General features: G+C 38.8%; 1 protein-coding gene across 3 annotated transcripts; it reads right to left on the bottom strand.

Moving 5' to 3' along the window:
• Positions 1-63,094: 63,094 nt before the first annotated feature.
• On the bottom strand, positions 63,095-129,982 carry IGF1 (insulin like growth factor 1). 3 transcript variants are annotated; one of them, XM_063075915.1, is made up of 4 exons: positions 129,790-129,982; positions 125,165-125,321; positions 78,912-79,093; positions 63,095-63,290 (listed from the first exon to the last, which is right to left on the bottom strand). In XM_063075915.1, exons 1-4 carry the CDS (start codon positions 129,850-129,852, stop codon positions 63,231-63,233), a joined length of 462 nt encoding a protein of 153 aa, XP_062931985.1. In that variant the 5' UTR covers positions 129,853-129,982; the 3' UTR covers positions 63,095-63,230. The 3 variants fall into 3 exon arrangements, with proteins under 3 accessions (XP_062931985.1, XP_062931987.1, XP_062931986.1); XM_063075917.1 differs by lacking the exon at positions 129,790-129,982 and adding an exon at positions 127,965-128,000; XM_063075916.1 differs by lacking the exon at positions 63,095-63,290 and adding an exon at positions 77,322-77,396.
• Between the last annotated feature and the right edge of the window lie 14,197 nt (positions 129,983-144,179).

Here is a 144,179-nt window from a genome sequence, read left to right as displayed (position 1 = left end):
CATGCAATAAAGACATGAATTTTGGGTGGCCAGGGATGAAATTTTATAGATTGAATATGTCGCCCCAAATTCCATATGTTGAAACCCTAACTCTCAATGTGTTGGTGTTTGGAGAGGGGTCTTTGTAAGGTAATTAGGTTTAGATGAGGTTATGAGAATGGAGGTCCTCATGATTATTGTACTTATGAGAAGAGGAAGAGAGAGAGATTGCTTTCTCTTTCCACTATATGAGAACACAGAGAAAAATCAATCATCTGAAATCCAGGAAGATAGTTCTTACTAGAACCTGACCATGCCAGCACCCTGATCTCAGACTTCCAGCATCCAGAACTGTGAGAAAATGAATTTCTGTTGTTTAAGACACCCAGTCTATAGTATTTTGTTATGGCAGCATGAGCAGACTAAGACAGTCAATTAAGTTTATAGTGTTGTTTAGGTCTTCTATATCATCACCTGATTTTGTGTCTGCCTATCCTATCAATTAGTGAGAAAGGAGTGTTGAAATCTCCAACTAAAATTGTGTATTTGTTTATTTCTCCTTTCAGTTCTATAGATTTTGCTCTTTGTATTTTAGGTGCACATACATGTAGCATTGTTATGTCCTCTTGATGAATTTATGCTTTTATCATTATGTGATATCTTTATTGCTGTTAATATACCTTATTCTGAAGTCTACTTTATCTAGTATTTAAGTAGGCAGTTCAGCTTTCATTGACTAGTAGTATAATTTTTCTATCCTTTTGTTACCTATCTATATCTCTATATTTAAAGTGGATTTATTGTAAACAACATATAATTGGGTTTTATTTTTTATTCAACCTGATAATATTAGCCTTTAGTTGAAGTGTTATTTCCAATTACATTTAATGGAAGTATTAATATGGTTGGGTTTACATATGCCATCTTGCTAAATGTTTTCTACATATCTTGTTGGTTATTTGTTCCTTCTTTCCTCTTTTAGTGCCTACTTTTGAATTAAATATTATTATTTTATTTATTTAAAAATTGGATTATTAATGGTTGCTTATTAAACATCTTTAACTTATCAGTTTGCTTTTAAACAATACCACTTCATGTATATCATAAAAAAATTACAACATATACTTCCATTTTCTCTCTTTCAACCTTTGTGGTAGTTGTTATATTTTTTACATCTGCATATATTATCAACCCCATAATATATATTCTTACTATTATAGCTTTAGACAGTTATATTTTAAAGAAATTCAAAATAAGAAAAATATCCTTTATATTTAATTATATTTTTACCATTTTTATGCTTTTCATTCTTTAATATAGGTTCAGTTTTCTATCTGGTATTATATTTCTGTGCCTGAAGAACATCTTTCAATATTTCTTATAGTGCAGGTCTGCTGGCAGTGAATTCTTTCAGCTTTTGTCTGTCTGAGAAAGTCTTTATTTTACCTTTATTTTGAAGATATTTTTGTTGGGAGTATCATTCTCAGTTGACTGCTTCATTTCTTTCATTACTTTGAAGATGTTACATTATCTCCTGGATTGCATAGTTTCTAAAACAAAGTTTGCTATGATTCTTTCTTTTTATGTGCTGATTTTTTTTTCTTTTTAGTTTTGTCTTTCATTAATTTCAGACAATTCTTGACCATTACCTCTTTAAATATTTCTTCTTATTCTTATTCTGGGAATACAATTTCACATATGTTAGACTGTGTGGTTTTGTCTCAAAACTTTTGGATGATCTGTTCTTTTTTTATCATGTATTTCATTTTCCATAATCACTAACTATATTCCGATCTATTAATTTTTTCCTGATTATGTCCAGTCTGCAGACAAACCTGTGAAAAATTGTTTTTTAATTTCTAGAATTTCCACTTGTATTGGTTTCCTATTGCTGCTGTAACAAATTATTTTAAAGATACTGGCTTAAAACTACACAATTTTATTATATTACAGTTCTGTAGTATTATATTATACAGTTCTGAAATGTATTACGTTACATTTCAAAATTCTGAAATGGGTCTCACTTGGCTAAAATCCAGGTATGAGCAAGGCTGCATTCCTTTTGAAGATTCTAGAGAAGAATCCATTTCCTTCCTTTTCCAGTTTCTGGAGGTCACCTTCGTTTCTTAACTCATGCCCCCTTCCTCCATCTTCAAAACCAGCAGCATATCATCTTCAAATTTCCCTCTGACTCTTTTGCCACCCTGTTTCACTTAAGAGGACCCTTGTGATTACATTGAGCCCACCAGTATAATACTGGATAATATTTCCATCTCATGGTCCTTAACTTAGCCACATATGTAAAGTTTCTTTTGCCATGTAAGGTAATATATTCATAGGTTCAAGGGATTAGGACACAGACATCTTTGGGGGGAGGTCCCATTATTCTGCTGGCCACACCACCTGATTCTCCTTTATGATTTCCATCTTTCGTGGGTTTAATTTTGGTTTCTCAAAAGATATATCCATGTCCAAGTACCTGGAACCTGTGAATGTTATCCTATTTGGAAAAAGGGTGTTTGCAGATGTAATTAAATTTTGGTTCTTGAGATGATGTCATCTTAGATTACCAAATCTGATGACAAATGTATTTATAATAGAAATAAGAAGATAAGACACAGACACACAGATGGGAAGGAAATGTGAAGACAGAGGCAGAGACTGGAGTGTTATATAAGAGAAGGTGACTCCCCCAGGAGCTGGAAGAGGAAAAAAGGATTCTCCCCTTGAGCTGCTAGAGGGAGTGCGGCCCTGATGGCACCTTGATTTCAGTCTTCAGGCCTCTAGAACCATGAAAAGATAACTTTTTTTTTCTTGTTTTAAGCCACCCAGTTTGTGGTAACTTGTTATGGCACCCCTGGGATGTGAAAATATCTCTCTGTTGAAAATCCTCATCTCTTAACACATGTATTACACTTTTTATATTAGACCCTTAAATATATTAATTATAGTTTTTAAGAAGTCCTTGTCCGTTAATCTCAACATCTGGGCCAAATCTTGTCTGTTTAATCTCTTGACAATGGGTTGTTTCATTCTTGCTTTTCGGTGTGTTGTGTTTTTGTTTATATAGCAGATAGTGTGTACAAAAGAACATTAGAGATTGAACTAAATAATGTTTATGTCCAGAACTAGGAGTGCCTCTTCCTCTGTTAGGTCATGAGCCTTTGGGTAGTTGAGGATATCTAATGAGTAGATGAGCTGGAGTTGGGTTTGTTGCTGTTGTTATGTTGTTAACTTCAGTGAACCCTGTGCTTCAAATTCCTCCTGTGGTAGACTGGTGCTACCTTGTTCTCAGTGTGAGGTCTGAAGTGCTAGAGGGATTTTCTAAATGTTCCTTCTCCACCCTCAGCTTTCAGCAACCACTACATACCTTTGCCACAGAGGGGATTTCTCTCTACGTTCTTGTCCTTCCCCCAGCCTTAGACTTCTGTTGCAGTTATTATGTGCAAGGCTTATGCTGGAGTTGGGGGTTTTCAATTATCCTGCTCCAGCCTTAGTCTCAAGCAGACCCTGTGCTCTTGAGCCTCTTACGTCAGGCTTTTTGAGCACTCCCACCTCTCTCCTATGACAAATCTTTTCCCCCTTCTCAGTCCAGGGTCTAGAGTATAGGTAGGTTTCCTGTGGTTCCTTTTCTCTGGCACAGGTGAGCTCTGCCTTTTAATGAGTTTCCTGTTTCTCACCAAGCAGTAGCAGGGTATATTTCCTTATATCAGTATAGGATTCTGGGCATAAGCAAGTTTTCTACCCCTCTCCCAGAAGCATCCAACCTTTGCCTGGAAACAGGGACATGGCAGGGTTTCCTGACCCTCCCTCAGTGGCAGATCCATTTTACTTTATGTAAAAGAATGATCAACTACCTCAACAGTAGACAGATTTTGCTTCCTATCTGAGAAAATTCTCAGCTGTGGGCAGTGGAAGCTGCTCACCATCTTGTACTCATGCAGAGCCCAATGTGAGATGAAATCTTCCAGGCACTCCTCTTCTACTTTCAAAGCTTAGCAGGTCCAGACCAAGAGGGCTTTCTTTAGTTTCCTACTTACCCCCAATAATTCTTGTGAGTGAAATCGCCAAGAATCCTACGAGTGGGTGCAGACATTCTTGTGCCTGTGGCTCCTAGAGATTCTATACTGTCATACTAGCCCATATTTGTCCTTTAAGAATGTGTTAAATTTAAGTTTTCTTCTAACCTGCTGCTGTGGTTGCCTTTTTTTCCTCCTATCCTTCCTCGAAGGTGAAACATTTAGGTGTCCTATGTTGCCTGTGAGGAGCCTTTCACCCTTTGGAATTTAGTTCACCTGATCTCCTTGCAACCTCAAGAACTGAGGTTGTGAACTCAAGAATTATTACTTTGTAGATTATCTGCCTTTTCTAAAGGCAGTGTAGATTATTTAAGAGTGTAGATCATCATCTTTTTCTGTTTGGGTAATATTGACATTCTTTTTTGCCCCTTCTACATACTAGCAGAACTATATTCACTGATTTAACAAATATTCAAATCAACAAATGTTGGTCCTAAAGGACCAACCGATGTCTCAAACTTTACATATCCATAATGGAAATTTTGGTTTTCCCCATGCTTCCTGTTCTACCCTAAGCCTTTCTCTGTGAATTGTGCCACTATTCACCTAGTTGTTTGAGTCAGTTATCCTGATTTTCTCTCCCCCACCCCACACATACAGTTCAGCAGTAGCCACCATAATTATTGGTTTCATTTCCAAAATAAATATAAAATCCATCCACTTATTTGTATTATTGCTGTCACTAGTGTCACCCAGGCTGTCATCTGTTTTCTCGACTTCTATGTCAATCAGCAAACTGGTCTCAGCTTTTACTTCTGTCCTCCTAGACTACCCAGCAGCCAAGGGCAAAACATAAATCTAATCACATTCTAAAAACGTAAGTAAAATCTGAGGACATTAAATCCCTGCTCATAATCATACAATGTCTTCCTACTGACTTTAGAATAAAATCTCAAGTCCTCACTATGACCTGTAAGGCCCTGAATGATCTGGCCCTGTCTACTTCCACAATTTTACTCGAGGCCACTTTCTTCCTCACTTACTCTATCTGGCCACAGTCACATCTTCCTGTTTCTTGAATACACCAAGTTTTCTTCCCATAAGATCTTTGCCCTTGCTGTTCACCCTTTGCCTGGAAAGTCTCTCCTAGAACTTTGCAATGTCATCGTTGCCTTATTCTTCAGTTCTCATCTTGAATGTTGCCTCCTCAAATATGCCTTCCATGCACCCTCTGTCTAAGATATCTTCACCTCCACCTCTTCAAGTCCTATTATTTTCTTTCTTGGCATCCTGTTTGTTTACTTCATAGAACTCATTCAGTAAATATTTATTTGATTTTTGTGTCTCTCCCCTACTAGAATGCAGACTTCATAATGGTTCATTTATTACTGTATCTTCAGTGCCCAGAACAATGACTAGAATGTAGTTGGTATCTTAATAAAATGTGTTGAACAAATGAAGTTATTTAGCTCATTATATCAGGCCCTAGGCTAGGTGATGGAGATATGGTAGCAAACAAGCAAACGTGGTTCTTAATTTTCTATAGCTCAATACTTAATGAGGGAGACAGATATTAACACTCAATTACAGCATTAACAATTTAAATATAATTGTGATTTGAGCTCTGGAGGGAACACATATGGGGGTACTTAACTTTATTTATCCCCAAGGAATTGATGTCTAAGATAAGCTCTCTAAGGCTTAGTGGGAAGAAACCAGTAAAAGGGAGTGGGAAAGAGCTGCCTCGGGAAAAGAAACAGCATGTGTAAAGGACCCAAGGCTGGAAGGAGTGCTAATTAATTAATTAATTAATTAATTATTCATTCATTCATTCATTCATCTATCCATTTATTTATTTATTTATTTATTTTGAGACATCACAGTAGTCCTGGAAAGGTTTTGTGCTGAACTCACTGTGACTCCCTGCTCTTCTTTTGGTTTTAGGGGTTCAGAGTTAGGCTGTTGCCTCACTCGGTGGGTCTTATAAATTCTCACAGACTTGTTGCCTTATGCAGTAGACACAAAGAGAGTATTTGCCCTAATTGGAAAGATAAATGTTTCTGCAGAATTTCAGGGAAACTCAGGAAAGAGGTAGAATAAATTTTCTTTCTGCCTTAATTTCTCTTTATTATGACATATATCAAGGGCAAAGGAGTCCCTTCACTGATTTATGCATGAGGACCAGAATTTTAAATGTGTGACATTTAAGTGGTGAAAAGCAGAGTTCAGTCTGAGTGTCAGAAGAGCACTGGTGAACAGGGAGTCTCCGCTGTGTTTGACTCCACGATCGTCCAATTATGAGACCCCGTGAAAGCTATTAACCCTCTCTGGGCTTCTGTTGTCTCATTCGTTCAATAAGACATTTGAATCTACTAAAACAGGCCAGAAATTAAAGAGATTGCTTAAAATCACACAATGAAGGTGTTAAAGGTGTTAGAAAGCCGTGTTTGGAAATTTATCTCAATGTCAAGTGATTTTATTAAAATAAGTATATACTCTGGAATTCATGTCTAAATTATTTGGCTTGGTAATTTTGTTAGAGAATAGAGAAAAATACTTTTTACCATAGTTTACAAAACATCATAAACAAAAGTCTGAACTTATAAAACAGATATATCATGAGGTACCTGGTTTACAAAATCATTATAACAACATACTATAAGTAACTATCTCATTAGTGCCTTTAAAATAACCTATAAAGATTTTATCTATCCAATACCTTACAGAAACACCTGTTGAGTAAAGAGAGGCACTCCCAACTTTTACATGTTTGAAGAATCAGAGCAACTGCAAGTATATCCCAGAATTCTGAAAATTTGAAAGTATAAAATCTTATTCCAAAAAGAATTTTAGAGTTTAAATAATCTGTTTTTTTCAACTTTGCTTATTTTTCTAATGGCATACGTGCATTATTGTTTCATTACTTTCAAAATTGACTTGTGGTTTTTTTAGTTAATTTTGAGCTATTTTCGTGAACAGACTGTTGAATGAAAGCTCTCTGTTTACTGACAGCAGTGTATTTTTCCGAATTTCTTTTAACCTTTATTGAAAAAATGTCCCTTGGTTATAGAGTGTAATGTGGTTTGCTTGAGATAGGGGTAAAGTTAGCAGGATATCTGTCTTTGCTTCTTTTCCTGGACACTGCATCTCATTTGCAAGTAGTCTGCTTCAAGTAGTTAAATCTATTCCTGGGACCCTCTACTTTTTTGTTTTCTTTTTCCCTTTCTTCCCTTCTTTCTTCCTTTCTTTCTGTTCTTTTTAGCCAAGTAATTTGATGTGAGGAGATCTTGAAGGTGATGGCATTCTCTGGCAGTAGTTCCTTTGCTGTCATGGGACGTGATCAGTTGGGCAAAGGTGCACAGCCTTTGTACAGCATTTGGAAACATTCTTTCATTTAAGAACAAATATTTATTAAGCACCCCCTTTGCCAAGTATTGGGAGATTCACTAGCAGTTCAAAGATAAAAAAGCATACTCTTTTAATATGTGTCCATTTTAGGTGTCAGACATGCACTTTTAATACAAGTGCTGATGATTTTAATGGGAAATAGGGCATTTAACCATCAAAACATTGTGTGCGGTCTGGCCGGTTAGCTCACTCAGTAACACCAAGGTCAAGGGTTGAGATCCCCATACTAGTCAGCCACCAACAAAACAAAACAAAACAAAAAATATTGTGTGGCCTAAAAGAACTTTAAAAATAGATGGATTTCTGAGACTCTATGAATACACTTGTAAGACTTCTAGAGGGATTTAGAGAAGAAAAATGCGAATGGTATTTGGCTATATTACTTATGGTCTTTGTGAGCCCTGACAGGTCTCTAAACTTTCTGAAGCTCAATTCATTTTTATATTTTAAAAGAGAATATTTTGAAGAGGTCTAAATGAAATAATACAAATGAAATTCCAGTACCTATGAGGTGGGGTAAGGTAGAGAACTTTTTAATGAAAATGAAGATTAGCTTTAAGTACAGATACTTCAGGGTCATTTTTTCCCTCAATAGGTGTGGTGGGAAAGAGGGTGTTTTATAATAAGGATGCAAAGGGAAGAAAAAAATTGAAGATCTAGTTCACTGGGGAAATACTCCAAAGCTAGACTGGTGACAGGCAATGAGCCTCAGCTAGAGCATCCCGTACGCACCCCAAGAGGATAATGACAGTGTGTCAAAGTGTGTGCTCCTGAGGACAGTTTTGTGATCAGGCTTTTTTGTAATCTCAAAGAATCCAGAAAAGTTAATTACAGTAGTTTTGATTTTGACAGAAACATCCTTTTTAAAATATATAATTGCTTTATTTATTATTTCTCATTAATAAACGCATAGTGCATTCCTGGACTAATCCTAACATGTTGGAAGCTAGTTCTTTGTGAGGCATTTTCATAACAATCATCAATATTTTGCAGCGTTGGACAAGTTTCAAATGCTTTCACATGCATGATCTCATTTTTTATCACCACCATTTTACAGATGAGGAAACTGAAGCTTGGAAACGACTCATCTGAGGTCACACAGCTAGGATGTGACAAAATTGAGACTTGAATCCTGGTCCTTCCCATCATACTACATATAAAATTATGGCTTATGCATCAGATTAGGAGATTAGAATTTTCAATGAAAATAAGAGTAAATATCATTCTATCTTTTATCAGTCTTAAGCATGATTGGACAATTTTATAAAAGCTCTTATACCATCATCTAATTCAGCTCTGCTGATCAACTGCTATTCTACTTGGTTTTTATATTCTATTCAATATGATGTCACTGAAACTTTACATAACATAATGAGCTGGTAAGTATAAACAACTCACAGTGCATGAGTGCACACACTCTCCTACACATTTATTTAAGTATAAGAACTGTATGTAACAATTAATTTAAGCAACAAATATTTACTTATTATGTTATTAGTAAGTTATTTTTGAATATTTCAATATAAATAGTGTGCTGCAGATTAACTTTAACCCATACTATAGGGGCAATTAGTAATAGTTTGTACATATGTCCACAAATGTTTAACAAGCAGATCTGGGGAAGAGTGGAATCTTGATGTGTAGCATTTGCTGATTCTGTTTTGTAAATACTTCCACCGTGTCTGGTTTCAAACTACCATGTGAGGTCACCTAATGCAGAGTTGGGCAGAGATGTGCATAACTGACTCACGACGCAGAACGAGCCAGCTGTAGCTCACCACCATGACCGCTGTAGTACTCTATTCAGGGATCCGGGCTTCAGAGCACTTCAAATGTTGTTATTTAAATCTGCACCAGAAGATTCACTGATCAATGTAAGTGATGTTAGTTATAATTTTAGAGGGTAAATAAATGGTGTGATGATATGTGTCTGGATGAAAAAAGAGTCCACAAGCATCCCTGTCCTTGAAGGAACAAAATTGAAGGACCTGGCAAGCACAGAAGTCTGACATTTTCAGAGTACCCTCTAGGTCTAGAACTTTGGTTCTACACTTCTCTATTTAATCAAGACTCTCACCTGATCCAATTAGAAGCTTTGCTGATTTTTCTATTAGACTATTATTGAAAGGCTTGTTGGAGTGCCTAAAAGATAGAGAGCAGGGACTTCCTCCCCTCCCATGGGAATAGTTTGCATGACTATTTTGGAGTTTGCTTGCTAATAAACATTTCTATGTGGCAGGATGTGGTCTGATATTCACTCTTTCTACACTTACCACCTAATGGTGACATAGGGGAAGCAGACATAGCTTCCACTCATCTTTTATAATATTACCAACTGTTGAGGTTATATTGTGTAGGGCCAACTTGGTTTATACCAATTTGCAGTATCACTAACTTCCTACTACATTTGAGGCACTACAACATGATAAATTCCTGGTCTACAGAGAGCTTTTAGGTTGATTTAAAAATGCAGTGTTACCATTTCTATTTATAAATTGTGAAAACAAATTGGATGTCAAGATCACTCTCTTATCAGAGAGCAAAGGCTTAAAGAGAAACGAACAAAAGTGTCCAGGCCCTTTTAATCTGTGGTGATTGTGTGGCATCCTGGTACAATGGCTGTAAAATAAGGTACCCAAATTCTTTGAAACTTTTTCTTTCTAGAGGTAGGGGGTGGTCTATGTCTCTTCCCTTTAAATCTGGGTTTCTGACTACTAGACCAATAGAACGTGGCAGAAGTGTTGCTATACAGTTTCTTAAGATCTGGGTCTGGAAACTGGCACTTGATCTGGTAAGATCCGGAACCATATCCTAAGAAACTGGCTACTTCCACTTCCTATTTCTTGGGATGCTTGTTCTTAGAACCCAGTCTCCAATCTGTGAGGAAGCCTAAGCCACCACATGGAGAAACCCCATATGCACAGGAACCAATAGGCAGCATCAATTTACAAGCCATGGGTGTAAGCCATTTTGAAAGTGGATGATCCAACCCCAGTCAGGCCATGTGGAACAGAGGAGAGCTGTCCCCACTGAAACCTGACCAAATTGCAGATTCTTATGCCAAATAAAATATTGTTGTTTAGGTTTTGGGGTGGCTTATTATGCAGCAATAGAAACCTGGAACACCTGGTAATCCCTCTTTCGGTGAGAAGAGGCTACTAGATGCTTCTCAGTACCTATTTTTCTGTTACTTTGTGAATTGTTTCTTTGGAGGCAGTATATAGATTTCTCCTGTGTTTGCTCCCTCTGGGAGGTTATTTTGCTCCCTGAGTCTGGCTCCTACTGGCAGGAATCTATAGCAGACAAACCCAAGCCAAAGCAGGGATTGGATGTGAGCATCTGTGACCAATGGAAGTTTGTACAGCCTGACAGAAAGGAAGTTTCTGCAGGGGTGCTTTTAGCAAGTGATATGTAAATATGTTGGATTGCATAATTCCTTTTTATTTCTGGTTAGGAATGATCAGGCCATCTCACTGCTAATTCTTGAGGTGTGAACTTCTCTTCCAGCTCTGTGAATCTAAGGGTAGAGTCTGTCTGTCTGTCTGTCTGTCTGTCTGTCTGTCTGTCTATCTATCTATCTATCTATCTAATTTATTTATTTATTTATTCATTCATTCGAATATTCATGAGATACAAAGCTGATTGTCCCCCCTCCTGCCCATGATGTGAGGGCCAGATTCATACTGGGGACATATCCATTACCAGAAATTACTTTTGTACCCTTTGTCCCCTCCCAATTATCCCCCAATCTCCCTCCCTCTCCCTCTCTCCCCTCCACTCCAATTTGTAGCCCTAGGAGTGATCCTCTGTTGGATCACGGCACTACTGTGGTCTTTCTTTCCTGCCTTCCTTTCTTTCTTAGCTCCCACATATGAATGAGCACATGCGATATTTATCCCTCTGTGCTTTGCTTGTTTCACTCAACATAAGTTTTTCCAGGTTCATCCATGTTGTTGCAAATGGGAGTATTTCATTCTTTTTTATGGCAATAAGGGTAGAGTCTTGAGATGAGAATCTAGAAATATAAGTTGTTGCTCTGTCACCAACTAAATGAGCCCAATCAAGCCATTTGATGTTCATGGGAGTACAATAGGATTAAAACAATTAGAAGCCCTAAGCATTGGACATATTATGGTATCTTGACCCCAGAAATAACTCTAATTAAATACAGCATAATTCTGATTTTCACCAAGATGACTACTTGATGCTTTTTTTGAGCCAAATGTCAGATTTGTTAACTTTCTGTTCAGTTAGTGTTCCTAGTTAGTTTACCTGTTGAGTAACTATTGTCTAACCCTCAATTGCCTCATCCATGAAATAAATAGATGGTTGATTAGTCCATTTATGCTGTTTATAACAAAATACTTGGAACTGGGTAATTTATAAAGAAAATGAAATTTATTGCTTACAGTTTCTGAGTCTGGGAAGTCAAAAGTCTATCTGGTGGTAGCAACAGTGACTCAGGGCTCTCACATTGCAAGATGGTGGAAGCAGAGAGCAAGAAAGAGAAAGACAGACTCTCTTCTTCTTTTAAAGCCCTCAGAACCATGCCCTTGACCACCATTATTAATCCATTCACTACTGCACAGTCCTACAATCCAATCACCTTTTTAAGGCTCCACCTTTCAATTACCATAATAGGATTTCCCACCCTCTTAGCAGTCACAGTGGGGGCTAAGTTTCTAATACATAAAACTTAGGGGACACAATTCAAGCTTCGTTTAGTTTTGGGGGGACATAATTCAATCCACTACAGATGGGTTGATCTGTTTAATTTCTTTCAGATCTAAACTTTTGTTGCTTTTCTTTGTTTGCTATGTTCTTTTTTTCCTCTTTGCTGTGGCTTTATTGAGGTATAACTGACAAACAATACACTAAATGAATTTGAAATTTACAATTTGAGAAGAATTTTTCCATACTTATACACCCATGACCATTGCCATCATCAAGGTAGTGAACATATTCATTGTCCCTACCAATTTCCTTGTGATTTTTGATAAGCCTTCTCTTTATTCTTCCACACACTCCAGCCACCAGGCAAATATTGAACTGATTTCTATTACTGTAGATTATTTTGTATTTTCCAGAATTCTGTATAAATGGAATCATGTATTCTTTTTTTGTCTGTCTTCTTTTACTCAGCATAATTATTTTGAGATATAGGCATGTTGTTGCATGTATAATAGGTTATTTTTTTAAGTTGCTGAGCAGTATTCCATTGTATACATATATCACAATCTGTTTATCCCTTCACCTGTTGATGGACATTTGGGTTGTTTCCAGTTTTGGGCTATTATGGATGAAGTTGCTGTGAACATTTATGAATGAATACTTGTATAGACATATGATTTCATTTTTCTTGAATAAGTACCTAGGAGTGGAATGGCTGGATCATATGGTAATTATTTATTTAAAATTTCAAGAAACTGCCAAACTATTTCAAAAGTGGTTATGTTACTCTCCTACTGGTAATCTGTGAGAGTTCCAGTTCCTCCATATCCTTGCCAACATTTTGTATGGTCAGTTTTTAAATTTAGCCATTCTAATAAGCATGCAGTGGAATCTCACTGTGTTTTGAATTTGCATTTCTCTGATGACTAATTGTGTTAAAAATCTTTTCAAAGTGCTTATCTTTTCATGAAATCTTTTCATTTGCCATCTGTATATCTTCCTTGGTGAAGTGTCTATACAAATCTTTTGTCTTTTTTGTTGTTGTTATTGAGTTTTGAGAGTTTTAAAAATATCTGGATAAAAGTTTTTATTAGATATGTAATTTGCAAATCTTTTATCTCAGTCTGTGACTTATGTTTTTATTCTAGTAATGTTTGATATGCTCTTAAAGAGGAAGAAAGTTTTAACACATGTGAAATATTTTACAAACTCTTTTAAGCTCAAAGAGGAGCACAGATGAATTTGGGAAGAAAAATGTATTAACAAATCATTCAATGGTTTGGCATTGAATGCCCTTTTTTGGTAAGGTTTTCTTTAGCTGGCATTTACTAAATGACTTTTATGTATAAAGTATTATAGTATAAATAAGCATTGTGGTAAGTAATGTTTAAATTTGAATTCTGAGCTTCAAGCAAACTTTTTAAAACAGCCTCCAATTTGGAGACTCATAGTTTCTCACAGTAGTATGCCTCGCCTACAAAGAGTCTAAGCTAAAACACCCATGCATTATTTATAAACACACACGCACACACACACACACACACACACACACATCTCCATACTTATATCATCATCTATATTGTTCTATTCCTATATCTGTATATTTTCTATATATGTACATACCTGCAAAAAAAAAAAATCCAACTTACGTTCACATTTAACTAATGTCTTTGGTCAAACATAGCCATTGGGAAGACTGTTGTGAACTCAGAAGTAAGCCAAATGATAATATGAAAATGTCACAAAGTCTGTGCACTTTACTCCACAATAGAAACATGGATCTGCCCTCAGGCACTTATCCAGACAATTATTTATAAAGAAAGATAAATTATAAGCAGTGAGGCCACACTGACAGCATGTGGAATAACAGTTTACAATGATGGGAGGGAAGAGAGAAAATACAGACCCCAAAACTACAATGCATAGAAGTCTGGATTTATTTTGTATTACTATAGAAAGCCTTATAAGCATAAATTCTCCAGAGGACATTGAGTCATCAAGAAGTTTACAATAACATCTCAGAAATGGCTGGAATAAATGATAAGTTCTTAAAGGGAGTAAGGTTTTGAGAAAAATATAATTAACTCCTTGATAATATAAAAGAATTTATATTATGAGGCTATAAAAAGCATAAAACTTGCAAAAGAAGGGAACCAGAATGCTGAATGGAGTTAAGGTAGAGAGTTTATCTTGAAAATGTTTCTACTTTATATATTCTAAATATAGAATGAAAGGATGCCGTTAATAGTTGGTGAGAGAGAGAGAATAGGTATTGAATGGATTTCTGTGTTATGACAGTAATTACAAAGGGAAATTTCAAAGCATCCAATTATTAAACGTCCTAATATTAAAATTTTTTATCTAACATTTGAAAAACTTGGTCTAGAAATTTAAGAACAGGTAGGACTTCCTTCATCGCCTATGATATTTCCTCTGTTAGTGCTTATGAATATGGACTTTAGAAACAGCCCAATCTGGATTTGAGTTCCCCCATTATCAATGGGTGGGCTTCCATAAACCTCAAGTTTCTCACCTGCACAATGGAGCTAAAATCCCCACCTTATGGGGTAGCGGTGAGTGTTACATGAGATACAGGTACAGGCTTGTACAGTACCTAGCCTGAGGTTTTAAACACTCAATAAATATTAAACATCACAATCATTATTATTTCTTATAGGTGGAAATCTGAAGGAGAACCATTGGAAAATTCAAGCAAGAACATCAGCTGTCAGTATCCCATGATTTGGGATTGAGGATTGAAATCAGGTTTTATTTTCATCTGTTTTTGTTTCTTTAATTTTAATAAAAATGTTGAGGAAGACTGTAAAAATAGATGACTGCTTTTGGAGGGTGTTTCTTGGTGCTTTGTGTGCTCCATCTGGATTACAGCAATAATTCTACCCACTTGACAGATGATAAGGTCACGAGGCCAAGTGTTCTTTACAATGATACCCAGGTCAAAGGCAGAGTAAAAGTATACCTCAGTCACATAACTCATTCTCTTTCAAGAATCTCCCCTAATCCCTGGTGCCATTTGGGAAATGTTTCAAAGACATTCCAACTGCAGAATCATGCCAGTGCACTGGTTATCAATTATTTTGTTGATCTTCTAGCAAATCCTCAACTGATTTTTCTGCCCTCCTGAGATGAAAATCACAAAGCTGACCTTAACCACTTTGGCATCCCCCTTCCAGTCCCAAGGCACACAAAAGAGCAGTGCAGGGTTGGTGATTTATTGTTTTCCCATGCAGGTCACACTCAAGCCCAGACAGATAGAGAAGATCTGTCTTTAATGAGAGAAATGTACCATTACTTGGTCATAAATTCAACTTAATGGTAATTTTGGTAGGGCAGTTTTCCCAGGGTTTATAGAAACACAAATCAAAAATCCCAAATTCCAGGCATATCCTCATAGAAACTCTTTTGGCGACTCCATTCCATTTGCTTTTTTAAGGAAATCAATTTTCCTAGTTATGGTCCCTAGTTGTTTAGGGTAGATTGCACAAAGTCTAGAATCACAGTGGCAGCAGAGATGGGAGTGGATGGCATGCTGCTAAAGCTATTTTTGCCAAGCATTAGGCTTTGACTTCAGTCAAAGAGGCACAAACGAATTGACACAGATTTGGTATACAGCCCAGCAAAAATAGTGGTGAGAATATTCAGATGACTCTGTCCAAGCAAAGGTTTTTTTTGAAATCTTCACATCCTTGGCTAATTCTAAACTGATGAATACTGCTCATTACCACTCTCAGATCACAGAGAAAATTCTTAATCCTCACAGAGTTGACTTAGTTTGAGTTGAGAGACTTGTGCATAGAGTATATTCAGGCACAATGCTACCTGATGCCCATCCATGCTCTTAGAAGTAGACTTGAATATACCATCTTGTACACATAGTATATCCTGTACTCCTATCATAGTAACTAGCAGACATTATTGTGCTTAATTATTTACATGTGTGCTGTCTTCTACTACACTGTGCTCTCAGGTATGGGGTGATGTCATAAATGAATTTATATCTCTAGCTTTTAGCCTTAGTATCTGACGTGTGGCAGATGTACAGTTGACATTTGTTGAATAAACAGAGGTATGAGTGAATGAAGCTCATGCATTTCCAGTAAGGTCTGACAGGTAAGGCAGTGCTCTGGAGGACACTGGAGAGAAAGCAGAACTGAAGATAACTGCCTCTCATAGTTAGGGTAACTTGAGCCAGTTAAAAATATTACTTTAACCATTTTAACAAATATGTACAGAATGCCAATACAGTTAAACCACAGTGGCAGGTACTGAAGAATGTTCAAGGTGACTAGGCATCAAAGAGCTTAAAATCTATTATTCTTTTATTTCTAAGACCCAATATACGATGTTACCTTAAATTATTTTTTTTCAGTAGCATAGCCCTCCTCAGAGAAAAGACATGAAAGTCTACCTCTCCTTCTCTGATTTGTTTCTTTTTCTTTTTCTTTCTTTCTTTCTTTTTTTATGTATTTTTTAAATTGTGGTATCTGATTTGGTTTTGTAGATGGGTCTATCTATACTCTTCCCCTCAAGTGTAGAGGGGAGTTTAGCTGGCAGTTTATTTTCTATTCCTGCTCACACATCTAGCATATGGGAAGACTAGGATTAGAACTGAAAGGGAGGCTTGTAACACACACAGGATGGCAGTTTGGTATCCTTATAATTCTTTATCAGGAGTGATGGAGAGACTCAAATGCAGTGGTTCTCCACCTTGAGTGTGCATCAGAATCACCTGTAGGACTTAAGACACAGATTGTTAGTCCCCATCCCCAGAGTTCCTGGGTTAGTAAGTTTAGGTTAGGATTCCATAAGTTGTATTTCTAAGAAGTCCCCAAGCATTGCACATGCTACCAGTCCAGGGCTGGCTGATCTAAGGTAAGCCCTGATATTTACCTTCCACCAAATCTAATTCTCCCATTCTCTTGTGTAATGCCACAGAATGATTCCATTTGTATGGTTTTGTTAGGGTAATCTCAGGCTGGAGTAAAAGAATCAGTCTGAATTATTTTATAGCCATTTCTCAGTGATTGGAGGCAAATTTTTTTATTTCAGATATATTCCTTTTGCTGTTTAGGCCATACACTTATAGGATGCCTCTCCTGCTATTACTTGGGGATAAAAATAATAGTATCAATAAGAGCAGCACATAAACCTATTGTTAACGTAGGGACGAATACATGTAAACTAGTTATTCATGCTATTGGCTTTGTGTGGATAACTGTGTAAAATGACGAATTTAACATTTGCATTTGGATTCATTCTTCTTTTTCTCATCTGCTCTGATTAGGAAAATGATTGTAGCATTGTCTTCTAGATAGCTCCTGTAGTTCAGCAAAGCTGTCTGACTTTCTGATTAGACAGTTTTTATAAAGAGAAAAAAAATTTTTTTTCTAAGAATGGTTTAAAATTATCTTTCCCTCTCATTATAAAAGTGTTACTAAACAGTCTGAGCTTCATTCAGGATTCTTCTCCATTCTTTGTCATCGTCCATCCTTTGCTAACCCTACTCAGCTTCAGACAGCCAGGGATTTAAAAATATGTTGGAAGATTTTAATGGTGTCTGCAGTGTAGAATTATGTTCTTCTATGTAACATTTGGATACCAAGCAGAAAGATAGCACAGTCTGTCTAGCTCTTTTGTAATTAGTTTCATGATATTATTTTAATTGTGGCACAGCTTAATCACTGGCTGTGCACGGATTATGCCATATTGTTAAAATAATTATGGGGATTTGATTAAGATAATGCTTTGAACTCATATAATGCTTCTTTTCCAGTGGGCTCCACACTCACAAAAGGAGCGAGAGCAAAGAACAGTCAATTGATGACAGCATTTGTCATTTTCTGTACCTTGTCAGGAATGACCCATATATTGTTTTTTTCCCCCAAGTCATCTTCTTCCGGCCCAAGGAAGAATTTTATTCAGTACTTGAAGATTCTGAAGATGGTGTGAAATGACACACACCCTGTTTAGATCCCTTTGCCTGCTAATACTGAATGCATGCTTCACAATTAGTATCCTAGGCAGGCCTATGTGAACATATTATTTGTAAAGCCAATAGTTTGTTTATGTAACTGATGGTTGCTGTCTCCATTAACAGTTCTTTACCTTCAAAAGAGAGTAATCTGATTATAAACCTTTGTTAGAACTACTGTGATGGTTAATTTTATGTTTCAATTTGACTGGCCTAAGGGATGCCCAGATAACTGGTAAAACATTACTTCTGGGTGTGTCTGTGAGAATTTTTCTGGAAGAGATTAGCATTTGAATCAGTAGACTGAGTAAAGAAGATCGCCCTCACTAGTACAGGTGGGCATTATCCAATCCATTGAGGACCAAATGGAACAAAAAGGCAGAGGAGAGGGCGAATTTGCTTTTTCTTTTTGAGTTGGCGCATCCATCTTTTCCTGCCCTCAGACATTGGAGCTCCTGGTTCTTGAGCTTTCAGACTCCGAGACTTACACCAGCACTCCCACTCTTACCCCTGCCCCCAGGTTCTCAGTCCTATGGCCTCCAACTGTGGGTTATGCCACCAGATCCCCTGATTCTCGGGCCTTTATATGTGGGACTTTTCAGCCTCTGTAATTGCATGAGCCAATTCCCATTATCTCCTCTTACGTGTCTGTATATAAATCTATATCTGTACCTATAAATATATATCCTATTGGTTCTGTTTCTCTGGAGAACCTCGACTAATAATTACCATACAATTTGTATGGTTTATTCAATACTCATTCATTCAACATGGCCTATTATTATTCAGTATGCCTATTATTATGTTCCAAGTTCTGCTCTAAACTCTAGCAGTAAATAAGCTAAGCAAAATTCCTATGCTCATGGCACTGATATTCTAGATATTGGGGAGACCTACGATAAACAAATAACAAAATAATTATTTTAGATATGATCAGTACTATTAATAAAAGAGAGTAGAATTGGGAAATAAAGAGTGACCAGGGTGGAGAAATTTTAGATAGATCAGGAAAGGCCTTTTTAAGAAGATGACATTTGAACAAAGTTCTGACAATGAAAAGGAATCAAGATTTGGGGGAAGAGAATTCTAGACAGAAGGAAGAGAAAGTCTGAGGGGATGAGTCTAGGATGAGCTTAGTAGGTCTGGGAAGAGTGAGAGGGGCAGAAAGGCTGGAGCAGAGTGAGTAAGGGGTAGAGTTATTGGAGTTGGGGAGGTGGCAGAGGCCAGGTCAGAGGACTGTGCGTCATGGTAATAAGTTTGAATTTTAAAGTAGTGGGAAGCCCTAGAGGGTTTATACTGCCTGATTGACATTTTTGAAAGACCACTCTGGTTGAGGAGACCAGACTTATAAGACAAGAATGGAAGCAGGGAGGCCAGTTAGGAGGAGGCTCTTGTAGTGGCTCAGATGCTCTTGACTTGGATTAGGGTGTGAGTAGTAGAGAAGTGGGAGCAGAAGAGGATTAGAGCTAGAATCCACAGGATTTGCTAATAGATAGGGTCTGGAGGTTAGAGAAATGAATGGAATCAAAGCTGGCTCCTAGATTTCTGGCTTAAACAACTAGGTGATGGAGGAACCATTAATGAAGATGAGGAAAACTAGGGGATACAAAATGTAGTGCTCTGGCTCTGTCAGAATCCTGCCGACTTAGCCAATGGTGGTACTCTGGCTTGGACTAATGTTGGAGTCCTGTTGACATAGCCAATTGTAGAGCTACTTATCTTGTTCATGATGCCAATTGTAAAGCTACACGACCATGCCAGTTGTCGGGCTCTTTCACCTGCTGGTAATCCTGCCCCAACTGGGCCAATTGTGGAGCTAGGTATGGGTCTGGAGCTCACAGACCTCTCAAGTCCATTCACAGACTGGGTCACAAACCCTTCACACACCAGGCTGGATCACCAGACCCCTCATATGCCAGGCTGGGTCACCAGACCCTTTACACGGAGGTCTATGAGCTAGGTAACCATCAAACAGGTCCTTGGAAGCTGTAGGTTGGAAAGCATGGCTGTATGCGCAGCGGCCACCTGAGGCAGTAAACTCCAGCCAAGGTGGCCAAGCAGTGCAGGTGCACTAACTCCACCCACACACAACCTGCCCACAAAGAATGCTGCACCACCCCCAACCTGCCCCAAGATGAAGGGGCCTGATTAAATTATCCTATTTTCCCAGCTCAAGACTTGCCTAGATATGTTGCATTTGGAATAGGTATTACGTATCCAAGTGGAAGTCTAGTACACGACTAAAAGTATACATATAAATGTAGAGTTCAGGGGATAGGTCAGAGTTGGAGATAAGTATGTGGGGTCCCTACTGTATACATGTAGTGTTTATTGCCTAACCTAGATCTTGGGTGAGTGAGGAGATGAGGTGATGCAGAGGAGGTATACATCATTGTCTGGCCCTACTGGACAGTGTCCTGCCCCACTTTTAAAATGTTGTGCTTAATAAATAGTAGAAGGTAACACAGAGTATAATTTGAATACAATTTTTTGTTCATTTGTTTGATTAATAGCAAGCAACCCCAAATTTAGATATTCAAATAAGCCTTACCTCTCAAAGTGGCCAGTTGGGAGTGCTAGCCAATGAACCCAGTAATTTCTCAGAACTTTCTTGGAATGATTGAGATCCCCTTTTAGAGTTGCTTATGCCACACAAGAAAGTTAGCCTAACTTTTTAATAAATTTATACCTCGTTTTTGATTAAAAAATAGGGCTAGCTTAAAAATTCACCTGTTATTGAACTTGTAACAAAATTAAAAACAAATAAACAAACCAAAAGCCAAATATATCACCAGAGGGAGTTGACTTGGCACCACTGATAATTTTAAATTGACTTTTTCATTTGCTTTGGCAGTTTTTAGAATAGTGTCTGAATATATTTTGAGCAATAAAGGGGCAATTGGAATAAATACACAATCTCCCACGTGATAACTGTGAAGGAAATGCTGTTTATTTGGTTTTAAAGCTTTAGTTTTATTCATTTATTCATTCATTCATTCATAAAAAAATATTTATTTTCTGCCACGTGCCAGGTGGTTTTCTAGGCAGTGAAAAAGCAATTACAAATAGTGAAAAGAACATGACAATGCTAATTTTCAAGACTTCATCTTTGGTCTAAAAGATAAGTATCTCTTTAGCTTAAATCTCATTTTCTGAAATTGGCTCAATTAATCAATTTATTGAAACAAACAAAAACATTTAAATGAAGGAATAAAATTTAGCTTTACCTTTGCCTTTCCCTTCTGTTTTTTCTCTTTATATTGTATTCCCAGAAACCTAACTCCCAACTTCTGATTTTAGGTCTAAAGTAATCTGTTCTTTGCTGTAAAATCTTCCTCAGACATGAAATCCTCTTTTATTTTTCTTTCTCCCCCATTTTGCTACTAGGAGGTGTTGACAAATTTCTGGGATAGAATTCTAATATATTAGTTAATTCATAGTAAGTTATACATGATTAGATGCTGATTTACTATGGCCTGAATTTTTATTTAACAATAGAACAAGACTTAGATCAAAGAAATACATCTTTAATGATGGAAATGAAAGTATTTTCAAGTAAGAAAATGTCATTTCTTGGCTGAGAGCCTTCTTCATGTCTCTGAAATCACAGCCTATACAACTTATTTAAATTGCCAATCATAATCTCTAGGAACAAAAACCTTTCAGTTTCCTCCTGATGCTACTATTTCTTTTTCTTTTTAAGAGGTATTCTGCAGTGCTCCGGTGCCATATAACATTAGCAAACAATCCTCATAGTTGTGCTAGAACAATGGGCTACATTTTGTCTTGGGCTTTGTTTATCTGGATGGGGCTACATACTGTACTGGGGCTCTCCCACCACCTTAGCTCCTTCAGCCTCGTGTAACATATTATTACAATCAGCTTCACTTGTTCCCAGTTCTTTCAGCATCTGTAGTGGCAGCTGGCGCTTCTCCTACCTCATCAGGAAGTGCATTCAAGGTTATCCGGCTAGAAAGTTCCTCCAACGAGCATTTCTTCACATTGCAAAATGAGGAAGCAAGATTTCAGTTGGAGGTATTCATATCTGGAGTCAAGTAAGGTAGGATAAAGTCAGGGGGATCTTCCATCATCAAAGTGTCTGCATCATGGGTGAGACCAGTAAAAAATATCCATTCTTTTTTTCTGTTGGACTGGCATTCCTTTGATCTTAGTTTTAATCAGAAAAGGAATGAGCAGAATTACGTGATTGGCACTGTCCTTGTTTGTTTTCTAAATTCTCGAAGGGAATTGCTCTCATACCATGGGTTTCCCCTAAGATCTACAGTTCTGATTACCGTTGTTCGCTTTTGTGTGGAGTTTCCTGCATTTTGCCTTTGGACACCCATATCTATCTTTCCAGCAGTTAATAGGAAAATTCCATTGTATCAATTGTGGTTTTGCTTTTTCTTTCGGAGAAAACAACCTCTATTGCCCTCCACCTGCCTTTGCCTCCAGTATTCTGTACAAATGTGTAATTGTATGACAAACAGTGTGGTCAGCGCACATCAAAAGTATTTGAAAACTGTTTAGTTAATGAGAAAGAGCAATGCTTTAAGAGGTTCCACTTGTGTGAAAATAACTGTGGCCCAGAGAACTAATTTCTCTTCAACATTTTCTTCCTGGGGAAGATCTCTGGGAGGACATTTCCCAAGGTCATTTATTTTCGTCTCTATAATTTTATAGTATGTCGTGTGTCTATTAGTCAGTATTAGAGCCAGAAGTGTTGCTAAACTTCAGTAGTCTTTGGCAGTTGTTGAGATAGATGTGTCTCTAGTAGAAAGATTAATTGGAGTCTGTAATGTTTAAAGAAGCTAACAATTATTGAGTACTTGTTTTGCGCCGGGCAGTATGCTAGGAATTTCTGCATATATTATCTCATGTCGCAAATCTCCATTTTTCCACTTACCTTGCTTTCATTAATTTGATCTGAAATGTTGCCTATGTAGTTTTGTACTTGAAATAAAGTGTATTTAGTGGTCTAAAAGAGCCACAGTGGTCATAAATAATTTGAAATTAAACTTTTTCACGAAGTACACAAATAAGCTTAAAGCACATGAACACATCCAAAGTACAGAGTTAGGGCTAGGCAGCACAACCAAAATCAAGTGAACTCACAGGGAAATTTCATAAGTTTGGTACTGAGGTTGTCATTAGAACTATTTATCAATATTTCCAGACTCTCTTTCTGCAGTATTCCCTGGCTATATAACATATAAGCACATGATCTTCATAGTTAAACTGCATTTTGCCCCAATCTTGAAGTTAGATGTGGCCATGTAACTTGCTTTGGCTAACGGAGTGTTAACAGAATTGATGATTGTCACTTTCAGGTAGAAACCTTTAGGCCCAGTAGATGAGCCACCATCTTCCATTCCTCCAGCCATGGTAATCAACAATATTCCAGAGGGTGGAGATTCTGCCAGCCACAGTCTTGAGCGAGGATAATGTGAAGCCAAACTCATCACCAACCCAATATAGCATGGGTGAGAAATAAATCTTTGTTATAAGTCACTGAGATTCAGAGATTGTTTATTAATGTAGCATAACCTAGATTATTCTAGTACAGGTACCATACAGAAAGTAGAAACCCAAAAAGTCCTTCCTGAATGCATCTGCTTTCATTATGTGAGTGGTTTAATCAGAACTTTGAATTGATCAGACTTGTGATGATTAGATGGCTTGGTGATTAAGAGGTCTGTGCAGTCAGGCTGCCTCCATTTGTATACCAGTCCTGCTGCTTTCTACCTGTAGAGATTTGAATGAATTACTTAATCTGTCTTAATCTCCATATCTGAAAAATGGGTGTAATAGTAGTACCTACCTCACAGAGTTGTTGTGAGGCGAAATTAAACTCTCCACAAAAAGCACTTAGCATGGAGGATATCACTTTGTTAGCTCTCTATAAGAAACGTTAGCTGTCATTCTGTTATCCAGTACCAGTACTGATTTTTATGGATCCTATCTTTCTGCAGTTTGTTTGGATAACTGATTTTTAAAGTATAGAGTTTTCCAGCTCTATAAGTCTATGCTTTCATGAAATACCTTACTTTCCGGTACCTATCTTTCCCCAGAGTGGCTTTAAATTATAGTTTGAGTTTTGTGGTGCATTTGGGAACTGATGCTAGCAGAGTTTGCCTGACTTAACAAGAAATCCATCTACAAAAAAATCAATTTACTCTGCCTCAACTTTCTTCTGCTTGTCCTACCACATCATTCCTTGAAATTGTTCCAGAATTCTATTTGATTTTGTAGTTTCTTGCTTCTTTCTCATTCTGAAATACATTTTCCTTTTTGACTTTTGACACTGAACCACATAAATTTTCTTTTTAATGGACTTGCCCATGTATATAGTAAATAAGACCAGGAATATGTCAGGAAAATTTCCCCCAAGACATTAGAGAGGTTTTTGATGGTGTTTCAAGATCTGGAGACACTGAAGAGAGGAATGGAGAAAAACTTGTTCTTAGATACATATTGACTTTAACATTACCCCAAAACATTTCCTGTGCACATATTGTAGAAATATTTCTGATCTGCTATATTTACCAGTGTTAGCTCTATGAAAGAATGTACTATCCCCGAAAAAGTGGTTGTGATTGGCTAGAAATGTTTCATTAAAATATAAAAGTGTAGTCTTAAGTATTTTATTAGTGTGGTAGGGATCAATAGCTGTTGCTTTAAGATGCAGATGTGCATTGTGAAGCTGTGAACAAGATTGTGTGCGGAAAATGGCATTGTCTAGGTTAGAGAAAGAGGCCAGGACCTACAACTGTGTCAGATGTGAGCAGGTAATGCCAAGGTTATATGTAGAAAAGATGGCGATGTTTCCTGGGATAATAGCCTGAGAGATCAGGAACAGGAAAGAGTAGAAGGCAGGAAAAGCAAGCCTAGTAGGGTGGGGAAATGGCAGGGAGGGGAGACAAACTGAGGCAGGAAGAGCGAGGAGATCAGAGAGGATACAGAATAAAGGCAGGGCTACATACAAAGCCCTCAGGACCAAAAGTCAGAGAGAATCCCAGTTTGTTTACTCCAGGGACAGGAAAAAGGACATCCTCTAAAAGGACCTAGGTTATGGGCTGGAGGGAGAAGATAGATAACAGGAAAGAACCTAGCTTCTCTAGAGACCTAAAGAGCAAAGCCTGCCCCAACTTCGCCCCTTCCTTTATCCCTGCCCTCACCCTTCTCTTAAGACAATAGCTGAACTTGAAGCCTGAAGGTGGAAATGGAACAAAACTGTCTGAAAGGAGAGAGAAGCTCAGAGTCCCCAAGCCAGGATACTGCCAGGGAATGGTTGGCAGGAAGGCCTGCATACTAATGGTGCCTGCAGTGATAGGCCATGCCGGGAAGGGATTGTCTCATGTTTGCAATTATTATTTTATAGAATAAGTGAGTGTGTGCAGGGAGAAGCACTGAATTTTAGCTGAGCTTACCAGCAGCATGGTGTTCCACCTTAGCTCTGGAAAAGCTGAGACCCTGAAATTCCCTCAGAGGTGGTAAAGTGCCTTACCCATAGCTGGTGCCCAACTGATACTGTGTGCAGGAGAACACTCAAGAGAGAGTTGAGTCAGATGTGAGTTGGGGTGGGGAGAAGGGGCAGGAGAGGTATATGGTGTTGGAAATGCAAATAGGAGCGGGGGGCAATTTCCTCTTTTCCTCCTCCAACCCTAAGATGAGGTGAGTCATAGGGAATTCTGATTGGTAAATTGATTACCCTAAGTAGGTTGCTTTCACATAATGGTGTTGTGTAATTTGCTGTAACATTTCCATTGTTGAGGCTAAATTATGGAGTCATTGATAATCCAGAACAAATATAGGAAGAGTTTAGGAAACAATCAAGGCTCCAGAATTTTCTATCAGTTCAGTGTCATGAATTCCTACCTGTTTTCCCCTTTCAAACTTTATGAATCCCAATTGAATCAAATCTGATTTAGTCTTAAGGGACCTTGAGTCCCCCAGTTTGGGTCACTAGACCCCAAGAATTCCTTGAATTGCCCCTTTCCTTTCTCCTTCTGAGGGCAGCTACTCAAATGTTTTTTAGAAGGATGGTCTTAGGCACAGGTACCTCAAACTTGAGTTTCCACTTGTCTTAGTTCATTTTGTGCTGCTATAACAGGATATCACAGACTGGGTAATTTGTAATAAACAGAAACTTGTTCGACTCATGGTTCTAGAGGCTGGCAAGTCCAAGATTGAGGGGCTGCATCTGGTGAGGGGCTTCTTGCTGTGTCGTAACATGGTGGAAGACATCACATGGGCAAGGGTTAGAGTGAGAGTGAGGGTGAGAGAAAGAGGGAGGCTAAACTCATCCTTTTATAAGTATCCCACTTCCATAATAACAGACCCACATTTACAATAATGACATTAATCCATTCATGAAGGTAGAGCCCTCATTACCTAATCACCTTTTAAAGATTCCACATCTCAGCACTGTTGCATTGGGATTAAGTTTCCAACACATGAACTTTGGGGGACACATTCATACCATAGCACTACTCATTAGTTTTATGTCCTTAGGAAACTGCCTTAATTATCTGAGCTTCAGTCTCCTCATCTGTAAAGTGGGGTACCACTCCTTACCTCATAGAGGAGTTGTAGGAACTGATGACACAGTACATTTGAGAAGTACCAAGGCTGCATCTGGCATACAGAAGTTCTCCAATAAATGTTTCTCTTCTCTCAGAATTCTGGGTGCCTACTATATCTTATTTGCTTAAGTAATACCAGGAGTAGTGTCCCAGAAGAAAGCAAGCTTGTTTTGTATGAGGGTATAAAAGATTTTACTTCAAAGAGACAAGTTTTCTCCCAGACAGCCAAACTGACATGCTCAGTGGACTGTCCATTGTTTCTTTCATCTCTCAGCTTCATACCTTTTTGGAACTCTGGCTGCCTGAAGTGTTAAGCCACTAACTCCTCCTGTAGAGTGGCCCATGCCATAGTGTAATTCTCACTAAATGGCTTTAGTTTCTGGTTCTGGTAGTGCCATTTTCTTCCTGTGTCCCTCCAGCCCTAGAGGTGGTGGCAGCTTTCTGCTCTTGCTAATATCTGAGTTGCCTCACCATTCCTTGTTTGACTTTTTAGGGCTTTGATAGCCTATATAACCAATTCCCTGTATTAAACTGTTTCTGTTTAAAATGCCTCAGGTGATATCTGTTTTTCTGGCTAGTCTCTCACTGTTATGTGTCCCTCAGTCATTACTATTTTACCTTCAACTTGGACCTAAGTCTCCTGGGTAAGATTTGAAGTCTGACAGGGCACACACTGGGAAACCAGGTATTGGTTCCTTCAGCTCTTACATTTCTTAAAACATGTTCTCAATTTCTTTTACCTATCTCTTGGGTTTTTGACACATGAGGGAGACAGGGTACTTGTCATTTCTCACTGACCTACTTTATATAAACACCAGTCAAGAAGATTCTTGAGACTGTCTTCCCACACATTAGTTAAACTAACTTTTTCTGGAGTAGAAAAACTGTTCTTAGTTCATCATTCATTCTCTTTCTCTTTTTGGTTTATGTTTGCTATGGTTTGAATGTTCTCCCCCACCCCAAAAACTCATGTTGAAACTTAATCCCCAATGTGGCAGTATTGAAATGTGGGGCCTTTAAGAGGTGATTGGTTTGAGGTCTCTGTCCTCATGAATAGATTAATTCATCCATGGGTTAATCGATTAATGTGTTATCATGGGAGTGGGACTGGTGGCTTTATAAAAAGAGGAAGAGAGAGCTGAACTAGCATCCTCACTCCTCTCACCATGTGATGTCCTGTGCTGTCTTGGGACTCTGCAGACAGTCCCCACCAGCAGGAAGGTCCTCAGCAGATGCGCCCCCTTAACCTTGAACTTCCTAGCTTCCAGAATGGTAAAATATTTGGTTTCTTTACAAACTACCCAATTTCAGGTATTCTGTTATAAGCAACAGAAAATGGACTAAGACAGAAAATTTGTACCAAGAAGTGGGGCTGTTGCTAATAATGAATACCTGAACATATGGAAGCAGCTTTGGAGCTGGTTAATGAGCAGAGGTTGGAAGAGTCTGGAGAAAAAGGCCAGAAAAGGCCAGATTCTGGTGAGGGATTAGAAGACAAGAAGACTAGGGGGAAGTTTGGAACCTTCAGAGATTGGTTAAGTGGTTAGGACTGGAATACTGATAGAAATATGAATAGTAAATGCCATTCTGATGAGGTTTCAGGTGGAACTGAAGAATAAGGTATTGGAAACTAGAGTAAAGGCTATCCTTGTTACAAACTGACAAAAAACTTTAATGGATTATGTTTATGCCCATTAACTTTATGGAATTCAAAATTTAAGAGCAATGAATTAGAATATTTGGCAGAAGAAATATCTAAGCTGCAGAGCATTCAGGCTGCTACACGGCTACTTTTAACTACTTACGTTAAGGTATGAGAGGGAAAAATGATTTGCAGATGGCATTTATAATCAAAAGGGAAGCAAAGTGGAAAGATTTGGAAAATTCTCAGTCTGGCCATGTGGTAGAGAATGAAAGAGCATTTTCAGCAGAGAAAACCAAGGCTGTGACAAAGCGACCATTTGCTAAAGAGATTAATATGTCTAGAAGGGAGCCAGAGGCTTTTCATCAGAACAACAGGAAAAAGACCCTGAAGGCATTTCAGAGATCTTCAAAACTGCCCCTCCCATCACTGGTCCAGAGGCCTAGGAGGTCAGAATGGTTTTAGAAGACAGGCCTGGGCACTCTCCACTGGCTTGATGCCTGGGCCAACCTTGGGATGCCGCTCCCTGCATCCTGGCGGCTCTGGTGGTTCCAGCTGTTGCTCAAGTGGCTTCAGATGCAGCTTGACCTGCCACTCTGAAAAATACAAGCCATAAACTTTGGCAGCATCTACATGGTGATAACTCTGCAGGTGCACAGAATACAAGAGCTATCGAGGTATGGTAGCTTCCACCTAAATTTCAAAGGATTTATCAAATAGCGTGGAGGTACAGGCAGAGAGTTGTCACAGGGGCAGAGCCACTGCACAGAGCCTCCACTACAGCAACGCTGAGTGGAAACATGAGATTTGAAGGTGCTGTAGAGAGCCCACACCAGGGCAATGCCTAGTGGAGCTGTGGGAGAGGGACCACCACCTAGACTCTAGAACTGTAGAGCTACCAGCATATGTTGCCAGCCTGGTATAGCTGGGTAGACTGAGCCCAGAAAAGCCATATGGGAAGGGCTGCCTGAGGCCTTCAGGACCCAACCCTTGCATCAGTTTGCAGAGGATGCCAGACATGGAGTCTAAGGAGATTAATTATTCTCCAGCTTTAAGATTTAATGTTTGCCCGCTGGGATTCAGACTTGCTTCAGGCTGGTTAATCCTTTCTTCTTTTCTATTTCTCCCTTTTTGGAATAGAAATGTATGCCCTATACCTGTGTCACCATTGCATCTTGGAAGTATATAACTCATTTTGATTTCATAGTCTCACAGCTGGACTTTGGACTTTAGACTTTTGGTGCTGAGAAGAGTTAAGACTTTGGGGCTATGGGGATGAAATGAATGTATTTGTGAGAAGGACATGTGTTTTGGGGGTATGGGGCACGGGCGAAATGCTATGGTTTGAATGTTTGTCCCCCCAGAATTTCATGTTGAAACTTAATCTCCAATGTGGCAATATTGAGAGATGGAGCCTTTAAAAGGTGACTGGCTCTGAGGTCTCTGCCCTCATGAATAGATTAATCCATCCATGGGTTAAAAGATTAATGTATTAATGTATTAATGGGTTATAATGGGAATGGGGTTGGTGCTTTTTTTTTTTTTTTAAGATGACCGGTAAGGGGATCTTAACCCTTGACTTGGTGTTGTCAGCACCACACTCTCCCAAGTGAGCTAACTGGCCATCCCCATATAGGGATCTGAACCCATGGCCTTGGTGTTATCAGCACCACACTGTCCCAAATGAGCCATGGGCTGGCCCTAGGGTTGGTGCTTATAAGAAGAGGAAGAGAGACCTGAGCTAACATGCTCAGTCCCCTCATCATGTGATGTCCTGTGCCAACTTGGGATTCTGCAGAGTGTCTCCACCAGTAAGAAGTTCCTCACTGGATGCATCCCCTAGACCTTGAACTTCCCAGCCTCCAGAACTGTAAGAAATAAGTTTTTGTTTCTTTATAAATTATCCAGTTTCAGGTGTTCTCTTATAAGCAACAGAAAACAGACTAAGACAATGTTATAAACTCTACATTATCTCCCTAGACTTTGCTGTTGAAGTTTAAATAAAACAAATAAACACAAACACACAAAAAAACTATGAATGGATACAGAACGTCAAGGACTACACAGATCCATTGAAGTGATGAGTGGTAGCAATAGCAGAGACATTAGATTTCAAGGGACAGCGATGGCTGCAGGACTATCAACGATGCCCAGTGATGGGAGTATGGGTCTTCTAGTGTTACTGGTGTTGGCAGTGGTGTCTTCACCATCTGAGGTTCTGTAGCATGATTGTGACCATGATCCCTGCTATGGTTTGAGTGTGTACTCTGAAAGTTTATGTGTTGGAACATTAATCTCTCAATGTGCAGTGTTAGGAGATAGGGGGCCTAATGGGAGGTGTTTGGGTCATGGGGGCTCTGCCCTGATGAAGGAATTAATGTCCTTCTTGAGAGACTGGGGTATTTCTCATGGGAACTAATCCATTACCATAGTGCCAATTTGAAGTAAACATCTTGAAAGGTTGCAGAGCAATCTCAGAGGTAAGGCATATGTTTACCTGTGTTTGATATATGGCACAGGCCCTTGAAGTATCCATGGGTCCAAGGACCAATGTGAGGAAATGGAAGTTCCATTTCTAACAAGTACATTTAATAGACAACCCATGACTTTGAGTAGTACTTGTGTAGGAGTTTCGGCACTTTGAGAAGAAATGCTTCTGCCAGAGGAAACAACAGAGATTGCCACCCTGCTATTTCAGGCTCCTTTTACCACTTGGCGGGGAAAATATAATCCATAGTTTTGGCTGGGGTGACTTATTTTGTTATCAAAGGTTTCTGATACATACTCTGATACAAAGTTAAGCCAGAGAAGAATATGAATAAAATCCAGAGGAACCCTCCTAGGATTTCCCTGTCCAGTGGTAAATTCCTGTCCAGTGGTAAGTTAAGAGAAAACTTTAGCATGTCTCTATAAGCAGGAACCACTGAAAGCTCAGATCCCTCAGGAATAAAGTTTTTGGTCACTTCACAGTAAGAACACTAGCCATCTGAAGAGAAAGTAAAAGGAACATAGGATGAGTAGTGGAGGGTGAAAGTAATGAATATTCACTATGGTTTCCTTACCAGGGAATTCATGGTTTGAGTGCAGACATGAAAAGAGTAGGAAATTTACTTTTAACTAGTTAGGTTATTGAGCACATAGGATCATAAAGGAAATCCTCCGAAGGTTTTCTTTTGCAACCAGAATAAAATCCAAACTTTATTCTGGCTTACAAAAGACTACATGAGTTGACGACTGCCTACCACTCTCACTTTATTTCATTCCACTCACCCAATTGCCTGCTATGTTTAAGCCTACAGGTGAAGCTTGTTTCAGCCTCAAGGATTTGTATTAGCTGTTTTCCCCATCTGAAATCCTTCCCTCTATGTATTGACATGGCTTAATCCTTCACTTCATTTGGATTTCTGCTCAGAGGTCCCTTATTAGTGAAACCTTCCCTGCCCATCCTATATAAACAGTACTACTACCCCATTTTCTTTCTCCCCCTTAACCATGCCTTAGTTTCCATCATCGAACTGGTAACTCTATTACATATTAGATATTATTGCATAATATAATGTTTGTTATCTGTCCCTTTCCAATGGACTATAATCTCCACAAGGAGAGAAACTTTTTGTTTATTGTTGAATCCTCAGAGACTAGAACAGTGGAGGTGCTCAAATATTTGTTGAATAAATAAACAGATTAATTAATTAATGACAGAGACAAGATCTGTTAGCAGATCATAGAAAGCTTTGGAAACCAGATTATCATGTTTGGACCCTTCAAATTTCAAACTGCTTAATAAGGCATAAAATAGAAGATGTTTTAGAGAGCCTTTGAAATTGCTCAGGGACCTTTGCTATCTTCCAAGTTTCTTAATTATTCAGAACTGTGCCAATGGCTTGTTCTGCTCTGAGAATGCTTTTATGTTGATCCCTATTCTTCAGTAAGTGCCCCCAAATCTCCCTTCTTATTCTCCCATTTCCCTTTCCAGCTAATAACTGACCTCTCTCTCTCTGTCTCTATTTTTCTTCTCCAAATGGTATATTTTGATTATCTAGAAGCTGCTTCGTAAAGAAGGTGGAAAAGGGCCTTAAAACTTTGTTAATGCCCAGCATCCTAATGAATGTGCCACTTGCTTCTGTGTGTCAGTTTTTGAAGGCTATTCTAAAGCTTTTGTTTGGTACTATTATTATTAATGTACACACTTCTGCTCACATGACTGGTTATAGCAAAATAGATATAGTATTGAGTTACCCCATTGCTTTCCAGCAGGGCATTCAAGGTGGCCTTCTTTTTCTGCTTGTTCTGTCCAAATCATACTGCTGCTTCAAAGTTGGTCCAGAAACTCCTACTATTTTTTCAGGCCCTACTGGTTTTCCCTTTGAGCTCATTTCACATGTATATTTTATACCTCAAATTTAAGCCCTTAATTATATACTGTTAGACACGCTATTATAGTAGGGTTTCAAATTCTTTTCTCCCACCACATGGTTATAAATTCACACATTCTCATCTTCAACATATCTCTCCATCAGTGATCATCAATATTAGAGAGTTTGACATGCCCCTCTGCATTCTATTTGAAAACGTCTGCCTATTTTATTTGTCCGAATTATCTTACTCAACTAGCTTGTCATTTCTGGGATCCTTGATTGTATTTCATGTTTCTACAGTATATCCCTAAATAGTGGCTTAATGCCAGGCACACAGTAGGTGCTCTTTTCAACAAAAAGCAATTGATTTATAGATTTTTGATTGAATCCTAATTGAGTTTTTTACTGAAATATAGGTGAGTCATCATGTGTATATATTTAAACATCTTTACCTCCACTTCAAACTTTCAGTAAAGTTATAGTATTTATAATCTGTTCTTGGACTGATCCCATGACTGTGCAACATGGGTGAGGGCCCTGCAGCTCAATAGACAATCCAGTGTTGATTCCGAAAGCACTAACTCCATTCTGAGGATGACAAAGACCAGGCAAACCTGCTGTCCAACCTCCAGGGAAGAGGGAGTATAGCTGGAAACTGAGTTCAACCACATGGGCAATCAATCAGTCAATGAATCAATCAATCAATCAATCTGCCTATTCAATGAAGCTCCAGTAAAAATTCTGAACACTGAGCTGAGTTTCTCAAGTTGGTAATTCTCTGTATTCTCACAAATGGATATTGGAAGGGTCACGTGTCCTGAGGACAATAGAAGCTTTGTATTTGGAGTCCTCCTAAACTCTGTTGTATGTGTCTTTACCTTTGGCTGATTCTAATCCTTTCCCTGTAATAATTCTTGACTGTGAGTGTAATACTTTCAATGAGTTCTGTGAATCTTTCTAATGAATTGTTACACTTGATAGTGGTGTTGGGACTTCCCTAAATTTGCATTTAGTTTCAGAAGTGAGGTTAGTCTGGGAGACTGTGCCCTGAGATGTTGCAGTTTGACTAATATCAGGTAAAGACACTCACATTCTCCTCCTTTTCTGGAGTTCAAAACATGACTGGAATTACAACTTTACACAGAAACAGGGCTGACTTTACTTGTGTTCCGATTTATTTTCCCACCCACTCTGTCAGTGCTGGCTTCATTCCTACAGCATTTATCAGCATCTGGTCCCTCTTTCCACAGTCACTCACCTTGTACTCAGCTCTTCCCCAGCTCCAGGCTTTGTGGAGGTAGGATAGATAGTGAGAGCTGCACCTCAGGCAGTGCAGCCCTCTATTAGGCTTCTCCAAAAGCCATACCTGGCCTCCTGGGACCCAGAGCTGACCCTTGGCCACTGTCCCCCAAACTGAAAGTTTCTCTCATTCCCTCATTCTCTCGTTTCATCAGACTTGAGACTTACTACCATTAGGGAAGATCATTCGGTGCTTGAGGATGCTGGGTTTCCTTTGCATTAAAATTTTTTACTACCCACTCCCAGCATTTCCTGAGTTTGGCCTAGCTTGGTGCTTCACAAACCTGACTGATCATAAGAATCACCTGGGGCTCTTGTTAAACATTCGGATTCTCAGCATGTCTTAGGAGATTTTGATGGTAGGTCTGGGTTTTGGCTCAGGAGTCTGTTTTATTTTAATTTAAGTAATAAGTGCCCCAGTTATTCTTATGCTAATCCACCACATTCATGTGCCTGGAGTTTTGCTTCATACCTGTTTCTAACTTTCAGCTACCATCCTGTGTTTTCCTTGTGCCTGCTGGTGATAGAAAACCAACCTGAATCTGTTTTGTATACCCTCTGTGTTGAAGCAGTCTTGGCCTTGCCCTGGTTCTGGGGCTGGCAATTCTCCTACCCTGCTTCATTACGGACAGCACTCCTCTCTGGCACTAGGATCTTTCCTGAGCCCTGTCCCAGTGTCTGTAGTCGTGCCACACATGGATGGATATCTGATATGATAACCAACTGCACAATCAACTTTATTTAACTCAATAAACATTTACTGACTTGAGTTATGTCCCAGGCACTGTGCTAGGTGCTGGCAAGATGAAAAGAGGAAAACACTCACAGTTTAAAGTGTATGACAGACACATAAAGAAACAGCCATAATATCTAGTGATAAATGCTTTAGCAGAAGCATGTACAAAGTACTATGGAAACTCAGATGGGGGAGTGATTAATTCTTCCTGGAAAGGGTCAGGAAAAGTCACTGAGAAGGGTTTACATTTGGAAGGTGATCAAAAGTTCTCTTCGGAGGTCAGAGGGAGGGGAGGGCATTCCAGGCAGAGAGCAAAGCCAAAACAAAGCCGAGGAGAGTAAGAGTGCTCAATGTACTCAGGCGACTTGGACTGAGTAGCCTTGTTTGATGGTTGTGTGGTTAAGAACAGGAAAAGACATAAAGTGGCTACACTGCTCTGGTGCTTTGACCTTAGTGTTGCTTCCTTTTCACATCTTCTGACCTTGTCTACTGATGTCCTCATATGAGTGTGTGGGAGATGAGCTCATTGCTTCTTTTACAAAGCAATGCAATGGTGTCTTTATTTGTGGCATTATGGAGTCTGGAAACCCAATGTAGTATCTCACTCCGTGCCTAGCACATAGCAGGCCCTCAAGGGTAACTTCTTGAATTGCTGGGATAAAATCTTCAGATCTGCACAAGATTAATATCTGTGCAACCCCGAACAAGTCGTTTTCTTTGTCCAATCTCACTCCTCTCTCCTATAAAATAACAATCAAGAGCCATACAACTTTTCATGTTCCTTCCCACTCAGAGATTATATGTATTTTAGCATCTCTTTTTCAAAAAATCCCAGAAATTTGGTCCTAGGAGAGACTTTGAAGGTCAATTAGCCCAACCCACAGTTTGTTCAAGGCAGAGACAGATTATTCAAAGTAGTAGACATTTGGCAACTTCATGGTTTGTGTAATAATGAAAGTCAACCAAAAATAATAATTCAGGTTAAAAACCATTTGAAGGCCAGAATTATTTTTTGTGCAATATACATCATGATAATAAGGAATAGTTAAATCTCTATTTTGCTTTGGTTTTCTTCTTTGTTTTCCAGTATATATAACTTATATGAAGTAAAATGCACAAATCTTAAGTGTACAACTTGATGAATTTTTACATATATATACACCCATGTAACTATCTTACACATCAAGATGGACCTTGAGAGCTTGTTTGGAGGTTCTAGCAGGGGAGCGCAGCTACTCGTATACCCTTGACCGAAGAACGGTCCTCTCCTCTAGCGGGGAAGGTCGTCCTCTTCGACGGAGCGCGCAGCTTCGGGAGGGACGCACATGGAGCGGTGAGGGAGGAAGGGGACACCCGCCTAGCCAGCCAGATCAGCAGAATCAACCCTGGCGATCAATGGGGTGACAGATGTCGCAGCCAGATCGCCCTCACATCCTTACACATCAAGATGTAGGACATTTTGATAACTAGAGAAAGTTCCCTCATGCCTTCTTTCAGTCACTACCCTCTCCCAAGGGATAGAGATCTAATTTCTATCACCATAGGTTTGTTTTGCCTAGTTTTGAACTTTATGTGAATGGAATCACACAGTATGTAACCTATTGTGGCTGACTTTTTCATTCAACTTTATGTCTGAGATTCATCCATGTTGTTGCAAACATCAGTAGGTTTTTTTTTTTTCATTGCTATATGAGAATTGTATTACCATAACTTAAGAATTCATCAGTGCAGAATATTAGCCACAGCCCAGGAAAAAAAGTCAGAAGAGTTGGGTTCTAATCTTAATTTTACCACTAAATAGCTACTTGAACTCTTGGGGCCCATTTTCTCCATCTGTGAATAAAGAGGAGGTTGGGTTAGAGAATCACTTGCAATTTTTCTAACTCTAAAGGTCAACAAATGGTATATTAATTGCAAACCCATCAAGCAGCTGATAGTCAAAAAATCATATCTTTCACTAAGAATGTATAAGTGACTCCTACAAATCAATAAGCAAAAAAGATTGACAGCCCAACTGAAAACATAAAACATGCACGTGTGTGTGTGTGTGTGTGTGTGTGTGTGTGTGTGTGTGTATTCATTGCTGTTGTTATGATGGAGAAAAAATTGTTGAATGGGAAATCTTGAGGTCATTTTCATGAGTGTGTAACTAATATTTTGAAATACTCAGAAATGTTTGGCCATCTATATACTGCAGATGCTGAGTTTTGAAAAAGCATCCTTTTGTATTGTTTTCTTTAAGGGAGGCACCATATTCAATTTTAATGAATGCATGAAATACACGTAAAAGGGCTTCATAAACCGTAAAGCTCTTTTCAAAAGAAAAGCGTTATTATTATTCCAGATACAATGTGAATGCAGCTGGCTTCAACCACTATTCACCCCAATTGCAGGTGTAATAATCAACAAGGGTATTTCCTTTGTTCCTTTGCCATGGCTATGGGAGAGCATCTGAAACCAATACACAAATAACAGCTGTGATTTTAATTGAGACTTTTGAGTGGATAAGCAAGGTGTACACTAAATGCATAGCAACAGATAGGTTTTCGTTTGGGCAGCCACATTATTATTTCCTCAGACTTTGAAAAGGGAAAGTTTTAACAGACCTCTTGGAAGTGACCCTTGTTTTCTCCCCCACCTGTTCACAGTTACTGTCACAGAATGCGTCATCTCTCCCACGCGCACATTGGGAAAACAACTTTGCCATCCAGAGTAAAGGGAGCTTTTTTTTTTTTTTTTTTGCTGTGTCAGGGATACAAGAGTCTGCGTATGGTTCATTATCCATTTCCCATTTAGGCTCCCTCCCTAGCACTGGAGTTTCCTGCCCAGAGATCCTGCCTGGGATCCTTATCATTTCAGCAGAAATAAGCATGAGAAGCCACTGCAAACCAGATTTTTGCCTGAATGCTTGTGGTCTATGCCTTGCCCTTTTTTCGAGATTTTGCAACTCCGGTCTTGCCTTAGCATGGTGAAAAATTGTCCCATCAATGTAATCAACCCAGATTGGTCAACCAGAGGGAATTTGCTTGTTCACTCATATTTGCTGTCTGTATCTTCTTGGACAAGGATATCCCCAAGGCTCTGCCCCTTGACTGGGGTGACTAACTATTCTCTTTCCAGTATTGTGTGTAAATGTGTTTTAGACTTTGTTCGCCCATTAATGTTTCCCTTATGATAGATTTATCACATTTAGTAAAACACACACACACACACACACACAACTAAATCCAAATACTATATAGCTGTGGAGTGGAAAGAGTTTCAGAGCCCAGCAAATTTGGATTTAAACCTGAATTTATCACTACAACTGGGTGATAAGCCTCAGCTGTCTTATCCAAAAATGGGAATTAAAAATACCTCTCTTGCTCTCTGGATTCTTGTAAGGTCAAGAGAGGTAAAACATACACACTTCCCAGAGAGGGTCTGGCCCACAGTAATTGCCTCATAAACAGTGGGCGAGATGATTATTCCATAGATTGTGCAGCTGGGACAGATCACCAAGTTCAGGGAAGTAGCTAGCCTAAGTTTTGCAGCAAGTTAACAGCAGACCTAGGAAAAGAACTAAGGCCCAGAGCTCTTTTCTACGCTGGAGCAAAGGGGGCCATATCCAAGAATTGTTCCTGTAGGTTTGGGGAGGAGGCAACAAAACAAAACAAAATGAAACCAAACACTTCAAGATGAGTTATTATGCTTTGGTGACTTTTTAAACTGAGTGGCCTATAGTTGACTGGTGTGGAAATGAGGTTTTTGTTTTTGTTTTTGCAATATTAATCTCTGCTTATGCTTGCAGTAGTCCTTCCCTGTTCAGCCAGAGTCATCTATATTACTTTGAGGAGTGTTAGGATTGTCAGATTAGGATAGAAAAAAGAAAAAAGCCAATAAAATAGGTTCTTGCAGCCCACAGTAGAAGCTTAAATTCGAATGCTAAAGCTTCGATTTGCAAGAGCCAGATTTTGTTGAGAGCAGAAAAAGCCCTTGAGAATCCAACCAGAAGGTGCTTAAGGAAGCAGGCTGTAGAGTCTATGACATAAATTGGGTTACAAAGAGAGTAGGGGGAGAACTGGGTTATCCCATCCCCTCTCTGGGCTAGTGGGTGGCGGTCACCTAATTGGAAGAGGGAGAGGAGAAGTGGTGGGCTGAGGGATAGGGGAGGAGGCCAGGTCTGAGGAGACCACCTGGAGGGGAGCTGGTGGCATAGAGGAAAAGTGTACCTTGTGGACCATGCCTTGCCATTTAGGGGAGGGCCATGTTAGCTGTTTCTCACCATCTTCTCTGTTAAGAACCTTTCTCAAACATCTGCCTGCTTGTTAACCCATGGATTTTCAGCAGAAGGGATACTCCCCAATGTCCCCAGTTTTGTTCAGCTCCATATGAGTTAGCTATTTGGATATCTCTCCTTTCAGTGGCCACAGACACTACTAATAAATGCTGTAAAACACAGGTACAGTTCCCAGAAGATGGTTGGAGATGTGGAAGGTGAGCCTTCCTCTTGCACTTGTACTGTACTGGGTACAGCAATCATCCTCATTACTTAGGTTTAATTTGAGGAGTGAATACAGCACAGCGATTACAAGTGTGGTCTCTGGACCCAGGCTGACTGCCTCACATCTTGGTTCTCTCCCTTTATTACCTGGGAAACTTTGAGGAAGTTTTTGAGACTCTCAGAGCCTTGACTTCCTACTTTGCCAAATGGCATAATCATAATTTCTGCCACATAGGTTTGCAGGGATTAAATGAATTAGTACACATAAAGGACTTAGTTAGAACTATGCCTGGTACATCGCAGAATTCAGTAATTGCCAGTTGTAGTTGTTCTTACTGCCTGTGCTCAGCCATACCAGGGCAGAATCATACTTGTGTGTGTGTTTGTGTGTGTGTGAGTGTGGGGGCACATAGCTGATAAATTCTGACAGTTTTTTTTTTACAATAATCAAGAGGGAAGTTACATTTTCACCATCTTGACTTCCTGGGATTGTTCATTTGATTTTCTGTTTAGTCGTTTGTATATACTTTTAAGAAATATTTATAGAGGCCCTTCTATGTGACTGCCAGGCACTGTGCTATGTGCTGAGGATAACATGGCATATAAAATAGGTGTATTTTGCCCTGTGTAGTTTTCAACCCCAACTAGTCTATTCCAATAACTCCTTTCCCTTTATCTGATTTGGGGGCCCGGGCCAATCTCCCAAGCATAGTTCCTAGTGCTGGCAATCTGGGGTGCTGAAGCTAGCCGTAAAATGCATGGTATATGGGTTTAATAATGTCAGGGGAAATTTTCAGTTAATCCCTTGGACTGTGGGTACACCCAGGATGCAAAGGCCAGACCAAAACGGCACGAAGAGAAACAGAGAACTGGTAATTATCTGGTGAATTTGGGTCATGTGGAAAGCCAAACCAAATTACTTTAGCCAAGGAAAAAATGATTTTTTTTCTTTTCAAATGAATTAGATTTGGTAAGATTTTGCTGGGGTCTTCTCTTCCCCTCTTTGCTTTATTTGACCAGGTATTTCCTAGAAACCAGTACATTGTGGGTAAGATACAAAGACAAGGAACTTGAGGGAAATGAAGACTGCTCATCCCTGGGGAGTTGGGGAACACTGGTTTTATTTCCAGCATGTAGCATTTATGAAAAGTTGAAACAAAGTTCTCAGTCATACTGAGTTGACAGTGCTATCATAAATCCAATCAACTCTTAGCTGCTATAATTTTGAACTAAATCTGACAACTTCTCTTCATTTGTGAAACAAAAGTTTTGAGTTAGATGTTTTCTTATGTCTTTTTTAGTTCTAAATTATATATCACAAATTTGTATTTCTGAAGCCAAAGTAAATGAGGGGAACATGCTTTAATTTTTATGTTTCAAGTCATTTATTATACTTTTAATAGAGGATTTCAATGTATTCCCCATCCAGGAAATGGTAATGGAAATTGCCTACTTCAACGTGAAATCTATAAAATCTCATTAAATAGTGTAATGAGAATTTGTCACTTTGTCACCTAGTTGACCTTTTACAACCCTGAGACTCAAAGTGAAGTGACACCTTCCTCTATTCAAATGAAGTGCCTGCATATTTTACTATGTTCTCACCAAGAAATCCCTTCAGCCAAAATTTCAGCTAATCCAAGTCAATTTTTAAGCAAAGTGCATAACCAGAAATTGGCACAAACATTTGTGTATCATCCTTTCCATATTTAAAAGCTGTCTGAGAGTCATTTGATTAAGCATAAAAATAATTCTGCGAATGTCATTAGAAAGGCTGCTGAACATTCCATGTCTGGTCCCTTGAATTTGTATTCTGGGGATGCATTATTAAGTCACTGCTAAGTCTTTTCTCTTGTAAGAAACTGATCATGCTGTCTAGAGTCTGAAAAAATTATTTTCATATTGAGTTTAGAAGGTTTCATTTTTCTATTTCTACTCAACAGAAAGGAAACAGCTGGTAACTTAGGGAAGGCCGGTACAGTTCATTTGGCTACTGTAGTCTCACTGGCTTCTTTGGTTAAAAGAGCATCTTTATTCCAACCAGGGCCCTTTCCCTGCCAAATCTCCTCATTAAACTGAGTTGTGATTAGAAAAGAATAAATGACATTTTATTTCATACGTGGCTCCTTCCAAGCTTCCATACTCCTCTTTAAGTTTTCCTCTTACACAAGTTTTCCTTGGCCTTGGGCATTTCTTCTCCCTGGCATCTCTTCAACACAGGATGTGCAAAGCTCTTGACAAGCCCTGTAGAGTCCTACTGAATGAAGCATCTCCTCACCCATTCCTGTGAGCTCCACTATAACATGCATTTATTTATTCATCACACAGACATTAATTCTTATACACAAAATGGCCTAGTGTACTTTAGACTCAAGCAGTCATCTCTGAGGACAATTTATTGGTTCAGAAATGGATATCCTCTTTCACTTCCTTAGATTTGTTTTCTGTTAGGTGGGGGTGCTTCTTTCCAAAGTCAGGGAAGGCCAAATTACATGCTGAATGTAGTAGAGTGGGTTCTGAGTGCAGACAGATACTGACTGAAAAAATATCACTTGGGAACTTGTTACAAATGGAGATTTTAGATTTTAGATTTCCAGAAGTTGTGAGACAGTTTGGGTACCTCAGAACTCAGAGGTTTCTTATGTGCCGCTAGATTTGGTCTCACGGATGTACAGGGCTAGGGGGATAGCAGTGGACATGGAGCAAGAAGACACATTGAAGAAAGACTTGGGAGGCAGAATTGGCAGGACTTAATGGCCACAGTCAGCTACAGGAGTAAGTGGAAGAGAGGAGGCCAGGTAGCCTATGTATACATATTCTTTCCTAGTTCACTTGTAAGAACAAAAAGAATACAGCACATTTCAGGGATGGGGGAATTCCCAGGACAGTTTTAATAGAGCAACACCAAAAAATATTCCTCAGTTCTTTGGTTTCAGAAAATAAATGCCAGATAGAGTGCACTTTCTGCTGAAGTGTTAAGATGTTTACTGAAGGTTGAAAGAAAGTAAAACTTAATACTGCATTTGGCAAAGACCTTGGTCTTTCTCCCTGGCACATTCAACCTAGGGCCATAGCAACAAATGGTCACACTGGTATCACTATATATTTGTAATCCTCAACTTCAAATGCACATTCTCTGTTGATATATTTTTGTACTAAGTTTATCCTTCCCACCACAATGAACATTTTATAACTTTTACTCCCACCTCAAACTTCCATACCCCCTGTTCCCCTATTGTTCTGACTTTTAATGATGGCCTTAAATCCTACTTCATGGAGAATATAGACATCATACATGCATACCCTTATTTTTCTGCTAGGAAGCCTATAAACTTACTTGCAGCTGGACTTCTTTTTTTCTTCTTCTCTCCTGTAATCATCGAGGAAGTAGCCTTTCTCTTATCAAAGACCCCCCCCTTTTTTTTCTGCAAGGGTCTGGATCTTATGCCTTCTCATCTCTTCAAGGCCTTCATTCTTCAAGCTTCCCCTTTTCTCTGTTTCATCTTTAACATCTACCTTTTCACTAGATCATTTCTGTTAGCATACACACCTACACATTTTTCATAGCCTCACTTCTCATTCATTCTTCACTTCAGCCTCAATGTGGTGTTCACTTTCTCTAATCCACCAAAACTACTCAAGAAAACCACCAATCTTTTATGTTGCAAAAGTGCCTTACTGAACATTTTATCACATTTCAATGCAGTAGAACACTGACTGTCCCCTTGTAATACGTTGTTGTCCTGACTCAGCACCACAGTCTTCTAGTTCTTCTCTTACCTTTATGACCGCAACTTCTCAGAACCTCCTTCCTTTACTCAAACTCTAAGTAATGGAGTTCCTCCAGGTGAGTCCTGGACCCTTCCTTCACTTATCTCTATAAACTCTTCTTAGGTGTTCTCATCCATTTCATAGCTCTAAATTATCTATCTTTTCTCTCTTGTTCTCTCTCCCTCTCTGTCTCTTTCTTATCTATGTATCATCTATTGCATTAGTCCATTCCTGTTGCTTATAACAAAATACTTGAAACTGGGCGATTTATAAAGAAAAGAAATTTATTTCTTACAGTTTCTGAGGCCGGGAAGTCCAAAGTTCATCTGGTGGTGGTGACAGTGACCCAGAGGTTTCACATCACAAGATGGTGGAAGCAGAGAGAGCAAGAGAGAGAAAAACAGACTCTCCTCTTCTTTAAAAGCCCTCAGAACCATACCCTTGACCACCATTATTAATCTGTTCACTATGGCATAGTCTTACAATCCAATCACCTCTTTAATGCTCTACCTTTCAATTACCATAATAGAATTTCCCACCCTCTTAGCAGTCACAGTGGGGGCTAAGTTTCTAATACATAAAACTTGGGGGATACAATTCAAGCTTCAATGAGTTTTGGCGGGACATAATTCAATCCATTATATCTATCTATCATCTGTAATCATCATTTCCTTAGGATATGTAGATATGATATGTTACTGTAGATATCATCCGCACCTTGCATTTTTCACTTAACAACATGCATTGGAAATCTAACCATATGGTTCATAGAGATTTACCATATTCTTTTAAATTGCTTCATCGTGTTTATTACCATGAATACATTCACAGCTATTTAACCATTCCCCTACTGTGAACACTGATGTTGTTTACAGGTTTTTGGTGTAAAAAACAATGCTCCAATGCACATCTGTGTGCTTTCCTCCTTGCACAATTGATGAGGGCTTTGTAGGGTAGATGTAGAATTGATGGATCATAGGATATGGGCATTTTAAAATTTTATGCTTCCCATTTCCCATCTAATGAACCAGAGTATACACCCATAAGCAGGATGTGAGAATTTTTGTTTTCACACATGCTTGTCAATACTTTATATTACTAACTTTAAAATTTTTCCAATATTGTGGGTGAAAAATGGTGTTTCATTGTGGCTTAATTTTTTGTTTTCCCCATTATAAATGGGAGTGAGTACTTTCAGCCATTTGTATGTTCACTTCCACAAATTGTCTGTTCATATCTTTGCCCATTTTTCTACTGGGTTATTTGTACTTTTATATTAATTTATAGGAATTATGTTTGGCTTCTGGGTACTTTTTTACATTTATATATATTAAAACTATCTAACCTTTCTAAGCTCAGTTTACTCAGCAGATTATCATTGTAACCTAATAGAGTTATTTTGAGGATTAGTTGATATAAAATATTTAAGCCCTACATATAGTACCTGGAGCATATAAATCACTCAAGAAGTGGTTGCTGTTATTGTTGTTTATATTTTTATTACCCTGATGATAATCCCTGGCCCATCACAAAATCCTACCAAATTTTCCTCAGGCATCAACTCAAATGTTCTTTCACTTATCTATGCATTCTGTGAATCTTTGTTGAGGGACTGTCATGTATCAGGGACTGTTGTAGGGGCTGGGGATGCATCAGTGCACAAAGTCCTTGGTTTTAGGCAGCTGACATGCTGGTGAGGTCAACTGACAATAAGCAAGCAAATACATAAGCATATATGTAATACAGAACTAGTGGGGAGTGCTATGGAGCAAGGTAAGGGGATTGAAAGGTCAGGATGGTGTGTGTTATTTTAGGTTAGGTGGCCAGGGATGGCCTCTTTTCCTTTTCAGCAGAAACCTGTATGAAGTGAGAAAGATCCATGGGAATAACTGGTGCAAGGCCTTCCAGCCAAAAAACAGTAAGTGCAGAGGTAATGAGGTGGGAACATGCTTTTGCATTTGAGGGACAGTCGGAGGCCAGAGAGATTAGAGCAGAGTGAGTTGATTTAAGAGTGGAGGGTCTGAGAGTAGCCAAAGGCCAGGCCACATTGTTCTGGATGGCCATGGCCAGGACTGTGGATAATATTCTGAGTGTGATGAGAAACCACAGAAGGGAGGATTGTGAGCAGGGAGTGCCTTGACCTGACTTACAGTCAAATAGAAGGCTCTGGTTGCTGTGTTAACAATAGAATAATAAAAATAAAAATTTTTTATTTTACCTTTACTTATTTTATCTCTAGTGTTCTTTCTCTCTTTGTGTAGATCCACGTTTGTGATCTATATCATTTTCCTTCTCTCTACAGAATTTGTTTTAACATTTCTTGCAAGGCAGATCTACTGGCAACAAAATTCCCTCAATTTGTTTGAGAAAGTCTTTATTTCTCCTTCAGTTTTAAAGGACAATTTTGCAGAGTACAGAATTCCAGGCTGGTGGTTTTTTTTCTCTCAACAACACTTTAAATATTTTTTTCTGCTCTCTTCATGCTTGCATGGTTTCTGAGGGGCAGTCAGATGTAATTCTCATCTTTGTTTCTCTGTGGGTGGGTTGCTCCCCCTGCTCTAGCTTCCTTCAGGATTTTTTCTTTGTTTTTGATTTTCTGTAAAATGGTATGCCTAGGTGTAGTTTTTTAGTTTTTGGTTTTTGTATTTATCCCAATTGGTGTTCTCTCTGAGCTTTATGGATCTGTGTCTTGATGTCTGACATTAATTTTGGGGAAATTCTCAATTATTATTATTTCAAATATTTCTTCAGTTTCTTCCTCTCTTCTCCTTCTTGTATTCCTATTATGCATATGTTGCATCTTTTGTAGCTGTCTCACAGTCCTTGGATATTCTGTCCTGTTTTTTCCTTCCAGTTCTCGTTTTATTTGCTTTTCAGTTTTTGAAGTTTCTGTTGATATATCCTTAAGCTCAGAGATTCTTTTCTCAGCTGTGTCCAGTCTACTAATAAGCCCATCAAAGGCGTTCTTCATTTGTGTTACAGTGTTTTTTTTGATCTCTAGCATTTCTTCTTGGTTCTTTTTTAGGATTTCTACCCTCTGTTTACATTGCCCATCTGTTTTTGCATGCTGTCTACTTTATACATTAGAGCCTCTGCCATATTAATCAAAGTTGTTTTAAATTCCTGGTCTGATGGTTTCAACATCCCTGCCATGTCTGGTTTTGATGCTTGTTCTGTCTCTTCAGATTGTGTTTTTTGCCTTTTGGTATGCCTTGTAATTTTTGGTAGCTGGACATGATGTACTGAGTAAAAGCAACTGTTGTAAGTGGCCCTTTGGTAATGTGGTGGTAAGATGTGGAGGAAGGGGAAGCCATCTATATAGTCCGATGATTAGGCCTCAGCCTTTTGGTGAGCCAGTGCTTCTGGACTGTGGACTTCACAAGTGTTTTTCAGTTTTTTCTCCCTCCTTAAGTGGGACAGAATGGTTACAGGGAGCTGAAGTTGGGTATTTCCCTTCCCACAGGTCAGTTAGGTTCTGATAATACCCCACCAGTTTAGGTTCTGGTTAACTAGTTTCTCCTGAGGGCAGGAATTGTTGAAAAGAACAGAATGTTATGGGCTATTTAAAAATGTTTCCTTTTCCCTCCCTGTGCTAGGAGAATGAGGGGATTTTTCTCTAATGTTTACTGTGGGAAACTGGTTGAGCTCCTGGTGGTAAATCTCACAATATTGTGGGAGACCTCTATGACTTGAACACCTGGAGTTTTTACCTCTGACTTCTCAGCCCTGAGTCTCCAGAAATTTATCAATTACCATTTAGATTTTCCTACCCCCAAACCAGTTCCCACAGTGGTTTCTGCTTATGAGTCTCTGCCCTGGTTAAGCTCTGGCTCCCTGTATTCACCTATCTATCTCTCCAGTCTTGGGAGCAACAGTTTGCCTTGTGTCCTTGTGTTCCTCTCTTATGGATCTAAGAGGAGTTGATTTTTCAGTGTGTTCTGCTTTTTACTTGTTAGACTAGAGTTTCGACTTCCAAGCTCCTTATACACAGAACTGGAAACTTGTGTTAAGAACAGACTGTAGAAGATGAAAGGACAGTGTATTAGTTTCCTATAGCTGCCATTACAAATAACCACAAACTGGGTGCCTTAAAACAACAGACATTTATTCTCAGAGTTCTGGAAGCCGGAAGTACATCAAGATGTCAGCAGGGCCATGGTCTCTCCAAGGGATATAGGAAAGAATCTTTCCTTGCCTCTTCCAGCTCTGGTGGCTTCTGGCATTCCTTGGCTGTGGAAGCATAACTCCAGTCTCTGCCTCCATCTTGATATGGTCTTTTTTCCTGTGTTTTTGTCTCTGTGTCCAAATCTTCCTCTTCTTTTATAAAGCCACCAGTAATTGGATTTAGGGTTCACTAAAATGATTAAGTCATAAGATTCTTGATGAATCACATCTGTAAAGACTATTTCTAAATATGGTCATATTCACAGGTATTGGTGGAGGGTAGTTAGGACTTGAACATATCTTTTTGAGGCATAAAATTCCACCCACTGCAGCAATAAGGAACCAAGTTAAAATTTTAAGTGAGCAATGACAAGACCCATGAAGATTGTGAAAAGTTGAACTTGGGATATATTTAAGAGAGAGATTATGGGATTTGCTGATGGATTCAGTTTGGAGTATGACAGAAAGAAAGACATCAAAAATGACTCAGAGTTTTGACCTGAGCCATTGGGTAAATAGTGGTACCATTTACTGATCTAGAGAGAAGCAAGTTTTTTTCAGAAAAGGATAATGAAGACTTTCCCCACTTACTTTAATAATATAGTGTAGACATTAATAGCAAGGCTTCTGGGGCCAAATAGACCTAGGCTCACAAATAATGGTATTCCTTGAGTGTGATACTTAGTCTTCCTGGGTCTTGGGATCCCCATCTGCAAAATGGGTGTAATAATAATATCTCTCTCATAATGTTGAGATGATTAAATGTGATTATGCATGTGAGATACTGAATAGGCAGTGGCAAATGGGCAGTACTACCTGTATAAATCTTATTTATCCATCTAGTGGCAAATGGGCAGTACTACCTGTATAAATCTTATTTATCCATCTAATTTTCAAAAGAGCCTACCAGGATTCCCAAGACCCCTTCAATCGTACCATCCTTTTATTGTGGTATCAGTGTGGTGGATTAGGAATAGCTCATATGGCAGCAGCATATGGGTTAGATGGGAACGGGGAGAGAAGGAGGCAGGGAGCATACTGAATTGTCCCTTGAGAGATGTCAAGGGAAGTGGCATGAGAATAGAAGGGAGGGAAGAAACAGAGAGGATTCTACAGAAGGAAATGCACAGGACTTGGCAAAAGATAAACTATGAGAAGAGATAGAGATGTCTGACTTCCTAACTCTGGAAAAGTTGAAACAGAATTGAAATTGATGGAGGTGGGAAAGCCAAATGTAGAGTATTCTTGGGAGAAGGAAGGACACATTTGGTTTTGATTCACCAAGTTTAAGTACTGGTGGTACGAGAAGTTGGGAACCAAGTAGAATCATTGGCATGCAGTAAGTGCTCAATATATGAAGGGTTGGTAGACCTTCTAGGTCAGCACTGTTTAATAGAAATATCATGACAGCCACAAATGTAAGCTATGTGTAATTAAAATTTTTCTAATACCCTCATTGAAAAAAGTAAAAAGAAGCAAATAAAAATAATTTTAGTAATATATTTTATTTAACTGAATATTGCCAAAATATTATAATTCTGACATGTAATCAATATAAAAGTATTAATTATGTTATATTCTTTTTTTTCATGCTAAGTCTTTGAAATTGGGTGTGTACTTTATACCTACAGCACATCCCAATTCGTACTAGCCATATTTCAAGTGTTCAATAGCTGCTATATTGGACAGTATAGTCTTACGTGGAAGTGATTGTCAGGCGGTGGATTAAAATGACTGAATTTCAAAAGAGAGATATAAGTCTGGCATCACTTGCTTGGAAGAGGAAACCAGATAATAGGGTGGAATTTGTAAGGGAGAGAATGCTAGAAGAGAGGGGACCCTAGGACAGAATGGGAGAACAATTCATTTCGTAAAGGTTTGGCTTCTCCATTAGACTGTCCATCCCCAGAAAAGAGGTGAATTCTAGTTGTAATTCAATTCATATTTCAACATATTTTTCTCTTCCTTTTTAAAATTCTACTATTTGTAAGTGTCTTGTTCATGTATTCGTTTATTGTCCATCTCCCCATTACTATAATGTAAATCTGTTTTGCTCATGACTGTATTCCCAGAATAATACCTCTCATACATTAAGACTCAATAAATGCCTGTGAGATAAAAGCCAAAGCCCTGTTTTCAGAGAATTTACAATGTGATTGGAGAAGAAGCATTATATAGAGGAGAAATAAACTAATAATAGATTAGTAGAGATTTATTAGATTCCCAATGAATGATATTGCTAAGGCAGGATCCAGAAGTTCATTAAGAGAAAAATTTACTGAGTTTGAAGCAGCCTAGAACAACAGAATTGGAACATAGTATTTGGATATTTGTAAAAGAAGGGGAACACTTTCCAGGTAGGGTGAATGACCTATGCAAAGGCAGATGCATGTGAATAGTTTAGTTGTAAGAAATATTGGAAAAAAGTAAGATATTTAGTCAGAATGTAGCCACTGAAGTTTTTAAGAATATGTGCTAAGCAGAATTTTAAGAATAACATATAAAATGGATTGAGAGAGAACTAGAAGGCAGTTATTGCAATTTGTCCAGTATGCAATATGGGTTGTACTAGGGTTATGCCTTTAAGAATAGGCAGTAGGAGAGATAGAGAGATATTAGAATAATGACCTCAATGGACTTTGTTTTAGACTAAATTTGCATTGGATGGTTGATTGTGTTGCTAAGGATAACTCGAGGTTCTGAACTTGGTTGGCTGAGTGATGGTGCCATAGACTGAAAGTTCCAAACAGCAAATTACTTTTGGAGGTGAGGACTGAGAGAGGAAAATGGGCTGAAGTCAAATGTTGGAAGAAATCCAAGCGTAAATTTCCAGTAAGCCTTAAGATGACTAAGGGATTCAGAGAACGTAAGCTCTTTCCAAATCTTCTGTTCCTTTTGCCTATATAGAAAGTGTTTACTTTATGTGTTTCCCTGTGGCTCTGGTGATTACATTCTTATGTGTGGTTTGAAGCTCTTCTGGCTTTAAACCTGTATTTGTTTTGGGTATGGTTGAAGCAGAGTGCTAATGAGCCCAAGGTCATGCGTTTGATCCCCAGAAGGGACAGTTAGTTTCATGGAGAGGAAAAATGCATTCCATGGTTCACAGACATCACCCGTAATCCTGTCTACTTGTCTCTAAACTATGTAGCATTGGTCCTAAGGGGGCCTGGTGAGAAAGTGTGAGTGGTTGTGTGCAATCCATTAAAACTACTGGAAGAATAGCTCTAAATAGGTTTATCTGGGTTGCTTCTTTAGGAAGGTTTGGCTGCCTTCCTCCTTCAGCTCTTGGGACAGGGATCACATTTTTAGAGACAACATCATGACCAAATGCCCATGGAACTGTCATGTTCATGTCTGCCAGTACCTGCCTTCCTACACTTATTTACTTCTTGGGGAAAGGGCAGAGTGATGATCCAGGAGTGTGTGGTTATTTGGTGCTAGTATCTACTTGTAAGTGTTGGAGTATTATCAGTTTGACTTTGAGAATTGGCGTACTAATGTTGTACAAATAAACCCTGGAGAGCATGAATGTACCCAGAAGAGTATCTAAGGGAATCTTTCACAGACAGATTTTCCTTATCTTATCAGCTGCTTTAGCTTGCTGCACACTCTTACTGGGAAACACAAGTCTGCACTCAGAATTGTTGCAAAGTGGTCATACAAGGATACAGCAAAGAATGTGTAGTGGTATTTTTTTTTTTTTTTAAATGATGATATCCTTAGAACAGCAGTTAGACAAACCCACAGAAGACATCCTCCACACAAGTACACAGTTACCAGCACTTTCTGGGATAGCTTCTAAAGTCTGTTTCTGTGGATACTGCATTTTCAAAAATCAATCCTAGAAGTTCTCAAATTGCTTTTCCAGTTGAGTGGTACACCCTAGGTTCTGCAGGAGTAACCCTGAAGAGGATTTGGAATAATGTTTTGCACATATTGAAAGACTCAAAATAAATCCTCACAGCTTAAGAAGGACTTGAAAATAGGTTCATTTTTCTTTCAGGGAATTAGAGTTTGCCACATCAGGGATATTCCTATTATTTGACCTTATGGAAAATTTAAAAAGCTGAGGAATAACAGACCAGACCATCAAATACTACTTAACAGATTTCTAACAATAATAGTGATTTTTAGAAGAGTATGCTGTGGAATAAATATGACTAAAAGTAAAAGGCAGAATAACTAAAATTGTATGCTGATGAATCCAGTAAAACTGGTTGAAAAATTATTGGTGTTTAGCATGTGCATAATAACACACAACTGACTTATTTGTTCACATTGTTTCTTTGAATTGATTGCACTGACAAAAGTAATTATCTTGGTATTATATAGGGAAAGCCTGAAAGCATCAAATAAGTGGTTAAAAATCATTATAAGGAAAGTTTGTAGCTCTGCTGGCTGGGCTGGTGTGAAGAAAAAGAATTATAATGACACAGAAAGAAAATGCTGGACTTGAAATTTTACATCTGCTTTTGGTGCAAAGATTCGCACCAGTACTCTTCACCTGATTTTGCCAAGTCAGAATCAAATTAGAGGGAAAGGTAGGCACTTGGTCAGTGTCAGAAAAGTTGAGGCCACGAGTCAGAGTGTAGATAGAAAAGGACATGACAAAGCCAATGGAGAGAATTTCACCTTGGGTATCTTAGATCCTTAATTGATACTCATATTCCTAGTAATAATGATAGAGGTAGTGATAATAAAAATAATGATAAAAATGCCAGGAACCACACAAAACAAGAGCTGATGAGCAGACCAGTGCTGGATTAGGCCACTGGTTTCACCCTGCCACAGAGAAATTAAAAAGATGAAAAGAATAAATTGAGACAATATGGGGTGTTTTCCATGCAGCTTAATTTATTCAATTTAAGAAACCGCTCTTTATTCAGAGATTATAGTCAAACCATCTTTTTAAAAACTTAATTCCCTCTTAATTTAGACACAATGGTGATGATAGATTTTTTTTATGTCCTTATTTTAGCCAGATAAAGATTTTGCCACCCTATGTCAATTTCTCCCAATTTCTACTTTTATTTTTGGAAATTTCGCTATTTTGAGAAATGTAGGAGTTTAGGCACTATTTATTGCATGATAATGTTTAGTCCTCAAATATTAAAATGAGACAGATATTACTATTATTATCATTTTATGAACGTGGAATGTGAGCCTCATAGAAGTTGTTTTAATTTGTCCAAATCACCCAGTTACAATTTTCAGAGCCATGACACAAACCCACATCTCCCTGATTTCAGCACTCATGTTTCTTACCACTATGTTATTCCTATTTCTGTTAGTTAGGGTCCGGTGAGGGGAGCAGAAACCGTTCTAGGTGTTTTATACAGAGAGGATTTAATACAGGTGATGGAAGAGATGAGTAGCCAAAAAAGGCAGTAAAGTCTTCTCAGAGATGAACAATATCAGGGATTCACTACCATCCCTAGGGCTGGAAAAGTGGTGGTGTTCCCATTTGGGAAAAACCATCTGAATGGATCACTGGGGGACAGGGTGCTGCTTGCAATGGGAGGCAGGGACCATGGAGGGAAGAGCTGCAACTATAGCTGAAAATGATAGTTGAAGCAGAGAGAAAAGGGAAAAAATACCTTGGCTTCCTTCTTCCTCCTGTCCTGCATCTTTTACTAGAGCCTCCTGTGGGCTGAACTTCCCCAGAAACCAGAGGGCATAAGTGCTGAGAAATGCAGTTGCTTGTGAAACAGAGCAGATCAAGGGAATTTTAGAAAATGAATATGAGAGCAAACAAGTAAACAACCAGCACATTCTAACATAAATCTGTATTAAATTATTTCACTAAACCTTTTACAGCAACAGTGAGTTCTAGAGATACCAGAAGGGACTTTTCAATATTATCAGTCTAAGAGAACCTGTTTGACTTTAAGAGGGGAATGGGAATGTATCTATTTCCAAAAGACCTTTAGAGCAGAGAGAGGCAGAAGAAATAGGCGAGTTATTCTATTCTGTGGTTGCCCTATCTTTGGGTATTTTGTTTACATAAGGGTGGCTGAATTAAAAGCTCTGGCAAAAATAAGATGGAGAACAATCCTGGGTAATGTTTCTTCCTCTCTTACTGTTGTCTGCTTCCCTCTCTCCAGGAGCAATCACTCCTCCACCTCTCTTTTAACCTTTTAGAGATCTGGAGCCAGGAAGGACAGTTCCATGTTTATGGGGTGGAATGACGGGTCAGCCACAGCACTTGTATAGATGTATAGAGAAGTTGCCATGAAAAGAGCATGTAACCCCACTAATTTCCATTTGGAGTGACAGACCCTCCCCATTGTATCCTCTGAAGGAGGTTGGGCGAGGCAGGAGCCACTGAGTTAAATAAGCAAAGTAAAGTTGGGAAATTACAGGACAGTTACTCAATCTTTAATTCTCTTGCTTTTTAACTAAGAAGAGAAAACCCCCTGCCAGGCTACATTTCCTACCTTAGTTGAAGTCCAAGGTCAAATTTTACTTCTGATGCACTGCTTCAATTGTCTCGAATCCAATTTACATCTGTTTCTGTTTTTAGTGATTGCCTTATTCTTTTCCAAGTCATCTCATCTCATCACAGGGTGAAGAAAAGAACATTTAGAAACCAGATGTTGTATTAACCATAACCATTATCCTTTATGGGATCTCAAAGAGGTTTAATCTCTATTCATAAACAGGTGAGAAAGATACCAGCTTCCAGCTCAGCTTTACACTTAGGAAGCCTCACTGAGAAGGATGGATGGCCTTTGCCATCCATCTGTCATCATGACACAGAGAGGGTTATAATTGATAGTACAGCCCAGTAGTTCAACCTTATCATACCTGAAGCTCTCCTCTTTATAACAAATATTTTATGATATACTCTTTAAAGTCCTGAAGTGAAATTTTAGATAATACTAACATACACAGTTTGAACAAACAGCAAAATAATGCCTAACTATAATATAAAGGAGAAATAAAAAGAAAAGGGTTATATAAAATAACATGCCTTATGAGATAGAATGCTCAGGCACAACTCTACTAGACAATGTATCAAAGTGGTTTGATTTGTACACATTTGTACACCTATGTGGAGAATCATGCATGTGACATCTGCATGTACAGACTGATACAGGTGTGCAGTGAAGAGATTCTAATAGTACAATTAACACTGCCATCCATGATGTGATTTTCTAAAACAGTGCACACTACTTGGTAAAGTTCTAAACAAAAGAAAGTACATGTCAACTGCATTCCTGGAAAATTCAGCTTATGTTAAAATTATGCAAAATACTTTGAGTTTATAAATCAATTAGAATTATATTTTAGGCTTAGGTGATTATAAACAGGGTTATCACCTACTTGAAATGTTTGGAGCCCTGGCCCCTGCCCAACAAACGCCAGAAATGCTTTCCTTAATCATTGCTATAACCCCAAACATCCCCACATTTCCCAAATGCCATCTAGTGCCAGCACTGTACCCACTGGGAACTCCTAGTGTGGCTAAGGCTGTTTTGAAGGACAGGGATATAGGAATGTAGATCTCATGAAACTCCAGGCTATCAGATCACATTTTTTCTCTGGAAGCTTGATTCAACCATGCCTCTTGAGACCACACTGACTTCGATAAGCTGTCAAGAGAAAAATAGGTGGATTGTTGCCTGAGTTCTTGGTAAGATTCTTTATGAACAACTTCCAATTTCACTCATGTGGATATGGTTTATTCCTGGATTGTATAAGGGCCCAAGACTTAACCTTCCTCACTGAGGTATCCTGAGATTAGTATATCCTTGGATGTAATATACATGTTATGAAGCACTATCCAAAACTGACATTGAAAAGGGAATGAGTAAAAGAATGGCAGTGTGTAATTGTTAGATACATTGGTTACTGTGCAGAAATGCTTATTTATCTTGAAAATATCATACTCAGAAATAGTTTATCACTCAAAGGTGCAATTAGCTATATTTCTGCCTGTAGCAAGTAAAACCGAATTTGAATGAGAATGTATCAGTCAGTATACCCAGCTGTCCTTATGTCTGGATCAGGGCATGAATGGTGAAGTAGTGAACACACAGATTTTGGTGTCCTCCAACCCAGATTCAAGCCTGCTCTGTCTGTCTGTGAACTTCAGTAAGTTAAATAATGTCTTTGAGCCTCCATTTCCTCATCTGTAAAATACGGTTCATAATAGTGCATAGGTTTTTTAATAAGGATGAATGAGATAATGCAGGTAAGCCACTGGGTGTAGTGACTGACCTACAGTAAGTGCTCGGCAAACATTACCCCTCGTTACTGTTGGAATGGTGCTAATTATCACTGATAAAGATCTTACAGAAAGAAAAAATGTTATTTTTAAAAGAAGCTGTAATTTGACCCAGATGACCTGGAAGAAAGACAGAATTCCTCTTAGGGATAGAATTGCTTATTTATTTAGGAAAGAACCCTTTGGACATACTCAGTAATAAAAGGTGAGCCAGCCCTGCCCCCACCCCCACTATGGGTAAAGCTGTGACAGAGGAAGATTGCTCTGCATGAGAACGCAGTGGAATTTTTTGCAAGTTCTTTCTAAGAGAGGGGATGAAGAGTTGGATAGCAAGCAGTTCCTAAGAGAGTTTGCAGAAGAGACGAAGGGGTTTTACTATAATGGGAGGCACATGAACAGCCAGAGATTCCTTGATGGAGGAATATTATTAATTGTGTTAATAGTGACAGTGATGTTTGACATTAATTGGAAGACTTGTTCTACCCTGTGCTTAACTGCCTCCCACTTCATGGTCTGCAAAACCGTTAGTGAAAATGCGTAAATCGATTAGCCTCGTGTGAATGAAGGGAGAATGGTATTGTCTTGGTGGAGGGTGGGAAGAAGTAATATGGAAGACCATGGCTATGCAAGGCAAAATGCTGAGAGCATGAACTGGACATTTGGAGAAAGAGGGGCCTGAAGAATGTCGCTCCCAGAGACATCTGTGGAAATTTTGAGGGAGTGAGGTTGGGAGGGATAGTGAGCTGGACACGTGGGAAAATATTAAAGGAAACTTCAGTCTTATTTCCTTAAAACCAAGCACAAAACTCGTGAGACTTTTTTATATTTGGATAACTTCCAAATAGTTAATGAAGGGTTTTAAAAAGGAAAATGGAATGAAATGCTTTTAAACAAGAGAGAAACTATTAGTCTTTATGCCTTGTACTTCTATAAATGCTGTTGTGAGTTTGATACACCATCTATTCAGTCAAGAATTAGAAAGTTTTATTTATTTATTTATTTATCTATCTATCTATTTATCTATCTATCTATTTATTTATTTACTGGTGGCTGGCCAGTATGGGAATTGAACCTTGGACTTTGGTGTAATCAGCACCATGTTCTAATCAACTGAGCTAACCCAGCCCCAGAAAGATTTATTGAAACAAAAACTCAATGCTGAGAGATCACATTCTCATAAAATCTTTTGGTATGTGAGTGTATTAAATGCCATTGGCATATTATGTACCCTATATGATATGTCGGGACCTTTTGGCAAGAAAATCTTTTCCCAAACGCCATGGATTATAACTCACTGTTGAGTTACAGTTAGTGGGGTCAGTTACTTAAATATGTTTTATTGTTAATGCACATATTGTACAATTCATACATCTCTTACATAGTTTGTATAAGTCCTTTGAAACATATTTATTTTTAAATGTAATCTGTAAATTCTATAAGATATCTCCATTTTGGTGTATAATTAGTTTTATTTTTCTGGGTAAGTTTTCATGTTTATTTGTTGCAGTGACCTTAATAAAAATGCTGTATAACAGTAGAATTCTTAAGGAATGACACATTACACCATTATTTAAAAGAACTAATTAATCAAACATGATTAATTTTAATGTAATTACTAAAGAAAGATATACCATTTTATTGTGACACTCTAGCCATACATTTTCAAAATATGCTTATTAAACAGTAAATGTAAGATAATGATTCAGTTAGTTACATTTTTAGAAGTCATTAGGGTTGATATTCCTCTGCCATAAGTGAATTTAACAATGATTTCAAATACAATCAGAATTAATGAAAAAATATGCTTTTGAACTAAGACAGATATGATAAATGACTAATCATTACTTTTTGGTTTAAAAATAGCAGGGAAAATTAATTCAGTGTCTGTAAGTTTATTTATCACACAAAGCCTATAAGTGTGATAAAAATACATGAAGCAAAATTCATGATATAATCCGAATTCTCATGTTCATTAACTCTTTCAGCAAAAAGAGATCTGACATGGTATTTGGGTCCTTTATGTTAACTGAATATAAGCTGCATAATGTTTGAAAGTTTTTGATATTTTGAACAGACATTTTAATGATGCACAGACACAGATGAGATATGTGACTAGACAGCTTAAGGTTTGAGAGTCCCTCCTGCAGTGTGTTTAGCAGCAGGTACAAGATAAATATCCAAACAAAATCATATTAAGCGATTAACACAAGTGACTCTGCTATGAGTCCGTGAGTGGGGTCAGTGGGTGGTTTGAAAGGGATTTTTAGAGTTCTGTTTTCATTTTTTCTATTTTCCATTAGTGGATTTTAGGCAAAAGAAAATGAGTAATGTTTACTTTTAGAACTGGGCAATTTAAAAAAAAAAAAGGCAAATTCTAAAGATTGTGAAAGGTCATTTTTGAAGGTGACAGGTGAATCAACCTGCATTATTAATTAGGAGAAACTCTGTCTCCATCTAAGCTGTATTTCAGTTGGGCAGTAACATTAGGACTTTTGTGTTCTCTCTCTCTTTTTTAATTAAAAAAAAGTTTTTTCTTTCCTTTGAGAGACCATATCACTGACAGTTGAATAATGGGGAGAGAGAAAAACCGTGTTTAAGATCAATGTAATCCGATGTAATCATACATTAAAAGGGAATATGTGACATATGTGTTTTAAAAGAGGTTCCTTTAATTCTAGGGTTTCAGCTTGGTCCACCTTTCATAAAATTCTGGGGCACATACTAAAAAAAAAATAAGGACTAGGAGAAATAAGGACAGTTTCAAAAATCCCCTGGGCCTCTGTCTTATCTATGAGAGGTTTCCATTACAAAAAAAAAAAAAAAAAAAAAGCATTGTCTCAGATAGGACTTGGTTATTTAAATTGATATCTTTGTCCTGTACCATATGCACTTAAAGCTTTAGACCATCTTCCTGTCTCTTTTATTTTTATTTTTTTTAAATAGAAATCACACAAAAAAGATATCTATGAATCATTTTCTAATACCTAACAGGAAATTCTTATAGAGTATTAAAATAGCAATAAGCGAATATATATACTACAGGATTAAACACTAGCATTAAAAACGAAACAAGAAACAAGGAATCAACAACAAATTTTTCCTTTTGTTTTTGCCCTCTCAGATTCTGGACTTTATGATTTTTGCAGGGGAGGGGCATAAAGACTCACAATTCTTCTATTTTAAAATAAATGATGCCATAGGATAAATCATATTTATCTTTTGAAAATGATGATGGAAAAGCCCATGTAATTTGAATAGGAATGCTCTTATGAGGAGAGTCAAACAGGTTCTGCTCTAATAAATTAGTACAATCTTTTAAGATTAAAAATAGCAAAACATTTTCGATAGTCTGATTATAGCTTCAACAAGTCAAACATACGTTTCTATCTAGCCTACAGTTTTAAAGAATCTATGTAGGTTTAACTTATCATTCCTCATTCCAATATAAAAAAAGAATAAAAGACCAGGTCATTTTTTGAACATTAAGATATTCATAGACTGTATAAAGTGAAAAAAAAAAAAGTGAATAAAAACAAAAAATAAAAAAAATTTCACAGATTGTTAGCCATCTCTTTCAACGATTTTTCATAAATTCTTCTCTTTCTTTATCAGTAGATAACCCCCATCTCATAAGGAAATACTTTCCAACATTTCCAATGAGATCAGTGATTGCTTTTTATGAGAGCTACTGCTCTTTGAGACGTTTGGGTGAAGGGAGAATGTTTTCTACAAGCCAGGAAATGCCAAAGAATACCCAAGGAGGATGTGGCAGAAGCTATTTTTAACAGGTGAATTTAAGTATATTTTCTCTTTGTTGTTATTTTCCCCCTTGCTTAATATCTGTTTTAGAGCAGAGAGACCCTAAAAATCAATAAGTAACTTAATCATTTTCTAGTTCTGCCACTTGCCTGTAAGGTCTTCCCCTCCCCATTTATACTCCATGCTCTTGATCGAGGTGTTCATATTGGATAATATATTGCTAATTTAGCTAAGTTGAGAGCTAACGAAATAATGGAACCTTCTAACTAAAAAAAAAAAAATTCCGTCTCCTGCACCTGCACCAAATTCACAATTTGGTGAACAGTATGCTACTTGTGAGTGACAAAAAGTTGAAAGGTGGTGGTGGCTAGACCTAATGCTATTTTATTAAGCCATCTATCTATAGAATTGTTGTTTTCATACTTTAAAAAAATATGTCTATGCTTTCTTTTTTTTTCTTTTTTTCTTTTTTTTTAGTCAAGTACTTTCTTAAAGAAACAATAGCACCACATTGGCATAGCTGGCCAAACAATAAATGGAAAAGCAAAATGTGCTACATCTTCCATTCTAAGCATTCTCTCTAGTATGTAAACTAGTAACAGAAACCCTGGAGCCATGGTGCATGAGATGGTTTCATCTGCACGAACATTGACATTCCAAGTGGCAGAAGGATTCTCAAAGGAGGGCAGGCTTTTTTTTGTTTTGTTTGTTTGTTTGTTTTTAACAAGATTTTCAATGAAGGATTTTTTCTTAGTATTCCACTGGATTCTTAGGGTTAGTGTGTGTGTGGGGGGGTGAGTGGGTTTGAGAGCTTTTCTTTATTCTAGATGAGTGGATTCTGATGGACATATGTTAACTTTTTCAGTGGAGCCTCCTCATCTTAAAATGTTCAAATAAGACCTTATACTATTTGGGGAGTTGGGAACAGAACTTTGATCTAGATATTGAATATTTTCAGTTAAATTGAAAATGAGCCTGTAAGTTGAAAGCTCATTCTTACCAATATTTAGAGTCCTTTTATAAACATTTTGAAATTTCCCCATTTTAAAAATTTTAAAGCAATATGATTTGAAAGCAAAGCTTATAAAGTTTGGAGTTGTAAAATTTTAGGTGCTCCTTTCTATCAATCCTGGGTCATCCTGTTGTAGCATATAGTGATCAACTGACTTTCAGAGTTTACATCAATTTGTCTTCTAGTTTTAATTCATTTAAAAATAATGTGTTAGTATAATTAGTGGGTTATTATAATTTATAATTAGTTGATTTATAATCTGTTGGAGAAGATTATGTGTTGAAAAAAGCTAAGAAAGATAATATGGCATTGCATATTTAAAGTTTTTTCATTGGGGAATATTTGTGAATAGAATTAATTGAATAAAGTATGTCATAGACACTCTTAGAATTTCCATACCCAACTATTTCAGGAAGCCCATAAATCTGAAGAAGACTGTCTGTAAAATTTTGCTGGGAATAAGTGATTTTAGAAGGTATACACTGGGGACAAGAAATAATAATTAGAACTGCCATCTTGGGAGGAGTGGTCCAGCATCTCATTCCATAGAATCCATATGTCTGGAAAACAGGCAGAGGGCGAAAATTATGTATAATTTCGTTTATATCTGTCCATAATGATCAGAACATTGCTCAGCATGCCTGAGGTGCTCAATTCAAATACCTGGACTGAGAGTTAAAATGTTTGTTGACTGAACAGGAGTGCTCCACTAAATAGGGACTTCTTTTTGCATATATTCAGAGATCCAGGAAGTCTTTTTTGTTGTGTAGTTTTTTTCTGGTCTCTGAACCTTGAGGTAACCCAGTGGGAGAAAACTGAAGCTGTTATTTTTGTTTTTCAAATACACTTTCCAAGAATAAAAAGGATAAAATTTGCATGAAACAATCAAGCCTGGGTGCTTTTTACCAAAAAATTCTAAGGCAGATAAAAAATATGAATGCTAGATGATTCATTGTTCTAGTAAAAAATCTTGATCCACAGGTGGGGAACATTTTCTAGGCTACCATGGGCCTTTCCTCACCATTGGATTTTCTTGATATGAATTTTCAGTTGAATGAATAAGATACATCCACAGAAAGCAGATGTGAGAGAATATTTCTAGTTGTGAAGGAAGTTTTTGCCTCTCAACTACAGCTTTAGTGAAGCATATTTTAACAAAACTTAAAAAAATTATATGTATACATAACCAAGCATAAGAGTAAAGTTCATTAAAAGAGATAACTTTGTGACTTTTTATTAGATGTTATTTCAATATTTAAAATCTTGAGCTATTTTTCTTATATTGCCTTATTTTTCTTATATTTTGAAAAGGAAAAATACTTTTCAAAATGAAGAGAGTATCATTTACAACATTAAAAGAGATATTACTAGAGAGATAGTAACTGCCTGGAAGAGTTAGTGAGTGCTAAGTAATAGAATAATTAATTACCTTTTCACCGGTAGAAATCTTTTTGTTTTTCTCCTTTTTTCTTTTCCTTCATCTCTTTTCACTTATCTTTATATTCATAAATCCAAATGCAAAATTCAATATCATATTGTAATTCAAATGTTTCTAACTTACTTTGAAAAGTGTTTTAAAAGGGATTGAGCTGTTAGATTTTAACAAGTTAGTTGGACAGTTAGTTGGACAGCTTCACTGACAACAATTGGGATGTCAGGAGCATTTGGTTAATCAGTCTCTAGCTTTGCTGTGAATTGGTTATTTATAGAATTCCTTTTATCACAGCAACTTAAGGGCTCTGATCTTGCACCTACATAGCAACCCAGTGTAAAAATCTGAAGCTTTATCTTTTTAATCCTCATACCACCCCTTTGAGGTAGGTAGATGACGTATTGCCCCCATTTTGCAGATGAGGAAACTGAGGCACAGAGAGGTGAAGTGACTTTCTCATGGTCACACAGTGGCAGAGCTGGCAGATGTTTGTTTTTTCAGTTAGAAAAAGAAACCAGGACTGTTAAAATTCCTAGCCGCCTGCTTTTTCCATTCCACGGCTTCCTCTCTGGACTCTCCGATCAAATTTGCATCAGTGGACTTTTGTGTCTGAAGTTCCTTTTGGAAGGGGGGACTTTACCTTCTTTCCCAAATAGTTGGGTTTTTCAGTACTCTTCCCCTTTGTGTCATCTTTGGCTCCAGGTTTTGCCTTTTGTTTTGCTTTCACCTTTTACCGTTTTGGCCAGACTCTTTCATATAACAAACTACAAAATAGCACCAATGTACTAAAAAACAGAGTTTTACATACTGTTTGATATATCCTGTATTATTGATATGCTAAATTTACATAGTGCTCTATATGGAAAAAAATAGGAGAAAAGGTATTAATCAGGTTGCACACTAACTCATCATTCGAAGGAACCATTTAGCGTTTAAGAGACTTTCTATGTTTAAAACATATGCCTAAAAATGATTGGCCTCAAAGTTTGCAACTATTTGAATTATTTTTTTAGCATGATGTGGAAAAATAAAGCTTTCTGTCTAAAACAAATGCATCCAACTTATATTTGGTACAAATGCCACAGATGGAATCTTATGGGTTAAAAATTGGTGTGCTACTTGACTACTTGCTGCTGCTTTTGAGGGGACCAAATTTGGCAAATAGAAAGGTAATGAAGGGGCATGGTAGGGACAGACAAACAAGATTATCAGACACTGTAAAACAAACAGCCTGTGTTGTGTAGAAAGAAGTGCAAATAAGAAAACAGTTCATAAACCACTTAGACAAGGTTGCTGAACGAATGGCTCCAGCAGCCAAGATTCAGAGAGGAATTTAGTGCAACTGGATCTAGACAATACCCATGCATTTGTGGCTCTTGAGAGGCAGGGACTAAGATATATATATATATATATATATTTTTTTTTTTCTCTATAGAACATTATTGATAAAGGATCAACAGCAAACTACTAACTCCAGGACCATTTTTGCAAGGTGCAAAGCTTTTAACAATCACTCCTAAAGACAATGTTGGAATGTTTACTTGTGTATTTCATTGGGGAGGAATGCCCATCCTTGAAATGCTGTCAAACTTATTTTTTTTGGTAGGTATTCCAATGTTTAACAGGTAACTGGTGCAGAGTAAAGGATTCTGCGATGCCATGTCATTCTTCACTCCTCAGGAGGGTCTTCCTACATTCTGTAGTTCTTGCCTCCTGCACTCCCTCTACTTGCGTTCTTCAAATGTACTTCCTATAAAAAAATGAAGGAAAAGCAGCATTAACTTTATGAGGTTTTATGTACCCATCTCTTTCTAAATTGGGTTTCAACTTATATCTTACGAGTCAAGCTAATAGAGAGCTTGGGTCTTGATTTTTTTGAGAAGGACATATGTAGATGGACAGGCCTTTAGTTAATACTTTGGCCAAACCTTACTCAGGCTGTTTCTATGTATCCCTGGTGGTGTGGATACCATAGACTGCTTCATAATCACACAAAGATACATTTCTATTCATTTGCCTCTATCACAGGTTCACTGAGAGAAAGGGGATGCCAAAAAATCAAGCCTTCTGGCCTATAGATCTTCTCCTAGTAAGAAAAAAATCAATCAAATTCTGGGATCATCTTCTGTTGTTTTATTGCATTTTGTTCTGCTTTAATTTTTGTAAAAAGGAGATATTTCCTTTTCATTTTTTTTCTCTGGAAAAAGGCAGAAATTTAGGAGTAGGACATTGGGAAATTTTGTAATCGATTTAGAGTCTGCAAAATCACAGACATATTGAGTTGAGCTCATACCCCAATTCTTGCATTTTCTATCTATGTGAACTTGTGCAAATGACAGTCTGTTGTGTTTCAGTTTCTTCATTCATAAAATAGAATAATAATAGTACTTACCTTATAGGAATAAAGATTAAAGAATTAATGTATATGAAACCACTTATAATAGGCCTCACACATGATAAGCACTACATAAGTATTAGCTGCTATTATTATTATTGTTATTATTATTATTTACTCATTTTTCTTATTATTATGCCATTTTATCAGAAACAACCATTCCAAGACTAAAAATTCTGGGTTCCTTGCTTTGGTGCTACCATTCACTTATCAACAAGATATGCTATTATTTAAGGAATGTTGAGTTTAATTTAGAATAGACACCCTGTGAGAGCAGAGACTTGCCTGTTCACTGTTACAGCCCCAGTGTCTAGAACAGTGCCCAGGATATTGCAGGGACCTCTCATGATGTGCAGAATCAAGTCATTATACTTTTCCTATAGTTATCATTTTATCTTTAACTATATCTAAATAGCAAAGTATTTAGACAAATAAAGAGATTTGAAATAAAATTGAGGAAATGGCATTCACATACACAAACTTAAGGTATTTCTTTTCTTTATTTTACCTTTAGCTGGAGGACCCTCTATTGGAGGATTAAATAGACAGTTGTTATAGTGTGAGGTTCAAGGAGCCACAGTATCCCTTATCCCTAGACCATGTTTCCATCAGGACCCAAACCAAGTGTTTTCACCATGGTGGCTAGAATTTCCAAACTGTTCCTTCTGGCTAAGGTAATGACCACCAACCCAATCACAACATTGCTAGGAGCTGTGGAAACTTACAGATCACTTAGATGTGAGACTTGGAGAGGGTGAGAGATTTTAATACTGAGATTGGGTAAAATCTATCACCATTCCTTTGAAATAATACCTATTGGCCAAGGGCCATAGGAATTTGGCATTTTTCTTACACATATTTTTCAGCTGTACCTGGAACATTAGAGTTATCACCAAGTTCTTCATGAAAGGTAGCTAGCACTTTATGACTTCATGGTCAATATCCTGTACTCGCTGAGTACAAGGAAGATGGCATCATTGTTTAAAAACACTTATTAAAATATCTAGCTCTGTGGCCACTGCAAAAAAAGGTGATGGGAAGAAACTGGGCATTTGTATAGAAGACCTTGAAATGCCATCTGTTTAAAATCCTAGTGCTTTTTCCTCAAATATCATATGACTTTTACCAAGTCCAGTTGACATGAATTTGTTACTGTACAAAAGACATACTAAGGCCACTTAACATGTATTTGTTAGTGTTAAACTATTGCTAAACTTCTATTCCTAATCTTACATCTTATTATTTTCCTGTAGAAGTTCTTTCTTATAAAAGTTCCCTAGGAAAATGAGAGAAAGACATATAGGGCCTCAGAGTAGCATCACTAATGTTCCCAAACTCCTTGAAACATTTCTGTTTAATTCTCAATTGACCCTGCTGATGGTACGTGGCTCATCAAAGCCCCGAAGTAGCTATTATTAAGGATACCACCTCTCTACCAAACTACTCAAGTTAACTAATAAGTAGAGATATGCACTAATTTGAGTTTAAAATTTTTCTTCTGTTTAAGAGGTATACTAGCTTAAAAAAAAGAATTTTAAAGACTCTGGAATGCCCAAACTAAGAAAATGCTCAAGAATGAAACAGGAACAAATTAAAAGAAAGTCTCATGAGGTATTTAATCTCCAGTCTTCCTCTCAAGACAAATTAATTCCAAATTTGTAGAAGAAAACATTCAGGTATCTTCTATGCTTCACTCTTCAAATTAATGAGGGCTGTAGCAAAAAGAACTGGTGTTAGGATGGCCAACCATATGTGAGATCTTATCTTTTGTCCCTAATGGAAAGATTCTTTTTCTTTTTTCTAAAAGCAGTAAGTATAAAGTGTAAAGTCTGAGCAGAGAGATCCTCTGTTCTGTTTTTTCTGGGACCGTCTCAGCATCACAGCAAAGCCATAGGCTGAAATTCACTTAAGTCAGGCCGACAGTGTTGCAAGTAGTATGGTTCCCATGCACATACGCCTGCAGTGGAGGCCATTCAAAACCAGCTGGGATGTTGTCTGGTTTGCATTTGGCTCTCTTCCCAGTCTCTCACATATGACTTCTTTGTTGCAGACAATGACAGTGACAAAACAAAAGCACTCAGGGACTTGGTTTCGGTTGCATCTGTTGCTTTGCTCATTGTCTTAATTTAATTACACTGGCCACCCTTGACAATGGGCGGCAAGTGGAGGCACGTTAGAAGCAGCCATCACTGGAGCTGGCATACACGTTCAAGGCGCTTCTTGGAGGGTCATGAAACTGTCCCACATTCAGCCAAGCAAAAACTTTTCACTTCTTGTTTGTCCAAGACAAACAAAGCAGCTGAAACTGTTTCTAGTGTGCAACTGGACAGATTTTTGAAAGGAAAACAGTTGTGAGTAAATATTGTTTCCTATTGACACCAGAAAAGGTATCATTACTTAAAAAAATGTTGGTCCTCCAGCTCACTGGTGTTCATTAAAGAAATTTATCCTTCTGAAGAAAGGGTTAACCAACTCATTAGGGAATAAGTTTGAGAAGGGCCTATTTGTGATATATGAGTAGTCTTCAAAAAGTTCATGGAAAGATATGTACTATCTTTTAATTCCACTTTCCATGAGCTTTTTGAAGTGTCCTCATACATTATTAGACATTGTGGACATACACACATATTTAGGAAGCTAGAAAAGGCCATTCTGAGAGGCCATTCACATTCTCCTATTATCTCTTGGCTCTTATCCTAGCTCCAAGCTTTTTTCTGGAAAGCTATCCACAAACATTTTGATTAAGATCACAGAGGGATAATAACAATGGCATTAATAATAAAATAATAATCTTAACATTTGCAGAGGCTTTATAGTTTAGAGAATAATCTCACCAAATCCTCACATCCACCTTATGAGGTGACATTATTTGCATCAGTCCCATTTATAAGCTAAGGCTCACTAGAATTTAGTAATGTGCTTGAAGTCACATAGGAACAAACTGATAGACCTAGGACTGAAATAACTGTTCCCATCCCTTGACCATTATTATGTAATAGGGACTAGATTATACATAACAACTGCATATATTTTCTTATTTAATCCTCATGTTTCTCTTAGGGATGGGTATTAGTGTCTTGACCATTTTACCTTTAAGGAAAAATGATCTGAAGCTTAGAAAGGGTAAACGACTTTCCTAATTTCTTACAGTGAAGATGTGACAGTGGAGTTCCTTCTGATTCTGGAGCTCACCAGTTAGCTACTCTGCTATACTGCCTCCCCAAGAGGTAAAACAGTAACTGGTGCCTCAAAGTCCAAATCTCTTTCCAGTAGCAATAGTTGATAATGTCATGAGCTGCCCACAATCCCAGATGGTGGTAGATGCTGGTTTAGATGATAAGGCAGTGCCCTGGGAGCAGAATACTATAAACTAGGAGGGTGGGTGCCCTCCTTTACCACAAGTGAGAGCTGGACCCCATTCATATAATTATTTATAGAGGTCTAGTAGCATGGTATTCAGTTAGCAAAAGCAAAAAGGATGATAATAGGCTCTTTAAATTTCCAAGAGGAAGCAGTGATGTTTTCAATAGACTATGTTTCCATCTCCACCCATTCCAAACAAGTTAAGTATTGTATGACATGAAGTCTAGGAAAAGCCTGGCACCCTGTAAAAAATACTGGGAAAATACTGTCCAGCATGGAATATTAGCAGCCTGTTATAGAACATAAAGTACTAACTGAGCATTGACCTCCCCAAAAGAGAAAAATGGGAAAAAAAGAGCAGTGGCTGACTGCAGAGATGGCTCAGATAACAGCTCTTTACCTGTTGAAAAGGAAGTGTTGTAGCTATTTTGCTGCCTTGACCTGGGGATGTGAAATTGTGGAGAATGATTTAGATGTCTCAGTATCAATGTTAATGTCTCTTTACTTCAGGAAATCACAAGTTTGAATTCCAGGAAAGTTAGGTCAGCCTTTCAACTCTGGGAGCCAGGCAGATTGAATGTCATGCAATCTACTCAGCAATTTGGGATGTGACCTTAAAACCAAAGGACAAAGTGCACATTTCGAGAGACCTGGCTGCCTCTTTAACAAAGAGTGAGAGGTATGTACTTACTGGACACGATGTCAGTCTGACCAACTTTGTGTTTTTTTCTGGAAACTACCTGATCCTGCCTGTTAAGTGGTTATGATGGGAATGGCCATTTTTTCCCCCAATATGACCCTCTCATTTGGCCATAGTGGATTGGCTCAAGGCAGGTCCCTCCCATTTGCCCATAGCTAAGTGTGGTGGTTATACCAAGGCAAAACCATTCCTGAGAAACAGAACTCCTTTATTGGCCAGCGTTGGCTCACATATTCCCTGATGGCCAAACTTTCCTTACACCATGCAGCAGTCTAGGATGTCTCCACCGAACCTTCTTTCCATCTTTCCTTCACATGGGGTAAGACTTGCATTGTGATCTGATGGCTTGCCCAGGCTTCCCCAATCCCTTCCCATTTCCTCGCAAACAGGTATTCTCCCTAATAAAATCCTTGCTCATTTAACCCCATCTCATCTTCTGTTTCTCAAAGGACCTGTACTTACACACCTGGTTTGGATCACAGCTCTCCCATGCAGGAGTTGTGTGACCTTTGACAATAATGTAGCGAACAATGTAGTTGTTCTCTCTTCAGTTTCCTCTTCTGTAAAATGAAAGGGTGGGGTAACAACACCTGCCTCATAGTGTTGTTATAATAAATGTGATAACACTTACACATATACCTGGCATATGATGATCTCTATAGTTGTATGCAAGAGAGCCTACTCTTTCAAGGACACTTGGTTTAGATCCATTTTGTGACCTTGATTGTTAGCAACATCAATCTGTTCTGACTTGTGTGCTGTCAGAGTCCACTCTGGGCGTCTACCTTTGTTGGAACCTTGATGTGCTGTAGAGTAAATTCTGTACGCGTTTGTCTTACCACGAAAAGATAAGCTCCTTGAGGGCAGGTAGCATGTTTTCTTCACTTCTGTATCCTCCCCAGACCCAAGCATGGTGCTTTGAGCAAAACAGAAAACCAGGAAATGCTTGTTAAACTGATTTGACTTTCCTTCAGGAGTGATAGAATAGAGTTCAGGTCAACCGCAAGTATTGCATAGCTACCTATTTCCTGCTATGTTCCGTACAAGAACAAATAGTCCAGAGCTCCCTCTTGTCTAGGGCTTTGCAAATGTCAGATTGTTGGTATTTTAACTAAGAGATGCAGGAGAGAGTGCATTGATTGCATGGTTAACATGGTGGAGTCACTCTTGGCTTTGGATTCTGATTTGACCACTTGTTAGAGCAAGACCTTGACAAGACATGTAGACTTACTCAGCCTGAATTTTCTTTTCTGAACAATAGGGATAATGATAGTACTTATCTTATAGCCTTATGGGGAAGATAAAATGAGGTGATTTAAGAGAGCCCTTACCATAGGGCATGTGCCTAATAAACTTTTGTATTCGTTCCATCATAATTCCAAGATTATTCTGACTTAGCAACTTTCTTACTCTTCAAAGGACAACACCTAATTCTATTTTAAATATTTCTGCATGTGATGTAAGAAATCACTACCAAAATGGTTTAAAAGACTGGGGGAAAAAGTGCCTATGTGTATTTTCCCTTGCTGGCAAGAGGTATTTATTTTGCCTTTAGTAGTCTTGATGGATGTTGTAAGACACTTCAGGGTTCATGTCTGCTTATACTGTTGATTTTATGGGCAGATTGTTTAGTTAGCTGTTTGTGTTTGTGTTACGTTTTTAAATAAAAGAAAAAGCTTAGCATACTATCTTTCCCAGAGGGAGTTCATTTTGGAAATGCTGAAAGGTTCAAGTGTTGTGGCATTAAAAAAGTGAAACACCAGATTCTACCAATTTTACTGATATATGCTAAAGATTCAGCACGTTCAAAAACTGGATTTGATTATTCTTTTTCTCTTAAGCCTCCAAAATGCCATTGTTTCATCTGATGTACAACTTATGGTAGAGTTATTAAACTAGTGTATGTAGTAATTTATACTATAATGTCCTTGGGAGGTGTGAGATCCAGAGTTTTTACCTTTTGGTGTCATTTCAATGCAATAGTTATGAGTTCATAGGGTTAGTAAGAAAGGGTGTTGCTCTCTTCCACTCATTCTCTCTGTGTGTGACAAATCTGGGCAGAACATACAAATGCTGTGTTCTGAATTTTCCTCTTCACTGAATTGAGAGAAATTTTGGAAGTTTGGAAGACTCTCCTGAACTTTTAGGATGAACAAATAAACACTATGACAAGTTAAAGTGATTTGCATCTGTTTGAGGTAGATGAGTCTTCAGCATCTAAATGTAAACATGCAGGATGCCAGCCAGTGGTTTTCCAAGACAGAAAATGGTACAAGAACAATTCACACATGCATACAGTTTTAAAAAGTCAGAATTGCTGCTTGTGCCAAAAGCACATCCACCTCTATTCTAGAGTTCTTTTGAGGAGGGAAACGAGTATCATTATTTATAGAGAGACAAACCAGAACTTTCAATAGTGACCTAACTCAGTCAATACTGACAAAAGAACAATAATGATGATAAGCATTTGTTGATTCATTTATATTTTTCATTTCTTCTAGTCTTCCAGGGCTTCACAAACTATTCAAGCATGCCACACACTTACTTGCCCCAAGACATAAATATTGCATGTTCCCAAATCTGCAATTGTCCACTGATCAGGAATCTTTACCCAACCCACAACCTGCCATGGTCTTGCTCCTAATCATCTGGAATATTCGTCTTCCCATAATTGTTATCTACAGCTGTGAAAATAGCACATCATATTTTCACAGATGGCAGGGCTGGTTGGTCTTTGATTACTTAACCTCTTGGTGTTGGCTAGACAGAAAGCCCCATGTGAACATTTGTACATTTTACATAGAATTCTGTAAAACCTTTTGTCATGAAATCCAGTTTGGAAGCCTGGGCCATTTGGCCAGTTTGAGTTTGATGTAAAATTTCTTGGTCTCTCACTGGGAACTTTGGAGCTATTTTACCAGACAAGAGTTGCCATCATGCTCAGCTTTTCATAGGTCTTGCTCTGAACATCTCATCTTCTTATGGAAATTTCAACCATGCCAGTCAGAGGATCCAGGGAGGACAGTATAACTCATTGCCACCTTTTTTCCAGAGAGGACAGTAACACACACCTGATCAAATAAGTGTATGTTCCTTTATCTGACCCCATGGGTATGCCAGAGTGAATAGAGGAAGTTAGAGGCTTATGGCTAAGAAGGGGGAAAGTAGTAGAAAAGGCATTTGATAGTTTTTGCAAATAATTTCCATCTCTAATAGAAGTAGGGGCAGAGGATGATGGATGGAAGACCAGCTGGATGCATTGAGCACTTGGTTGTGATGGGTCAAGAATGAGACCTGGAAGTTTCTAAAGCTGCAAATTGGTTTATAGAAAATTACTGGGATCTATGAATGAGAGAGGGATCTACAGAGTTCCTCTCTATAGATCAGATGGGAAGTAGTTGAAGTCCCGGGATCCTTTAGAAGATACAGACAGAAAGAAAACCAACTTCTTTCTGTCCCTCCAATAATATTTTATTTATTTCCTGAATAATATTTAATTTAGGACTAGAACCCAGGGCCTTTGAGTAGACAAAGAGAACCTGCAGTTTTTCCTGAATGATGATTAATTTTTACAGAGGAATTTACCTTCACTGAGAGAAAAGCTAGGAAACTTTATAATTCTGGATAAAAATCATTTACCCCAAATCCCCTACTGGGTGCAACAATACCAGAACACAAAGCCAATCAAACATATGCACACACACACGCGCACACACACACACACAGACACACACACACACGAAAAAATAATCTAATTACAGATTCTAGACTACCACCAAGGACATTTTGAATTGAAATCGGTTGGATGCATCTTTAACATTTTTGTTTCTATCAAACCTATACTCTTTAAAGAGTTAGTTTCCTGACTGAAGGTTGTTGAGACTATAACCATATTAGTTGACAAAATAAAGATGGGAATTTTCCAAAATGTTTTCTAGCTCCTGTTATTCATCTACCAATAGCCTATTGAAGCTGCAATTTAGTTCCTAGTATGGTGAGAACTTTCTTAGGGGCTCTCTACAAGTATCAGAGGTGGACCTCTAGACCTGTTGTCCCATGTCTTTCATCATTTCCCTGCTGTTCTCAACTTCCATTTCTCTCTTCTGGAGTTTAAACATAAGTTTATATTTCTAAATCATCTCTTTTGGTTGCTGGGTAACAATGAAGTAACACTAAAGGCATTAAGAAGTACCATTAAAGAAGCATCCCCCTGTGTGGGCATCAAGGAAAAGTTCTGGTTCCAGTTAGGCTCTTGAGGGTGGAAAAGGTGATTTTGATTTTGCAGGTCAGGAGGTTTAAGTGGCTCCTCAAGAATCTTTGCTAGCCTCAGCTGCTCCTTCTTTAAAAGTAGACTTGACTTGCTTAGATCAAAGGAATCATTAACTGGGCTTTAAGCATTGAGGTGAGCATACGAGGGTACTTCGAGAAGTTCATGGAGAAATAGAATTAAAAGATAATATAAATCTTTCCATGCAGTGTTTGAGGTACCCTGTACAAGCTGAGGAATTCCATAATGGATATTCCAAACCTCATAAAAGGGGATTATGCTTCATTTAAAACTATTAAGCTTTTCATTGTTACCAAAGACTTCTTTAATTTGAGACTACCTACTTTGCCCTCAGATTAAAAGTCAATTCCATGTTATCTAGTAAATATTGCAAAAAGCCCTATTCCTGTCACATGGGCAAGAAAAGAGAATAGACTTCATCTTCCCCCATGGATGCTAATGGACTTGAGAAAATGCAAAATTTATTACCCAAGAAAACATTGTTTCCAGTTAGTGGTTAGTGGGAGGGAGGTGGTGAGGGGATGGGGGGGGTGGGAAAGGGAGTTGTTCTTTGGGAGCTCATTTCTTTGCCTCTTTTTCCACTGTTACATCCTAACAGTACACACATTAGAAGCTGTATGAGGTTTTGTTTGTTTTCAAGAGATGTTTGAAAGAAGATCAAATGCTTGTGAAAGGCACTGGATCGGCAGCCCTAGAAACTGAAGTGACCCGGAAGCTGTGTGAGCCCGGAAATATCCCACATTTCTGTTTATTTTGGCAATTTTACTTAAAACGAGCAAGAACTGGAGTTCATGCTACAATTAAATTTTTCCCAGGCACCGTGAAATGAAAACACATATTACATTTGATTTTAACTGGTTCAGAAAAATGGTGGTTTTCTGAAAGTTCATTGTATGACCCTGAAATAAAAGTTAACGGTTCTTCACGTGAGAGAGCTGAGCTACCATTTAAGTTGGAATTATGCATAGAACCAGGGGTTCTCTGGATCGGAAAGTCTTAGGTCATTGAGTTTTCTTCTTCTATCGCATGTGTGAAACTCTCCTACCACATCACCAAAATGTGTTGGCAAGTTCGGACTTGGAGTTTTTGGTAACATGAGACTTGCTTCCACTTCAGGATACCAACTTCTTTTTCATATGGCTCCAATTTTCAGAAGTAGATAAATTAATATTAACTAAAGCTTTAATAGTGTTTACTATATGCCAGGCATCATTTTAAGCACTGTAATATATACGTATATGTATACATATATGTACACACACAGAGACATACACATTATATATATATATATATATATATATATATATATATATACACTCTCATTAAATCCTTACAACAACCGTTTGAGGTAGATTCAGTTTTACCCTTTTTGACAGATGAGAAAACTGAGGCACAGTTATGTTACATGATTTGCCAAGGTCATACAGCTAGTAAGTGAGAGAACCAGGGTTTAACCCCAGACAGTTTGACTCTACATTATGTACTCTTAATGACCACAATTTGGCCTCTCCAATGCTTCTAACTCTCCTTCAAGTTTGCACATTGTAGATGCTCTATAAAAATATTTTTCAACAATTTTATTTCAGGATCATGATTCTATACATATTCCAATTAGTTTTACACACAATCATCAATTTTCCCTAAGAGAAATAGTTGAAGTGGAAACATTGGAATTTTAAATGATGATTAATACTCTACCTACTTGAAGAAAACATTAAGGGGAGTAATAGGTATACAGATATATTACTATAAAGTACTTAGCCATTTGACACCTGTAGCAGTAGGTTCTTGAACGATTTCAATTTAGGCTAGAGAAGGAAATTCCAAACATGTAAGACTTGTGTAAGTAGAACTCCTTTACTTTTCCTTTGCACTCTGTACTTGCCTCACTATACTACATAGGATGAGAGGAATCATTGCATCTGAGCAGTGCAACTTATTTTTATGGTCTGTCTACCACTGTTCATCTGCCTATATGACTCATTTGTACATCCATCCACCCATCCATCCACCTATCCAGATGTATTACTAGGTGCTTGGGTACTGATACTAGAAAGGAGGAGATGGAAAGACAATAATAGATTCTTTCTGTTTTCTTAGTTCATATTATTCTGGAATCACATATGGGCATTGAAGATGACTGCTTTAGAGTTGATGAAACCCATTCCAAAAAGAAGTGTGTTTTAATGCATAGTTTGGGAGTTAAACATTCTGAATATGGGTGTTTTTATGTTTTGGTGTTTTGGGGTTTTTTTTGTGACTGGCCAGTACAGGTCCCAAACCCTTGACCTTGGTGTTACCAACACCACCCTCTAACCAAGTGAGCTATCCAACCAGCCCAAGTTAAACATTCTTTAACTAAGAGTTCCATTACTCTCTTCTTTCCTTCCTCTTTTTTTCTTTCTATTTTTGCCTTAGTTCTTGTTGAATGAAGTTTATGATTGGGTGTAGTTCCTTCCTTCCTTCCTTCCTTCCTTCCTTCCTTCCTTCCTTCCTTCCTTCCTTCCTTCCTTCCTTCCTTCCTTCCTTCCTTCCTTCCTTCCTTTTTTTGCTTTAGTTCTTCTTGAATGAAGTTTATGATTGGGCATAATTATACTTTACCCAACTCTTTCCATAGGACATGGATTCCTAATTCTTCTGCTGAACTGTGGTCCCTTGAAGAGCCATCTGTGTTCACAGGCTACTCTCAGTTGATGGTTGAAGTAGGTATTGGCCTGTGCCTAAGGCTCGTCCCAAAGCATGGATGTCTTAACAGAAGAGCTCAGTGTCTCCTGAATAAGATAGCTGGCCAGATGGGCTCATGTTAGCCTATCTTTTGTCTTTTCTGGTAAGCCAGGATGCACTTTGCAACAGCAGCATGGCTTGGCTCCCATGTAGGGCTTCGACGTACTTGTAATTGGACTTTTTTTCTCCTTGATTGAGCATGTCCATTATATTCAAAGTATCCTAGGTTTTCAGTGAACCATGGAGGAAGGGTGTTTCTGGAGTTAGAAAGCATACCAGGGGCATGAAGGACCAGGCAAAAAGGAGATTCCTTTATACAATGACATATTCAAAGTAGGTACTTGGGTGAAATGCTTCATTTCTATGTTTGGTCATCTTATTATCCCCAAGTGTCATTATTTGCTTGGCTGAACACTTCTCTCTTCCACACTCTCTCAGCCCTTATAATCTTGAGACTTTTTGCTTTATTAACTATGAAGACCCTAATCCTACTGAGTAAATCAAGGGAACTGAAGGAGAGGGTCTCAAAGACCTAAATTCTGTGATTCTACTAAGCTTTTCTTTACCCTCAGAGAAATCCAGCATTCTTGCTCTCAGTCACTGCCTTCCTTCTGGTGGAGAAACATCAAATTAGTGGGAGACTTCATGTGACCATTTCTGCCCATCCTTTTCCTTTTGGAATTCATTCTTAGTCGACTCACTTTGATTATGTGCTATTATCTGCTGATCAGAAGGAGAACAGCTTAGAACCCAAGCATATCTTTACTCATTTCCAGATCTTACTATATCCTTGTCTTTTAAATAAAGGGGATTGAACCAAATGATTTTTGAGTCCTCTTCCAGCCCTAACATGAAGCAGTCTTAGTGTTTTCATGGAGCAGAAACTCATAGGATTTCAGATCTAAAAATCTAGATCTGTGTGTGTGTGAGATGGGATGGGGGATGAGAAGTGGAGAGGAAGAGGGAGGGGGGAACAGAGAGAGAGAGAGAGAGAGAGAGAGAGAGAGAGAGAGAGAGAGATTGATTCTAGGAGATGTAATCGAAAGGCTGTCAGATGTCAGAAGTCTTCTGTTATGGACTGAATTTTGTTTCCCTTCCCCCAAATTTATATGTTGAAGTCCTAACCCCCAGCACCTCAAAATATAACTGTGTTTGAAGACAGAGTCTTTTCAGAGATAATTAAGTTAAAATAAGTTCATTAGGATGATCCCTTATCCAATATGAATGATGTCCTTATACTAAGGGGGTGTTTGGACAAGAGACATGTGCAGAGGGAAGATGGTGTAGAGGCATAGGGAAAGGAGAAGACCATCTACAAGTTAAGGAGAGAGGCCTGTGACAGATCCTTCCCTATGGCCCTCAGAAGGGCTGATACCTTGATTTTGGATTGCCAGCCTCCAGACCTGTGAGAAAATAAATTTCTGTTTAAACCACCCAGTCTGTGGTACTTTGTTATGGCAGCCCTAGCAAACATATTTTACATAAAAACATATTTTTTATGTAAAAATATGTAAAAAATGTAAAACATAAATATGTAAAAATGTAAAAACATATTTTTACATAAAAACATATTTTACATCTGATTCCAAAGTGCAAAAAAAAGAAAAAAAGTTCAGTGATCACCTCTAAAGGTTACCTCACAGGCCTCACAGGCCCATAGGCAAATACTGGATGCTCTTTGTCCTGAACCCTGGACTTGACTAAGAAATGCAGCCTCCAATGACATTGCTGGAAAGAAAATCTGGGAACTTCTGTGACACAATTCAGTCTTGCTGAGAATTTTGGGCTAATATTTAACTCTGAAAATATATTGACATGGGCAATTCTCTTATAGCAGATTCATACAAATTTTTAAAATGCGTAAAAGCCTTGATTTTTATCTGAAATCTTTTACTCTTATTTAATTGTTTTTTGGGGGAGGAGAATGGTTTGCCTCTTTTATAATTTTTATTCTTTTTTTCATTCTTGCCACGGTCTTTCTTGGGACTTTGTTGGGTATTATGTGTTTCTTTTTCATTTCTCCATGTTTATTGGTCACACTGCAACCAGGTTACTTCCACTTCTGTCACATTCACCATCTAGTGCCATTGGGCCTACTTTTTTTTCTTCATTTCCTCTACAGCATTTCCTGCTTTTCTTTACTGCTCTCTGCTCCTCTCTCATCATCCTTGCCCCTGTCTGCTTAGTCCTTCTCTCCTCCATTTTCCTCTTTTTGCCTCAGTGTTCAGAGTGTCTAGCTTCAGTCTCCCTCCTGTTCTTCCTTCTTTCCTCTGATCTGCCGAGTGGCTTCCGTCCCCTCCTTCTTTTCCCCTCAGGGATGTTTCTTTGGCCCACCTTTCCTTCTCCTCTGAGACTTCGTTTTCTTGTTGGTAGATGGGGGCAGATACTGTAAACGTCATAAAAATAATTGTATTGAGAACAGGTGGCTCCCACAGTGTCCCCAGAAACAGAGCCTTTGAGTCAGGCTAGAATTCTCAGGCTCCATATAATGTAGGAGATGGCACTGGCTCAGGAGAGTGTTCTATACCTGTCACAAGACCCAACATTCCAGAATTTTGTGACTCACCTCTGACACCCACCCCCTCCCCACTAGAATCTGAGAGGCACTGGGTCACCTTGGAAGAGAAAGAATAAATCTGCCTTTGCCCTCTCAAGCACACTTTCTTGCCATGTTCACCTAAAAGTTTCTTCTGTGGTCCTTGCTCTCTGACTGACCACTGGCTACTGTGTTCTGTGTGTTCCAGGTCCTTCCCAGTCCCCTCCATCACTCAGGTGGCTCCCTTGGGTCATATCTTTACTGAGCCACTGTGGTCCTCCTCCAGACTCAGCTGTGGTTTACGACCAGGAAGCAGCAAAGGTGTCATTGTGAACTTCTTGGTCTCTCACCTTGTGCCTTCTGCACAATGTTAGTTTTGACTCCAAAGATTAAAACCACATGTTGGCATTTTTTTTTTCCTAACGGAGTCCCCAAGGAGACCTAAATGAGAGCTTTTTCTTTCTGTACTTACCTTCCTTGCTTTCTCTTTTTTGTCCTTCACCGTCTCTTTAGTTCTCACTCTTTCTACTTAATGACTAAAATTTTAGCTAATCCTTTATATCCACCTGTACATTCATTCATTCACTCATTCAACAAAAAATTATCAAGTGACTAATGCGCATCAGATGTTTTATGTACTTCTAATAGCATAGATGGTATCTCTAAGGTTTGTTTACAGTCTAGCTTTTAGGAAAAGACACCTGCAGATTTTGATCGTTAAAAATTTCTAGGCATTCTCATGGCCAAACAGAAATTTCTATTCTGAATGTTTTTCTTTAATTATCTTTGCCACTGAATGTGAACTTTAAAATAGTTCCCATTAGTCTTTTTTTTTTCTTTGCACAATTGCAGAATCCCAGAACTTGAAAGACTACATAAAGACTACATGCTTTGTTATTAATTACAGTTATGACAGACATTAACACTGGTCCAACAGTTGCTTTGTGAAGGCATGTGAAAAGCATCTTAAAGTGTATGCACCAACTTACTTAATTTTGACAACAAAAACTGATGCGGTGGATAGTATTATCATCCCAGTTTTACTGATGAAACAGGGTTGGATAGGTATGTTATTTGGCCAAGGGCTCTCAGCTGGTGAATGACAAAGCTAGGACTTTAGTTTTGTCTGATACCAAAGCCCCTGTTTAATTACTGTTTTCCACCATCTTCCCACTATCAGACTGTCCAGAGCAGTGGAAGGAGGTTTAGCAATGCGGACATGTAATCCATCCCTTTGGTGGAAATGGAGACTTTTTTGTGTGAGCCCTAAGCCAGGAAACTATGGGACAGAATTTATGCTTGGACCACCCACATGAATAAGGAAGAACCGCTTGCGGATGGCTGATCCCATCCATGTGGGCTTACCTTCTGAGTCTTGGGCATGTCAGTGTGGCGCTGGGCACGGACAGAGCGGGCCGACTTGGTGGGCTTGAGGGGTGCGCAGTACATCTCCAGCCTCCTCAGATCACAGCTCCGGAAGCAGCACTCGTCCACGATGCCTGTCTGAGGCACCCGCCGACTGCTGGAGCCGTACCCTGTGGGCTTGTCTGTACAAATCAAATGCAGAGTGGCCTAGCATTAGGGTGGAATCTGCTATCTTCCCAGTCCACCCAGCTTCTGATGCCTCTTCTCTCCACACATCTCGTCAACCCACACATTCTCCCACATCTCAACTTCTTCTTGAAGCTTCCTCAAGAATTCCTGATCCTATGGATCCTTCTGGATTCCTGTATATCTCCTGGAGTCTGTATCACACTCATCAGCACTAACTCATTCACCACACAATTTGTGTTAATTTTCCCAAGTTCTCAGCAACATGTAGACAGGGATCTTATCTATGCCCAATCCCAACCTTTCCTATTGACTTAGGAGGACGCTATGAACATTAATTAAAAGAAGATCATGCAATAACTTTCCTTAATCTTTTTAGCAAATCTGCATCGTATGCCAGACAGCTCAAATGTTTGCTTTTATTTGCTTAACTGTTTCCACTGTAAAATCAGGTTGAACATCAAAGAGATTTTAACTCTGGAAAAGGCTTCTCATTTTACTGGCATGAAAAGTGAGACTCAAATTTGGGAATGACTTGCTCAAAGTCATTCATGCAGTAAGTTGTAGAGTCAGGATTCAAACTCAGATCAACTTACTGCAAGGCCCAAGTGCCTTATGGAGCCCAGGAGACCTGTTGTATGATTCTGGACAAGTCACAGAAACTCTCTGGGCCTTAATTTGCCCATTTGTATAATGGAGTTAACAATATTTTCCTGCTAAGAATTGTTTGAGGATTAAATGAGACAATGTATGAATAACTCTTAGCATAACACCTAACACATAGTAAGTCTAAATAAATGTTGGTTTCCTTCCACTAGTACCCTTTTCAGGGTCTTATATGGCCTGTGAAGAAGCATTGTCACTATTGACTGCATGAAAAAGCCTTAAAACTTGGAATTGCTAACAAGTGATAGGGCTCCCTCTCTCATCACCCCAGGAGATAAGAACAGCCAATTCTGTTTTCTTATAGAGTAACTACTAGTCTAAAACAGAATGAACTAAATGTCTATCTTTCATATGATTCTGATTGCTCAGAGGGAACACCATGAATCAAATTTCTTATGATATTTGCAAATCAATTAGACCTCTTTACTTAGCAAGTTGGTTTTGGTTTGGGCACACTTTTACTGGCTTTAGAATTAAAAAAGACGGCAAAACAAGTTTACATGAAACTTAAAAGGTACCTAAATTATTTGTAAGCTTTTTGTCATAGTGAATCTTTTGTTAAACCAAATCTTGCATATACACCAATATATAAAACAGACAAGAGGGAAGCTGCTTTGGCTCAGCGAAGGGCAGAAGGGGACTGGATCTTTGTTTTTTCTTCTCTCCCTTACATCCCTTGGGAGGCAGGGGGCCTGGGTCTTCTCCACTGATATCCAGGCTTCATGCAAGAAAATTCATGAACCACTGATCCAGAAAAATCCAATTAATCAATCTGACATAGTCAATCTTAACTCCTGACAGAAGAAAGCATTATATTTTAAATAAAAAGTCTTGTATTCACATAATAATAATAATAATACCATATTTAAGAATGGGATTTGAAAGTCAAAATCCTCATGTATATTTTGAACTCCCATGGTAATGGCCTGCTACCAAACTAGTCTGGCAGCCTTGCTGCTTGAAGGGCCAACCGTTCATGGCATCCTCTAAGAACCCAAATGTTTTCCTGATGCTTGGCACAGGAGCCTGGTGGCTGCTTTCTCCCGTAAGGCAGGTTTATTGTCATTCTTAAGGCAGCTGGAGGTAGTAACTTAGTGAGGGTTCATTTGTGGTCTCTCTGGGCGGGGTCTGCTGATCTTTCTTGGAGCAAATGCTGTGGCTCCTCATGGTTGTGGGGTTTGGGAGGGTCTGGGCAGACTGGGCCCTGGCAAGCTGAGACTTAGCTGGTCCCCTGAGCAATGTAAACAATGTTTTTTGTTTTTTTGTTTTTATAATCTTTTCCTGGAACTATAAATAAGACACAAAAGGGCTTACATGATTCTTTGTAATCCGCAAAGGACTTCTACATACTTTTTTCTAAGTGGCTAGTCAGTCAAGAGTAGCTGATACACTTTGATTTTTCTCTTGGGGTGGGAAGGAAAGAGAAGGTGACTTGGCTGATTTTGTGATAACTGTCCCTGTAGTCCACCAAAGGCAATGATTGCTCTTTGCTGAAACCATAAATTTCTTAATGAGACATAATTAAGAATGGGATTTATTTGTTGATTATGAGAAAGTAATTTGATGTTGGCGGCGGGGGGGTGGGGGGTGGGGTGGGGTTGGTAGGAGTAATTCCAGAAACTTGCAAACTTGGTTAACACAGAAACAACTGATTTCAAAATTTATGCTTGTGGGTTGAAGATGGAGAAGGGTAGACTTTGAGACTCCAGGACCTATTTAGCATGTCCATTTCAAGCACCTCTAACTTAATCCTGCTACTGAGATCTCATAGGTGCTGGATCTCCTTTCCTGCTACAGGAGGAAGACACCAACTTTCGTCATGGGTCGGCAGAGACCATTTCTATGTATTGCATATTCCCTTCCTGCTAACTATCAACAGCCATGAAACTCACCACAGGTTTATTTCCTTGTGACATATAAAGTAACCATTACAGCAAAAAACAACAGCATACACCAGGCATCTGGTTTGTTGTCTCTCTTAGAAGAGCTCAGATTTTCACATGGCTCAGCCTATAAAATAGCTGTAATTCTTAGTTCATACGTTGATGAATTTAGGAACAGAAAATTTTAGGACTTTTCTTAATGTTCCATTGAAGAAAGTTTATTTTATGTTTATATCTTTAAAAAAAAATATTGTTGAAACAGTGGTATACAGACTTGGATTTTGTCATAAATATAACTATCAATTATTTCTAGCTACCACAATCCTAGAGAGATGTTTCTCTGTCTATTCTTAATGTCTATAATGGACTCATTGTTCTTTATTGGGAATAAATAAATGTAGCAAGTGTTTACTTATTGCCTTTTAAAGTTTAATCATCCTTTGAAGTGTCCTATAGGCTTGATTTTTGGTTTCACATCAAGATATTTAACAAACAATCTTCATTTCTCACCAATTGAGAGACCACAGTTGAGGGTCAAAGTTTTGTCCTTTATCTTCAAGTGCTTCATATTGCTTCTTTTTCCAGTACCACAATAAAGATATTTGCTGTTATGGGCTAAAACTAGAAGCCCAATACAATGTGATTTATTAGAAAGGCAATAAAACAATTTGTTTCGGTATCAATTTTGAGAAAAATAGGCATTTTAATTATCTCTAAGTTATAGCTATAGTCATTTTGACATTTTTAAATGAGATGGAACTAGTTGTTCCAGGTTTACCTTTTGAAACTCCTTATTGGACATGATATAATTCTGCTCCAGTGAGCAGAATCAGAATTGGTTGGTGAATGGAACAAAAATATTGCCTTAATGTAAGAAAAACATTTCTAACAATTTGAAAATGGGACAGACTTCCTTGAAAAGCAATGAAGTCCCCATTGCTGGAAGCAGTTAAGTAAAGGCTGTATGAATACCTGTCAGAGATCCTATAAGCATATTCCTGTATTGAACACAGTGGATGACAGCTATGGTCATTTCTATTCCAAAGATTTTATAACAAGTGAAGAGATGGAGGAGAAAATGCATATAGACCACATATTCAGTATGGTCAGAAGCCACTTACAGTGCTTTCAAGAAGCAGGTTCAAATATTTTCTAACTTAGAAGGTGAAGATTTATTTTATGTTTATCATTCGAGTTCTCCAAGAAGATCAAAACATTTTTCATTGTCCTTACTTGATGCTACAAAAAAGGTGACTGGGATAGTCCCTTCTACAACAAGGTACAGTCCTAGAATTCTGTTGTTTTGGCATTATGAATTGTTTATATACTCACTCAGCTATTAGATTGAATAGGCATGTATAACATTCCACAGAAATTTTCTTGCTGCCGAAGTCTTGACATTAAAAATTTATATATTTCTATATTTATTTTGTCAATAGTTTTGCTTCAGAGGTTTCATAGCACGTAGAGCGAAGATTGCTTACCAGACAAGTTGGCCATCACCTAACCTAGACTTTGATTCCTCTAGGAGTAGACATAATGTTTAGTCACAATGCACTGCTGTGTCTTGAAAGTTGGCCAACAGACAGAATTCCAATGGTTAAACAGCTGGCTTCTATAATAACAGCACTTCCTTTAAATAATGCATGGTCCGTGGAGTAATTCAATAATCTTTAGGGCAAACTTGCTAGTTACAAGGGTTTTGGGCAGAATTGTGGCATCATCAAAACCACACCAATTAGCTGAGTCTCACATTTTGTCATGGATGCAAGCAACTCTCTCCCTTCCATCTCTGAAGGGAAATGTGTGGTGCTGAGATTTACTGGGGTCATCCCTTCTGGAGAAAAGAGCTCTGGTAATTCGTCACTGGTGAAAATGGTACTATATAAGTTTGTGTTTCTTGTAGGTTTCTGGGAATAGTTGGGATGCTGTATTTAATTTTAATTTCCTTTGAAACTTCCCTTCTTGCTTTTTGAGAAAGCTTTACTTTAACTATTTTAACCCTATCATTGGAAAGAGGAAATGTTGATTCAAAGAATCAGAATTTAAATAATAAAACATGCAAACATTTTCTAAATAGGGATATAATTCTAGTTCTAAAAACATACACTTGTTACTGTTTGGATTCTAAGGAATAAAACTATTCTCTGTAAATTTGCAAATAGGAGGAAGTTCCAAAATGGATCATTTTTTGAAAGCAAAAAAAAAAAAAGAGGTAAGAAAATTCAAGTTGGATTTTGAGGGCTATTTCTAGAAAATTCACAATTATGTGTCTGATAAAAAACACAAATGGGATTATTAGCTAAGAAGAAACTAATCTGCACCTAACTTTGATTAACTAATGATTGATTATACAACTAAATATCACAGTTAACATCTGTGGAAACCAGAAATGTAGGTTTCTTACACCAATTACTTCTTTCAGAACTCCAGACACGTTGACAATCTAGAATGACTAGGATTGGTTAGATTCTTAGGACAATATTGCTCTGTGGGCTACCTACCTAATAAAAATTCATTTAGTTGACATAATTTTGTGTGGTGTACTAGTAGGAAAGTTGTGTAAGATGTGAATAATCTTAAAAAAAGTTATCTTCATTTTAGCATTTTAATAGCTATTTTCATTTGTGGAAAAAGAAGAATCACTTCCCAATCTTTTCTATACATTTGATGGCTTTGTATGGAAAAATGGACTCCTTTCATGAATTCCTAATGTAAGGAAAATTGTGATAAGATTATTATCCAGATCCAAAATGTAATAAATTAAATGGTCGATATTTCCTGAATTCAAAGGATTTGCATTTAATTTAAAACATTTTGAAAGTAAATATTTTACCTTTCAAAAAATTTCTATGGAAATCACACTTGAATTGAAGCAATTATTGAGGTATACATAGTTATGTGCTTAGTAAAGATATAGAAAGAAGCTTTTACTACTGTCTACTGGCCACATCATTACGCATTTAGAGTAACATGGATACATACACACACATACTCAAACATATATTGAGGAATTAAGTGAATTATTGTCAGTAGCAGAGCTGCTGTCAAACATTTTGAAATTAGGATTATTTATGAGAAGCTTTTCTAAAATATAGATATTGTCTGCTTTGTACATTGCTAGTGGACCCTGTACATTGCTGCTTTTCTGTGGAAGAATCTTTCCAAGTAAGATTGACCTTTGGTATCTGTAAAAGTGAACACTGAGAAAACGTTCTCTTTTCTATGAACTGCATGTCATAAACTTTTCTTGAAAACCTATCAAATTTAGGCATCGATTTCACTTTTGGCCTGTGTTAATTTTTAATTGCCAGTGTTTGCTGGTCCCACTAGCTCTCAATTGGACGAGGTCATCTTTTCTAGGAATCATGGCCCTTCATAACCTGTCACCTTCCTCACTACTCAGCAACTCTTTCTCAGCCACTAAATCTCCATACCCAAAAGACCAAAGTCTTCCCATTACCCAATCAAGTCAATGTTTATGTCTCTCTGGGTCTAAAAGAAATGAGTAGAGCTTTACGGGGCTGCCCCTTTCTTGAGAGCCTCCCTTCTTTTGGAAGGGCAGCTGTGAAAAGGGTGCCATTCAGCCCACCTTGGTTTCTAAGGACAGGGAGCTAAAGTGCAAGGCCTAGGGACAATAATAACTAAAGATTCAAAGAAGAAACATCACAGTTTTAGGAGTCTTTGGAGAAATGGGCCGACAGAGTGGGAAGCAACGTGATGTATTACTTTAGCCTGATACAATACCCTGGAGGATGAACGTCTTGCCAGGACAGCACAATTTACTAGCTTAGGTCTGATTCCAGGGCTTGGAGGAGATAGATGTAGCCAACAAAATTATACTTTGGCAAAAGAAATGCTTTGCTAGACATAAATGTTGTCCTAAGGGAATGGTTTGGCTTATCAACGTCTAAGGTGAAAGATAGTCAAATGCCAAGAAGTCATTTTTATGTTTGAATTATTTCAGTGGGGTCTGCTATGTAAGTTAGCTACCATATTCTAGTTTTATAGTTTTTATTATTTAGATCATATTACAGGATTTGAGTATGATCTCTCTGTGACATCTGTCATACCGATGGTGAAGGCAATATGTGCAGTGGTTAAAAGCACAGGTTTTGGAGTCAGACAGGTCTGGATTCTGCCACTTATTCACTGTTAACCTTTATTTGGCAAGGCACCAGATCTTCTAAGACTCAGATCCTCATATGTGAAATGGACATAATGACAGTACCTCCCAGGACTGTTGTGAAGATTAAGTGATAATGTATGTACAGTGTTTTGCACAATGTCTGGTATGCAGTAAACTACATAAATGTTGGCTATTATCATTATCATTATTATGGAGTTGAGTTAGTTAACATAGCTAGTTGGGCAGGTATCCTTTTCCTCCCTTACTCTTAAAAATACATCCTTTCCAAAATTTGGTTGAAACAGATGGCCTTTCTAGATAAAAGAGGACTGTTTTCCATTAGAATAAATGAATAACTGTTCCCTTGAAAGAATATCCTAATATCCAGTTGTGTAGACTGTCCTGAATAGTTTTAATCAAGAATAAATACTCTATCAAAATGGATCCTCCAATCAAGTCAAATAAGAGGAAGTCACATGGGATTATCTTGACCCCTCGTTACCTCTGATTTCTTCCAAATAGTCCACTGGTTAAAATAGTTGGTTTTTCAGTGTTAGTATCCATACATCTTATTTCAAAACCATGCTGCAAGGCATGGGATGGGTGGTTTCCCCATCACTTTCAACCAGCGTATGTATTTCTCGCCTCTCTCTCCACTTCATTTCTCATCTCTTTCTTTTCTTTTTCTTTTCCTCTCCTCTCCTGCTGTTGATAGCTATTAGTATTCCTTTTACTCATGATGAGCTTAGAGAGCAAAAGCTCATGCTATGCGGGGTTGGAGTTCACAGTAGGCTAAGAATTAGAGTTTAGTTCCCTCCCTGGGTTGATTCAAAACTGGGGCTTGCTCTCCTTCCACCCATGCTTTGGGAAGAAGCAATAACCAAGTATACAATGTCACTGGCCCACTTAATCACTACTCCATCTTGGACACATGCCTGAAAGAAATGAAAACAGACAAGAGAAAGAATAAGAAGGGATGCTGAGGAATCACATGTATGGATCTTAGTTATCTCAGTTTTTGAGAAAAACTGTGATGAAATTGTAAGCTGAGGCTGCTCCAATCTGGAGATTGTAGCCATGCCCCCACCGTTATCTCCTATACTTACACTGTTATTGTTAATTTACTCTTTCAGATGTGAGAAGAGAGGCCTTGTAGGCAAAGCATTTGTGAACAGAGGGTATCGCCCTTCTTTCTGTTGCCACAGAAGGATGAATCAGCTGAAGGGGTATTAAACCACATTCTCTTTATAATTTTAGTTTCACTCTAAATTTTATCTTTTCTCTTTTCCTTGCAACTTGGCACCTGCCTTGCATTCTCAGGGGCCCTTCTCCCTGTCAGTCTTCTCATTTGAGCCTCTGTTTTATGCTCAGGGCACATCTGGACATTGTCCCAGGGTGGGTGAGTGTGACAGGGTCAGGATGGCAGGTGAAGGGATAGTGGCTGCCAGGGAAGTCTGGCATGTCTGAAGGCAAAGTGTTGGGAGGTGGAGGCCCTGTAAAGAGAGGCATTCGGGCCTGCATCAGGGAGTAAACTGTTGGAAGACAGCCTCCATAGCAGCAGGAACAACTCTTGGCACTACTGCAGAGAAAGAAGCAGCCAGAGTCAATGACAGATTGAACACAGGGAGAGAGGGAATTAGAGAGGGAGGGCAGGAGTAGATGGTTAGGGTGTTACATGATCTAAATAACTGCATGGGGTACACTTGAGTGCCAGTTGGGTTGTGTGTAATGTCCCTTTCGTGCTGTGGTATCAATAGTGTTGTTTTTGGATAGAAACACTGGGGAGTGTTTCTATAGCACCTAGCACAGTGCCATATGCAGAGAGGGAATAAAAAGAAGGCAATATGCTATATTGAAAACAACACTGGATTCCAGCCTTGGATCCTTTGTGTGGACTCACAAGTCACCCAAACTCTTTGAGATTTAGTTTTTTCTCATGTAGACAACCAAAATAGGAGATAATATCAATCACTCCTTCTAAAAATGTGACTAAATATTATCTGGATAGTTATGCTACCCACTTTTTAATTAATAATGTATATTATATTAATTAATAATGTGTATATATATGTGTATATATATATATCTCCCAAATAATAGGGAAATACAGTAGTGAAAAGTTCGACGAGAGAATCAAGAGTTCGACAAGAGAACCAAATTAAACCTTTGTCAGGTTTAATTTTAGATATAAACAAGATTTATAGGCTGAATTTAAGGAAAGCAGGAATCAGTGTTGAGTTTGATGGAGGAAAATTGGGAAAATGTCCAATCTGGCAATGGGCTTCAGTAAGGGAAGGAGACAAGACCTTCTATGAGGATTGCAGAAGCCAGCTCAAGATGGGATACACATGTGAATTGGGAGGAGGAGTAGAAATAGCCCTTCAGAGAATCATTTGCTGGAGCTGTTGAAGTGGTAGACAGAATCAAACCACATTTTGAAAACCATGGTTCTAAAGGAAGAGAGATAACCCTCACTTCTGTGTGCACTTGGAAATGAGAATTAGTGTGAGAAGAGTCTTTCTAGAAATCCCTGGGCTTGACCTTTTCCTATTAGTCTTCATGAAGCTGCATCTTCAGAAAATGAGTAAGGGACTACTCTCTCTGCCCTAGAAGGGTTGGTAATATTGTTGGTAATAATAGAATGCTTAACTTCCTAGCACTGAGCATAGGCTAATATTTTATTTCACTAATTTCTTTGGTATCTGTCAGTGGTATATGAATCCTCTGTGTGATATTCATTTTCTTTCAGGTGGACAGATGCAGTTTCCCTGAAAACGTCCAGCTACAACTTCATGTTGTCTCATCTCTGATAATGTGAATGGGCTCCCAGACAAGCCATCATCTGTGCCGTTAGTACTCAACATTTGTCCAGAGGAGAAAATTAGAGATAAAGATTATGAACATGGTTTTTCAAATGCTACCCCTTTTTGATAAAATAAACTCATGATAAGTTTACTAAAATTTTAAAATCTGTACAAGGAGTTCTCAAGCAAGTCATAGTATTATTCATCAAAATAGCAAGCAAGTATGCACAGTGAGGTTGAATGGTTCATTAAGAGTGTGATTATATCATTTCAGGAAATTTCAGATAAAATCTGGATTCATCAGAGCATTATTTCTTTTCTTTCTGTGGCATTTTGAGCTATAATTTTTCTCCCTTTTTCCTTTAATATTTGGTTGCTTAAACATGATGAAGAGACTTTAAGTGCTTTCCTCAAATTATTGTGTTTTAGAATTTCATATATCTTTAGGTACTATAGCAAACTCAGGGTCAACTGAAGAGGCCTCTTAGTAATCTTCTGGAAATCATCAAGCCTATTAGCTTTTAGCCACCTCTCTCCTCCCAACCCACCTCTCCTTCCCTGAATATTATTTTTCTGAATTGAAGAAGTGAACTATGAGTAAGGAGAAAGAGAGAGAATCATGGTCAAGTTATAGCTTGTCTCCAAGCTAAATCATGTTCTCACTTCATCTGGGACCAACATCATGTCTACATTGCCAAACCTCATTAAACGCTTTTTAGCAAATATAATAATCCATCAAGAAAAATCTCTGATTCTATTATTTATTTTACTAAATTCAGCAAAGAAAAAATATTTTTCAGCTTGTGATATTGGCTGGAGAAATTACCATCTTTTTTATTTTTATTTTTTGTTACATATTGAAACATGCTTTAAATGGCCACATCACCCTGCTCTGGGGCCCACTCTGAGGCATTGGCCTCTTGGCCTGGCCAGTTCTTCACTTCTGTGAATTTCCTTTCTGAGAACTAGAGACTGTTGCTCCAGTAGTCAATTTCCAATTCATCACCAAACCTATTCACTGTTGCAGAATTAGTTGATGTCATTGAAAATAAGCAACGTGAGGCCTAATGCGACACACAGCTGGGGAGGCTCCTTTGGTGTAGGGAGGCTGGGCCAGGACAACTGCTTGTGAGCCCTTTTATTTCCCCTGATGCTTGCCTTCTGTCTGCTCTCTCTGGCTCAGATCTGAATTTGGGAAACTGTGTGGAGGCATTTGCCTGTGTTAGTCTAAATGAGCTCTGTACTAACTCTAGCAGGAAGTGAGGGCCTAAGTTCAGGTGCTAAATGCTCTCTTCTGATACACAGTTTTTCAGCAGTGCAGCCTCCATTCTGTTTTCTCAGCCTTCCAGCCAGTACCTGTTTCTTTGTAACCTCACTCAAAGCTACTCACCTTTGGGAGAAAGGAGAATATCACATCCATTGACTTCTTGATGGGTACGGTCTCCATAATCTCCACTATGCCAACTAGATGCATATCTATGTGCAAACTACATATATAAACTTTTAGACTGATGAGAAGAAATGACACTCAAGGTCTTGTAGCAGCTTCCATATAATAGAGATGGGAAGAAGGGAGTGAAGGTTTTGCCTCTGAGTAGTAGGAGTTCAGATAAGAGAATGTGGAGAGCTACACACATTCTCATTCCTCAACTGTTAGTTCGAGTCTTTGAAGATGACTTTTAAGGAAAATGAGGAAAATGAGGGTGTTGGTTCAGGAACATTTTAATCTACTTCTAAAGGCTTGCTAATTTATTTTTCTTCTTAAGCAATGTCTTTTCTTTTGCCTGCTCATCTTTCTTCTTCACTTCTGGTCCAAGAAGATACCCTGGTAAAGGTTACCTATGAAGTCCTCCTCTTCCCCTATGTTCTCATTGAACCAGCACTCCCACAGTCCATTGAGATCTGCCTGTGGCGGGCTCTTTCTTCAGCTGTACTATGAACTGCTATAAATTCCTTGCATTCTTCAGAACATCTGTGCCTTCTTTTGCCACATCTTTTTTCCTGGTACGCAACAGGCCACAAATCACCCTATACTTCTCTTTCCAGGCCGTTGATGTCTTATTACTATCCTTTCAAACCAAATTCCTCCCAAGTCCTTGGCTGTGGCTCTTGGCCTCCCAGCCTTGTCATCTCCTCCATCTGGGTTACTCATCTGCAGCATCACCAACAGTGTCTCTTTCTCCTAGTTTTTATCTGGCCTGAAATTTTACATTTCTCCAAATGTCAGAATTACTAGCAGACCATGCTACCCAATTTAAAGGTTAGCTAAGCTCCCTTCAACACAGTAGTGCAGACAATATCTCCATGAAAGCAAGAACACTTGAGAAGACTCAAACTACAGGTTACTGATTAGCTAGTGAGAGAGAAGGTGCTCTAATAACACTCAAAAATATAACCAAATGAAGTCGGAAGCTTCTCCTAAACATAAGGTTCTCTTTGACATTTAGAAAAATCAGGGACTTTGCAATAACACACACTACCAATAGCTTCTTTTTATTGATTGCTAATTGTTAAATTACTACATAGTAAACATTATGTCTTATCTTAATTACATCCTTATAGTGTCTACATGAAGTAGGCATTATTACTGTATCCATTTTGCAATACTAGGAAACTGAGGCTTAGCAAGGTTAAGTTACTTGACTCAAATTATACATTTGAGTAGAGCTAGGTCATCTTAACTGGGAACACCTTGAATGTGGAAGAATTCCTGGTGATGAAAAACTCTAAAGTTGATACCATTACTGGGATTCTCAAGGGCACGTGATGCTAATATCCATGGGGGGTATGAATGGGGTCATCTAAGTCAGCTCACCAACTGCAGTGTTTGAGCACATGCAGTAGACAAGAGTTTTATCCTAGGTATTCTGGAGAATGCCAGAGGAATGCTATGCATGGCTTTTGCCCTTGAGAGAGAAGTCCATGCACTTCTGCAGTTTAGGGCATGGCTGGATATTGGATGTTCACATCTCACCCAGTTCACTGTTACTCTTTCAGTTTTAGATGGGGCAGTCAGCTCAGTCATATGGCCAGACCATACTGTTTCCAAACCCCTTGAATTGCACAAAGTTACAACAACTCTAGCAGACAAAGAAATAGAGATATTTTGCCCATAATCTTGATATCCCAACAAATTACATTATCTTCATTTTTCTTTTCTTTTCTTTTCTAGTTCTCATCCAGACATACACATTATTTTCACATAGCTATAGTCACAGCCTAAATTTAATGTAGTATTGTATTTTTTCCTACTTAATATTACAATGCAACCATTTCCATATTACTACATAGTCTTCATAATTATAATTTAAAACTGCATAATGTTTTATTGAGTAGACTTGCCATTATTTGTTTCTTTAACCATTCTCCTATTATAGACATTTGGGCTTTTACCAGTTTTAGTATTATTTTAACTAATGTAGTAATAAGTGGTTTTGTACACATAACATTGTACTCATAGACCATTTACAAGAATAAATTGCCAGGAAAGGAATTACAGAGTCAAAGGGTATTATCAGGCAATCCTATTTTGATGAAAGCCCACAATTTTGCATAAGGACCAGAAGGAATTTAATCAACAAAGTAGATAATTATATTCAGTTTTTCTCCGAGGATAAGAAAAGAGACAGCCAAGGTGGAGCACAAACAGGAATCTCACCTGCATCCTATGAATTAGAATAATGAACCAATTTTTTGTTTTCAATTATTAGTGTAGTTTCCTCTGAAGGAAACATGGGGTGTAACCAAAACTTGGGCTTGGCATTCAAAGGTTTGCTAAGTAGAAGAAAACCCAAGGAAAATGAAATTGATAACAAGAGATCCTGGTTTTCAATGTTCAAAATCACCAAGTACCTGTGAGTTTTCTGTTCTAAGGTGGGGAGGGTGGATTCAAGAGAAACAACCACCAAGACAAGTACCACACCCCAGTATATGGGGTGGGGGAGTTTGCATCTAAATAACAAAGGCTTTGTTCCCATGCTTCTTCTGAACCCAAGTCCTCTCTGGAGAACCTGGCATCTCTCAACCTTCTTTTGGAGCATAATATCCATGACAACCTGTCTTCCCATCCAACCCCAAATTTGACCAACCACATCTGCCCTCCTTTCACCACATTATTTTCCTGCTTGTAATCATTCAATCTCAAATGTTTATTGATCACCTACTATATTCTAGACACTGTTCTTAGTACTCGGGATAAGAAGCCAACAAAACAGACACAAATGGGATAACAAGTCGTCATCACCTTGTAACTCTGATTACTGTGACAACCTTAAAGAAAACCATAGGGCAGAGATGCTGAATTCAACAGTTCAATGACAATTACTCAGAGCAATTATTGAAATCTGAGTCTAGTGAGAGAGGATGTTGCTTCAGGCCCCCGTGAGAATTCTTGTCTGACTACTTCATTACTATTAACCTCTCTAAATACGTAAAATGATTACTTTGTGCATCATAAACTAGCACTTAACTATATATTTGCTTTTACTTTCTGTTTTGTTAAGACTAGCTCATTTCCCCAACTTGATTGTAGGCATCTTGAGGGCAAAAACTGCAGTTTCATGCTTCTGTGTCTAGAAGTGCAGACTGGGTACTTAGGCACTTCATAAGTGCTCATTGATTAGTGGATTGACAAGTCAGGTGCACAAACAGAACAGTATGCAGAGAGAAGGAGTGTGAGGAAATTTTTCTTCTGGAGAGAAGAGGCAATGAGGACTGCAGCCCTGGGAAAGACCTCTTATACTTTAAAAACTCCAGAAGGTCTTCAGATCTCTTTTGATAATTGCCTAATAAAGGTAACCATATGTTAGTCTGGTAGCAGAACCAGTTTTATTGCAAAACAGAAAGAAAAAAAAATCATAACTCTCCAAAGAAAGAAACTGAACTGAAACGAAAAACACATGTTGACCTTTTTCCCTTCCCTGTACTTTTTATTTGAACAGTCTATGTCATTCTGAATTCCAGCTAGCACCTGAAGACAACAAGCCAGGTCTCAGGGAAGGAAATTAGAGCCTTGAGAAATTCCCCAGCCAAATGGAAAGCTAGCAACCCAGGGACGTCCTCTGATACTGAAAGCTGCTTTTTCTAAGTACCCAGTACAATTTATTTTTAAGCTTTCAAAACTGCCAGGTGGGTATTCAAGCCAATCTGCTCAATTTTAAAACTTACCTCACAAGACGGATATCTCAAGAACCCAAATCTGCCTTTTCTATGCCCCCACCCTTTATAACCTCTTAGGGTAATGCAGAGAAGCCCAAAAGGTGGGGTGAGTTTGGAGCACACCTTCAGACCACATCGTCAAAATGTCCTTTCTTGGATCATTCACAATTAATGACAAAGGAGGCTGAAAGGGAAGTACAGCATTGACGATTGCCTGCAGAACCAAGGTGGTTATACAAACCCAGGGACATTCAGTTTTGCAAAAGAAAAATCATAATTTGTTATTTGTCAGTCAGGCTACATTGAATCATCAAAATTTCACAAGCAAGTGTTAGAATCAATCTTGCTGAGGAAACAGGGTTAATTAATCCAACTGCTTCCATTCAGAAGTGGCAGGAAAAGGGCAAATGATGCTCTGTTTCTTTTCCGGGCCTTTCTCATGAGATTGTGTGAGGCTCTCACGGCTTTAAATCAAAGAGTGTCCTGCAGGCAGGAAATCCATATTGGGTGCTCCATGAAGGCAGGAGGGAAGGCCGCTGCTGCTGGCTCAGCAATTACAGCCTTCCTCCAGGTCCCTGTTTCCATTTCCCTTTCAAGAAAAAGATGAGTTTTTAATGATTCTCTTTCTAGTCACTTCCTTCCCGTTGTCTCATTAGGTCATTTTAGCATATGCCTTCTTCACAGATCTATTTCTGGAAAAGATCAGAGGGAAAATGACCTCATTCACTCATTGAGAAGTCAACTGTGTATCCCCAGTGTTGGCTGGTACCTCTGTATTAAAGGGTCTCCCTGCCCTCTCTAGGTGTTTCTCACATGACAGCCACCATAGGACTCCTTGGAGAGGAGCCTGTCATAGGCACAGATATGCATATTAACAGGCCTTGTGTTCTGAGCACCCCACCAAGACTGAAGAAAACTTGAGAGGTTGGTAAAACACTTGGTCTGGTCCCAAGTAGCCCACAGGCTAATCAAAAACATGGACCAAGAGGTCAGTGTGATCTGAGAGCAGAAACTTATTGGAGCTTTAGCACTGAGGAACAGTGCATTATGAACCATGACATCCCAGCAAAAGTTAGCTCTGGGTCTTGGAGAAGATACCATGGGGCAGGTTGGTTTGCTATAGGGGACTGGTTCAGAGGAACAGAACTCTGCTAAGCTGGAAGGTCTTCAGGGTCTCCTCATCAGAAAGGCTTCCCCTGCTCATCCCATCTATAATAGCCACCACCAGCATATCCATCTTTCCATTGTTTTCTTTCAAAACATTGATCAAGATTTGACATGGTCCTATGTATTTATTGGTTTACCTGTACTTTGTCTCCTTCCTCCACCACACCCATTGGAATGTGAGATCTAGGAAGTCAAGAGCCTTTTATTCCCTGTCACTGCTGTGATTGCAATGCCCACAATAGCTCTGAAAAGAGTAAGTGCTTAAAAATACATTTTGTGTAATTGTATGGACATGGTAGTGACTAGATAGAGAAACTGGAGTGCTCATTGCTGTATCCTCAGTGTCTCTCCAGTGGTGCTCAAAAGGGGCTGAATAAATGAATGGAGAGGGGTGGTCTGCATTGTTTTTCATGCTCAGACTATGCTTGTGGGTATTGGGAGAAATGAGTGATATACAGGCCCTTCTGGGATTGACATAAATTGACATTCTTTCCTCAATGACAAATAATAGAATAGAATGTTTTTCAGATTACACTAAGTCACAGAAAGCTCTTCAAATGTTAGAAGGTAAGATTTGATTTTAAAGAAAACTTTAACAATTTAGAAAGGAGGAGTTATTAAAAACAGAAAGATGTTTAAAATGGACAAAAATGAGCTCCATCTGGCAGAGACAAGTACTATAGCAAAATAGCTGTGGGCCCTGCATGAGCGAAAAAATACTACAACAATTGTAATATGAGATGGGTGTATGTAGAGAATTATGAAATGAAAGCCTGGAGAGTAATCTTTCCACAAAACTTGGCATAGCTGAGGTTTTAATTAGAGTGGGAACTCAGATTTCATCCTCCTATTTTAAGACTCATTGGAGAGGCTGGAAAGGATCCAGCTAGGAGTAAAAAAAAAAAAAAAAGATTAAATGGGTGGAAAATGAAGTTAAGATCTAGCCCCAAAAAGAAAAGGCTAAAAGGTGACTTAATCACTACCACCAGGTATAAGAAAGGCTATTATTACACAGAATATTCCTTTTCATCTCTACTGTGGACTAGACAAGGGTAAACAAACTCAAGCTACATTCAAAATATTTCCACTTAAACTTTGGGAAGAATTTCTTGATTATAAGGGGGAAACATGCCGACCTGAGGCACTGTGGGAAGCTGAGAAATTGCTACCCTGGAGATCTGTAAATGTAGGATGACAACCATCTGCCTTGGAAGGCTTAGATAGGGGCAGGGGACTGGACCTAAGGACCTCTTGGCTTTCCTGTTCAGAATCACAGCCACTAAGCACCCCCATTCTACAGTAATCCTCCATTCCCATCATAAGACAGACCCCACACTGTCAAAATCCAAATGGCTTCCCCTGGGAGGAGCTCAATTGTTCTCTTCTGAATGGGAAGGAAACTGATAGTGTTGCTTCAGCTGCTTCCCTTCTCCAGCCCCCACAGAGAGGCCAGCTTTTGTCCTGATGGGCCTTCCCAAATACTGGGATGGGCCTGCTTCTCCATCTTGTGTGGGATTAGAAGATGTGGATCCAGTTGGAGACAGTCAGTTCCTCCAAGAATCATGGAAAGTCAGAGCTACAAGATCTTTCAGAGCTAATCCAGACCCATCCCCCTGCCACTCAAATGAGGAAACTGAAAACTTGGAAGATTAAATGACCTCCGCAGGTCATGCAGCTGGTTATTTTTCCACAGGAGTAAAATCCAGGCTTTCTGGCCCCATGTTCCACACTATGCTTTTACTACCTGTGTCTGTACTTTAGTTAGAAGGAATATTTTTAATGCTGATAAAATGTCTACAGTCCTCTTTGTGGTAGCTGAACTGCAGGCGAAAGGATGAGAAAGGGAGAGCAGAAAGTCTAACAGTAAAATTTTGGGCAGCATTATTCATCTTGAGTGAGTGAGGAGAGATCACCCAGACTCTCTAGCAGATCAATTTCCCCATATGCAAGTGAGGACTCTGGGCCAGGAACATTTGAAGACTTATACCAACTCCAATATATTATGATTCTGTGATCTGAAGTTTTACTTACAAAAATAATAATGAATAGAAACTCAGCTGCTGGTGTAAAAGAATGGGTTTTTTGGGAGATCATTTGTGATATAACTGGATGGCACTCAGTCTTCTTGAGACTCTAAAATGGCAATTTTCTTTTTTTTCTTCCTATTTTGAAAAATAATTTACAAATTTAATATTTTGGAGGTGGGGCATGCTTCAGCTATCACCTATACAGGGAAACTTGCAAGTCTGTTCTTCTGTGCTGCCTTCTCTTTGGGCTTTGGACCAGCACCCTTATGAGTTGTGGGAATTGTCTTCTGAATGTTCAGTATGACTTAGTATCTCTAAAACCAAAGGCAGCATATTTGTCATTGACCAAAGTCAATGTCAACCAAGTTCAAGTCAAACAAAGTCAAATCCTCCTCTGGATTTGCCCATGTCTGAACCATTATCCTCTTGCTTACCCCGACTCAAAATCTCACAATTATCTTTGGCTATTTTCTACTCCTTTTTCTCTTTATCTAGGAAGGCAACATATTGCATCAAGTTGTCCATTATCATAGGTCTCAGGTCCCCCTCTTACTGCCCTTTCCTACTGCTCCTGCAAAATTCCAGGCACTCATGATGCTACTGCTTCCAGCTTCTTCCTAACCTTTGGATGAGTGAGAGCAAAGCGGGGCAGGTAACAGAAGATGGCAGTTTCAGGAGTTTTAGTGGCAACTGAGAGTGGACAAGGCTTGGAAAGCAGAGTGTGAAGTGGATTGACTTGGGAAAAGCATAATGCTCCAAATCTTTAGAGTGCTTTGGCAGAGCATGAGCTTCCCATGGATGTGGAAAGGGATCGCAAGGATCACAATATTTTATGCAGATATTGGAGAAAAGTGTGACCCAAAGAGACTATAAAATCTGGGGACATCTGGTTTATACATAACTACCTCATTTAGCTCTTACAACAATCCTATGAGATGGACACTGTTGTCATCCCCACCTAACAGCTGAAAATACTGAGCCTTAGAAAAATCTATTTATTTGTCTCCAGGTCACCCACCTATTAAGTGGCCAAGCCAGGATTCAAACTCAGCTCTTTCTGAGCACTAAATCATTCTACTACACTGCTTCTTGACTACAGTAGAAACTTCCTGCCTAGACAGATGTCAGTGGGAAGAGCTTAGTGCATCTTTTAGCGTCCTCTGAGACTAAATCATTGAGACATAAAGCCCAGTGCATCTCTTAACTTGATATAGCATAGTGGACAATGCCAAAATAGGTACATTTTTCTTTACCTATTTCTGCAGTGACTTCCCACATTGGTGTGCTTGGCCTGATAAACAGGGCCAAGTGAAAATGAATGCGCTTTGCATTCGGAAAAGCCCAATACCTCAACCCCCATCATTTCAGACTTCTTTTTGAGCTTTGCTGATCCTAATTGTCAGCTCTTATGGTGCTGAGAAGTTTATTAATTGCTTCTGTCTTGTTTGACACCATCCAACAAAGACACAAAGGAAAGGGCAACTGAGGATAAAGACATTCTCTCAAGCAGCTGCTCATTTGCTCTACCGCATCTTGCTAATGGATAGGGTGTGAAATCGCTCAAGAAACATGGCTACCAGGAGCTTTGTTAATGTTTTCAGGCCCAAGTTGATCTAAAGCCTGGACCAGAGCCAGTCTTATATGCTGGCACAATGACAATAGTAGTAAATATTGACTGAGCATCTACTGTGTGCCAGGCACTGTGCTAGGCACTGTCGGTCATCTCATCTCATCTTACAGTAATCTAAGAAGGAAGTGATATTCCCATTTTTGTTAGCATGGGAAATGGTTCAGAGATCACACAGCTCATTAAGAGATGCTGACAGGATTGACATTTGAATCTGGCTGAGAGTTTTGATCAACCTTTGATTTTGCAGTGCCTTGATTTTGGGGCACCTACGTCATATGACTTAAAGAGCTCAGGGATCCTGGCAGGGATTCCTAGTTATTGCCCAATATCTATTCTCTATCTCTTTGAAACCCTGGTTTTCAACTGACTATATTTCCAAGCCTTCCTTATAGCTTTGTGTGGTCATGTGCTCAAGTTCTAAACATTGGAACATAAGTGAAAGTGCCACATGACAGCTTCTGGGATCCTTCCTTAAAGAATAACCAGAATGTGTCCTTTGCTTTGGTTATCTTCCTGTTGGCTGGAGCATGGATGTAATGTTGGACCTCCAGCAGCCATCTTGGGCCATGTGAATGAGGACCATGATGCAAGAATGGTGAGACAGAAAGCTAGAAGAAGTTGGATCCTTGAGGATTTTGTGGAAAAGAGCTGGTCTCAGCAGCAGATAGTTCAGCAGCCCTGAACTATGTATCTTGGGACCACTACATGAGAGAGAAATAATCTTGTTTAAGTCAATGTAATCCTGGATCTCTGTTACTCACAGAGTGTTTTCGTGATAACCTCTTCCTGAATGAACAAAGTAATAGGTCACTGGCTGGTTACTGGTGCCTCAAATGTCTCTTTTATAGTTTTGTTTCATTCAGTTAGGATATATTCATACAGAACTTCTAGGCAGGAGGGTAACAGATCACTCAGGGTGCATAAATGGAGTGAGAAGAAGCATGAAAAATGCAAGCATGAGGTGATCATAATTCTGTGGCAGGCTTTGGTGCTGCTATAGGGGGTGAGGGGCTGAGAGGGAAGGGGCAGAGCAGAGTTAAGGCCTCCCTGCAATATAAGAAAGAGACAATATGGAAAGAAGAGGCCCAATTTATATTTTTTTCTACTTAATAGTTTTGTACAGGGGCTGTTCTCTTCTAGGAAATTCACCCCAGATCTGTGATTACACAGAGCAAAAGTTCAGGTTACATCAGTATTAGATTAACGGCGATGATGACACCTTTGTATGAGCAAAACTAGACTGAAACAGGAGAGTTAGGGTCAGACAAATAAAGCAATAAAGCATTTTCCCAATACTGCCTCAACTTCACAGGAGAGAAGAGGAGCTCCCTCCATGAGCAGTCATTCATTGATTTATTGACTTATAAATTCATTCAATAAACGTTTACTGTGTACTATATGCCAGGCATACATTTTATAGATTAAATATTAAGGAAATTTAAACCTATGGTGACAAAATCATTTTAAATCTAGTCTTCTGGCAGAACGAAGCTACAAGTTAATTTAGAAACAACTCACTTTAAAAAGCAAGCAAAACTATTGGTTACCTGCCATATTTAAAGCACTACCCTATGTGCTGTGTAATACATGAAAATGGATGGGTAAGGCAAAGCCACAGCCTCCTAGGAGTTTATGACCCAGCAGGGAGATGAGATAACCCATAAATAATAACTATAATAGAAAGCAGAATGAGGTTAAATGCCTTAGCAGTACAGGGTACAGGAAAGGTTCAGAGGAGGAACTCTGCTGGGTCACTGAGGAGTGGCCTCCACTCATGAAAGAGATCTCATGTACTGGTATGACACCCCATTGCTATGATTTTCTGTTTGCAGAACAGGGGAGGCAATAGAGTTGTTTGCTGTCCCCACTCTGGAGGAATTTTAGCACAGGCCTCTGTCAGGATGTCCAACAAGGACTGACTTCTCAGCAGAGGGATAATATGAGTTCAAAGGTCTTTTCTAATCCTATAACTCTGCAGTTCTTGCACCTCTATTATTGACACAACCTCTTAGCCTCTGAATTACCTGGGGTTTTTAAGTCTTGTCATATGATACCCACTTGGCAGAAGTTAAGCACAAGTGTGGGCAGGTAGAGAGACCTCTAAAAAGCCCACCTCATGGATTCTCCTTTGGCCTCATCCAGTAGTGTAGAGAGAGGGTGAGTTGCTCAATCACATTAAAGGTTACTGAGATGAAGACTTAAAAAGCATTTTATTAAAATAATGGATTTTTCTGAACTGAGAAAATCTATGTGAAGTATATCTATTTTATAGGTGTGAATTTTCACACAGTAGATTCTGTAAAGTGGAAGCACTCTTTTCCAGGGCTTTTATATTATTCCCCTGTCACTCTTTTTCTCTGTCCTCACTAGATTTTATGTTTTCCTTGCCCAGTTCACTTATTTGCTGCTCAAAGCTAAAAATCTCTTTACTTTTACACAACTCTCCAAGAAATTGCTCCAAGACAAAGAGTAAGACAGTAGCACAAAGAGCTAAGTGAACTATTTTGGGAGTGACAGGAACTGTATTTATCTCCTGGTACTGGTTTTCTGATTTTCTTTGTGAAACCTCTCTTGCTCTGACAACCCCAGCAGCATTCTGCCATGAATGAACACGGCCACTATACAATGCTTTACTTGGAGACAAATGGCTCCTGATGGCTCTGGGAGTAAATTAGACCTGATAAAATGCTGCTCTTTTGGACTTCTAAATCTCCTCTTCACTCTCCATTTGAAGGCTAAGGCTACGCACCATCTAATTTGGAGATCGTGGTTATTACTCTCTCTATGTTGGCAAATATTAGACAAAGGGCACATTTGCCTTTCTTTTATTCAAACTAATTTGGTACACTTTAAATAAATTCTCATGCTCTTTTAAATTTCATTTTCTCAGTATCTGCAGGCTGTTTGCTAATACAATATCCGTCTCTTTATGCATCTACTTTAGACACATTCTTTCTAATTCTTACGAGATTCCAATAATATCTTGGATAGATTTTCAAAAGAGGGGTCTTGGGCCATTTCTCCTCAAGGTCTGTCAATTGGAGTCAGGATTTGGGGTCTAAGAATGCAGAGTCACAGTGGTTCATCCTTGAAGGAAGCTTCAGAGGATCTTATTATATTAGGTTAGTCTGATGGTATGAGAGTATCGATAGCAAGAAGAGTTTTGGAAAACTAGAAAGGCTACTGGTGAGAAAATAAACAAATGTCAAAATATACATTCTAATGCTATATGAAGTGAGTCACATATGGAATTTGATGAATGGTTCCCTATACCTAGTCTAGCATGCCTACTCATAGAACTCTTCTAGGTAGACCAGTTGGCTCCTGGGTAGGGATAGATTAATCAATTCGCATCAAAATTTGTGACTTCTTTATGTTCTCGATCTTCAAGGATCAGAGATAATTGCTCTCCCTTATACAGAACATTTCAGTATTTCTCAAACAAATAATGTCAGAACTACTGAATGTTTTCTATCATTCTCTATTTTGTTTGTTTATACAAAGTGGGTAATGAATTTCCAGGAAGCCAGCACTTCCAGAAGCTCAAGATCAAGGTGCGAAGATATAGGCCCATGGACATTCCAGTTTCTTTTCTTGATACTCAGGAATTGTGAGTCTCTCTAGGATAAGAGAATGCAGTGTACCTGGAATGTTGCAATGTGGGTAGGAAAACAGAAAGGAATAATGAGTCTGACTCCAGATGGAGACCAAGAAGTCACATGATTTGAGTTGTCTCCCTTGGTTAGCTGGGATTAAAAGATGAAAGATCAGGAGCCCAAGCTGAACCTAACAGTGAGGCTTCCTTGCCACAAGGAATCTAAAACTAGTTGCTATAACAGTGAGTGTACAACAATGCATACTGTAGAAGGTGATAAAAAGAAAAAGTGAAAAGAAAGAGATGAGACATTGAAGACAAAGATACTCCAACAGTTGGGAAAGAAAGCAAGCTTGGGGAATGTTCTATATAGATGATTCCAGAACACAAGGTCTCTCCCTTCCTTGCTTTTTCTTCTCTGGCCATCTGTACCTTTCTGGCTAAATTCTAAGCATCTGAGGTAGGAACTGTGTCAGTTCAGTCCAGCATCATATCTCCAGCACCTGCTATAGAGCCTGCCATGTAATAGATGCTCAGTAAATATCTGTGCATTTACCAATCACATTTTAATACCAATTTTGGAGATCTAGAGCACTTAATCTATGTTAGAGTGTTCCTGCCAGTTAGATAATTGTAGGCCATTACACTCGCTTGTTTGACATCCTTCCAGAAGGCATAGTGCTGTTCTTATCGTTGTTGACTTTCTGAGTTTGGAGATATAATGAAAAGTATTATAAATATGCTTACAAAAAAGATAAGAGATGTTCTCTTCCTACTGGCTAACCTCACCTACGGGAGAAAAATCTTCTGGGCCAGAAAAGAGTTGTGTGAAAGAGAGAGAGCTTGAGTTGGAATCTGCCTGAGAAATTTGGCCCATAGAGACGTCTAAACAGCAAAGCAATTTAAGGACAAGGGCCTTAAAAAGAAAACAGCACCTGCCTTGCTGAGCAGTCTTGTCTGGAAACTGCTGGGCTAGCAACACATTGCGCCTTGTGAAAACTTGTGACCTCAATGTGAAAAAAAGAGGTTTTAATTAAATTGGGTGTTTTTGAATCTCCCTAAGGGAACTAGGGTTTGGGGGGTCGGGAAGCTAAGAATTTTATTAGGATAAAGAGAGCCTTCTCAGAAATCCTGGAACCCCACAGCCATTGGTGAGGTACATCATCCACATGTGGCTTGTTTTTGTCTTTAGAAGCACTTTTGCCATTAGCATTCTTTTACAGCCAAGCAAGGCTAAATCTGGAATGGTGTGCTTGGTCTGTGGCCTGGGGATACATGTAAAGCTCTGTCCCAGGTTCTGAGGATATAAAGAGGAATATGTTATTAATTCTGGCCTGAATAAGTTCACAAATGAATGCATACTTAAGTCTAATATAAGGTTGGGAAAATTACTGTGTGTACAAATAAAGAGGCACTTGGAACAAGGAAAGATAAATTCTTACTGATGAAGTTGGAAGAGGCCTCACTAAGGAAGAAATAGATGAGCTCGGCCTTAGAGGTTGCCCAGCATTTCCACAGCTAGGGAAGAGGGGCTGGAAGAAAAAGCAAAGAATATAGGAATGCTATGGGCAGTATGCTACCAGGTACCAGAGGTGCTTAGGTCAGTTGCCTGAGTTAGAGCCTTGAATTTCTTGTTGCAGAAGCTATATTCCCTTGGGCACATTATGTACTTCTGTGTGCCTCAGTGGTCTTACTTGTAAAGTGATGACAATGGTAATACCTACTTCACAGAGTTTGAGGATTAAGCGAGTTAATACATGTAAGTGCTTAGAACAGTGTTATACATATAGTAAGAGCTCAGAATGTGCTAGCTGTTGTTATTCTTCAATATAAATATTGTGCCAACCTAGCCTTTTGGATTTATCTTATTTTGCACTAAGGGCCACTAGCATAATTCCCAAACAACTGGCAGGATGTCTCATAAATCTGCAAACATACTCCATACTTTGCTATGTGTTTTTCCATTAAGTTGGTTTCTTTGCCTGAAATTTCTCTGTCAAAATCCTACTTATTCAAGGCCTAACTTAAACACCAGCTGTGAGTTCCAGACAAATGTGAGTACCCTCATTACACTTCACAGGCATTCTGGCAAGTTTTTGGAAGCTCCCCTTCTGAAAATTGCCATTAAGCAAGGCAACTCCCAACCCTCCAGAGTGATACGTGAGGTCTGAGAAATGGCAGGGTTTTCCCTTCCTTCTCCCTAGAGGGGAGTACGTGCACCAGGGGGAATGGCAGAATCATCTGTCTGCTATTCCTAGATTTCCCTGAAAGATGACAGCAACACAGAAGGAACAAAATAAACACTAACATCAGCCAGTCACCTGCATGTGCCAATGTTTGACTTAACTGAGTCTGAAGCCTTTTGCCATCTTTGTGAATAAGCCAGGACTTGGTGCTCTTCATGCAGCTCCCAAGAACATTCTAGGCCAGCCTAGTTAAGAATGGAAAAAGGCCTCATTTTCTCAATTTTGAAAGTTGTTTGTATGTTTTGCCAGAGGAGTGATCCAACATGGATTGAAGAGTCCCCATCAATGGGTCAACTGAGTCAGAGTCCAACATTGGACATAGAGTCAAGCTGTTGGATAGAACCTCAAATATTTGATTGGGAATGCAGAGATGAGTGGGAAGAAGAAGGCTTTCCTATGCTGTTTATCTATCAGTCTGAGAACAAATTAGTGATCTCAGGCTCATGCCTCCACATCCCACTGTGTCAGGGTCCACCATTAATGCCGTGCTTGGCAGCTGCTCAGGGATAAACACACAAGGACCAGAGCTGTTTTCCCAGTTCAGCTCTCTCAAGCCTGGAAAATCTTGGCTGGGATTGTGGGGGAAGGGAAGGGGAGGAAAGGAGGACATGGCCCCAGCCACCCACTGTGTCATTCCTTGGTTTTGATTAAAGAGGAAAATATTGGCTCTGACATTCTTGATTTGCAAGATCCAAATGTATTTTGACTTTTTAGAAGAACTAAGGGCTCAGGTTTCATGGGAATGATCCTGCTTATAACTTCTTACTCAGAACTTAAAGATGCTCGTCTTTTCAGTAGTTGAATGCACAGCAAGTGCAGTTAGCAAAGTGATATTGCTATGGCTGTGAGTTGCACAACAGCATAATGTCAGCCTTCTAATGTCAGCCAGGCTGTTAAGCAACACCACTTGGAAGAGAGAGGTCACATGTAGAAAACTGTCCACTGGTTCTAAGAGTTTTATATCTTTAAAAATATTCAATATATTTCTTTATGTTTTGAGACCCAGGCTTTCCAACCCCCAAGCAGTGTTTTTCCAGAAATCTCCCCTGAATCTCTGGTCAGGCAGTGAATTTCCACTTGATAAGTTAAGTTCACTTAAAAATAACCCCCAGTGAAACCAAAATAGTGCATTTCAATTTGGGGAAGAGTTTCCCAGAGAGTTTACTATTCATTGCACCTACTCTCTCCTCCCAGCCATCTCTATCTAAGGCATCTTCCTTCACGCTGAGTCTGAGGTAGCTGAATCAAAAGCATCCATGAGGCCAGGTGGGTAGACTCAGGCTAGATTTCCCATCCTGTTACCCTAGCAGATAATAGACATGATATTTCATTACATACCATCATGCCTGGTAAAAGACCTAGGCATCCTGCTGCTCCCTACACAACCCCTCGTCCTAGGAAGAAGCTAGCAGACAGCTTTGATGAGGAGCTGGAACTTCTCTCCCCAGCCCTAGGAAGAGATGACTCATGAACATGAGCAGAGGACAAGGAGTTGTCTCATCAGAACTAAAGAGCTGGGATCCCTCTGGACATCGCACCCACGAGAATGAAAGAAAAATTGCTCCATATCGGAGAAGTGTTCATCAGCAACAGCCTGTGGGATGTGGCCCTTCCTCTACTGACCTTTTCCTTTATCTCTGGTCATTATGTTCAGTGCTAATGTGTTTACTAAGGATCCACATATACATAGCAATTTGGTAAAGAATCTCCTTCATGAAAAAGAGAACTTCTGTAATAGGGCATGGTGGCCATCTTCCTAACTCTGATTCCAATTTTTCCATTTAAAGAAAGGTGTGTGTGTGTGTGTGTGTGTGTGTTGTCTAATCTAGAAGGTAAGAAGAGATCCTGAGGAGCTGATGCAGTTAGGAATGAATGTATGAGGAGTCTTCAAAAAGTTCATGAAAAAATTCATAATATCTTTTAATCTATTTTCCCATAAACTTTTTGAAGTACCCTCATATTTCATTTAGGAAAAATCAGAGAAAATATCTCAGGGAGGAAAAAGTATCAAATCTAGCTGTTAGCATGTAATAATATTTTGTCAGGAGTTTTCCCCTCATTTCTGTTCAACTATAGACTTTCAGCTAGCATTATTCTTCTAATCAAAAGGGAACAAATCTATTTATAATTGACATAAATGATAGTGCTATTTATAGTTCTCTTCGGTGTCCCATGTTTCTCTGTGGGAGATTTTCCCTGAAATAAAAGCCTACTTTCTGAAGCAACTGTGTTCCAGGGGCAGCCTTGATCATTTCTGTTGCCCAAGAGATGTATTTAATTAACCTCTTATGCCTACTCATGGGATGGTGGAATGTGAAAAGTACTGACCGATAATACAGCTACTCCTACTTTTGCCCTTGTAATTCCAGTCCACAGAAATCATACGTGGTCCAAAAAGGAAGGGCAGTCTTCAAGCTCTGGAGGAAGATGCATGAATGCCATATTGGCTAACCCACTTTCAACTTCAGAATGTTCTCTGGCCCAGCACTCCTTCAATTCTGCCAATATTTCAAATTATCTGTAGAAACTGGTAGTGGACCTTAATTCTCTGAGAATTTTGTGACAATTCCGTGGGTATTATTTCACCTGATACCGACAAAAATCCCTTTTGATAGGCAGGCAAGGCTGGTTGTACCCAAAGGAACCTAGCTTATAGCCATCTAATTCAAGGCTCTTCAAGGTGTCCAGATCTCCTCACCTCACATTCAGAGCTCTTTTTATTATCCAATGTTGTGTTTCTGGTGCCAAAATAGATATTATTCAAATATATCCAGACACTCACAGTTGGATTTCTCTTAACTCAAAAAAAATCTCTGTTTTGAGGAATACTTGTACTGAAAGAAAAGGAACCAATGGTACCGTGTTCTCTGCATTAGATCTTACCTGGACTGGGGGATATGAAGGATTAGGTAGGAGGAGAACCTCGTGACTGCAGGTAGAATTTGGATGCATCACTGAACTTGAGTTGGAAAGATTGGCCTGGCAACTTCACAAAAGGAAGGATTCTTTCATGAGCTTTTCATCAGCTCAAAGTCAAAGCAGCTTGTTCACACAGCATTTCTGGCCTCTCTCAGGCTACAGAAAACATTCATACCTCTATCTAGCCAAAGACCCAGGCAGGCAGAAAGTGTAGGAAGGTGACAAATTCCATATTTTAAGCCAGTGGAAGACCTCACAAGACCGTATATATAGGGAAAAAATGAAAATTTTTAGTATTCATTTGGAAATTCAGTGAACGTATTTTGAGATCTGCCATGTCCGTAAGGAATAGGAAAGAAAATGAATATTGTTATTATATATTATTAGTTACTTAACTCTATAGGTTTATGATGATTATGTTTACATACAAGTAAGTGTTGCTTTCTTAACCAGATTGAAGGTAACCTTAAGGCAGACTTTTATGTTACCGTTTGCGAGGATGGTAGGTGCTCATTAATATTACTTGTTTTCTCTGGCTTTCTAGTTTCAGCTTTCTCTTGGTTTCTAGCACTATGCTAGGTATATAGTAGTCCCTAAAACATTAACGAATATAATTACATTTAAAAAGAGTGACTTTCTTCTTTTTGGTCAATATTTTATAACTGTTCATTCCAATCAAAATTCATTAAGTTGGATTCATTTCTGGAGCCTGAGATTTGACTCCATAACTTCGTGATTTGTTGATAGTCCTTCTGCCAGGACAAACAGGATTGAGAGCCCCTTTCTAGGTACTCAGAAACTTTAGAAGTGGACACTTTTGAATGCAGCATGCAGAGCTCTTCCTGTTTCAATTTTTTTCTGGGTGTATTTGGGGGTATTTGTGCTCTACCTGGCATTGGCTCAATTCACTGTTTCAGCTGGGCCCCCAGGAAAAGACTGACTCCTGTAATTCTAACACAAGTTGAGCATACTAAAGATTTGCCGATGCTCCTTGTGAGGCAAGCAATAGTATTTTAATCTGGGGATCACAGCCAGTTTCCAACAAAAAGGATCATGTTCTGTTTACCTAAATTCCCTCAGTAGTTTCCTTTAGATACACATTTCTCACTCCCTTCTTGAAAATGCCTGAAAGTCCATGGGGAACCTCCAACTCAGCCATGTCTGCATTTCAAATGAGTTACTGCCTTCTTATGAGGCACACAAAACTAACCTAGGCATGTAAGGCCAAAGAAAAATGAATAACTTAATTAATTCCACGCAGACATTGACCGTACTGTGTGTAAGGGAGTAAGCAGGATCTTACACGGATAAATAAAACATAGTCCTCACCTTCAAGTAGCTTATAGTTAACCAGATGGTATAAGGCATGAACACTTACCAAAAAAAAAAAAAAAAAAAAAAAAAAAAACCAAAACACAAAATAGGAGAGATGGTAAGTGCTTTAAGAGTAATGTTATTGCTTTCCTCTTTTAGAGGAAAGAGAGTTAATATCTGGTAGAAGATTTTACACGGGAGGCAACATCTAAGAGAAGAACAGGAGGAAAGTCCAGGAAGATAAAACATGCAGTAATAAGTCATCTAGGTTGGATGTTGAAATATGTAGGGGGGAATTTGCAAACTCAATGAATCAATTAAGTCAATAACTCAGTGACTAAAGCAAGTCATGTAAGAGAGTGACATGGGCCAGAGTAAGGCAATAGAGGGTGGTGGGGATTTTGTTAAAGCAGAAAACATATGCCAATAAGAAGGGAAAGGTTGTTTCATAAATATTGGCAGATAAATCAAATTTTTATAAAAACACTGTATTGGCCAGACAAAATACTTATGACTGGATACAATGTATAGACTACCAGTTTAAGAGCTCTGCAATTGGAAAATATTAGGAAATACAATTGGAAAGTCAGACAGAGGCCTTGCATAAAATGTCTTATTGTCAAATTGGGGAGTTTGGACTCAATTTACTTAGCCATGGATAGTCACTGGAAGTTGTTTAGAAAGGGATAAAGTGATTAGAAGTGTGCTTTAGAAAGATTAATCTCAGGGTGGGATGGCTGGTGTCGAGCAAGATTAATCACAGAGCCATCACTGAGGAGGCTGTTGCAATAGTTTTGGTTAATGATGAGGAGGATCTAAACAGTGATGGGACTGGAAGGATCTTCCAGTGAATTGGTAACAGCTGTTCTGGATCTTGGGGCAAAACAAACTATAATGCTACAACTTGCTTTGTCTGAAGAGTTGCGTTTGATGGTCTCCACTGTCCTAAACACTCTAGGTGATTGCGTAATGCATCCATTGCATTGGCTGGGAACCTGGCCTTTCCTGCTTCACAAGGTCGCCGGCCAAAAACTCCACTTGCTCTTAAAGAAATATCCCTTTGATGATTTCTAAATTATTGAAATGTTCAGTTTTTCAGATCTGGGGTTTTCCTTTCCCAACCACAGATTTGATTGTTTTCTAAATTTTAGTTGAGCTGTACACTTGCTATGTTTGAGGAGAACTATATAGCTCTGTAAAGATAAGGTCTGTGTCTTATTCATATGAACCAGCAGTAGTTAGCTTAGTGTCTGGTTATAGTACAAAGACAATAAATGTGGGTTGAATTGAATAAAGGAGAGAGGAGTATGGTTAATATTTAAAGAGATCTTGCATATCTGGAGCATGAGTGACGTTGGTCAATGTCTGCTGAAGCCAGATGGGTATATAAACGAATAAAGTAAGCCTGCAAGGCACTGTGATTAGCAGGAGGGGCACACTCCCTACATAAAATGCTCCAGCTGACACCTGTCACTCAGGAATGCAGGCCCAGGCATACTAGATCACCCAGTTTTTCAAGAGAAGGTGTTAATCTTTGTTTTTACTTAAAATCTTTTAATTTTTGTAATTCCAAAATTTAAAAATTGGGTAGACCAAACAAAACATGTCTTGGGCTAGATTCAAGTGGGTGAGAGTGGGAACTGGCACCATTTTGTGACATCTGCTCTAGAATGTCTACTCCATGAGCACAGGTCTGTGCTTTACTCCTTCCTTTCATCATTAGTGTTTGGCCGACCAGATGCAGTCAACAGATGGCGTGGACTGGAATATTATAGGGAGAAATATTCCCATCTTACTCAAGCTTGGGGTTATATGATTGATATTTAACGGGTCCTTATGGACTAGAGTAAAACCTCTTGAAGGCATGGCTTCATCTTCCTGTAGGTATTGCTTAGCACAGAGCAGGTGCCCAGCTGATGATTCTACGATTAAATTGGTTAGTGCCATAATTTTACCTCCATACATTTTACTAAAGCACCAAGCAAAAGTAACGAGAAAAAGGCTAACAAAGAAATAAACAATAAGCTCCATATCCAGTTAAATTTCTTAAATGATTTTAGAGATTTCCATGAAACAATAGTAAATGTTCATTCTGGAACAGATCTTACAGATTCTCTTGTCAAAATTTATGTAATGGGTAGAATGCCAAATCGTATATTTGATTTGTTTAGACTTACTCCACATTATTTTGATGCAATGTGGATGAAGATGAAGTCTAAACAAATCAAACATATAATTTTGGTCTAAGTCCAATACCACCTTATCCTTGACTTGAATATATTCAGGAGGTGGCAAGTACTTTAAGTTCAAGAAAAATGTATGTGAAAAAAAATGTGAAAACTGTATTGATGACTTATTTTTTCCGCCTGAAATATTCGGAAAAGAGATCACAATTATCCCATTTCAGAGGTGGAATGTCTTGGTTCATCTTAATATCATTGAGACCCAAGGGATGAATCACCAAATTTACCAAGTTATTTAGTGTTAGAGTTCTTAGTAAATCCAAGATTTCTTAACTCTCCAATTCAAAGCCCTCCCTTTTTTCTATTGGCATTTCAAGGAATAGAAGTTACAAACTGACCTTCTCTCACTTATACTTGCTCTGCTGTTGGACAGTGTCCTTCTGAAGAAGCACATCCTTCTGATACCTGGACCTTCACTAGTGGGATCAAGCTGGGGAACTTGTTGAGTTCCAGAATGGATCCAGTGAAGGCTGGAAGCCAGCTGTGTCTCTTTGAAAAGCAGTTTTAAATTTTGCCCTTCACCTTCTGATAGGTGACAGAAATACTATTGTCTCATCTTAAAATGATTTCTCTTAAATCCCAATAGGAACCCTAATGAAACTAATCAACTCGGACTCATAAGAAATAATATTAGATCCTGGTTGAGCATGACAAAGAAAATAATTTGATATGAGTAAAACACACATTTGTCCACTCAATGCAATTAGAAAAAAAATTTTTTTTTTGAAGCACTCTTGTTTGGCTGTTCTTGAAAAATGTAACTATTGAAAAAGAAACTGGCAAGATCTTAAGGACTGGAGCTCAGTTCCTGGCCCCAGTGATGGGTTTGGAAATTGCAGCCACAGCAATTAGGAGTTCCAGTTTCCAGTTCACAGAAGGTCAGGCCATGGGGTTATCCTTGGAGCAGTTCTGTACTTCCTCTGAGGAAATGCTCTACTAACTTAAGGGAATTGGGACTTGATACAAGGGAATCAGCATATACATCGTTAATGACCATGAGCAAATTTGGCCCCAACATCATTTTTCAAATCTTCAGTGAAAGTTGAGCTCTGTTTTGTATTCTTTCTCTTATTATATTAGATGAGGGCTACCAATTAACATGTACCTGTTATTTCCTGCCATTTTCTAGACTAGGGCTCCCCAAACTCTAAAGTGCATACAAATCCCCTGGGTACCTGGTTAAAATACAGATTTTGATTTAATTGGTTTGAGGTTGGGGCCCCTGATTTTGCATTTCTAACGATCTCTCAGGTTCTTTTGAGTAGAAGGGTTCTAGATCTATCTTTACACATAAAGTTAATTTTTTTCTAAGCAACATTGACATGTGCCCTTTGGAACAATTGTTAATCCAACCAAATTTGCCCATTATAAACAAGAGATTGTTTCTTGCCACAAAACACCTTCCATAGCCATCAATCAAATCTGGTTTCTTCTAAGAGACAGACTTTTCTGTTCTTTTCTGTTCTTATTGCTGTTGTTACTATGTGGTAGTCGGGGGAGGGGTATCAAAATCATTTATAGTGATTGAAAACAATCACCCACGAGATGACTTTAAGATGCTAAGTGGCCAGTGCCCTCTTCAGAACCAGCCAGAAGTAAGTCCTTCTGTATGTTTAGCTTTAAATGCATGGTGCTTTTGTACAATGTTACTAAACAGCCTCATCTTACTTATCCGGTAAGAGAGATTGCATAAGTGCATGCAAAGTACTAATAATCTACAGAAATGCCAGCCAGATTTGTGACACTAATGCCTTTCACAAATCTTACAATTCACATTACTCAGGGACCACAGACTGTTTATCTTAAGGTAAGCCTAAAATGATGCCTATTGTATGAGTGTGTCATTGATCTTCTCAAAATTTATCCTCAAATATCTGTTCCATATTGGGAGGCAAGAATCAGCAGAAAAGAAGACAGTTTTGGAGAGCCAAAAACATCTCTACACCAAATTGAGAGAGTGGAATTATAAGGTGAATGCAATTAACTGGCAGTTGCATCTATGCTGAAAACATAGTCATCCCTTTAATAGGGAACATTGGCTATGCTTGACAAACTCACAGTGAAATGGTTAGATCCATAGGAAGGAACAAGCTGAAAATGGTTTCAATATGATCCTGTTTTTTCACTCAATAGCCATTGATTGAGGACATCCAGCCAAAAACAATGAGAAAATGAGCCAACAATAGTCTTACCCTTTGACCATGTTAGATATAGTGCAGCTGAAATTTGTTACATGTTTCAGGAATAACAAACCATCCATATGGAACAAATATTTGGCAGTGTGGCAGTTGATGAAACCAGGAAAAATTAGACAAATTATCAATTGCTTGCTCCCAAATTACCCCAAAAAGAAATTAGATCCATTTTCAGTAGCTTTGCCTTCAAATTTCTTCATTCCATGAGTCACCACTACCTTCTGCCAAACTAAATATGTCTATGAACGGCTGGAAACTTTAATGGAAAGAAACATAAAACTCAAAATACGTAGGAAAATTTAAGCTTCTTCATGGAAGACCTTCATGGAAGACTAGCAAGTCAGGAATGTGTGAAGACAGAAACAACACATCGACAATACCTTTTGTTTTGGGTGGCTTTCGAGTTAGCAAGCAATACAAAAATGCATGAACTAATCAACTCACTGACATGACTTCACATTAAAATTATTTTAAAAAAGGAATTAGGTCTTTACTTTTTTCTTTTTAAAAGCTCCAATCCATCAAACTAGTAGGGTTTACAAAGATTCACAGTTCCTCAGTCAGGTTGATCAGATTTGTAATAAACAGATTTGATGATGTTATCCAATTGGCAGTCGAAATTGAAGAAAGTTTTCATAAATGGTAAGAGCTTGAATTTTCAAAGACTATTCTGATATGTTACACCAGAAGGATATGATATAGCAGTTCACTCTGAGTTTATGGGCTGTAGTATGAGAACGACCTTCACATGAGTTTATCAAGGTTAAGTTTAAAGTGTCCAGCTGTTTAAAAGAGCTCTGCACTGAGCATGAGGTGACTGAGTTGTACTTCTGGCTTTCCCACCAGCATGCTTTGTGACCTCATGCACATCATGTTTTTTCTCGACCCTGGTTCTCTCATCTGGGAAGTGAGAGCACTGGACTAGATTACTCTACATGTTTTTTTTCTAGCTCTCCAATTCTTCAGTTCTGCTGTGGCAAATAGAAACTACTTGTAGTGTTCTCCAAGGATGGGAGCTCCAGCTGTTATACCTACCTCAGAGTTTATTTGCCAGGAATGTACCCTATGTTGCATGCCTTCCATTTCCTACCATTGCTCCTTTTAGATAACTCAGATGGAATAAGAGAGAGGAATTGAGTGGCAGTTCCGGTCTCAAAACTACTTCTTTAGGTGGAACCTATTTGTGAGGGTCTGGTAGCATTTGAAAATTTCCTGTTAACTAAATAAACTTACTCTTATTTATTGAATATTTATTTATTTTTATTATGAATATTCATCAGATACAAAGCTAATTGTCACCCCTTGTGCCCATGATGTGAGGGCCAGCTTCATACTGGCAGCATACCCATTACCAGAAATTGCATTTGTACCCTGTGTTCCCCACCCAATTATCCCCAACCTCCCTACCCTCTCCTCCTCTCCACTCCACTTTGTAGCCCAGGAAATGTTCTCTCCCTCTAAACTTACTCTTGAACTAGGAATTTTCAGTGAGGCAGCAGTGAAAGGGACACCTCAAGTAGACTTGTAGACTTTTTTTTCCTATACCTTCAGTCTCAGATTCACAATGATGGCAGTAGGAAATGGAAAGTCATAGGGTGTATTCTGGGGACTGGAAGAAGAAAATAGCTTTTGGAATGACTTTTTCAGTATCAGATTAAGGAGTATTATTAAGAGCCCCACATTGAATACTGTGGAGGATAGAAAAAAATTGTTAAATCTCTGCTTTTCTGAAAGAGCTCAAGATAAAGCAGAGAGAATGAAATTCACAGCAGCAGTAACCAGTATTTGCTTGTGTGGTTTAAAAGTGTCTTGACTATGTCAAATGTGTTTCTAAGAGCCAATTTGATATGATGTGCCTGGGATAGAAGACCACATGGTCACCGGTCCATATGGTGATAAAACTTACAATTTTGATTTCATCAAAGCCTTGCTCAAACAAACAAAAAAAGTTCAATTCCCCCAAGTCATGCTGTGATCAGAAAGCAATTTAGATGGGCAACTTGACAGAGCAAAGACACTTTTCTGAGTAGTGAATACATTTTGTCTGCTGAACACTGCTTTTTGAGGCTAAGCAGAAATCACCAATAGCTGACTTGGGAGAATGGAAATCTTTTGCCTACGTGTGATACCTCAGTGACTACCTAACCACCTTGTGGGGGACAAACTCTTTAAGCGAAATCAGTGTGGTAAAGTGATAGGCCCCATCTCTTTTCTGCTGCCTCCAATGAGAGAAAATAAAGAACAAAACTGAGTGAGCATTTTGAAGATCCACTAATTAACTCTTGGGCAGTCTAAATACAGAGTGATATGTGAATAGTAGATACCAACCAACACACTTTTTTTTTTAATTAAGAAGGTTGATAAAATACACTGCCAAATTAACTTTTTCAGATTAAAATTATTGCACAAGGCTTTGTGGAAATTCAGCCACTGAACAAGTTTGTGAGCCATGATTTGGGAGGCAAAGCAAAGCATTCGATTCAACCCATTAATAAATAGTGTCATATTTGGATAGACTTTTCAGTTTCCAAAGATATTCTATAGTTGAGCCTCAGAACAACCCTGAGGTATAATATTTTTATTCCCATTTTATGATGAGGAATGCAAGACCCAAGGATGTGAAGTAACTTCTCCAAGGTCACAGAGCTTTTCAGTAGGGGAGCTGAGTCAGGCCAAAACATGGAACTTCTGACTGTCTCTGGACAAGAAAATGACTGTGATAATACTCAGATAGGAAAGGCACAAGAAAGGAGCAGAAAACTTGTGGCCATTACCTTTGAACCAGGCTTTTTTTTTACTTGTAAGGAATTGAGAGTTTATTTATTATGTGACTGAGAAGGGAATGGCCACAAATGTCGAGGTCAAAGATAACCAACTTGTTTTTCATTTGCTCCAGGTGGTCACAATCAAACTTCTAAGCATACAGTTTTGCTCTGGACCATTTCTGCCTGTCCTTACTTCTCTTACTAAAATAAATGAGTTCCATAGCTATAAGGCAAAAGGGAAGGTCTGCAAATACCTTTTAAGTAGCCTATAGGAACAGCTTTTAATTTTCAGAGAAAAGCTTTCAAAACCACTGTGACTCTTTTCATTGCTTACTCCAGGCAAGGGACCACAGACTCCTGATTAAACAGTGACTGATAGTTGGTTGATATGTTACTTTCACTTGTGGTTTTCCCACCTCTCTGGTTGCTTCTCTTCTAGAGACTTGTCTAGTCTAGTAGTTCTCAACTGAGGGTGATTTTGCCCCCCAGGAGACATTTGGCAATGTCTGGAGACATTTTTGATTGTCTAGACTGGAAAGAGGGGGCTGTTGGCATCTAGTGAGTAGAGGTCAAGTATGTTGCTAGGTATCCTATAGTGCTCAGGACAGCTCCCCTCCCCCAATAAAAATTATCTGGCCCAAAATGTCAATAGTGCTGAGGTTGAAAAACCCTGCTGCCAATGGCACTGTTGGGGAAAGCCGAGTAGGGAGTATGAGAATGAAGTGGGATATGAAAACATGTCATTTGGTCTTATAAAGGGGTGGGGAATAGGGCAGGAAGAAGGGAGAAGAGAAATCTACAGTGTCCTCAAATCAGTTTAATCCAGAATTCTAACTCTTGGTGCTCCTTTCCCCAGTTTCATAGGTAATCAGGAGTTGGCTGCATGTGAATTGGCTCAGCGCAGACTTTCTAAATAGTTTGCCTCTGATGAAAGACCCGTTTCATCAGAGTAAATGGCACAGAGGTAGAACCATCTTCCCAGCAATGCTCACAGAATTGCCTCTATGACTGAAAAATTTTTAAAGTTTAAAAAAGCCTCTCAAACAGCCTTTCTAGTATCTTATAAAGACCACAGATGAAAGAAGAAAATCAGAAGAGATTCATAGAGTATTTGCTTGGGAGTCTGCAAAAAAATCAGGTGTAAATTTCTTTTGGCCTGGGATAGTCAGAGAAATCTCCAGAAAAAAAGCTGATCCAACAACTCCTCAGTTTGTTTCAGATTTTCCAGGAGCACAGCTTTGCTAAGTCATTCCAAAGCAGTTCTACTAAAGTTGACATTGGAGAGAGTGACCAAAGAGTCAGAATAATATAATATACAATAATAGTCTAAATTATGACCTTAAGTGGACTTGGAATGCCCAAAGCACATCTGAAGTCTTTGTGCACATATAGGAGACAGTCAGGGAATCATTTTAGTTTGTGCAAATTTCCACAGCAAGAGAACAAAAGTATTGAGTATCAGGTGAGTTTATTGGAGTGAAGGAACAACCAAGTTCTATGTTCATTTAGATGAACTTGATCGGAAACTTCTCCTGGTAAATTTTAATTTACCAGGTTACTTTGACATAGGCATGGTTAATTGCTGCTAAATGTAGAAATACTGCACTGGGATCAGAAAACAGAATCAACAGTATCTCCTCTACCTCTGCCACTAATTAGCTGTGTGACCTTGGACATGTCACTTTGTTCTGGGTTTCAGCCTTAGTGTTTGACTAGATTTTTGAGGACTTTTAAGCTTATAGCAATCTTCAATGTTGTTTCCTTTGAATAATCAGATAGTTTTAAGAGGGAGATATTTGAGAGATGCATACTTAATAGTCAGGTTCTTGTACATCTTTCAAGGGTTTCAGCATGCCTTTTTTTTTTTTTTTTACATGAAAACCCTTATCCCTGAAGAATGTCTGAGCATTTAATGCAAAAGGTTTTAATTTAAAAGATTGTGTAGTCTCTGCTGGTTGCACAATTTTTCTTTGTGTCCATGTTGCTGCTGATCAAATATTGCAAAGCCATTAATAACCTTAGGACAAATGCAGAGGGCCACGTGCAAAGGTTCTGGCCAATTGCATAAAGGCATATGCCAGATGTAACGTAAGTGAAGGGTTTTTCTTGGTATTTAAGGTTCAGTGAAAAAGTAAGAGGGGCAGCTACGCCAAGAATGAAAAGCCAGAACTTTCCAAGTGCTTCTCTAAGTGGCTTTAGCCAACGTGAGACTAAACAATGCATTAAATAGGCATACAGCTTACTGCAGTTAGGGAGTTGCATGTCAAATAACAGCTCTTTGCTATGTTTTAAACATGATCTCACATATAGATAAAAACAAACATGATGCTATGTTGTCATCTCCTTAGCATAACAGCTAATAAGGCCTGGGGGTTTGAACTTTCCAGGCAACTGAAAGTAATTCTTTGGTATGTAAGTGCTTGCTGATGTTTCATGGAGAGGTGTAGGATGGAATTTTGCCAGGGCAGCAGCTTAGTGCAAAGACGATCTTTTGCCACCATGATTGTCAAAGACATCTGGCTGCACAAAAGAGCAAAGCCTTTGTAGCCTGTTCTTAAAAACAATTAGCAATCTCCTTAGGAGAAAGCTTGTGCCTGTTTTTATTGTGTCTGAATCTTTGTTGTAGAATGTGAAATCAGAAGGAAGGCTGCTGAAGAGATGAGACTGACTCTGATGGAGGCCCTGAGGAATGCTGGCATGGCCCATGATGTCTGGACAAGGTATTTAGAGGCCAACTGAATTTATAGAGGGCCAAAACTCTCTCTGGGATCCAAAATGTCTACCCTACCAGCCACTGAAGATATGAAACATTCCGGTACCAATGGTCTTCAAGTGGTTGAGTGATACTTGGCTCACTATCTGGATTATGGTTTCTTGTGAGCACCTCTCCATTACCACCACTCTCGTAGCAACCGAAGAAGCAGCCTTGGTCCAACTCAGCAGCCCTTCCTCAGTAGGTTTTTGAGAAAAAACAACAAACTAATAGTTTCAAGAAATGAAACACTTGAGGAAGTGGCAAACGAAGAAGAAAACTTGAAGTTGGCCAGAGGAGAGGCTCCCTCAGATCACACAGAATCCGAGTGTTCACAGGTGAGCTGCAGAGTTCTGTCTTACTGGGATCAAAAAATGCAGTCTGGGAAGGTTCTCGTACAGCAGCACCCTCTCATCAGAGAATTTTCCTGTGCATGCTGAGGAAATACTATTAGTATTTCCCCAATTTTTTTCCAGAAGGTAAAATGTAGGGTCATTACATGGATATCTCCATCAAGCTTCCTTCTAAGGAAGTGTTCAAATCAACTGGGTCATCTCAGGATTCCTGCTCCTTATCTCTCAGAAGAGGACTGGGATTTTGGGAAGCATCTCCCTATGCTACAACACTTTGAGTCTCTAAACAATGTGAATGACCAAATGAATACTCTTCTTGGAGATAAGAGACCTTGGCTTTGGTTCTAGATCCCATAAGTGAGGTAAGTCACAAAATCTCCATGTCTCACATTTCTCATTTGTCCAATAAAGCAATAATTCTTGCCCACCAAGACCGGGGTAAAGACAAAGTGAGAGACCTGAAACAACTGGATTTTGAAAAAGTAATTATACTAGACAAACATAAGACATTTTTCTTATTACAGTTATCAATACTATTACATAATTGTTACTACTAACAGCAAGTTTTATCAGCTGTCCCCCAAGGAGAGAAAATGAGTGTATAATTAATTGGGTTGTTCAGGTACCTCAACCTTTGCCATAGATTCTGCAGTTGATCACAGAAGAGAATATATAAGTTTAATAGGTAACATGTGGATGGTGCTCACTATGTGCCAGGCAGTATTCTAAGTTATCATATCCTAATATATTAACTCATTTAATCCTAACACCAACTCTATAAGGCAGATCCCATTTTACAGGTGAGGAAACTGAGGAGCAAAGAGGTTAAGGAACTTACTCAAGGTCACCTACCAAGTAAGTTGCAGAGCTGGGGTTCAAACCTTGGATGCTTGGCAATAGAGCCCATGCTCTTGGTCTTAAACCCTTCACTCTCCTTCTTATAATTCTCTATCAGGAAGAAGATAGTCTTGAAGAGCATTAACATGTCAGAAAAATGGAAATTATTTTCTAATTCTGCACAGAAACCATCATTTTCCTAGTGTTCCCTTGGTTGCACAGGCTGGTCCTCTTGGGCATGTTTAAAGAGTAGTAGCAAGCATTTGTGGTCAATATAAAAACTCATTGCTTTTCTTTAACAATGTCTATGGTCTATTAGTTTAGTTGCACTAATGAGACCAGGGCCATAAGGTCAAACCCCACATGTACCAATTAGTTTCAAAGAGAAAAGCTTTTCCACATCTAGTGACTATACCCCTATCTTTGACCAGCTATCATACAAATGCATGGCCGGCAGTCTAAAGGCTACCAAGCAAAGGAATGCAGATGGTACAGTTTAAATCTAGCCCCACTCAAAACAATGCTAATGGTGAGTGAATGTGTCTTCCAATGCCCCAAATTGTACTGTCTTCTTTAATTGGAAAGGCAGTATCAATAGGCCAGGAAAAAGGCTTTTGGTGTAGGTTTAGAAGCCTATGGATTAATATTTGTCTAATTATTAATCTAATAATTTATTAAAGAGCAGCTAAAAATGAACCTACTCACTTGTCCCTACAGCCAGGAGAGAGAGAAAATGTAGATATGAGAACTGTCTGCAGGTCCTTCCTAGCAAAAAAAAAAAAAAAAAAAAAAATGGCACTCTGTTTTCATGAGGCATGTGCTCCTTTGGCCAGATAACCTGCATGTATTTGATCATGTATGAGCTTATATTCTATCCCAGAGGGGTTGAAACCCAGCTTAAAACAAAACAAAACAAAGAAGCTGGCTCCTCTTTCTTTAAGTGGGTGGACTCTCCTATCTTTGGGAACCAACAGAAACTATGCAAAGCAGATAAAGGAGACTAAATGTTCTTTGGTTACTACTTAAATCCAAGGTTCTCCTTTCTTGAATAGCACCAAATCCTTGTTAACTACAACATAGACTACGAGTCTGTTAAAGTTAGAAGAGATTATTTACTTTAACAAAATCCCCTTGTTTTATAGACAAGGACATTTCAGCCCAGGAAGTTTAAATGCCTGCCAAAGTCATACAGCTAATGAATGGCAGGTCTGGAGTAGTTTTCTGAGTACTATATATCAAAGGAAAGAAGCTTGAGTTAATAACAATAACCTAGATCTCGGAAGGTTGTTGCAATCAATAACAATGAAAGTTAATTGCAAAGTTTCACTTAAACTCTTTACAAAACAGCATGTTTTAACACATGAAGAATGCCATTCGTTTATACAGACCTGTTCTTAATAACTATGCATTGGAAGTATGCTTTACAAAAGCTATAAATCTGGAAGAGCTGAAAGGGTATCCAACTTTCTTTTCTAATTGATTTACTTCTCCTTTTTCCCAGACTGCTGAGGTAAAGCATATACAGTTTATTTAAGGGACTGTTTATAGACTCTTAAAACTAAAAAGGACCCCAGAAACTCTCTTTCTTTTGGTTACTCTTAATTGAAACCATCCAAGGTGGTGGATTGTCCGTTAATTTTTTAAGTATCTCCAAGGAGAGAAATTCTACAAGCCCCTAAACAGCATGTTAAAATGGTTAATTACTACAGTTGTCAAAAATTATATCTATGGCAAGCTTAACTTCTCCTATTTCACTTGGAGCTCTTTTCTTCTTGATGTGTTTCATGCAAAACAAGGTTGTAATGAGCCACCCTGTATAAGGGCTCCATCAATCTAGTAAGATAAAAGCCAGCTCTTTCCTTATGTGCTTTCACCTCCATTATGCCATCAGTTTTCTCACAGGACTATGAGAGCACAAGGCTGGTTGATAGGCTCTCTCGCTATGATGTATAGAGAAGAATCAGTAATTAGCTCTTCACTGGATCTTTCATTTCATAAAATGTCTGGGGAAGCTGTATTAATTATGGATGAACTATTCCACTTATGCTGGGAAGATATTCATGAAACAAATAATCAAGAAGGCTGCTTCCTCTGCTCGAGTGGACCTTGGGCTTGAAGGGAAATATGAGCTCATTCACAAAATTTGGTCTATACAAAGTAAGCATTACAAAAAATTTTATTCAAAAGCTCAATGGTTAAAACACTCTCCTTGTTAAATATTCCGGACTGACAACAAAGAGATAGATATGGAAGCAATATTCTTTTAGATGTTTGAATTTCAAACTAAGATCAGAAACTGCCTTCTACTATCTGTACTTCCAAAATGGAACAATAAGAGTGAACTGACAGGGGACAGAGGTGGGGGAAGAATGCTTCTCTCTAAAAGTATTTCAAAGACTGTAAATGGTTAGAGCTGACTTCTCCACACGCGGTAAATCTCAGGGGATGAAAAGGAAACTCAATAAAATTTGTTGACAACAGTTAATGCCTGTAAGAGTAATTGGCTCAGACACAAAACAGACCATCCATGTAGGTTGGGGATGACCAAAATGCAGCCTCTAAGTCACTGTTAGTGTATGTTATATTCAGTAGGAAAAAAAAAGTTTTATCAAATGACTGGGTGAACATGAGGTGACAAGTATTGTCCAAAGTACTTCACAATCCTAATTCTTTGATAGTTCTTAAGACTAAGATCCCAAACAAGTAATTCCGTTAGATTCAACTGGATTCGATTCAATTCAATCCTGTCAGTTCAACAATCAAATACGGGCAGCTACTATGTCAGCCAGGCATTGAGCAAGACACTGGGATGTAGCTTTTGGTATCAAGAAGCCCACTGGGAGGGCATTATTCACGGTACAGTGGAAGCCAAAATGAGACAAAATAATCAAGACAAGCCTAAAGGATATAATCTATTCTTCATAGTTATTTTTCTCTTGATAATATTTTTGTGTATATTCTTCCCTCCCAAATAGACTGTGAGCTCCTTGAAGGCAAGGCCATTTTCATTCATTTCCAGGCATCTCATTCATGCCCAGTACAGTGTTTTACTCATAGAAGATGCTCCATCAATGTCTTAAATTAAATTAAAAGAATTTAAAGGGGCAAACTTCGCTCAAGCAAACAGGATTTCCCAGTTGATTAGAAAGTTAACAAGAATACTTCTGTGCATGAGAGTCTATGTCAGACAAGGTATTAACATAAGTCATGGAATTCTATAAGGGGGAACACATGAAACATATACTCTCAATGACAACACTGACAATAACACACAGTTTACAAAACTCCTTTCTATCCAAAGTCATACTGTAAACATCAAGGGTTGCTATATATAACTTTCCCCTTTCATGTTATTAAAACAGAACTTTAAAACATTTGCTAAAATTTGATCTTTATAGTAACAGAACAAAAGAATCCTTTCAGTGCCTTGAAATTGGTTTCCATTATAGTTGTCCAATACTCTTATGTGTCTGTGTGAATTTATATAAGTGTCATACAGTTACTTAGGAAGAAATCATTCTTTCCATTCTCATTTTTCATCATTTAATGCAAGTATCACATGAATAGAAGGACCCAGTTTTCATGCACCATGCATGGAAATCTTGGAGCATGCCATGTTGAACATCACAGTTCAACCTGGCACATAATGGAGGACACTTGTAGGCTTGACAATTACCTAGTGAACTGGGTCAAAGGAAATTGTACAAATGTATTACCAAGGCCAAAAAAATCCTCTTGGGAATAATAAGTAAGAACCACTTATTCATTTTTTTAAAAATGTGGATCAGTAGCTGCAAATTATAGAATAATTACAACCCCCTGTTGAGTTATGTTGATGTCACATAATTACCTTCCACAGAATGTTTTAAAGGTAAAACAAGTTTGCTATTGGAAAAGTACCCACCCAATGAACTCATTCATCTACCCTACAACAGAGAACTGGATAGATTTGCTTTAATGCCAGAAAAATAAATGAATGCATTTAATTAAAGTACTTGCTAGAAGCAGAGAGTGGGAATTTGCCCATTCAAATAAGAGAAACTACTTCTGATTCTCTGTCACTAGTCATTTAAAGACTATTTAATGCCAAATACATGATAAGTACAGATCACCAGTCTCCCTACCAGCCTCTTCCTTCCCATTTCCCCTACTCATCTCCAGACTGATATACACACACCTCTTCCCCCAGTCATATGCTAATGGAAAGACAGTCAGATGGACAGACACACACACACACACACACACACACACACACACACACACACACACACACACACACACACACACACACCACCTGCCTAGAGAGAGGCTGACATTTGGTAAGAAGATGAGAGAAATTTCAAGTGTGTGAGTCATCACAGGAGCTATTCAAAGCTTAGTGGGTAACTGAGGTAAGCTATCTACACTTGAGTGATATGAACCTTTAAGAATGATTCATGCTTAGTTTCCTGGAACTCTCTAAAATTCCAAAGAATTATACAGAATGAGCATCTGGCTTTACATATTTCACAGTCCTATAATTATAGTGAGATAGACACATGTGGTAGATTCTTTAAGTGATCAGTTCCCTTGGGTACCACTGACTTTTGCTTATGTTTATTATTTGCAAGCACTGACTTGGCTATCTACTTTTTATGGACTGTCAACTTTGTAATCACCTGAGTCTTACTTATGAGATAAGTGACCCTATATTTGTCAGAGATCCTTTTCCAGATGAAGATATCACTGGAGAGTCCCAGAGAAGAGCTATGCTAAAGGAGAGCAATAACAAAAAAAAAAAAAAAAAAAAAAAAAAAAAAATCAAGGTCCATTTGCATAGGGGGCAAATTAGTATGAAATTTCAGTTTGCATTTAAAGAGAGCCTATGTAGTTGCAAACACGCCTTTGAGCGAAGTTCACCTTCTGTGTGTTCATGATGATTTCATATAGCATGAAGACATCTAGCATGTGCCCCTTAATTCTTTTTTCAAGTCTACACGACTAGAGAGCCCTTACTAATTTACCCCAAATAACATAGCACTTAAAACAGCCCTACATGTATTCCATATGTTTATATGTGCACTTCAATACCCCAGGGTCATTTTGTCCCCTTCTTTCATTGAAGGAAATGGAATAGTGAGGGTAGATCATAATAGCTGAAGTAAGGCTCAGCAGGAAGCAGTTAAAGACAAACAGTTAAGCAGGAAAATTCCATCCCAAATCTGCAAAACCTGCCAAAGCCCCGCTGAAACACTATGCTTACTTTAAGGTGAGGAATCTCAGAGGCTGAGGATGGCTGCCAGCCACGGGCAATCATTCAGTTATTCACACACTCCCTGTGGTTGTAAATCCACAGAGCCATACACTTCAGACTTTAGCAGCACAGGAAGAGAGAGGGCTACTTACTGAAATAAAAGCCCCTGTCTCCACACACGAACTGAAGAGCGTCCACCAGCTCTGCCCCACACAGCGTCTCCGGTCCAGCGGTGGCGGAGCTGGTGAAGGTGAGCAGGCAGAGGGCCAGGTAGAAGAGATGCGATGACGACATGATGCGCATCTTTACCTGCCGAAGAAACAGAAGAAGGGTCAGCTTTTCTCCAGGTCCTTGCAAGGGCAGTGGGGGTGGGACTCTCAATATCCCATCACTGCCATTAACCACGACTGCCCGGCACAGAAGTAAAACAAAGTGCATGAGAGGCCACTGCGGGTAGCGGGCTGAGCATGTCTTGGCATCAGACAAATTGTATTTGATCCTCTTGCTACTGTGGATCCTTGGAGAAGTCATCTTGGAACCTACTTTTTATGTGTTCCTATTAAAATGAAATGAAATGAAATATCTAGAAACATCGACTGTGTACATGAAAGATGCTATTATTACAGGAAGATTCCCACATCACTCTGAGATCCTAATAAAACTTTTGAATATCAAAGGTTAAAGTGTGCTCAGTACAAACTTGGGGCCAAATATGTTTTGCTAATTTAAATTCTCTAAAAATTGGCCAGCCACAGATGATGCATTCATTATTACCAGAATATCAAATTAACCAGAACATCATTCCCTGGCTACTAATTAAGAAGAATTTATTGTGGACAAAAAAGGACTTGTGAAAACACTATATATCATTATAATTTTTTTTCACTTAATAATAGAAAGAGAAAGAGAGAGAGAGAGAGAGAGAGAGAGAGAGAGAGAGAGAGAGATTTCTTACCTGGGGAATATCAGCGGTCAACACCACCACAAATGGAAGGAAAAAAAAAAGGAAAAATATGAGGATTTAGGAATGAAATTAGCTCATGCTAAGTAGACGTAGATGCTATTCCTTCTGCCTTCTTAAGCCCTCTGCCTCAAGCCCAATATTAAATCAACACATGTATAGAGTCCCTTCTGTGAACAGGGCACTGGGATCAAAAGCTGCTAAAGTGTTTTTTTTTTTTCCCCTGAGTCAGGAATTCTGACTTCACTTCTTGGAGGGACTTATGTGTCACTGTATCAATTTTATAGCAAAATATACTGAGGGACCCCTGGTTGGCATGACTTAGTCAATGATAGACAGCCAAATGGCATCCCTGCCAAGAGCAGGATTCCTGTGGCTCAAGTCTCCATCCTCACTCTAAGTAGTAGAAACAACGCTAGGGTTATCATTAAGTTTTTCCAGATTGCTACTTGTGGCACAAAGATGTGGTTTCTTCCAGGAAGTCTCCCAAGGTGAGTAGCTTCACCTCTTCCAGGTGCATCTACTTTCAACAGCATGAGAAGAGTCAGGCTGGTAGATGAGGGACACTATTAAAAGGGTCATGGAGTTAATAAGCTGGCAGCTATAATTACAAAAAGAGGCTTTTCTGAATCTCACAGTAGTGGCAGGTCTGCTCAACCCCATCACTTCTGGAGAAACAGATTCAGTCATTTATTTTCTGACCACCGTCCTTGCTCTCCATGAGCTCTCACCTTCATGGTTCTGCCTCAGTGGCAAAGTTTGCTCCATCATTTTAATTAAGATTTCCATTTTTGTGGCCAGATCTTCAGCCCAGCAACTGGGAAAAAAAACCCCAAACCCCGGACTTTCTTTAATACAATGTAAATATTTAGTTAATGCTTGTAAAACAGTTGAAGATGAAAAGCACCCTCTATTTGCAAATCATCATAAATAATGGACATAAAATAGAAGAGGAGGTAAAAGCTCAACTGCACATTTATTCCATTTTCTTAATAGGAACTCTGAATGGAAATCCTCTACCCCCACACAGCCAAAGCCACTGAGACTGCTAGAAGCAAGTTACCATCCAGTCCTCATATTTCTTAGTTATAAAAGAAGAAGTGGGGGTTTCCCCTTCAATATTTTTAATAGAAACCTTAGCAAATCCAACCCAACTGGACTTGGCAAACTTGTAATTCATCTTGGAGAAATTACCCCCACACTCTGGTGTTCAATGGGCCAGTTCTAGAATGTATGTCATTCTACATACATTCTTCCTGTTTCTTCCCACCTTCTTTCTTTGTTGAGTTTATGGTAGTGCTGAAGGCTAAGCACCTGCAACTGCAGATGCCTTCAAGTTTTTGTAAAATCCAAGGGAAAAATTACTCAGCTGATAGCCTTAGTGAATTTAGAACCTCATTAAATGTCAAAACTATATTTTTAATAGATATTTCTGGTATAACGCATGCAAGTCCAGCAATATGTATAAATCTCTAGCATTTAAGAACTTTAGATTTTTAAAATAGATCTTTGTTTCTTTGCTGAGTTATATTATCAGATAAATATCAGTACTTATAGTTCTAGGAGAAGATAGAACCTCTAGTGCATTTTCCTTTAGTCAGGGAACAGTCCAGCACACCCACAGAGAACCAGAGAATTTATCACATTATGTTCCCCCAAAAAACAACAATGAACTTGCTTAGGAGTTAAAAGTTTTAAACAAGTGGCCCCATATGTTCATCATTTCCTTGGCCTTTTATTTTGCCAAATACTAAAGAAATGAATAGAAAGGAAAGATATGACAGAGAGAAAAAGAGGAAGAACCAGAAAGAGAAAAGAAAAAAGAAGAAAAAAATCAGAACACTCTTCCTTGAAAATCATTCACAAATTCAGATTTTAAAGATCTTTCTTTTTATCTTAAATAAATGGAATATCAATTGATTCCAGATGTCTGGGCTACAATGAAAATGCCCAGTAAAATGTGAGGGCAATAGTCATAAGAAAATACTCACTGTAGGTGTAATCATTTTTGTTTGTTCCAGGTCTTTTACAGCAGGTCAGGGTGGGTATTATGAGGCTGATGTGAATAGAAAACTGAGGACTTAAAAACATGTGCTGCTTTGTGGGTGGGGTTTGTGAAAGCATCTAGTTACATTTGGACACCCAGGCAGGTATGCTATGAGCCTGGGTAAGCTGCCTTTTGTCCATTTAAACAATGAACAAATTGCATCGCTGGGATTTGAGTCAATTTTGCCCCCCAATCAAGCCACCAATTTCCATTGTGTGCCTATTGTCACCACCTGGAATAGTGACCCAAGCTCCAGTCTCCTCCCTTACTCCCTTCCCCCCGACTCACTTGGAAATACCTCAAGCCTCAGAGTACAATCAGCTTGTGGGTTCTGCTCTAGGCAGGACATCTTTACTCATTGAATTACCTTTGAAAGACCACACAGCTCCCTCTAACCTCTTCCCACATCATGTACAGGAAGAAGTGACAACTTATTGCTAGCTTCACTTCTGAAATGCTCAGCATACACAGCATGAAAAGTTCATCTGGAGACAATTTTCCAAACTTGTAATTAATGCAGAGATAACATTCCACAGCCTCTTTTATGATCATCGAAGTAGGGAGACAAAAACTCCAGCTGCCAGACCACATAGTATATAAGTATGTTGACTTCACTTCTTCTAGTGTGTGTTGCCATCTCAAAAATAGCAGAATCAGGTGCCTGACAAAGGTGTATCCTTAATTCCCAAGCAACTTACTCGACTAAGAAAAATCCCAGTGGTGAAGTATTTGAAAGCAGCAGATGAATGCTACACTAAGTGGCAGGGACATTTTATGAATTGAGCCCTCAGGAAATTGTATCGGTGGAGCCAGTGACAGTGGCTTAAAAGTGCTTGCAAATTAAAAAAAAAAAAAAAAAACAACCAAAACACAAGTCTTGAAGGATATAATTTTGCTGAGAATGGAAACTTGAACTAGGGCCAGTGATCAGAAACAAGAAGTCAGTGCATTCACAACAGCAGCCAAAATTACCTAAAGAGACTTTATAACACCAAGCGTAAAATCAAAGTTTTACAACACAAACCCCCAAGTGCAAACTTTGCCCATGTAAGTCTTCTTCAGAAGAGAAAAGTTGAAAAAGAAGCTGCTAGAAATTTCTGCTTTCCTTGTACAGTATGCATTGTTTAAATTATACAAATATTCGAGGTCAGCAAGATTTGTCAAGGAATTCTTTTTTGGAAGAGCAAATTAAACTTCACTCTAACTTTGACTCTCTGGGCATAAGTGCAGAGAGTTCCGGGACCTTAGCTCCAAAGATCTCATCTTTAAAAGCTTTAATATCATATAAAATGTAACTCTTCGTATGTGGCATGCCTTATAAATAAAGTCCTGACAAGTTACACACACACACACACACACACACACACACACACACACACACACACACGGTCTTAAAAATAAAACATCTGCACCTGCAAAAAAAAAAAAAAAAAAATCCCAAAGTTTGTATCCATGCTCAATAGCCCTTAGCCATAGACAGGATTTAAAGGAATCTTCTATAATGACACCACCGAAGCCCTGCAGAAGTGGAGGATTTAGTATAAGTACCTTGCAATAGTTTCTACTCATACAGATATCTGTCCAAATGCATCCATCCCCCGGAGCTATTTTTTCAGATCCCATAGAATTGCATATTCAGCAATTTATAAATAATTCCCAGTTCCGAAACAATGAAAATTCTAAAGTGAATAACAGTTCTAGGCAGAAGCAAACAGCACACAATTTAAATAAAATTCCCCAATGACTTCAAAGAGTAAAAAAGTATTTACCTTCAAGAAATCACAAAAGCAGCACTTAAATAATTGGGTTGGAAGACTGCTGATTTTTCCCATTGCTTCTGAAGTACAAAGTCTGGAAATGAATTGGTTAGCAGGAATAATGAGGCAAAAAGAAATCCAGAGAGATGGGAGATGTTGAGAGCAATGTCACATTTCAATTTTGAGGACTTTATTCCATTGCGCAGGCTCTATCTGCTCTGAATTTAGCAGTGACAGTGAGATTTAGCAAACAGAAGAGGGATTTAGAGAAAATCCTCACATTTATCTACAAAACACAGACACTGTAGACAGGAAACAGCTGGGGGAACATTTGCCTTCTCTCTCTCTCCCTCTTCTGGCAAAGTTATCGAGTAAGGACTTTTTTGGGCATGGTGACAAATAACATCATACCTTTGCATTTTAAAACTAGAGCACAGAAGCATTTTTTTCCCTTAAAAGAATGTGTGTTAGTGACAGGGTTAGCAGACATTAAAATACTTATACTGCCATAGAAAATAAGGATCTGTTCTCTGATTAACTTTCTACTCGGCATGAAGACACACGTCTGCTACGTAATACACCTTACTGGTATTAAAGGAATATAAGTGGGGGATGGGCAAGCAATTTTATATTCAAAAGCAAATGGAAGATTTAAAAAAAACCCAAAAAACAAAAACAAAGGGAAAAAAGACCATTTTTAGGAAACCCTACAATTTTAACCCTGAGATGACCAGAGTGAAATAGATTGGAAGACAGCACTTTGGTGACCCTTTGTCCTAGTTGCAGAGTGAGGGAAGGGAATGATTTCATCTCCTAACCTACAGAAAAGACCGGCAGCATCAGGTTTGCTCCCTTTAGGACACTGTCTTGTACTTTGTGCTCAAGACATAGCATAGACTAGGCTGAGCTGTAAAGCCAGTTGAAAAATAAAATATTTTTGTTCATTCCTCTGTTAGGCTTTCTGTCACCCCTCAGCCCCCACCCACCGGGAAAGGCATCTGAGGGGCAAACTATTTTCTACTTGTTCATATTTTTCTGCATACCTTGAACCTGTGTGTGTGTGTGTGTGTGTATGTGTGAGTGTGTGTGTGTGTGTGAGTGTGTGTGTGTGTGTGTGCGCGAGTGTTTTTTCTTTCTCCAATTTTTATGTATTCTAAATAACACCAGCTGGCTAGCAATACCCTCTCAAGGGTTATGATGTCATTCAAATCCCTCAGCTGGGTGAGTGACCGGCAACATGGTCAAGCCAGCTGTTTTGCTATTTATAATGTATACTTGCCTTTGCCATTGAGAATCAAGTTCTGATCTTTTGTTGATACGTTTGTACCTATTTCTCTTCTGTTCTGCGGGGCAGTAGATAAGAAAGTAAATTATGAAATAAGGTTGTAAAAGCCCAGATCAGACATTCCACTTTCCCTAGGTAACTTTTTCCAGCCTTGGCTTCCCAGAGATGTTGGAAATAACCGAGACTTTGCATTTCTCTCTTGTGATTCTCAGGGGACTCAAGGATACTGACACTTCACCTGAAAATAGAGGTCTGCTGGCAACCCTAGTCTGGCTCCTTATGTTGCCTGGTGGGCAGAAATTTATTTGAAAGGAAGCAACAGAAAACCTGTTTTTGAAAGGGGTTTGGGTCTGGTCAAATCTTCTGCATAGTTAATACCTTGTAGCAATGTTATTCTTTTGGAAAAAAAAGTTAGAAATATGGCGTTATGCTGTTTCGATGATGCACTATATTTAGCATCATTTCATGAGCACCTACTATGTGCCCAACTACACACATCCCTAGAGAAACAAAGAGGAATAAGATATGGTCAAAGCCCCTCAGGGGCTTTCAGATGAGTGGCCAAGACAGAGGAAACTTCAGTGTGATGTGATGGGCATGGGCTCTTTCAAAAACATGAATAGTGCACAGTAGGGGGAGTGACCAATTCTCAGGGAAGAAAGGAAAGTGAAACCTTTTTGAAAATCCAGAACGGAGGAGGAGGGATTGTGCCATGAGAGGCTTTGGGGTACAAGGTTGGGAAATTTCAGTGGGTAGGATTTGGCCTGGAGAGTATAAAAAGATGCGTCATCAAGTGGTGGCCCTAGGCACCTACAGATGTGTGGGTAATCCCTGCATTAAAGAATAATCCAAGGCTTCCTTTAACAAGTTCTCTTCATGCACTTGACTTATGACTTGATTTACCAAAATTTTTTTTGTTTCTGCAGCTTTTGCAGATCATGCCCTTTATGAAAAACAAAGTCCATTCTTCTCTTATGGACCTTGATGATGTAGATTGTATGGAACCAACAAAGTGGTGTCACCTGTGTCCCAGATGAGAGAGAACCTCAATTTCCAAGCACAGTGAGTTGGGTTGAGTCTGGCTGGAGTCTTGGCGCTGAGTCCCTTGTTCCACCACCAGGCACCTTCACTGGTGAAGACTGGGGCTTTTTTCTATCCCTTCCCATGGCAGTTTTAGTATACCTTAATTGTTCCAAGATGTCTTAGAAACTCACTATATTTCTCCAAGTCTGTCACTCAGTCTGATGTGCTCTTTTGCCACACACTGTGCACAGATTACCTTATCCTCAACCATTTCATATGAAAGGCTGCTTTGGGACAGAGCACATACATTTCATCAGACACTGCACTCCTGCGATATCGACACACTGACTCCCAGGCTCTTGGTTTTATAAACCCAATTACCCTTAAAGGATAATTAGGTTTTAATTTATGTCCCAATTTTTATGTCACAATCAAAGAAAACTGAAATTTCAGTGAGTCCTAATTGTCGTCAGCTGTGCTGTGGAAACATTCCGATGTGAGCTATCAGTTTCCAGTGGGGGAAGCAATTTCCTGAAGTGATTAATGTATATTTCAATTGGGAGAATGGTCTATATTTCTGGGGAGCAACAGAACAGAGCAATAATTCTAGAGAAATGGCCATTTTCTTTGCTAATTCCAGGAGTCAATATGAAAATGAAAGGGCAATAAATGGGCCACGTGATTACATTTTAATGACTGAGTACCATACCTGTTTAGGAGAAAAAGAAACAAATACATCTATTACCAGCGAATCCAAGGTGGTAGTAAATCTAATGCCCAGGAAAAGTTTAGGTCAGGAAGTCCCATTGGAGAGAAACATCCAGGGTCATTCTAAAATTACTGAATGATTATGTAGTCTCCTGTCTAGAAAAATCTGACAGCTAAATATGGCAGTTGTGTGCCACCAAAATAGCTAATTGCAAGGATATGCTCATCGTGAGAACATCCACTCCTGGTAATTCAGAGATTCACAGTTTCATCTTTTGCATGTGTAATGCCTGTGGGATATAAATAACTCTCCTAAAGCTTTCTTCTTGAGTAGCATTATTTGCATAAAGCTGCAGCCTAGATGAGTTCTGATACCTTTCTTTAAAAAAAAAAAAAAAGTTCTTCATTTCCTTAAAGGGCAGGCTGGCTGAGGTTCACAGAAAGGGGGTGGGAAGCCTAGTTTCCCCTGTTTTTGCTCAAGCCATGTTCCCAGTTTTTCCTGTGTTAACTGGAGAAGAGCTCGTCTAAAAGGTAATTTCACATCTATGTGCAATAAGGCATATTTACAATGAATTTCATTAATATCTTTCATGACTCCAAGGAAAGCTCAGAATGGATATTCAGAGGTAAGGGGGACTTTGGAATCAAATAAAGGGTGAGGCCTAAAGTTCTAGGGCAACCCACGGGGCGGAGAACTTGGGGAAACTATTAGATGTTTCTCTTGAATCAGGGTTTGTGGGGAGGGTTGGTCTGGGAGTGTATTCTCCAATGTCTGAGGTTAAGAGCTTGTCGATTCAGAATGTAAAACTCAGAGGAAAAAGCTGGACCTCAAAAACTCAACATGCTGCCGAACAAAAGAACTAATGTCAGCCCCCAAGTCTCTGCTCAGAAGGATCCCTGTTATTACCTAAGAGATCTTCTTTAGCTCAAACTTCTGCTCTAACTCCTTCAAGGAGCATTTTGCCCACAGCTAGGGAAAAGTGAAAAAGGGAGGAGAAATCCTCTCACTCTAGAAATCAAGGCTTTCTTTTCAGCATCAGATTTGGATCTTATTTCTTCTAAAATGTCAAAAGGACAAATGCTGGAAACAGAAACGAAACTGTTGTGGTTTGTGAACAAAAGAATTCTTCGTTATGGCAGAAGAGGAGTCACTGCATGGGGGTAGGGACGGGTTGGTGGAGTGAGAGAACTTGAGGGCTGACCACAGTTACCCCATGTTGAACAGAAAATGGGGAAAGAAGACACCAATTCCAAACTTCAGGGGCAGGACCCACATAAATGCTTTCTCTGGGAACTGAAAAATGTGCGCGCCCTCTAGTGGGCTATTGAGAAACTGCAGCTGCAATCTAAACCGTGGCAGAAGTGAGGATTTTGAAAAGCCCTGGATATATATACTCATATATACTTTAAGCTGCATTTGTCTTTAGTTTTCTTAAGTCTTTTGAAATAAATAAGATAGATATTCAACTCACTGTAGTTTAAAAAGGGGAAGCGTGCTAAGGGGGGAAAGAAAGATCATAAACTTCATGAGGGCATGGATGTCTTCTTCATGGCCAAATTCCCAGTGCTGAACTCCTGGTATGGGCTGCACACATTTCGTTGAAAGAATGAAAGTGTGGAAAATAAGTGATGATAAAGGTAAAATATGAGGATACTTCAAAAAGTTTGTGGAAAACTTGAATTTAAAGATAAGGCAAATCCATGAACTTCTTGAAGGCCTTTCATGTAAAAAATATTATAAACTCTCTGAGGAAAATGGCCAACTTCCTCATTTTATAAAATAAGAAAAATGAGACTAGGGAGGGTGGGAGGTGCAGACACAACAATGACTTGTTAAATGAAACAAATTTGGGTGTTCACAAATTGAGCTCAAACCCAGCATATTTCTGTATGTTGTACATTCTTTCTACCCCATGTTTTTAAAATGTGGAATATAACACCCACGATCAAAGACCAAGGCATTAAAGAATCACTTAAGTATAGAAGTGGTTCCATTTTCAATTATCTTTCTATTGCGAATTTACCACTGAGAAAGTCTCAGCTTGGTACTAGTCTGTCTTCAACACCTCTCTAACAGTCACTAATCTCCCTTTTTAAAAAATGAAAGTAGATCTCAAGACCAAAGTCTTTGCAGGTAGCAGTTTCTATTCAGAATTTAATAACACTGTTTTGTTTTTATGATATTTGTGTTTAATAATACTTTCTACTTAGGGAAAGTGATGCTGTATTTAAAATAGATATTTTAGGGCCAGCCCGTGGCTCACTCAGGAGAGTGCAGCGCTGGTAGCGCTGTGGCCACGAGTTCGGATCCTATATAGGGATGGCCGGTGCGCTCACTGGCTGAGCGTGGTGCGGGCGACACTGTGCTGAGGGTTGCAATCCCCTTACTGGTCAAAAAAAAAAAAAAGATATTTTAAAGTTTGGTTTTAAAACATATGTATCTAAGTTTTAAAAATACCAATTTTAGAAAAATAATATATTTAAAGTAAGTAACATCACAGGTGGCCGACCAACAATATGTAAGTGGTGTCTGAAAGCCTGTTGTTTGGGAATCACTGCAGTGTAACATGCTATCGTGGAAGAAAAACAATGTAAAAGCAGGAAACAAAGACCCTGTATATTAAAAAATGCTGCCATTTAAATGTGTTAATAGGTTTCTAGATAGTTTAGATCCCCTTTAGGTTCACTACTTCACTGCAGTCTTTCATAGAGCCTGGAGATGTGTGGGAAAAGGCTCGGCAGAGTGAATAGCCTTTGAGTTAGGCCCTGAAGCATGGGTTCCCCTGATAAATGGAAAAAACACTAAAAGATATTCCAGGAAGAGGTAACAATATGAGCAAAATTGCTAGGAATAAGGAGGTTCCCAGTGTGGGGTGATGTGGGAGATGAGGTGGTAACCATGTGCTCATAGTCCTGCACTAGGGGGTCCCTTTATTCACTGCCCCCCATCAATACCCTCTTTCACATAGTTGAAAGATTGGAAAACAGTTTTAATTCCCTCATATTTCCCTTGTACGGAAAGATTTGTATGTAACTAAATCTATGATTAATCCTGAAAATGGCATCCTGCCTCAAGATAAATATATAATAACAGACCTGGTTACATTATAACCTCGGCCCATTTGAGCAGTTGTGGGTAAGAACTGAGTGCAGATTCGTCACCCAATGGTCTTGCCACATGTTCCATTTTGAAAGATTTAATTTTAGTGTTTATACTTTGGGAAGTTGATTTTAATAGGAAAATGTAATAATTATGCTCAAGGGTTTTCCACTATAAGGGTTGAAGCAAAAAGGTCTTGTTTCTGGTGAGCCCTGAACTTCCTAGGAAAACTGGCTTATCAGAGCATCACACTCTTCATATGGGCTGATGAAGAAAATTTTATTATGCTCTCTGGGAACAGAGCACATGGCCTCCAGCCTCAATCTTTTACTGAAAGATGATGGATGGGGAACCTTGCAGACTGCTTCCTGTTCAGGACCTCCACATAAACAGAAGCTTGAATACTCAGTTGAAGAGGAGACACTGCAGCTAGGGGAGACCTTAGTAATAATTCATCTGGTAAGCATATGCCTTTGGAGATGGTACTCTCTCCTCTGCCCAGCACAGACCCTTGAGCATGGTATGAACACCTTGCAGACAGACATACCTAAAATATGCTTTGCTCCTTGTCACAACACCTTGGTGAAGCCCTTATCTTTTTTCACAGTTTTAAATAAAATTTTAAACCTGGTTGTATAAGTCAGGGTTCCGTATACATGTGCATATAGAGAGATTTATTTTAAGTAATTGGCTCCTGTGATTGTGGTGGCTTGACAAGTCCAAAATCTGGTAGACCAGCAGGCTGGAGACCCAGGGAAGAGCCACCATTAGAGTCCAGAAGTGGTCTTCTGGAAGAATTTCCTCTTCCTCTGATGGGGCCAGTCTTTTTCTATTCAGGCCTTCATTATAGAGGGGAATCTGCTTTACTCAAAGTCTACTTTTTAAATGTTAATATCATCTAAAAAAATCACAGAAACATCCAGCATGATGTTTTACCAAATATCTGGGTACTGGCCTAGCTAAGTTGACACATAAAATTTACCATCCTACCAGAAGGTGCACTCACTGTTCCTCCCTCACTAAAACTGAAGAAGAAAAATAATCTTTTTGCATTTACAAAAAAGAAAACTCAAGTTAATGGATTACATTTTCCAATTCTAAGTTTTATCCCCATACATTTTTCTTAAACCTTTGGCTCCTCCACTTAGTGTTTTTTGATGATTGCCAAAAGGAAGTAGTCACCTGTAGTAGGGCACCTGGCTTGGCTATGTCACTAATATTTTACCAAGATGCTGCTCATTGGTGACAAGAAAATAAACAGTGTTTTGTTTTTCTTACCACTAAGGGGAACTAATGTGTATAGAACACACACACACACACACACACACACACACACACACACACACACACACACACACACACACACACACACACTTAACCCAAACACATGCACACAGAAACATACATAAACATCTGTGCTTAGTTTCTCTATACGATAAGTGTTTTCATTCTGTTATAAGAAAATGTGCTGTTTTCAGATGAAGAGAAGTTTCTTGCCTAAGGTGGTGTTTGTGTGGGATGATGTCCTGCCCTTTAGCAAAATGAAGGGAGAGTTTTCCCACATGCTTATGCCTCTGGAGACAGACTGTGCCTGGCCCGATATGGGGCCATGGCCCTTTGTGTAGCAGGATGACAAGTGACTTTAACATACTTAATACGAGGGTACTTCAAAAAGTTTGTGGAAAAATAGAATTAAAAAATAGTATGAATCTTTCCATAAACTTTTTGAAGTACCCTCCTACTTTTCCTTATTTTCTGTATTATTATTATTTTTTTACATCGAGTAGATATTACTTATATAGTTAGGAAAAGTCTCCCAAAGCAGTTATTAAAAACATCGTTGACAGGTGTTATCTGTGCAATCTGTCCTTAGTGTTGACTGAAAATGTAGCATACATGGGTACCTTTGTGTGGATGTGTATTTAGTTACTGTTTTCCCCTTTACTCTTCAAAGCTTTTGAGCCTCTGTAAGTTTTATCTTGATCTTGGCTCACTTATTCAACATCTATATTCATTCACTCATCAAACCTTACCCTTATTCTTTCACTTTCTGTTACAGTGCCTTTAAAGTCCATCCTCTTCCTTTCCATTTTCCTGGCATTGTTCCACAGTGGATTGATGAATTCCTGATTATTGCATGGGCTTCTAACCATTCTTCTCTGGTGGCAGTCTAGCACTGTCTGGTTTCTGGAATCATCTTCCTCGCATACCATGACCCTCTGTGTCACGCTTCCTCAGGAACATGCAGTGGTTCCTCAGAGTCCTTTAATCACATCTAAGTCTCTCTCCGCCCATTTAAAACATTCTCTTCATCAGCAGCCTCATTTCTTGTGAGTGCCCAGCATGGTTTCTTCATAACTAACTTGTTATTGTTCACCAGCATACACCCCTAGCTCCCATCACAGTGTTCGTGAGTGTGAAAAAACCTCACCCAGTTCAGTTTCTCCCACGATACTCTCACAACGTGCTTCTGACATCAGACGTGTGGGGATTTTCCCCCACACACCATGCAAGCAAGCAAATAATACTTCAGCAGACACCAGCTAGCTGTCCAATTCAATTCTGACACTGTCTACCTGGAGATAGCGTCAGATCCCACAGGTTGAGTGAGGGCTCAGTCCCCGACTGCCCCCTCTTTTCTTCAGATGCCAATCACAAGCCCCATGCTGTTTTACCTGTGCTTCTGACCTACTGGCTATAAATTGGCCATAACCCCTTCCTTGGGTTTGATTAATTTGTTAGATTTGCTCACAGAACTCAGAGAAACACTTACTTATGTTTACCAACTTATTATAAAGGTTATTACAAAGGATCCAGATGAAGAGATGCGTAAGGCGAGGTGTGGGGGAGGGGTCTGGAGCTTCCAGGAACCTCCATGTGCTTGGTTATCCAGAAGCTCTACAAACCCAGTTCTTTTGGGTTTTTACAGAAGCTTCACTTCAAAGGCATAACTGAAGCATAGACAGCCTTGTAGAAATGTGACTGGACATGATCTAACACTAGTAGACTGAGTGGGGCAAAATGAGTGGATCTAACATTGATAGACTGGGTAACCCAGCAAGTCCTGTTTATTCAGGTTCTTCTTGGCCTCTCTGTGCAACATTCCTTCTTCCTGGATATGGGGAAGGACCCCTCCTGAAAAGGGCATCTTATCCTCTATAATCACACAAGGGAGGTCACAGAATTTCTTTGTGGCCAGTGCCAAGATAGAAAGGTGGAGGAAGAAGAGTCTTATCTTGGGAAGCCAAGAACCATGGATGAAAATCTGTCTATCTCTCTATATATATCATTATCACAGCTTGGTTTTTGTAGGTGCTCAATAAATGTTTGTTAATTAATAATGATAATAATAAAAACTACCAATATTGAGTAACTATTATATTCAATTCTTTATTTTATGTTATTTTAGTGATCTCATCTCATTCTCACCTACTTCAATGAAATAGATACTGTATTTCCATTTTCATTTTAAAGTGCCTGGTTCAGGACTGGCCCATTAGCTCAGCTGGTTGGAGCGTGGTACTGATAACACCAAGGTCCAGGGTTCAATCCCTATACAGGCCAGCCACCAAAAACAAATAAAATAAAATAAAATAAAATAAAATAAATAGATAATAACATACCTGGTACAATTCTTGGAATATATAAGATTCTCAAAAATATTTGCTGGATGAATGAGCTAGGAGAAGTAAATGACTTGGCTGATGTCACATGGCTAGTAAATTACAGATCCCAGATTCAAATTCAGGTTGGTTTAATTCACAGCATTTCATGATTTACACAAATTGGTGCAGACTTTTCACTATGCTCTGCTGCCTTTAATAAAACCAAATAAGCATCCAGAGCAGCAGAAATATACAATTACTCCCCAGAAGTGAGAGATGCAAGAGTTCAAGTCAGAAGTTTGGGCAAAGCCTAACTTCTGCTGGAAGTCACTTATAGTCTTAGAACTACAGTAAGAACAAGGATAGGTTTTCTGGGGTGTTGTCTTACTAGGGCTTTAGATGTGGGAAGCTGCAGGAAAGCAGCTCCTGATGCCTAAAGTCTGTCTACTGAATCCCATTCTGATTTGGATAAGCTTCATTCTGATGAGGCATAAAGGCCTTGATATTTCCCACTTAATGACCTTGAATACTCTTACTCTTAGAGTCCTACAGTCTAGGGCAAACTCAGTCTTTCGTGTCTATATTTCCTAAGGTTAAAGAAGCATCTTCAGGTTGTCCTAGGATAGGTGACATAGCAAATCCCTCTCAACCTTCCCTAGAATCAGTGCAGTTTAGGAGATCTCAGAAAGCTATTACTTTTCTTGTTTTACAGTTCCCCAAATGGACTTGTGACAGATTAGGAATAGTCCCTGATGTCGTGCTGACTTTCCTGCAATTCAAGGTAGGATGCTTTGACCAGATTGTACACTTACTAACTAGTATTTTGGCTTTTTGCTCTCAGTTATTTGTGTTTTCCCCTCTCCTTTCTTTTCTCTTTCCCTGGCTAATGAATACTGGCTGAACTAGTTCCCTTTAATCAACTGCTCTCTGGCTTCACATCCCTGATTCTTTACAAGGAAAATGGTGACTTCAGATTTGGATCTTGCTGGGGTTAGAGATCTGCCAACCCCCCTGGCAGGCTCCTTCCCAGCTTGGGTTCCCATCAAGGTAGCAATCCCACATCCTGGACTGGCGAGCTTCTCAGCAAGGTGCCAAGGTTGTTAAACTCACTCCACTGCTTTGGAAAGCAAGAGACATCCAGAGGCAATTGTAGCATTTGAAAAGTTTGCAGAGAGCCTGGGGCTTCTCACTGAGGGCATCTGTTTTTCCCAAGAGGCTATCTAGGTCAAGTCTTCCAACATCTGGCCCTTTCCAACACCCTCACTTTTGTGGATTTTGCAGATAAAGCAAATGTTTTCAAATTACAGACAATTCACCAAGTGCTGCCCCCCTGGACAGACTTAGTGGGGCAAGGAACTCTTCTGATCCAAACTTAACCAACTTTTAGGACCCAAACACAAAACAAGCAAAACATAAAACTCAGAGCTCCTGGGGATTGAAGGGAATCTTTTCAGTGGGAGGAAGAACTGAGAACAGATGCTACACGTAGTCAGGAATAACTAGACAATAGCAGTCGTCAGTGTTCAGCACCAGTGGTGGTAAATTAGCATTTTTACAGTTTACAAATAACAGTTCTACAGGATCTCCGTTGAGCCCTTTTGAGAAATTTCAGTGGCACCTATGTTATAAGCATGCCAAACCCAGTGCTGTGTTTATCCTACACAAGAGGGATTTTCTTTGTGAATGTAAAGCCATTACTGAAACACATGACTGGAAGATGAAACTTATCAGTGGGGCAGTCCAACCACCCACACTGAAGCCAGGGTCACACCTAGAGAAAACTTCTTTCTCTTAGAACTAGTAAACTACACTGCCTGAAGAATAAGGTTACACAGCTCAGTGTCAAGGAAGTTGGTGAAATCCAGAAAATGGTCAGGAAATGCCAGGCTGGGTTCACATGGGTGCCCTGAACTACAGCATCACTTTGAATGGGACTATTATTTACTTTCTCAAATAAACGTTGTGTGGCAAAATCATGCCTTATACAAACCAGCTGAAGTGTGTGATGTAACTGTGTTAACACATTTTTATAGTCCCGGAAGAACGCAATGGGATTGGGTCTATCAGTAATCATGTAAAGAAGCCGAGTATACATTCCAGATGTTCATTACGTTTCAGCCATTTGCTGGGAGCCAAGTGAAGGCTTTCTCCTTGCTTAGGAAGTCTGATTTTAGTAATTGAGACAGAGACACACTTGAAATCTGATATGTTTAGAATTATAATGCAAAATTCCATAGTTCCAGTTAAGCAGGTATATGTGTGTAAAACAAAACAAACATATAAAAAGCAGTGGGAAGGAAGAAAGAAATAGAGGGTGAAATAAGTAAAGAAGGAAAGAAGGAAGGAAGGAAGGAAGGAAGGAAGGAAGGAAGGAAGGAAGGAAGGAAGGAAGGAAGGAAAGAGAAAGAAAGAAAGAAAGAAAGAAAGAAAGAAAGAAAGAAAGAAAGAAAGAAAGAAAGAAAGAAAGAAAGAAAGAAAGAAAGAAAGAAAGAAAAAACAATACTATAGGGCCTTTCTGTTTTAGATCTTTCTTTCCCAGCTCAGCCTCACAACACCATGTTCTTTTCTATTGCTCCAAAGTGCCTTTGCTGGAAAGATCTTGGGCCATGGAAGTAAATGCAGATGCAGATCAGATTGACTGCATCACTGAGTAACTGACCTGTGTAAAACCACACCCTTCAATGGGCTACACTATCAGAAACAGACACTTTAATTTATCGTGGTGCTTAAATTTCAAAATCTCCTCCAAAAGGAATTGGTTCTAATCAACCTCTAATGAGTTCCTTCAGAAAGTATTTAGACTTTTAGGCTGTACAAATCTGCTTCTGAATGTTCTTTATCCTGGATTTTGATGTGTTGAATCAGACCACCTTTTTGATAGAGGATGTTATGGAATCAGTACCACACCCCATGTCCGTTACAATTCAGCCTGCACCGACCTTTGCAAACAAACATACCTTGCATTATATAACTTCATCTGCCCTTCTGGCCTAATGGGCTACTTACTACATTCAAGACATGCTTTGTCCTTCTTGTATCTTTAGCTCCTGCCAAAGGATCCTCACCCCCACCCTGACCCCAATCCTTTTGGCTGAAAAATCTAGCATATTTACCACTTATCTTTTATCAATCCTTCTGCTACTTCTTCTGTGCCCCTCAGCCCTGCACTAGCTGGAAGTGATGGCTCATTCCTGTGAACTCCCATATCACTTTGTTGATGCCTTCTTCTTTTGAATGCATGCATATAAATGTATAGAAATGTATTCATGTATTTATTTATTCCTTCATTCACAAAATAGTTACTGAGCATAATAGGCAACATGCTGAGAGCTAGAAATAAAATGAAGAGTAAAAGCACACACCATCTCTCCTCTGATGGAACTTACTGTCGGGTGCAGGGAGACAGTCATTAATTAAATAATCATACCAATTAATATATACTTACAAGCTGAGCTATGCATCCTGCAGGAAATGACTGTTCTTTTTTTCGCTGTTTGTTTGTTGTTTTAAAGAGTGTAACAAAGGCACCTGATCAAAGTATGGAATGAGAGGAAAGGAGGCAGGGGAGCCTACATTAGGGAATAGAGATGTAGAAGCACAGGGTTTAGTTATCTCTGTTTCTTAAGGGCAGGCATTGCTCAATACCCATCTTTTTTCCCCAAAGATTCAAGCAGAGCTAGAGGGACTCAGTCCTTTTTTTTGAGAGAAAAAACATGGGTAAGGAATTGAGAAATGGAACATTTGGACTGTTAATTTATTTTGTGCATTATTTATTAATTCATTACATTTTTATTGAACCCTCCTACATGCCAGATATTGTTCCAGATTCTGGGGATACAGTAATGAACAAGACAAAGTCACTGCCTTCATGGAACTTACATTCTAGCGAGTGAGTGTGTGTGAGTGTGTATGTGTGAGTCTGTGTGTGTTTTGGGGGGATGGAAAATAAACACAGAAAGAAATAATGAGGTAATTTCAAAAAGTGCTAAGTACAGCAGAGAAAATAAAACAGAGTAACAGCATGTGGAATAGCAGAATAGTCTAGCTTAGTGAGAGTTAACTCAGAGATACAGTGGAATTGACACAGAGATGACCCTGCATGAGGGAGAGGGGTCCATTTCTATCTCATTTCCCTAACTTTCTTTCAGAGGCCACCACTGTATTGGTTGATCTTTTATAGGTGAGCAACATACCTTTTCCTCTCCTATTCTAGGTTTATGGCTGAGGCCTCGTAACAAAGACAGATTAATAAGAGAAAAACATACAGATTTATTTAATGTAAGTTTGACATGACACAGGAGCCTGCATAAAGAAATGAAGACCCAAAGAAAGAGGTAAACCAGAGTATTTTTAAGCTATGTTTGATGAAGAGGTGGATAGTTGTGGAGAAATATGATAGGAGGAAAAAAAGGCCCCAATCTAATGGTATTAGAGTGGGGGAAACTTAGCAAGGCCCCTTTGTTTGGATTCTTCTCTGAGACCCTGTGTCTTCAGAGATCAGGATTTGCCTTTCCTTTGGGTATAGGGAGGGCACCTCTCACATGAGGGCCTTATGATCTGCTTCAGGGGGGAAGGACGGGACAGATAACAGTGACCTTCCTCCTTCTGCTGTTTTCTCAAATGCCACAGTCCCATAGTTTGGTGCAGAGTGTACCAAACCCCATCACTTTCATCTGCATAT

This window comes from Cynocephalus volans, chromosome 12, assembly GCF_027409185.1.
Source record: "Cynocephalus volans isolate mCynVol1 chromosome 12, mCynVol1.pri, whole genome shotgun sequence".
In the NCBI taxonomy this organism is placed as follows: domain Eukaryota; kingdom Metazoa; phylum Chordata; class Mammalia; order Dermoptera; family Cynocephalidae; genus Cynocephalus; species Cynocephalus volans.
The sequence above is the reverse complement of the archived record's forward strand: the minus strand, read 5'-3'. Positions and strand labels throughout refer to the sequence as shown.

Bases quoted from the DNA above. Each gene is read 5' to 3' on its own strand.
- IGF1 (XM_063075916.1), bottom strand. From the start codon at position 129,852: ATGGGAAAAATCAGCAGTCTTCCAACCCAATTATTTAAGTGCTGCTTT. The intron at 125,322-129,789 runs GTAAATACTTTT...TTTCTTCGGCAG, and splicing joins GCTTTTGTGATTTCTTGAAG to GTAAAGATGCGCATCATGTC. The intron at 77,397-78,911 runs GTAAGCCCACAT...TGACGTTTACAG, and splicing joins ACATGCCCAAGACTCAGAAG to TATCTGCCCCCATCTACCAA.